Genomic DNA, 144179 nt, shown 5'->3' on the forward strand with positions numbered 1-144179 from the left:
TGTGATTGTGAAGAAGGGGATGGAATAATGTTGTGGTCCGTTTCTGGTTTCCCTTATCTTTCTCTTTGGGTCTATTAGGAGAAGAGCTCTTTGGAGACTCTCAGTGTATTTGCTGTGGGTAAATGTGTTCTCTTTGCTAAATGACATGGGAGAACCTGAAAGAACTTGAAAGAATTTTCAAGTAAAGCTCATTGAAGTTGCTGAACATGGAACAAAGTAAAGATAATATTCATGGCTAGATAACTTATGAAGATTTATGGAAAAATGGGACCTCTGGGTTTTCTAATCATATATTTTTAAATAGGATAAAATACAGTGTAAAATTAAACTTAAAAATTTAAAGCCATTAATTTTCTAGGCCATAAGTCTCCAATCAGTAACTCTTGGAGGCTTACCTGAATAGTAGGATGGTTTGGAAGCATCTTCCTCACACTTTATTCACATTCATTACCTGGCACCTCCCAATCTAAAGTAATAGGAGGGTGACTCCGATATTAGGGCTGGGAAGGAATGGGTACGTTTTTTGAATAATAAGGTTTAGGAGATACATTAACAGGAGAATAACTATCTTAGTGCAAAAGAGATATCTGATTTTTTTCATACATTCCAATCTAGAGGCCAGTCCACAGTGAAGACTGCTTTCACCACTCCCCACTCTAAGAATGTGAAATTTCCTGTTTTCCCCATCTGGCAGCAAAACTATAAGACAGGATGCTGACAACAACCCATGCTGGAGGCCACATCTCACAGGAGGACCTTATTTCCAGAGGATGAGACAGAGGAAATGGGTTTATAAGGACTTGGGATTGGGAAGGAAAGATGAATAAGGATGGGAAGGAGTAGAGAGGGTCATGGTAGGTATCCCACAGCTGAGTGCATGTCAGGTGTGAGTCTTGAGACATAGGTGGAGCTTGCTCCTAGGGGCCTTCAGGAGAGAGTCCCAATCATCCTGAGGCTCTGCCTCTTAGCTCAGGTCACTTGAGCTCAGAGCAGAGAGAGAATTGTGCATTCTCCAGCTGTGTGCATGCATGTGTGTGCGTGTGTGTGCATGTGTGTCCGCGGGCGCACCTGGGTGAGGAAGAGAAGACGTCTTTTCTTCCCTCCAATCAAACACATGATTTTCTTCAATCTGTAAGGTGGGAGGTACAAAGAGAGCCAGGCATGGATCTGGGCTAGTCTGTCAAGCCTTGTCTTCCAAGATAAAGCAGCTCAGTGTCTAGGCTGCATTTTCCTTCTGCCAATTCTTGTACTGAAATTGTACAAGAATTTATGTAACACTTGGTAGAGTTTTAAACAATATATTTGTAGTTGGTTAAGTAAAGCTGCAAATTCTTTGCTATTTCCCCCATTGAGAAGTAGAGTCTAATACTTGACCAACAGAATGTGACAGAAGTGGTGTCAGAGGTGAGGTCTTAGGAAAGCTGCAGCTTTGCCTAGGTCTCTGGAACACTCTCTGGGAGCCCTGAACTTCCGTGTAAAAATTACTACTATTCTGTATGCCTTGTTGGAGAGGTCACATGTGACACACAGGAATTCTGGCCAACACTCGCAGCTGAGCCCAGCATTCCAGCTGTCCCTGCCAAGGATATAAATAAAAATGTTTTGCATTCCCTAGAATAGCCCAAATGCAATGTTAACACCAAGGAGTGACCTCTGTTGATGTACACCCCTCCCAAATTCTTGAGATATAATAAAATGATTGTTGTTTTAAGCAATTAAGTTTTGAAGTAGTTTGTTAAGCAGCAAGTGATAACTAGAAAAGCAGTATAGAGAAAAGAATGTATTAGGAGTTTGTTCTGGGCCTAAATTATAGCTTCATTACTTATTATTATGTAATTACATTATTATGTGATCTTTTCTTAAGAAGTTACATAGCTTCTCCCAGCCTCAGTTTCCTCCTATGTGAAAGGGGTCGTTATATCAACCTCCTGCCCTCACCATGAAGATGGAATGAGAAAACAGATGGAAACAGCCTGGTGCATGGTGGGTTTCCATGGCGTTCCTTTTTCCCCTTCTTAGCCTCACTTCACCCTCCTCTCTACAGCTTTCTCAGATTCTCAGAGAGGGGACTGTACCAAGTGGTATCATCTGCCTCTGCTTCCCTCAGGACTTTATTCTGTTCTCTCTCTTCCCCATCCACTCATGGCCGTACCTGTTAAAACACACCATTTAAGACTCAGGAGGAAAAGCATAGAATTCCAAAAGTGTGTTCCTCATAAAATGACCATGGATTCCTGCTCTAGGAAAAAAAAAAATTATTTACTTGAACAGCTACTCCACTTTAATAAAGAATCAAGGCAAGAAATATAGAGGAAAATGTAGAATTACAAAGAGAATTAGATTTTTTTAAAGGTTTCCTCGCAGTCCACAATTTAACAGTTTTTATTTGAAGATATCAGAAGCAGGAAAAAGAATAGGAGCTCTGTGTGTCCAGCAAGGGTGTGTGTGTGTGTGTGTGTGTGTGTGTGCGTGCGCGCACGCGCGCACGTGTAATTGTCAAAACCAGGACAGAGAAGTGGCTTAGAGGTGAGATGCTCTTTCTCCCTCGGTCAGGTACCATGAAGCTGCCCAGGTGCCAGCAGGTGCCCATCCATGCACTGTGGTGACGGGAACTGCTACAGCAGCAGCTACAGAGAAGAGGTCCAGAAATGAATGTTTGAATGATTCGAGCACCCTAAAACACTCATACTTTCAAGGCCTCTGCTCACATTTACTTGGAGGAATTAGCTGAAATGGGAAATTTATGAGCTTATGCTGCCCTTGCTCCTATATTTCAGGCAGTGTTCTCTACACAGCAAGCCACAAAAAGGGTCTCCCTTTCATCCCTGCCTGCAGCTATTTTCATAAGCTTTACTGCAAGAGTTCATTTTTCACCCAGACTCGGAGCCAGGACTCATCTACTTTGCCTTCCACATTTTCCTCTTTGTCTTAATGTTTGCCTGTGACATGCCCACATTCCAGACATCTGTGGGAAATAATTGCATAGTCAGCCTGTCCATTAGGCCCGGACCTGAGGTTTGGATGTCTGCTCCTTCGTTGTACATTTTTAGAAATTAATCTGGATCCTTTGGAGCTGGAACTCTAGTAAATCGGGGTTTGTTTCCAGGAAATTCTAAACATTGGACTTCAAACAGGCCAGGATTAGTTCATGGCCAAATAAATGACTGTGGCTAGTATGTGTATATGCGATGTTTAAAAAGCACTTTTGAAGTTAGGCTTCTTTAAGCCTCACAATTCTCCAGTGAAGTAGACAGTAATCCCATTTTATGGAAGAAAAACAGATTTGGAGAAATTATGCCTAAAGTCATAGAGCTACTAAGGGATAGAGCCAGACCTCAAATCCAAGGTTGTTTAGTTCCAAATCCAATGTTCCCCCATTTCATTCTGTTTTCTGATTCTGATTGATGTTATTAATTAACTCTTTTCTTGTACATGGGTTGGATTTTCAAGTAGGCAAGCAGGATCTTTTCCCACCGAAAGACCCAGCATTTGAGCTGGAGAACTGACTGCAGGGCCCTGAAACCATACAGATTGTTATCAACTGAGCTTTCCCTATATTCCAACCAATTTGCCATGAATAAGGAGTATTAAAAGTCACCATTTATGGAGTTCATTCTAGATGCCAGGCCCTGTGATAGTTTCTTTACATGTGTTATCTCATTTAATCCTCCTACTGGCTCTCTGAGATAGGTATTATTTCTTCCCATTTTGCAGATCAGAAAACTGAGATTGAAAAGCTAAAGAGATGTTGAACTGAGATCCAAGCCTGGCCCTTGACATGAGTCATGGGCCTCCTGCACTCTGCCCACCCACCCTGCCACCAGCCTCTCGGGCCCTGCTTTGCCTGTCAGAGATAGAGAACCAGACACTTTAGCTTCTGTCTTAGGAGGCTGGTACCATCTCCCTCTATGGGTACTCCAAAGGGAATTCCCCAGATAGAATAAGATTCCAAGAAGGAATGGAAGAGAGGGGTGCAATTGCTGAACAGATCCCAAATGATGTTGTTTGCTACCCAGATGCTAACAGCTTTGATAGAAGACCCTTTGGCAAGGAATCCTAGTTGATCTCTCTGGCACAGAATGCCACAAGGAGCTTTTGCTCATTAGGGTCATGATGTGATTCATAGGATTATTCCCACACGATGGTCTATTTGAAATTTTTGTCTTTATCAGATTCTGAAGGATCTGTGTTCCTACCCTTCCAGAACTCCCCCTACGCCCTACCTCAGTATATCTGTAGGAGCCAAGACACTCATTTGTTCTCTTGAAAGGTTGTTATAACAGCATGAAAATAGGTGGTCTTTATCTCAAACTCAGAAAAAGATCATCAAGATGATGAGTTTGTAATAAAGTCTTAGGTGACCAGTTCTCAGCCCCTCTAAGAAGTCTGAAATCATTTCTCCAAGGACAGGTCCCAAGCTTTGTCCATTTTCCATCACAGGCCAATGTGCGAAATCTGTAGCAGACTCGAGTTTGATAAGGAAATTCTTTATTTAGTGAGGATACCTTAGAGTGAACTGGTTCCTATGAGCAGGTTTTCTTGTGGTCCAGATCCTACCCAAAACGATTTCTAAGTAAGAAGATCAGCACAGCAACAATCAAGCCAATCACAAATAAGTCCCAGTATGGTCCAAGGGTGTTGTCCAATTTTATCCATTTCCATATCATTGTAAACTGTTGGCAAAAAAAATTCTATCAAAAAATTTTTTTCTAAGCCTCCCACTTTATTCAGAAATATCATCTCCCTCCATCCCACCACTCAGTGTTGCTCACTGGAGTTTTCAGAGATTTGGGACCCATTTGAGACAAACTTACATTAAAAAACAGGACATCTTGGAGCAAATGCACAGTTTCCAGTTTTATGAGAGCAAGTAACACAGGCATGTTGGCGTCAGGACTTGTTTGAGCAGCCATATCATACAATCTCCTAGCCAAGTGAATGTCCTGGAATAGAAGAATGGCTCATGGTCATTAGGTACAAATTCTTCAAAGGTAAACAAACAAACCATTGTTTGTAATATCATAATTTATCTTTGGTAGGCAAGATGGCTCCCCGAAGACATTCATGTTCTATGCCTTGGAACCTATGACTATGTTACGTTACATGGCAAAAGGGACTTTACAGTTGTAATGAATGTCACAGACCTTAAGATACGGAGAGTAGCCAGATTACCCAGGTGGACTCAGTATAATCACAGGAGCACTTAACAACAGTTTTCTCAGCGCTGAAGGCAGAAGAGAAAATGGGAGATATATAGAAGAAGTCAGAGCTCCTAGGCACGCAAAGGACTCAACCCACCATGGCTGGAGGGCCACATGGGAAGAATGAGAAGGAATGTGGACAGCTGACAAGAAATTCGGGGTCCTCAGACCTAAGTGCAAGTTATTGAATTTGGCCAACGACCTGCATGAGCTGGGAAGTGGATGCTTCCTCAGAGCTCCTAGTAAGGGACATACCCTTGACTTAAGCCTGTGACCCTGTGCAGAGGATCCAACTAAGCTCACCAAGACTTCTCACCTGCAGGAACTGTGAGATAATAAATGTGAGATAACTGTGAGATGACATTGATTAAATCTGTGGTAATCTATTACAGCAGCCACAGGAAACTAACAGTCTCCAAAAAGCTTTCTTGGATTCCCCTGGACCCTATATTCGGTTTGATTCCAATTAAAAGAGCAGGAGAACACTAGGCACTAACATACAGTTCCCTAAAATACAGATAGTAACAAGTACTTAAAGTTCCAAGTTTTCTTCATAGTACTTGTCATACCTGAGGTTACAGAATTTGTCTCTCAGTCTGTCTCCAGGTCCTTGAACCTGAACTGCCTGCTCACTTCTGAGTTACCAGAGCTTTATGAAGTGCTGGGTACATAGTAAGATTTTGATAATACTTGTAGAATGAATGAATAAACTGTTTTTTGTTCTCAAGCTGGAATTTGATTTCTTCAAAGACATTATATTTTTAGGGATTATTATTTTTTTAACCATAAACATTTTTTTTCTTTTGTTTTCACCTACTTATGGCTTGTTTTTGTTTGCTTTATTTTTGCTTTGTTTTCCCAAATAGAGTAATGAAAATGCTAAGTAGGTTGAAGTACCCTGGGCCTTTCCCAAAATTGTACTTTGCTTGGGTGTCTGTGGATTATTTTTAATAAGAAGAGGAAGAAGAGAGTTTTTTCACAAACTGTGGTCATCCAATTTTGTTGTTCCTTTGTTGTTCCTCTTTATTTCCCAGAACTTTAATTCCCAAAGTTAAATCATTATAAATCCTCAAGGCCTCTCCTAAACTATTTATTAGGTAGTGTCCTCTCTCAGTTCTGTTCTGCTTGTCAATTCCTAAATTTTCCCAAAGCTTTGTGGTCTGATAAATTGATTTGTTGGAGAGAGGAACATTCTTGCTTAAAATACTTAAAATTCAGTAACATAGTAGACTGTTAAAAAACAAATCTTCCCTGCAACAGAGAAAATGGATGTGATAAAAACTCTAATTTGTGTCCCTAATTCTAACAAATCCAATATGTGTTCATTTAAAATGGCTGTGTCACCCTCCACAAGTGAAAGACATATTTACTTGAATAGTTCAGGGAAAGGCAGCCTTTGTCAGTATCTCAGGCATTCATTCTTATTTGAGTCAAGCAATAGTTTTTAATTTATCTTTTGAGGCACAAATATCACAATTCAGTCACTAGATTCATAATGAAAAATAGTGAGAAGCATCATTGAAGTGGGAGGCGCTCACTCCTTATCCAGCCGGCCTCACAATTTGCAGTGGGTGGAGGTAGGGTGGAATAGGAAGTCTTTAAAATTCCCAAAGAAATTCTCGAACACCTGTGGCTCATTAGGGCAACTAATTTAAAACAAATTTTATTACTAGCCTCCAGAAAAGACTCCTTGACCTTTATTTAGTTAATAATAAATTTGAATAGTTCAAACAAAAAATTATGTCTCGATAGTGTTTTCATAATGGCCAAAGTTCATTAAATGCACACCTAACCCACATACACTTAACTTACTTGTAGTATATTTGAGTTAATTCTGCTTTAAATTCAGTGGTTTAGGATACTATGTAAACTGATCCACAGACTCTTCTAAAATAATATGTTTCTAACTAAAATGTCAGGTGTGAGATTGGCTGAAACATGATGGAGTGAGAGACGTCCCTAGATCTCTCCCCTTGAAATAACAATAAACTGAACATCTAAAACTCAACAACAACAACAAAAATCCCAAAACAGCACACCAGCATGTCTGAGCATGGGATCTGCACATAAGAGCTACCACAGGTCAGAACCCTAGGTGTCAGCCAGTGGACTGGGAGAAACAAAGGAGCTACCTCTTGCAGCAGAAGCTCTCTGTAGGAGGAGGAGGAGAGGAGAAGGTGCAGTGACTTTCCTGAGCAGCTCTGCCTGGGAGTGCTGTGAGATCCACGTGGCTAACGGCAGTGCCCAGTCATTAGGGCATAAGGCAGAGAAACGGGGATGGAGGAAAAAGGGGACAGCAGAAAAACAACAGTTTATTTTTACCAGCCACGGTTGCAAATCCAAGACTGAGCTGCAGACCCCATCCCTCAACTCAGAGGGCCCTTCCCCCATAGCTCCGATATGGAACCCCACAAAGCCCCCAGCGGAATCTGAGCAAATGCTACCAAAACTGTTGCTAACACTGACAGGGACTGAAACTGAAGGTAGTGAATGTGATTAAATATTTACAAGAAAATAAAAAGGCATTTTTAAAGCTTTATATAATGCAGAGATTCAAGACGCTTAGATTCCACCTACCGGAAACCAAAAGAAAAACATCTTCTTTGCAACAGGCTAAGGGATATAATAAAATAAATCTTTATGGAAAAAAGGGAAAAAAGCAGAACACATTTCCATTAATGCTCAGGCAGAGAAATAGTCCATTACACCATGAACAACCAAGATGACAAGGCATTTCAAAAAGAAAGAGAAAAATCTACAGAAAATAAGTTTACAGACATAGAAATATGTGACTTAAATGACAGAGAATTCAGAATGGTACTTCTGAAAAAACTCAGTGAGATCTGAAACGAATCATATCAACCATTTCAGGAATTGAAAAAACAACTAGATGAGCAGAATGAGTTCTTTAGCATGGAGATTGAAACCCTCAAAAGGAACCAAATAAACCTTCTGGAGGCCTGCACTACAGGAAATACTGAAATGGGTCAGCTCACCTAAATCAAAAGGACCAAAAAAAAGCATAATTAGGAGTAAGGTGACTAGCAATGGAGTGCAACCTTTACTAGGAACAGGGCATTGTAAGCTTAAATAAGCTTAAAATAAAAAGAGATTTGCTATAGCAAGATAGTAATGAACGTTCAGCATACATAAGGACAAACTGAGACGACAATAACTGAAAAGGGGAGGATTCAAAGATCCAAATTCATAAAGAGTAATGGAGATAAGGCACGCGCAGAAGAAAAGGGATGATTGTATATATATAACTATCCTTTACATATATGTAATAGTAACCACATGCCAAAGATTCAGAACTGAAGTATATAACATAAAAGAAGGACTAGAAGGGAAACCCACAAAAGCCAACCAAAATAAAGAAAATAGAAACACAAGGACAAGGAAGCAATGGAAACACCAAACTACCAGAAAGCAAAAGATAAAATGGATATAAGAAGACCTCATATTTCAATAATCACCCTAAATGTAAATGGACTGAACTTACCAATAAAAAAGCACAGAGTTGCCGATTGTATCAAAAAACAAAACCCAACCATATGCTGCCTCCAGGAGACACATCTTGGTTCCAAAGACAAATATAGACTCAAAGTGAAAGGGTGGAAAATGATATTTCAAGCAAATGGTATTCAGAGAAAAGTGGGAGTAGTGGTACTAAAATTGGATGAAATAGACTTCAAAATAAAAAAGGTAAAGAAAGATACTGAGGGACACCTCATAACGATAAAGGGAATCAAGCACCAAGAAGACATTACACTTATTAATATCTATGCTCCCAGTCAGGAAGTCCTGAAATACATAAAGCAATTACTAATAGAACTAAAGGAGAAACAGACCAAAACACTATCATTGCAAGGGACCTAAATACCCCACTGTCAGATATGGACAGATCATCCAAACAGAAAATCAATAAGAAAATAATATCCTTAAATGACACATTAGGCCAATTGGATATAATTGACATTTACAGAGCCTTCCATCCCAAAACAGCTGCTTATACATTCTTCTCTAGTGCATAATAGAACATTCTCAAGAATTGAACACATGCTGGGACACAGAGATAGCCTCAACAAATATAAGAGGTTTGAAATCATACCAACCATATTCTCTGATCATAATGCTTTGAAACTAGAGATCAATTGTAAAAAGAAAATGGAAAGAACCACAAATACATGGAGATTAAACAACATGCTACTGAACAATAACTAGGTCAGAGAAGAAATAAAAAGAGAGATAAAGAAATACATAGAGATGAATGATAATGATAGTACAATATATTAAAACTTTTGGGACATGGCAAAAGCAGTCATAAGAGAAAAGTTCATATCATTACAGGCCTACCTCCAATAACAAGAACAAGCTCAAATAAACAATCTAATGCTTCATCTTAAAAAAACTAGAAAAGGAAGAACAAATGAGGCCTAAAGCCAGTAGAAGGAAAGAAATCATCAAAGTTAGAGCACAAATAAATGAAATTTAAAATAATAACAACAACAAAAAACAACAATAGAAAAAATAAATGCAACCAAAAGCTAGTTCTTTGAAAAGGTTAATAAAATTGACAAACCCCTGGCTAGACTCACAAAAGAAAAAATAGAAAGGATACAAATAAACAAAATCAGGGATGAAAGAGGGGAAATTAAGACTGAAACTGCATAAATACAAAGGATCATACAAGAATAATATGAAAAAGTCTATAACATCAAATTTAATAACCTAGAAGGAATGGACTAGTACTTAGAAAAATATAATTATCCTTGACTTAATCAAGAAGAACTGGAAAATCTAAATAAACCAATCAGCAGTATCGAAATTGAAACAATCATCAAAAACCTACCAACAAGTAAAATTTCAGGACCAGATGGCTTCACCAATGAATTCTATCAAACTTTCAAAGATTTAATACCTAGTCTCATCAAACTCTTCCAAAAAATCAAAGAGGAGGCAATACTTCCCAACTCATTTTATGAGGTCAATATTACTCTGATACCAAAACCTGGTAAAGATAACACACACACAAAAAACTACAGACCAGTATCTCTCAAGAACATAGATGTAAAAATCCTAAATAAGATATTAGTGAACTGAATATAGCAACATATTAAAAAGATTATACACCATGACCAAGGGGGCTTCATTCCAGAGGCACAGGGATGGTTCAAAATATGCAAATCGATTAATGTGATACACCACATAAACAAATTAAAAAATAAGAATCATATGATTATATCAATAGATGCAGAGACAGCCTTCAATCAGATACAGCACCCGTTTATGATCGAAACACAATAAAATTTGTATAGAAAGAAAGTACCTTAATATAATAAAGGCCATCTATGACAAATCCTCAGCCAACATTATACTTAACGGTGAAAAACAAAACACCTTCCCTCTAAGATCAAGAACAAGGCAAGGCTGTCCACTATTGCCACTGTTATTCAATAGAACAATGGAGGTCCTTGCAAGTGTGATCAGATAAGAGAAAGCTATAAAGGCATCCAAATAGAAAATGAAGAAGTCGAACTGTCGCTATTTGTGGATAACATGATTCTCTATATAGAAAACTCAAAAGACTCCACAAGAACACTATTAGAAACAATAAGAAAATACAGTAAAGTTTCTGGATATAAAATCAAAGTTCAAAAATCCATAGCATCCCTACACTCATAACAAAATGTCAGAAAAAGAAGTGGAAAAAATAATTCCTTTTGCAATTGAAACAAAAAGAATAAAATACCTAGGAATAAATCTAACAAAACACGTGAAGGACTTATATAATGAAAACTATAAGATCCTATTAAAAGAAATCAAAGAGACAAAGAAATGGAAAGATATTCCTTGTTCTTGGATTGGAAAAATCAACATAGTTAAAATGGCCTTATTACCTAAGCATTATACAGATTTAATGCAATCCCCATCAAAATCCTATTGGCATTTTTTAAAGAAATACAACAAAAAATCATCAGATTTGTATGGAAGCACGAAAGACCCCAAATTGCCAAAGGCATCCTGAGATAAAAGAATGAGGCTGGAGGCATCACTCTGCCTGACTTCAAATTATACTACAAAGTGACAGTAATTAAAATGGCATGATATTGGCAGAAAAACAGACACACAGACCAGTGGAACAGAATCAAGAGTCCAGAAGTAAACTCATATTTATATGGGCAAATGATTTTCAACTAAGAAGCCAAAAACATTCAGTGGAGAAAGGAAAGCCTCTTCAATAAATGGTGCTGGGAAAACTGGAAAGCCACCTGCAAAAGACTGAAACTAGACTGTTGTCTATCACCAAAATTAACTCAAAATGGATTAAAGGCCTGAATACAAGACCCAAAACAATGCAATGCATAGAAGAAAACATAGGAACTAAACTCAAAGATCTTGGACTTAAAGAGAATTTTATGAATTTGACCTCAAAGGCGAAGAAAGTAAAAGCTAAAATAAATGAGTGGGACTACATCAAACTAAAAATCTGCTCAGCAAAAGAAATTGTCAGCAAGGTAAAGGGACAAACATCTGAATGAGAAAATATATTTGCAAGCAACACCTCTGATAAGGGTCTAATATCCAAAATATACAAAGAACTCATACGATTCAATAACAACAATGACAACAAACAAATGATCCAAACAAAAAATGGGCAGAGGATCTGAACAGACACTTCTCCCTAGAGGACATACAAATGGCCAACAAATATTTGAAAGGATGCTCAACATCGCTAGCTATTAGGGAAGTGCAAATCAAAACCACAATGAGATATCATCTCACACCTGTTAGAATAGCTATAATCGACAGGACAAGTAATAACAAATGCTGGAGAGGATGCAGAGGAAACAGAACCCTCATACACTGCTGGTGGGACTTCAAATTGGTACAGCCACTATGGAAAACAGTATGGAGGTTCCTCAAAAAACTAAGAATTGATCTACCATATGATCCAGCAATCCCTCTACTGGGTATTTACCCCAAAGACTTGAAAACCCATATCCAAAAAGATATTTGCACACCAGTGTTCATAGCAGCATTATTCACAGTGGCCAGGACACGGAAGCAACTGAAATGTCTTATGATAGATGATTGGGTAAAGAAGCTGTGATACATATATACAATGGAATATTTCTCAGCCATAAGAAGAGATGAATGAAATACTGCCATTTGCAAAAACATGGATGGATCTCGAGATAATCATGCGAAATGAAATAAGCCAGACTGAAAAAGTTGAAAATCACGATATCACTTATATGTGGGATATAAACCTAAAAGCAACAAATGAGCAGGACAAACAAACAGAGACTCATGGACATGGACTATAGACTAGTGGTTACTAGTGGGGTAAGGGAGGAGGGAGGAGGTAGATGGGGAGGGTGAAGTGAGTAAAGAGGATCAAATATATGGTAGCTGAAGCAAACTGGACTTTGGGTGGTAAACACACAAATCACGAACTTATTGCACTTAATCAGAAGTCAGAAACTGAGGAGTGAGATGCTTCTCAGAGAAGCTAGTAGAATAATTCTCCTGCTCACCCTAGCCCCAATGCCCTTTCCTAAAAATAGATGAGAACAAGTGACCTATTTTTTTCACATTAATTTACTAAGAGTTGATTGATACTTCACTTTCTTCTCCTAGATGGCTTACACAGAGAATTTACAAAACCTAATTCCACATCACATATTTTTGGATTCTCAGAGAAATTCTAATAATGATATTATACTCATCCTTCCCACTGTTTTGCATGAAGATTGACTAGTAAAGAGGGTTGTGAAGTGCCTTGTTGAAGAAATTTTTAATTACTCCATGATTTAAATGTTATGAAAGTCTGTTCTAATTGTTTTGCTTTCATTAACCATCACTAGAACAAGCTTTGGGTTTTTAATTCTCAGCATTTTTATTTTAAGAACTGGACAAGGTGGTACTTCCTCATTAATCTACAAGGTAAACAGATTAATAAATTTGGTGCCTGGGTACCAAATTATTTTCTAATTGCTAAATAAAGGAAATTAACAAAGAAAAAGAGCAATGCCTCCTCATTAATTAAATCTAAAATTCCCATGTCCAGGTTTAAGAGTAAATGCAGCCCCTATTTTTTTTATTTTGTTTTGTTTTTGTTTTTATTGTTGTTGTTTTACATGTAGAGATTTTCTGTAGGAAAAAAAAATATGCCTGTGACTGACTAAAATGAACTACCCATAATAAAATAGGAACCAAGCAGAAAAGAACAGAAATATGGCCAGTGAGAAATGTCATAATGTTTTCTAAATGTATGAAATGTATGTCTCGACAATTGCTATCTCACATTGAGAAGAAGTGCCTATGAGAGCAACCAGCAATGACTTCCAGGAGGAAAATCAAACTGTCTGGCACAGCTGGCCAGCTGGCACCACCAGGCAGTGTCTTCTCTTGTATAGTTGGCCCTGTGTTCAGAGTCCTTCTTGAATTACAGGGGGGCGGAAGAGTTAATTTGAACTTAACTCATGGGGTGGTGTTACTTTTATTCTTTATACAGACAATGCCTCTCTCACCATTCTTGTTGTGTTTTGCATGGGGGAATGATGAACAAAAGCTTTAATCTTATTGAAGCCTTACTTGGCAGTCATTCAAATTCTCGTCTGATCTAAATAACAGCCATTCCATGCACTGTTTGACTACAAAGCCCTTCCACAAAGCCTTATTCATTCTATCCTCAAAGTTTGGGGCAGGAAAGGTGTCACTATTCTGTTTTACTGATGTGGATGACAGTTTCAGGGGAGTGAGGTGTGGCTAAATGACATCCAAAGAGTCATCTAATATAGCTGTATCGTCTAGTCCCATTCCCCCCATTCCCTACATTTTATAAACATAGGATGCTTGAAGCAGCTAAGAATGGAGGAACAGACTGGATTTGCATTTGACATCCTTTCACTGCTTAGAGTGCTGGGGCTGATGAAAAGTAATTAGCCACAAGGCAGGCCATTGGAGAGCACCGAAGGCAGGGATCTCCATCACTGGATCGTCAGGACCTCAATAAGACACACTTGGTTGCTGTGTGAATCATTAGCAGTTATCAGATAGAAAATTCCCTACCAATAGCTCTCATTTGCTAACACAACTGGAAGAAGAAAAAAAGAGCATTAAAAAAAGAGATCACAGAAAAGTGAATAACCCCCTCACAACCTGGCTGTAGAAATGCAGCCAGAGATATAAAGACTGAAGTGAAATTCTTAGTGCTTGAGCACTAAGAATCACTGAATTCAGGGCCCATTCTCCCCCCAAAACCTGGGGTCAGACAGGCCTGGGTTCAAATTGTGACACCACCACTGATAAGTTTTGCAAACTTGGCCATGTGACTTAACCTCTGTATTTCGGTTTCCTGATGCATACATTGAAGGCAATTATAAGCTTTACCTCATTGAGTGGTTGTGTGATTTAAATGACATAGTATACTTAACAAACCAACACCTGGCTATTGCCATTATTGATATTTAATAAACTTTTATCACCCTGTCAGATGCCAATGCCATCTTCTGCCTTAATTACATTTACTATGTAAGAGATTTACCCAATATTTCTTTGTTTTGCTCTTTTTCATAATGACTATGCTGCATCTCCTCAAGTCATGTGTAGTCTTTAAAGGAGGGAGACCTATTTCTCTTGGGCCTCCCTAGAGTGCTCAGCACTGTCATATACGCAGTGGGTGTTTCATAAGACACCCGCTTTGGTATCCATCTCTGACCTCATTCCCACTTGCTCCTTATTTCTTAGAGCTTTAGAGTCATTGGAAATTTTAATGAAGGAAGTCCAGACGGGGCCCACCAATATTTCTGGAAAAAGTATGAATTTATGAAACAAATTGGCCTAGACTAGATTTACTCTACTCATTAGTAATATCCTTGTGCAGGAATTGTAAAAATAACTCCTACTGCATAGGATTCATATTAGGGTAAATAATATGTGTTGGTTGGCATACGGGAGGGACTCAGCAAATATTTCCTTTACATTTTGATAACATCAATGAAATGCAAAACATTTGTAAATTTTCTATTCCCATACAGCTGCCCTTACTAGGATTTTTACCAACACAATTACCTTTGAGATTCCTAAACCGTGTTCATACATATAGGCCAGATTGAACATGGCTTGTGCGCTGTGGTATTTGTCTGCTGCAATGCTGTAATGTTTGGCTGCTGTTTCATAGTCTTTCTTAGTCCCGAAGCCATAGTAATGGTAATCGCCAATTTTTACTCTAGCAAATGCATTGCCTGATAGAAATATTAGAAAGAGAAGAATCCAAATGATTCATGTATAGTTCCTAGTAACTCAACCTAATGATAATATACATAAAAAAGGAAAAAGTCACTCAGAATCCCAAAGTCAGGATTAGATATAATTTATGGAATACAAAATATAACACTCAATGCTAATTGTCTTCACTATAGGGTAACTCCCATGGTATAGTGTAAATGTTCTTAAAGAATAAAAGATCATAAATTTTACATTTTAAATTTATTTCTTGAAAGTAGGTCAACTCTCGGGAAACTGTATCCCACCTTCCAGTTCTCAGACTCCACTTCTGAAGCTCTACTCTCCAGCATAATCAGTCTCTCTCTCTCTTTTCAAGATCAGTTCCATCAGTAATCAAACACACGTGCTATCTTCTATGAAGAAAAACCAACCCTTTATCCTATGGTTCCTCCTTCTAACTGTTCCCAATTTCTCTGTTCACTTCGCACCCAGCCTTTTCAAAAGTGTATTCTATACTCACCATCTCCAAAGCTTCATCTCTCAAATATTCTTCAACCCATTCCAATCTGTCTTCTGCTCCTCTCCCCGTAAACCCCCTACTTTCAAGGTGGCTGATAATCTCCATACAGCCAGATCCATTGGCCACTTCCCTATCCTTATCTCACTGGACCCCTAGCAGCACTGAAGTCATCCGATCCAGCTTGACATCAGTGACATTTCATTCTCTTGATTTCCTCCTGCCTCATAGACTTTTCATTTTCAAACTCTTGCCTGACTCTTCTACCCAACTTCTAAATTTTAGAATATCAATGGCTTGTTACTCAGTTTCTTTTTTGCATTTCTTCTTCCCCTTCTTTTTTCTTCCCCGCCTCCCTCCCCCTCCACCAACCTCTTCCACTCTTTCTCTAGGTGATCTCATCTAGTTCCATTGCTATCTTTATGTTTACAATTTCCAAATTTATATCTATAGTCCTGTCTTACCCTAAGCCCCAGACTCTCATAATTGCCTTATTAACTTCTCTACTTGGATCTCAAATTTAAATCACCCAAAAAAGATTCCTAACATCCTGCTACCTCCTCCCCCAAACAAAATAATCAGTTTTCTCCCTATCTTAGTGCCAGCAGCACTATTATTCAGGCCATAAATCTAGGATAATTATTCTTAATTATTTTTCCCTCACTTCCACTACTGAATCCATCAGCAGGTCCTGTTAGTTCTGCCTCTAAAACACATCCATTTCTTGCCCTCTCCTTCACCATCTAGTCCAAGTCTGGAAAACTACAATAGCCTCCAAATTGTTCTTTTCGATTTATTCTCCACAGAACAACCAAGATGATCTTTTTAAAATGTAAGATCAAATCATGTTATTCCCTGCGTTAAATCCCCAGGTGCTTCATTTTGTACTTGGAATAACACCCAGCCCCCTTACCTGACCTACGAGCAGTGCCCTATCTGTCTTCTGCCTCACTGACCGTCCCTATTGCACGTCACTTCTCAGTGTTCTCTGGCCTTCTTAACATTCCTTCAACATATTGAGCTCATTCTTGCCTCAAAAATCCCTGCATTAAGATTTTTGAAGTCCTTCTGTCTGGCAAGTTTGGTATTTCTCTGATTCTTCATGTGACTGGTTTCTCATCATACAGGTCTCACCACAAATGTCACTTGCCTCCTAGAGGCCTTCTCTGACTACCTTGTCTAAAGCGTCCCCTCAACCCCACTCTAGCAGTTATCTATCTCATCTCCATGTTTTGTATCCTTTGCAGCATAAATCAGTTATCTTATTTGTTTACTAGTTTACTTTCTCTCTCTCTCTCTCTCTCTCTCTCTCTCTCTCTCTCTCTCTCTCTCTCTCTCTTTCATGAGGGCAAGAACTCTGAAGCTTCTTGATCATTGATGTAGTTCCAGAGGTAGAATGGTACTTGATACGTATTTATGGAATGAATGGATAGACATGGTAGAAAACTTTTTAGAAAATTCTTTCCCTATATGTTAAATATTTTAGAATCTTACTTTCCAGCAAACTTTGATACATTTAGGAGTAGAAAAAACAATTCATGTGACATTTTAACATATGAGATTCTAGTCTTTTAAAGGCCACTTAGGGATGACCTCTAAGGGTCTCTTTGGGGTCCGTGTGTCCATTCGCCAGGACAATGTTGATTGAATAGACAAGAGAATGTTTGTCTAGGGCATTCGTCTCAGCTGTGGCCAATCCCTCTAGCACAGTCTAAGCTTTCCTGGAAAAGGAAGAAGTCCTCTGTGTGGTACGGTCTGAGGTATATCATTGAGGGATGCGGGACTCCTTCCAAATTTCATTTGGCCTAATGCAATGCCAAAAATATTTTGGAGTTGATTCCTTTGAGTACTGAAGTTCTCTTAATCTTCTAGTCTCCTCTATTACCATGTAATGCCATGAGCCATCTTTAGTTTTTTAGAGATAATGTAGAAGTAACGTCATAAAATTAAGCTGCCAAAAACATTAGTTAGCAGGGCTTGCTTCTCAGGTGCTTCAAAATGTACAGGTAGACACGACCTTATAGCAATGGGCCTGCAGGGGTCCTGGAAAGGCAAGAAGCTCCAGGAACCCTAGAGAGAAACCTACTCCATCTCTAATTTTGCCCAAAGCTAACTTTCTTTGACCCCAATATTCCTTCTGGGCCATAACCACAAAAGGACAGGACTTCTGTGTGTTTTCAATCTTTACAAGCAGTAAGCAGGACCCCTGAAGTCTCTGAGAATGGAAAGCAGTGAACAAGCAGGTTTTCAGAGGATTCAGCTTCGCCTTAATTAGAGGGCTAACTGGAGGCATGTGGTGACCTTGACAGGCTCCCAGGGGGCCACTTGACAGTAGTGGGGCTTTCCCTTTCAGTTTCACAGTGGCAGGGTGATGACTACTGAGCCCCAATGGTTCAGCACCCTTCTCACATACAGCAACTGCTGAGAGAAGCACCACCAGTGACTGATTATTAGGTTTCCTAACCTCAAGTGAGCCACTTAGCAGGCACATCTTCGGGGACTCTTGACTGACCTCTCTTGTGACACATAATTATTTTTAGGGGCCTGACATTTTTATATTGGAGAATTGTTTAATATTAATGTCCCTCATTTTCAATTGCTCTTTTCCTTGGTGCAATTTCTACGATATTTCCTAGCTTGGAATAAACCTGTGTTTGTTGCAATTGAGGTAATCTGCCATAGCTCAGGGTTTTTTTGTGTTGTTTCTCCACTCCAAACAAGGTTTTTATTGCATTTAGAAAACACATACTTTTCTTTTGGGGGGAATTTTTCACTAAAATTGCATGGACAGCTTGCTGTTGGGTTATTAGCTCAGCTGGATGTGACAAGACACCCCTGTGATATTTTCCTCTGCCTCATATTAGCATGAGCTGAAAATCATTTTTATTCCATTCACTTCTTGTAGAATAGGATGGTTCAGCCTTAACATGAAACAATTTTAAGAAACTTAATTGGAAGTAAAATTGTTCTCTTACTGCAAGGGAGTTCCTTGCATATCCAAATGCCAGTGGTGGCAGCTTTGCAATATCTCTCTGCTCTTAGTAATATCATTTTAGGGAAAGAATGGAATGAGACATAGTGATTCAAATCCCACCTGTCAATGCTTTTCCATCAATGCTATGTTACATTTCTCATTGCATGTGACCCGTACAAGCAGGGCACGGGAACTCCAGGAAAGGCTCTGAGAAGATCTTGCCAATTAACTCCGTTTTTGTTTTCTTTTTTCTTTCTTTTTGATGCTAACATGATAATAGTTATAATAAAGGTCCAAAGTTTGTAGTAATAATCAATGTGATATTTTAACAGAGAAATCAAACAAGTCTTAGATTCCCAGGTAATTTTACCTATAAACTCATTGCAACATACACCCCATCTTTGATAAGTTAAAAAAAACTCAGCAAATAAGTGACTGAAGCCAGACCAAGAAAACTGGTATCTTGAGTAAAACCATCATGTTTCAAACAGCTGTTCTGGTGCCATGGAGACAGAGCCACAGAAAAATTTGTATAGTTTGCTAAACTGGGGACCTTGAGAATAATAAAGAAATTCCTGGAAATGACTTCCAACCAAAGACTGACCCTAATATTAGTACAGTTTGAAATACTGCCTACTTGATATTCTGTGCCTTTCTGTCTATGTGCTCAAGAACTTAGGAGGAGCAAATCAGATGAATAATATTGGATGGGGACCAAGTATGTGCTTATTTTTATCTAGGTTCTATACCTTGAATGGCAGCTCGATTCCATAGGAGAAGTGCCATTGGATACATCTTCTCTTTTTCAATAATTTTAGCCTTTTCTAGAAAAAAAAAAGAGAGAGATTCCATTAAGAAGACTTAAAATGTACCTGTAGTAAAGTCATATATACATATGTATGATTAGGGAATTGTAGAGAATTTTAACTTATCTTACTAGATTCCAAAATGAATGCTGAATTGCTTTGAGCTACTTCATACCCCATTTCTGCGAGAAGTGCATACTGAATGAGAGAAGAATCTATATCACCATCTTTATAGGCAAAGTATGCTGTCAGGAATTTCTCAGCCCAGTGGCCTAGTTCACAAACTCCTTTATAAAGCTGTGCATGGGAAGAGAAATCAAGCAGACTGGTTAGCCAATATGCTTCATTCCAGGTTAAATATAAATGACATCAGTTTACAGTTTCTGCTGGCTAGTTGGAGAAGGATTTCTGGTCTAAAGCATGGCTTTTGCAAATTATTTAGGGTTAAGAGTTAATAGCTTTCATATACACAAAGATTATAAGTGTGTATTTTTTTGTTTTGAGCTGAAATTCCTGGGGCTTATTTTATGTTTGCATAATAAACTCTCCTGACTTGGAGGCTATTTGGCAGAACAAAAATGTGTTGACTTCTGTTTTTAAAAAGGGTCCTTTCTGGGCAATGCTGCTCTCTGCTAAGGCAAGTTATAAGGCCACAGCTGATGTGGAAAGGAGAGAATGAGGGAAGGCAGTGCCTGAGGGTGTAGGTGACATAACTACAAGGGAGCCGTGCAGAGTTCTATGGGGACAAACCGTCAACTTAGCTGAATAGCCCTTATGTAACCAAAAGAGGTTAGCCATACATAATTCATTAGGAAGTTGGCAAAGGAGCAAATCTAAAGATAGATTATTAGCTGGTAGCTTTTGAAACGAGTTTTAGAGGGGCTAGATTGCAATATGGAGGTGCGGCGGAAGTATTTCATAAATCAATAAAGGGCATTAAATTCCTAAAAGCTTTCTTCTGAAAAGTACATCACTAGCTCAGGCTGAAAGAATTCACTTACTCAGCTGTCATCCAAATCATCAAATACCTAAGGACCCTGATTTTTGGGAAGAAATGGACTACATTTTCTAGGATAAACCAAACCTTTCATTTTCTAAGTCACAACCCCTAATCCCACTAGAAATGCCAAATTGCCCCGGCGATATGATTGAAGGCTAAAATAGAGCTCTTTAACAGGATTCTGAAGGAGCTCTGAACGTGATAAAAAGCCAAATGCAGGAAAGGAGGGATCATTTCTCTTCCTCCCTTTCTCAGTCTGAGTTACATCACTGCTTTTCATCCTGACAAATGTCACTGTTCACACTGTCAACTGGAAGAAAAGAGGTAATATCTACAAAATAAAAGGCACCAACAATTTAAGAGCAGTATCACTTACTCTGAATGATAAATGAAAAGTACTTTAAAAACATCTCATTATTTACCTCCACAGCAGTTCTGCATGATCTTAACACTCCTGTTCCTGTCGCATACATCTTGGCCAGATAATAAATGGCGAGGGGCTGCCCACTCTGAGATGCCAAGTAAAAATATTTGAAGGCAAGTTTATAATCCTTCCATACTCCAGAGCCAGCTGAAAGTTAAAGTTATTTTGAGCCACCTATTATTTTTTTTATTTTGTTACATTATAATCTATGGATATAATGGTCATAGTGATGATTGCTATTTTAAAGAGGGTGAGAAAAGCCAACCAAAAGTTAAGCTGTTCTAGTTCCACTGTTTGGGAGAGAAAAAGTTAAGTTTAAATTTTAAGTAAGAATGTGGAGATCTTTGTTCTTGACCTATTCAGAAAACTGAAGAAGTTCCGTTTAGTCTCATGAAAATCTCTCCTCAATATGTCATAACTAAAATTAACAAAGACCAAATGTTGGTCTCTGAGGACCAGAAGCCCCACCATGATGTCGTCCTTCCATACCAAGAGACCAGTATAGCTCCTCCTGGCCATAACTGTGGAGTTTGAAGCAGGCAAATCTCATCTCCAGGAAGCCTTGTTCATACCCAACTCATGCTTTGAACAAGGAGAAGCATTTGGATTTAGGGCAGAGAATCAATTACAGCAGCTGGGATTCTTGTCCTGGCTCTCCCATTACTCCTTTTGTGAGTTGAGCACCTCCAGGCACTTCATTTGAAGGAGGGGCTTTCACTAGTTGGTCCTTAAATCTCCCCCAGCACTAACATTTCATAGCCTTTAGAAGCAGTGTCATGCAGCAGCTAAGAGCAAAGGCTCTAGAAGCAGATTGCTCAGATTTGAATTCCAGCTTCACTGTAATCTTGGCCAAGATGTTTAACCATATTATGGCCCAGTTTGCTCATCTATAAACTGTGGAATACTCCTTAAATGTGTTGAGAGAATGAAATGAGTTAATATCTATAAAGACTAACAAACATGAGCTATTACTATTACTTTTATTCTAGCAACTTAAGGAATCTGATAGATCCTGGGCTTGTTACCTGGAATCAACTATATGAATAATGCCATCTTAGGCGACCCTACAAGGCAGAACAGAACAGGTTCTCCCCCTGGACTACCATGGAAAATGCCAGCTGATTCTTTGGCCAGATCTGACCTCCTGGGTAATTCAGTCTGCTCTCCACTAGCTCCACCTCTGACAGAGAGGTCTTAGTGCAGAGACTCAGATATGTTAGATCTCCTGGTACTTATCTTGGCCATGGCCTCTCTCAGTCCCCACAAAGAGTATTATAAACCTTTATGGCTTTATGAGACCTCTTACCCCAATTGCTTTACCTTTGCTCTCAGAAGACAATCTTGTACCTCCTAGCTCACTGAAGAAATTGTCAGTCTTTCCTCACTTGCCTCTTTCCCCTATCCCCCAGATTCACACATGTACCATCTTTCCTTACTCCTTCCATCTTTAAGGATGACAAATCTCTCTTCTTCCTTAGGCCCAATCAGATCCTAATGACACCTAAATTTTTTCAGAATCCTTTTGTATCAGTTATCTCGCCTCTCCCATGGCACATTAACCACCTCCATTGGTTGGCTCTCTTTTCTCTGCCAAAAATTATACTCACATCCCTCCTCACCTTAAAAACAACCCCACCTCTTATTTCTTGGTCCTCTTCATGCCGCCATTACATCTCTCTGCTTCCAGTTAAAGGTGCAGTACTCCCAAAAATATTTTTACTCATTTCCTTCCTTACCTTCTATTCATACTTCAACCCACTGTATCCAGCTCGTACACCAACCAGTCTAATGACCTCACTAACATCCTCAATATTGACAAGTTTCATGGATACTCGACTTTCTTACTTTTTTTTTTTTTTTTTAAGTCGAGAACCAGGCTACTCACTACATTCAAAGGGTTGTTCATTCATTTACTCTTTCCTAAAAGTTCTATTGCTTGGCTTCCTTAAAGTCACATTTTTCCCCCTTCTTACTATGCCTTTTTAGTCATCTTATGACCACTCTTTCTCTTCCCATCTTTTCAATATGACACAGAGGATCACTAGATTCCTGACCATGCCCCACTGTCTTTCCCCTCCTCTCTTTTCCCTTTGCAACCTTAGCTATTCTTAACAAACACCTACATGTTGATGTTTGTCATGTTCCAAATGTTTCTAAGTTTGATCTTTATTGTGAGTTTCATACTTGCTTCTGGGTACGTGCATGATATTACAAGCTTAATCTTTTCAAAGATCACTTTCTCACTCTGCATCTCCTTGCTTCCTCTATCAACTGGTATCCTTTTCATCGGTCTTCTTCAAACCCCTCCTCGAATTACTGCCTGAATATTCTATCTAAATCACACACACCAATCTTTTGATTTTTCTCAAAAAAGGTTCAGACTTAATAATCATTCGTTGTTTTAAGTAAAGCAGCCATAGTCATAGCACTTACAGTAGTACATGAAGCCTAATTGAAACTGCGCGTTGGGCCATCCTTTCTCTGCAGCTTTCTGAAAGTATTTAAGTGCTTCAGCATAGTTCTGCAAGATAATTACACTCTATTACTCAGAGATGTATGTATAACTCCATGGTAACAATTGCCCTCTACTTTTTAAAAAGAGTGAAGAAAGTGCTGGATGTGATTTAGACTAATTAAAATAATATCAGAAGTATTATACATTTTATTTCATTATTATATTAGGAAATAACTATCTCATTTTCATTGCAAATTATGTCTTTTCCTACACTGACAGCAAATTTTATTAGACATTGGGGCAAGGTCACTCAAAGACAGAAGTTACACTAAAAAGATAAACTTCTCTATCAAAGAAATCCTCAAGGGTTAGATGATTTCTAAAGTTACTATTACATTAGGTTAATATTCCTTAGGTAACGATTGGGATTATTATTCTAGTCATTAGCTTGTTCTGTCTCTTTGGCAAACATTTCACTGGATTATTTTATTCTCTATTATCAGATATGATAGTTTGGCAAATCAGGTAATAGAGACTAATTTCTTTAAATTAATCAGTGACCATGAATTTTACCTTATAAATGGCTAGAAGTATGTTAAAAGGATAATGATATTATTTAACTTACCACAGGAACTCCTTTCCCATAAAAGTAAAGAAGACCAAGCCCATGAAGACCAATTGCATTGCCCTAGAACAGTTTTAAAAATCCAAGTGAAGTCCCAGAAGAATTCATGATAAGGAAAATTACTGAAAAATCATTCAAAATATTTGAAATGCACTGAATAGGTGATTAACCATGACAGTTAATCAAGCAGTTGACAAATTATTTTGACCCTTTCTAGTTTGTACTTTCACCCCTTAATAACGCCCTCTTGACTAGAAAAGAGGAAAATGAAAGTCAAGTCTTTCCTCTATTCTTTTATTAAGCTTTTATTTAATGCTCTCTTTGTGTTACCCCACAAAAGGCATGGGGCAGAGGAAGGAGATGAAAGTTAAAAGATGGATAAACTATGACCCCTGCCTTAGAGGATTCATAGATTGGTGTGCTCTGACTCATTAGGGAGGATCTCTCAAAGTAATCATGTCAGCTGTAGTAATTCCTGTGGGAGAACAAGATCGAGTGTGTTGTGAGCACCTAGAAGAACATTCAACTGCCTGGAGGCAGCTAGGGACTGAGGGGATTGAGTTGTCAGAGGCGGTGACATTTGAGCTGGGTCCTGAAGGATGTGTAAGAGTTTTCCAGAAGGGAGAAATCTATCCAGGCACTTGTTATGTGCTTTAGTCAAAGGAGGTTGCCATAAATGGCCAAATAATATTTAGAGACTCTGTGAATTTCAACCTAGCTATTATGGACGATCAAGCATTGCTGGTATATGTTTCTTTATTCAAATTTGACTGCTTATAATATCTCCAGTGTTTTCTATTCTATTTGACGCTAAATTAATTACCATTTATTTTTCTGATTTGTATTCTAAATAGTCTAGAAAGGGAGTATTTAGCACATTTAGCATTTAGCATGTGTTCAAATATATTGATATTCAGCCTATTAATCTCTGATGAAGAGTGAACCTTAAAAGTAATTTCCGTACTAGAAAACTCATTTTTTAAATCTATCTCCCATTATGGATTTCACTCTCTAATAACTGAGTAAGGAACAATTTTGGCCACTTGGCTTTCATTCGGCAGATCTGTAGGTTTGTTTTATAGGTTTAAAGTATTTCTTCAGAAACTTAAGTTCTAGTAGAAAACTCTCAATTTACCTAAATGTAGTTGCTGTGGATAGAGTCAGACTATCAGTGATACAGGAATAGCACATAAATAGAGAAGACATAGTTCAAAAACTATTTAAGACTCTGATGTTTGGGCCTATAAATATCAAAAGGCCAGCTCTTGTAAGAATTATTAAGGATGTATTTAAAGCAAGTGGTATTTGTCTGCTCTCTTCTTCCTTCCGCTCCCCTGACTACATCTACCTGTGGTCCTAGGAGTATTGGGGTAGTCTGGCCTGGAGGTAGTAAGGCCTAGTGATGGGTGTGATAAGGTCTAGTCCATCTGTCTTCTAATTACTCTCATTTAGATGATGAGAAAAGAAGAAAGGAGGAGAAATAAGAGAGGAAAGAGGGAGGAAAATAAGAGGAAGAAAGTTAGAACAGTGAGGATAAATTACTTTCCTTCTCTAAGAGAGTTGCAGGGAAACCAGGAGCTGAGTGGATGACTCACTAAGGCCCAAAGCACCTTTTTAGGACTTTTGGGTCAGGAATGACCATTAAAGTAATGTAAGAAGTACATTAATCTAGGCGATGAAGTCGTGGAGACTGAGGCAAGCCAGTGAGTACCTGCCCTGTCTAAAGGCAGGAGAACTTCCTCAGCTTTTTGTTCCAGGCAATTGTTGTTATATGGAGTGGTAGCTTCATATGGTCAGCTCTTCCTATTTTTCAAGAAAAGCTGGATGCCCAGATTTTGATATGAAATTTTCTATTTTTAAAAACACTTTCTGGGTCTAATGAAACATGAGTAGGCAGTCATCCCATATATAACTTTTACTTTAGGGCTTAAATGCTCTTGCTTAGGTTAACTCACATCAGCTTAGGGAGCAGACGATCATTTATTTGACAAATATTCAATGAACCTCTACTATGTACTAAGACCGCTGTACTCCTCTAGTTGAGGTGACATGGCCTTCAGACAGTAGGAGAGATGGCACAGGGTAGAAGCAGTAAAGTTCCAGCAGTACATAGTGCGAATCCAGGGCAAGTTCAGAAGAGGGAAAAGATGTGACCCAAGGAGTGTAAGAGTGGCTTTGTGGAGGGAGAGGATTAAACTCTGCTCTGGGGGATGGATAGGATTCAGAATAGGAGAGTCCAGGAAGGGAGGGAGAAAGATAAAAGTGTGGACATGAGGATAGATCTGATATGTTCAGAGGCTGAGAGAGAGAAAACTAGTCCAATATGGGCCTAACTTCACATAGGATAACTGTTTATGTTTCTGAGTAAATAAGATAAAAGAGGTCGTAAAGTCTATAGCTTTGCATTTCAGTACTGCTATGACTTAAAAGCAAATTGAAAATGCATTTTTTTTTCTTTAAGTAGTAGAAGAGTGTGGGTGTGCAAAGAATGGGAGACAGAAACCTTTTACTTTAGTAGTGACCCTAATTGAGAAATCTAATTGTCCAGGTGATGATAAAGGAATATATGGCCATGTCCACTTGATGCCATTCAGAACAATCATTTTAAATACACTGTCAGATTTCTTCTGTAAAGAAAGGTAGCTCAGATCACTGCTGGTTACTCAGCCCTGAATAGCTTGGGAGCTGGGTTGATTTACACACTCAACTTCCTGGCATTATTCCTCTAGGCTGACAAATCAGCATTATTTGCCAGATTACAAAAGATCTTCTTGTTACATTACCCCGCCTCTTTTTCAGTTGGCTCTCCCCTGTCATCCTAATCTAATGGTTCTCCATATAAGTAACTGTCTTGCTGAGCAACAATTTCATATAAATTACAAGGGAGAGGAGCTTAGTACCAGCCTTCTCAGTAATTTACACCACAATAGCGGCAGCACTGAAGTGCTAGTCATTTATAAATAGGCTCCTAAAGCAGCAGTAGGTTTTTAAAAACTGAGAACAGTTGAAAATATTCCAACTTGAGCACATCTTTACTGCTAGTGTTATGGTATGACAGAGTAAGACAACGAAATGTTTCCTTTTGTGAAGGGATAGAAAGTTTATTAAGGCCATTCACCAACATTAGGTTGATGGGTGTTGCAATTAGGACACTCTTAGTATATGAAAGCGATTTGGAGTAGTCCACTAAGTTTTATCTGGCAGATGCCAGCCTCACCAAGGAACTAAGGCAAAACTTCAATGGCAGAAGCCATATTACATCATTTTTATATTCCTTCACAGATCCTATCTATTCTGCCTTGGATATGCTTTGAAGTTCACCCTACCTAACTGGCCCCAGGCTGCAAAAGATAATAGCTGACACATACCTTTTACTATGTGCTAGGCAGTGCTTTAAGTACTTTACAATAGGAGGCACAGAAATGTTAACTCAAAAATCCTGACAACAACAATAGGAGGCAAATCTTATATTTTCATATTATCGATAGGAAAGTTGAGGCACAGGAAGGTTAAGTAACTTGCTCGTAGTCACAGCTAGTAAGTAGAAGGGCTGGTATTCAAGCCAAATATCTCCAGAGCCATGATCTCAATCACCGTGCTTCTCTGACAACCTTATTCTTGGGCCAAGGGGATTTCTAGCTCTTGGGTAAAATCAAACAGGAGCGTTTCTTGGTTGCTTTTGTCCTGAACTTACTGCGTTATTGACTGAGTTTCCCCTTCCTATATCCTTATCTCTCATTTCTTGTTTCCTGAGCTAGATGGCCTCATCTACTGCATATAAGAGGGGAAAGCTGAGCTTCTGTCTGGCCTCTTGCTAGGATAATTCAAGTCTGCCATTTTTCACTTACTAAGAAGAGAAGACATCTCACCCCCTATCCCAACCCCATATTTTATTGAGAACAGTATTCTTCTTCTCCAGGACACGAAACTCCTCCCACACCTATTAACCAGGCATGGGGCTTTGAAGTCAACTCTTCAGCACTAGTCTGCATGTAATGGAAGCCAAGTGTTTTTATGTTTTAAAGAAATGAGCTGAGTGCATACCTTATTGGCTGCCATGGAAAAGTATTTGAATGCAGTAGCGTTATTTTGTGGTGCTGCATCATTACCCTCTAAATACATCTAGAAGAAAAATTAAAAGAGGATATTAAAAAAACAAGATATTTAAGGGTGATGAAAATATTTTAGAATACATAGAAGTGATAGTTGCACAACACTGTGAATGTAGTAAATGCCACTGAAATGTACATTTTTAAGTGGTTAATTTTATGTTATTTGAATTTTGCTTCAATTTTTTATAAAGGAAAAGCTAAAGAAACAATCTACTACATACAGTCTAGAGTAAACTTGCCCAAGGACAAAAAAATGAGCCCTATTTGTGTTTTCTCATATTTCCTTGCATCTAAAGTTACTGTGTATAGCACTTCTGGAAAAAGAACACTTGTCCCCAAGGTTACGAATGAATGCAAACTGGCTGCAGTGCCAAGGGCAACACTTGGGGTAGTGAGTGGTCTTTGAAGAAAGAACCTGACTCTCTAGAGGAATCCTTCACAAAAGCTGTTCAGCAGCCAGAGTGGCCTCCTATCAGAGGTGGCCCAAGCATGGACTTTGGTCAGCCTGGAGCTGGGTCTCATTCCTGGAGTGGAGAAAGGAGGCACTTCATGAGATTGAGGCCTGTATCAATCTTCAATGCACAACTAGCTCAGCTCTCCTGTCACATGCCAGGGGTAGAAGTCATGAGAAGGATTCTGAACTATACTCAGTCAAGGAGTCCTGAGTCAGGTGCACTTTCAAGGCTGCTTTTGCTGTCCTAGATAAAGGCTGCTGTTTTATGGGGCTTCTTCCTAAACTATCATCTCAGGAATACTATGCTTAATTTGTTGCCAAATGCCCCTTCAACTCTTTTCATGATCGAGGCCTGCAGCCCTGTACCCTACACTGGGTTCAATTAACTGATACCATTAATTTCTTAGGTCTTTAAGAAATGAAAAATATCAATCCAGATGAAGCATATACCTTTCCTATAAATGCCATGGCATTTGCACTTCCAGCTTTTGCTGCCTTTAAGAAATAGTATAATGCTTTCTGGAGAAAAAAGAAACAGTATTATTGACAGTCATTAACATATTCTACAAAATGGCTTTTCAAAGCAAACTGTATTTCATTTAACATACATTAAAAAAATATCAATGGAATGGCCACTTTCTTCAAGGCACTATTCCAAGTGCTATTTGAACTGTAAATTGATATATATATATATATGTATATATATATCTTCATTTTATTATTATCATAATTATTATTATTAATTTTAATAATTTTATGTAATTTTAGAATGTGAGGACTTCTCACACTTAGAAAGGCTTGATGTGCATGTGGCTTTGTTGAGGACAGATGAATCCCAGCTGTAGATCTAAACAGTACATTATTTAAAAAATATGCTTCAATGTTATACTATGTAACTTCTTTTATAAGACAGTTTATATATATATATTGGTAGAATTGGATATGCAGCATCCCAATGTTTATAAGGCAGAGTGAATAAGACCAGACACACCTGGCTCCTTGCTGAGACCGAGTCTTTTCACAGAGGTGAACTTCAGGCCAGTTTTTTCTAAATCGAATTGAAGAGGGCTGGCAAAACCTCTGATTCTCTCTATGTCATAACATTAAATGAAACACTCAGTCTAGACCACATAAGGACTGACCTGTCCCTGGCTACCTCATTTCCTAGGCCTCATCCTGACCTTCCAGAAATTCTCCTCAGAGACCACATGGAGTAATACAAGAAATCAGCCCCGGGAATGAGAAACAAAGAAACTCTCTAAAGTGTCTTACTAGGACACAACTTTTCTGCTTTTCATAAAGTCTTGGTTAGGTTGACATGCAAGTGTCTACTCCTGACCAAAGATGAGAGAATGTTTAAGAAAGCAATGTGGGTGGTTTTTTCATATGTAAATTTGCTCTAGAATTATTACCAACTTATTTGACAACCACAGTGTCATTTATAAAGTCAGTCTGCCTTATGGACGTGAAGTAAATACAAATGCCACCAGTGCCAGACCTCATCACACCCATTCATCCATTCATCTCTTCTGTTCTTCATTTATCCTTTTAAAAACTTGATTGAAACTTGCTGTATATATGGTAATATTCCAGGTATTATGGGTGATCCATAGATGATCAAAGACACTGTCCCCATATTTGCTCCCTAATAATACTGCTGAGAAGAAAGAAATACATGTAAAAAGCAATAAGACAATAGGTGATAGATGGGATAAAAGGAATACCAAAAAGAATTAAAGGGATGTAGAATAACAGAAACTTTAACCAGTTCAGCAATAAATATTTTACAGTTTTCCTTGCCTATTCTTCACAACAACACAGTTAGGAAAGTATTATTAATATCTGAGCCTATTTAGCGACACTCAAGAGTCATGTAGCTGGTTTTGGAATCCCACAAGCAGTCTGAATCCAATCTCCACTCTGCCTTCTCTGATAAAAAAGGGCTTAAATGATAAATGTCTCATAAAAGATGCAGATTCACCAGTGTAGAGGTCATCATAGTCTGGGGGAATAGCATGAGCAAAGAATGGAGATGGCAATGTCCAAGTGTGTCTAGGGAGTAGTAATTACTTCAGTATGGCTAAAGTAGAATATCCAAAAACTAAGACTTGCAAAAATAGAATGGGGCCATATCATAAACAATCTTGAATATCAGGCTAAGGACTTTTATTTTATGTGGAGATTTGTGAGCATGAGGGAAGCCACTGGAGATTTGTGAGCATGAGGGAATCTTGAAGTAAATGCTGTCTAAAATGTCTGGAATTATGTGTTAAATGGCTAGGAGAAATTTGCAGCAATGTGTGATTTACCAATCATGTATTGGTAAAAAATAATCAAATGTATGCTTTACCAATTACATTTATCAGAGCACATTAATTTAAAAGATATGTTTATTATGAATGTTTCTATTCAGCCTAGACACAAATATACCCCTAGATTACTATAATTTGTGCAAGTCACAGTATCTCCATGGTTTCCTCATTCATGTTATCCTTCCCTGTGTTCTCATGGGGCACCCTGTCTTTCCCTATTATGGCATGCATCCACTGATTTAAATGTCTGCTTAATTGTTCTTCTCTCCCAATGTTGAATCCTCTGTACTTAGCACAGCATTTACTGTATGTGAAGCACTCAGGAAAAATTTCTAGAATGAATGAATAAGTGAGTGAATGAAAGGATAAATTTATATCTCTAAAACAAGGGGACTGGATTTTATGGTCCCTTCCAGCTCTAGTATTACGATTCTATGAAACCATTTTCAAAGTCTAGTTTCAGAATTTGGCTCTCAAATATGGCAATAGAAAGTTCTAGGGAAAAAGTTTCACTCTGGGAAACTAGACTTAAACTGTTAAAAGAGAATAATCTATTCTTTAGAGACAAACAAGAATCTTGGAGTTTTCTCCATCCTTCAATATAATGACCCCATAAAGACCAATGGAATTGAGGCGCTCTGTAATTCCTTATCCACATCTCTCTACTCTCATGGGCTACTTAGCATTTCTGTTCTCTTTTCTTTCTACTTAAATTAACCTGCCTTAATGTTATTGCTTCAACACTTTGTTAAACATTGTGTGAAAATACCATGCAAGTTACTTTGATGAATATGCATGAGCTAATCTGAGTTCTTGCTCTCAAAGAGTTAAGATCAAGTATACATTTATTCATCCACTCACCTATCCATGTGCTATAATCTGCATATTTGTGTCCCCCCAAAATTCATATATTGAAATGTAATGCCCAAGGTGATGGTATTAGGAGGTGGGGCTTTTAGGAGGTCATTAGCAAAATCTTCATGAATGGGGCCTCATGAAGACGCCTCAGAGAGCTAGCTTGCCCCTTCTACTATGTGAGGATGCAATGGGAAATCTGCAAACTGGAAGATGGTCCTCATCCAACCGTGCTAGCATCCTGATCTCAGACTTCTAGCCACCAGAACTGTGAGAAATAAATTTCTACTGTTTATAACCTACCCAGTCTATGGTATTTTTGTTACAGCAAACTAAGACTCCATCCATCCATTATCTATCCTTCAAATATTTTCCGAACACCTACTAACATATTTTACTGATTCAAAGATATACATCCCCCCTTTTAATCAAGACATTTCTTACCATCAGTGGCATTGTATAATTTATATTGGCAGTGTTTTTTCTTTCTCAGTTGAGCATAAAATAATGTATCTTATAATCGACAGTGTCTTAGATAGGATGAAATATAATATGTTTCAGGCATTACGTTAAATTAAGTTTTATTAGTTGAATGTACATCCTCTTTTTAAAAGAAATGAGCATGATTTTTTCATTGGTTCTAAGAAAGTCCCTAGTTTAATCAGTTTGTAACATTTCTTCCAGAATGAAATTCCAAGAAAGGGTATTGTTCTAAAAACATTTATGAACACTTCTTTTATCTTAGGCTCTGTAAATCATCCTGGAAAGGGATGATATTAGCCCTCTTCTTTGTAGTGGTTGGCAGGGTAGACAAAGCAGTTGCCCTCACATGTTTTATTTATTCCTCTGCTGGGTTGAATTTAATCATGCCTTATCTACTTTAATTATATACACCAAAACACCCAGCTTTTCTAATCCAATTCATTCTGATCCTGTATATATTTAGAAATGCAAATGACATTAAATGTATATATAGAAATTAAAGGTAATGTAATCAAGAATTGCATATTGCATATACAATACTTTTCAATAATTAATTCTGTAGTGGGTAAGGGAGTAGTGAAAATTTTGCCTGTGGTGACAGCTCATTAGAGATTAATTCAATCAACAATAAGAAGAAAAAAAAATGTAAGCTTGTTTTTTCCAGGGATTTTGATATTTAATTTGCTGGTCAGTAAATTGACCATTGCTTAGTTTTAAAAAGAATTTTACACTAACAATTTTCTTTGGTGGACTGAAGCATATTGGCTCAAGTGGTGGTTCTTAGGCTTAGGAGCAACATATAATGCTTAGAATGTCATCATTAATTAATTCATTCATTCATTCATTCATTCATTCAATAAGTACTTACTAATAACCTGATGTGTACCAGGTACTAATTTGAGAACAGGATACATAGTAGTGAGCAAGACAGACAAGCACTTACATTCCATTTTGGGGATATAGACTGTAAACAAGTCAAGGTCAATATATATATGGAATGATATAGGATAGGGGAAAATAAACACAGGGTGATAGGATAAGGGATGGAAGAATAGAGTCGATCAACGTAATCCTCCCTGAGGAGGTAAGACTTGAAGAACGAGATGTTAGCCATGGGAAGAGCTGCAGTAACAGTCTTTCAGAAATTAGGTTTATCTTTTTATCTTCTCTCTTCCCTTTGCATCTTCCATGCCATTTCAAGTTTATACTGGTGCAACTAAACTTGTTGCAAAAATGACCACAATACTTTGCACTTTTTTCTATTAAAAGAAGTCCTTTTCCTATCCCTTCAGTGTTAGTTGGCCTTGTGTCTTGCTTTGGCCAAAAGCATGTAGCAAAAGTGATTTGTGAGTTCTGACCCTAGGCCTCAAGAGGCTTCTGCTCCTGTGTTCTTAGAACCTTAGGACAAAAGCAATTTGACTGTCATGTAAAAGCTTGGGGCAACTGGCTGGAGGATAAGAGCATATGGATAGACCCAGTTATTCTAGCTGTCACAGATGAGGCCATCGTAAAGAAGCCAGACCTAGTCAATACTCTAGCTACCTACAGATGTTTAAACAAGCCCAGCCAACATTAGTTGAACCTGGCCCAGACAAGAATTACTCTGCTGAGCCCAGCCAAAACTACTGACTTGCCAAAATCATGAATTAAATAAATAGTGGTTGTTTTAAACCACCTAGGTTTGGGAGTGGTTTATGATGCAGCCTAAGCTAACTAATACATAAGCCAATAATTCTTGAGCTCTCAGAACTTGACTGGAGCCCCCCATTCAAGTTCTCATTTATTAGGCAGAATAAAGCAGTCAGGACCAGCCTGTGGTTGTCTCAGAATGTGCCTGCACTGTGGGAATGGTTCTGAAATTAAACCAGCCTTTTTGAACTGTCTGGATGAGTAGCATTGGGCCCAACACATCATCGGAAAGTTCGAGCTGAAGCAACCCGAGAGATTATGTTATTCATTCTTCTTGCTTTGTAAATGAGGGAAATAGGTTTTAGAGGTTTTGTTGTTTGTTTTGTTTGTTTTTGCCTAGATCAAAAAAGGAAGTAAGGTTTGATGGAAAGAGCACAGGCTTTGAATGCTGAAGCCCTGAGTTAAAATTCTGCTTCATAACAACCTTTCTACCCAGCTGAGAAACTTGAAGCAACTTATTTCATCTCTCCAGCCTCAGCTCCTCATCTGTAAAATAGAGATAATAAAACCCTTGCGAATGAGCCCACAGGAGAGCCAGGGTGATGTCCAGCTGCCTGGCTTTTGCCACTACAGCACCAGGATCCTTCAGTGTCAGCCTTGGATAGCACTTCATCCTCATCTAGAGATGGCTACAGCTCCCATCTAGTGTTCACAATGGCTGGAGCTGACCAGAGGTATCTAGCTTTGTGGGATTTTATGTACTCTACAACGATTGGTGGGTATTCCATGTAGCTGAGTTTTAGGTACCTTCACAATAAAATTTCATGTTTATGAAAAATGGAGAATTCTTCCCAGTATGCATACTATGATTAACATGAGAAACTCATTGAAGGCTAAAATCTGAAATTGGAGCAATATTGTGAATCTAGAATTCATCTAAGGAGCTAAAACCTTGGCTAATGATGAGGATAATAAAATCTGAAGGCCTTCACTTGTCTTGGGATGCATATGCCTATTTCACTTGCTATCTATTTTTATCACGTTTTATGAAATTAAGTTTGACATTTACCTAATACACACACACACACACACACACACACACACACACACACACTGTATCTAATATAAAATAAACTATAGTCCCTAAGACACATGTATAAAAGAACAATGTTAAGTGAAATGGAAAGTAATAACAGATAACTCTTTTATGTAATCTCCTTATAAAGTAGTTATTCCTATTGCTTAGACTTAGGGACTATGTTGAAATAAGGTATTTGCACTTTTGAGGCAATAGCACACCACTCCTATAAAATGACAAAGGCAGGAAAATCATCTTTTAAAGAAAACTCCAGTTACTTCTCCAGATCTGTGGGGATCTAGGGCCTTGAAACCTTAATCTACACAAGACTACATCCCAGGGCTCTGATATCTTACTAAGGAGGATCCTGTGTAGGTCAAGTTTATTTGCTCTTTCTCCACTAAATTTGAATTGATAATTAATCTTATAACCTCATTATGATGAGGTAAAGTTAGGCAAAATGATTGAAAAGAGCTTTGCAAATTTATAAAGATGCTTAATAATGCTTCTAATTACATTGAAAACAGGCTGTCTTCTGATTTAGCCAAATGGGGCTGAGTCTGGTCCTCAGGAAACTCCTAGATGGACTTTCCACAGATGGCTTTTGGGTAATGGGAAATTCCAAGGCTAGCATGTGGGATGTCCTCCTTATCTTATCCCAGTCCAAAAGTGTTTAGAAGAGGCTAGTTTCAGAGGGAGCATGGAAGCACCTCTGCCCCAATTGCTCCTTCAGAAGCCTCTACCCCTTTATACTCTAAGGCAGGTAGGAAATGTGTTCCCTCTGATGAACTTTGTTCTTCCTCAGAAGTTGGAAAGCAGATCTGACTAAGGAAGCAACAGTGGGCTTTCCCCAGCAACTCCTCCATGCCTCACTCCCTTTTCACTGCTCCATCATCTTCCTCACCACTATCCTTCCCAATCCACATGACAGAATCTTGAGATTATTGACTTACGTAGTAATCCTGATCTAGACCTTTCCTCCCAATTAGGTGTAATTGTCCAAGAGATACCTAGGAACAATAAATTTTGAAAATTATTTGAAGAGTAATATTAATTTAAATAAAGAAAAGAAAACCTCTTACTTGGTGATTTCACTATAGATTGTTGATCCAGTTTGATTCAGTTGGCATGTCTTAAAAAAGAAGCAGGAAACATTCCAGACTATATCTTTCATTGGGTAACTGATTGGTGCTGGGAACATGACTTCTTTAATGAATGGCCTGCTTGTATACAGTAACACTGAGGCACATAATCCTATTGGCCTGAACTCTTGGCTCTGAAAGTTCACGCAAATGCCATCCCATTCCCATTCCCAAAGGCAGAACATTTCTGGATCTTGGTAAGAATTCATTCATATTAAAACTAATATTGAGTGGTGCTTTTTTAAATAATTAAAATCTAGGCTTTTAAGTAATGAACTTTTTTAGGCCATTACTATGCCAACTGGCTCTCTCTTAGGCCACGGGCCACAGGTCCACAGGAACTGCAAATGGCAAGGGACAAAAAAGGAGCAGAACAAAGAGGAGGGGGTGTCTCTGCCCTTTCCCATTTAGAATGGGGCATTGTTAACCCTTTTAGGTTTCAGAGAGAACCAAGCCCTTTGTAATTTACATGGTTTTAAAATTCAAGCTTGTCTTTATACATTACTTGTATCTGAATATCTCCTCTTTCTGCCAAAAATTTATAGTATTGGTATATGTCCCAATCCAGAATCTCACTGTTAGAACTCAGATTTTCAGGTCTCTCAGTTAGTCTCACTTTTTCCACTGGAATACCTTCACTTTTTTCCAATTTGTCAGCAACTGCGAATATAAACAAGCCAGAGAATAGCCAGAATACACAAGGTTGCAAGAAATAAGTCAACTCAGAGAAAACACTTTCAAGCTTAGCCTCTTTAAATTGGGCAGAGATCTGGTCTATTAACAGAAGAGAAATATCTTGAGGTAATAGAAATGTGCTGATTTTTGTTTACTTGGTTCTGAGAAAAGTACATGAAAGCTTTGCAACTCATACAAATATTGTATCAACATTATATCAGTCAGAACGTACTGAACATCTTGACCAAGTAGGTTCAAGAAAAGAAGACAGATTTTTATAGATTTTAGGAGCAGAAGACTAATCCCTTCTACCACTGACTTTTTCTTAGACTGAAACTATAAGGTCAATAACTGCTTCTTAATTGCTTCCTATGGTAGTCTGAAAATAAAGAAAAATATGTTTGAATAAACCTAACAAAGTATGCACTTTGAATTATACATATAGTAATTTTAGTTTCATTATGCATATGAAATGATCTTGTTAAATATGGCATCTTAAATTCAAAACTTTAAAAAATTTAAAACTTTTTGAAAAGTAACTAATAAGAAATCAGAAAACTCTAAATTGTAGTACAAGAATTGTATTATAACAGATGTTAAAAGCATAGTCTCTTAATACTGTCATTGGTATTGATTGGTATTTATTTCATTAATTTCTTGACAAGTCTGTATATCTTAAATAATTATGTGGATTACTCACTATAATCTGCAACTTTCTTGTAATGATTTAGGGCAACTTCACAATTCTGTAGAACATTGATTCCTGACAAATATCTGTACCCCTAAAACACAGGCATATATATTCTCAATACTCTGACAATGCTGTATTTATAACATATCTACTTGGGCCCAAGAATATTTAATTTACAAACCAAAATCATCTGGGACATCATGCTTCCTCCAGCACTTCCAAAGGTATAATATATCAGCGCCTAAAGTAAAACAAAACAAAAGAAAAATATATACACATGTCATCTAAATTTGAAATTCAAACCAATTATGCTTTATTATTCCTAATATAGCAATGGACTTTGAACTGCTCCAAAACAAATTACAAACTTCATTGTCTTCCTCTGTAAAGGCAGCTGACATTTTGGGGGCTCTTAGTGAGCTCTAGAGTCTGTGAAAAGGGCATCGTACACCATATTTCATTTACTCAGCACAAAATCTCTATAGAAATAGATATTATCTACCTTTAATGAAGAACTTGAAATATGGGACATTAAGAAACTTGTTTTATTTTAACTCTATGCTCCTCTGACTATTGAGCTGGTGCTTTTAATCACTGCACTAGAGTGAACTCCTTTACCTAAAGAGTAGATTTTCTATTCAATGTCCCTTAAAAAGAATCAGTTTTATTTCAGAAAAAATAGAGTGACCTTACCTTGGCTTGATTATATTCCATTCCTATTCCATAAGAAGACAAAAATCCTAATGCCTAAAGCCCAAAAGAAAAAATCAATAAATACATCTATTTCACAATTATTCTTATCTACATTGGTAATATTTTAAATGCCTGCTCATGATAATTCGTATTATTAACTTATTTCTTATACCATAATAAAGTGCTTTTTTATATCTTTGTTAAGCTGCAAGAATCTGAAAAAGTGCACAAGTGAGAGCTTTGTATGTATGTGAAAATCAGCTAATACTTACTGAACATTAGCATAAATTATGGTAATAAAACACAATGAAATGAAGCTAGAAAAATTAGAAAAATTAGAAAATATCTTGAGACATATGAAAACTAAAATGTGACATACTAAATTTATGAGATGCAGCAAAAGCAGAAGAGGAAGTTTACAGAGGTCAATGCCTGCATTAAAAAAGAAAAAAGATCTTAAATCAACAACCTAATTTTATACCTCAAGGAACTTGAAAAAAATAAAACTAAACTCAAAATTAGTAGAAGGAAGGAAATAATAAAGATGAAAGAAAAAATAAACAAAATAGAGAATAGAAAAATAGAAAAAAATCAGTGAGACAGAGTTGGTTTTTTGAAAAGATCAACAAAATTGACACTTAGATTAACTAAGAAAAAAAGAAAAGATTCAAATAATGAAAATCTGAACTGACTGAGGAGACATTACAACTGGTGCCACAGAAATAAAAAATATCATAATAGATGACTACGAACAATTATATGCCAACAAATTGATAACTTAGAGGAAATAGACATATTTCTAGAAACATACAACCATGAAGATTGAATCATGAAGATATGACATTCTAAATAGATCTATAATTACTAAGGTGAATAAATTGGTAAGAAAAAAACCTCCCTCTTCACTGAGAATTCTACCGAATGTTTAAAGAATAACACCAATCCTTATTAACTCTTCCAAAAAATTGATGAGGAGAAAATACTTCTAAACTCATTCTATGAAGTCAGCATTGACAATAAAGCTAAATGAGAATACTACAATAAACGAAAAGTACAGACCAATGTCTATGATGAATATTGATGAGAAATATTTAACAAAATACTAGCAAACAGAATTCAACAGCACAAAAAAGACTGTACACCAATAACCAAATGAGATTAAGTCCTAGAATGCAAGGATGGTTCAACATACAAAATCAATGTATATTCCACATTGACAAATGAAGGGTAGAAAAACCATATGGTCATCTCAATTGATGCAGAAAAAGCATTTGTCATAATTCAGCATAGCTTTAGGGGAAAAACACTATACAAATTAGAGATGGAAGAAAATTACCTTAACATAATAAAGCCCACATAAGTAAAGCCCACAACTAACATCATACCAATTGGTGAAAAATTGAAAGCCTTCCTTCTAAGATTAGGAACAAGACAAGGATGCTCATTCTCATTACTTCTATTCAAAAATAGTACTGGACGTCCTAGTTGGAGCAATTAGGCAAGAAAAAGAAATAAAGGGCTTTTAAACTGGAAAGAAGTAAAAATTACCTCTATTCACAGATTACATAATCTTATACATACAGAACTATAGTGATTTCATCAAAAACTGCTAAACTAATAAATTCAGGAAAGTTGCAATACAAAATCAACGCACAAAACCAATAGCATTTCTATACATTGACAATGAACATTTAGAAAAGGAACTTAACAGTCCCAATTCACAATAGCATCAAAAAGACTAAAATACTTAGGAACAAAGTAACCAAAGAGGTGATAGAATTGTACACCAACAACTACAAAAAGTTGCTGGAAGAAAACAAAGAAGACATAAATAAATGGAACGATATCCCATGTTCATGGATTGAAAGGCTTAATGTTGTTAAAATATACTCAGAGATTACAGATTTAATGCAATCCCTATCAAAGACTCAAATCTATTTTTTTTTTTTGCATAAACAAAAAAATAGTCCTAAAATTCACGTGGAATCTCATAAGACCCTAAATAGCCGAAATTATATTGAGGAAGAAAAACAAAACTAGAGTTCTTACACTTCCTGATTTCGAGACATATTACAAAGCTACAGTAATCAAAAACACTGTGATACTGGCATAAAGATGGACATATAGACAAATGGAACTGAATGGAGAGCCCAGAAATAACCCTCACATATATGGTTAAAATGATTTTCAACAAGGCTGACAAGGTTACACATTAGGAAAAGAATAGTTTCTTCAATAAATAGCTTTGGGAAAACTGGATGTCCAAATGAAAAAAATGAAGTTGATGGTATTTATATAATACAATTATATAACTTACATTTTAAAAGTATGTAACTATCGTTGATGGTGTCTTATAATAGGTAAAATGTAGGATTATAATCTGTATCACAATTTTCATATTTCTTAGTCTAGTAACCCTGTAGAACAGAGGTTGCGTAATTAAAATTGTTCTTAGTGAATTCATGCTGCTTGACAAAGAGTACTGCTTAATTTTACGGGATTTCCATAAACAAACATTTTGAAAATATAATGGGGAATCTTACCCATTAGACTCATCACCACTATGTGTGACTTGCAAAATTTGACAATCTTCCTCCAGGCCTGCAGCTCCTTTCCTGCCCTCTTTAGTCACTGACAAGTTGGCAGTGACATCATTTATAAATTCTCTCAGTACCCAAGAACAGAATTAGATTGGGCCGAGATATTTGAATTCACTGTAAACAGATGTCTGCTATGCTCAGCTTCAGGTACTACTGAGAAAAGTACATTCTACATTTTAATTCTGAATAAAAGCACCCTTGTTTTATTTTAAGCACAATTTTTTGGGGGGAGAGAGTTAATATATAAATTTAACATTTTATATATATTTTTAATCAAATACATGTATTAAAAATAAAATTCTAATACTTCCAAGGGTTTATAACAATAAATAGCAGTGTCCTACTCTTTTCCAGGTTACTCTTTATTCTCTTCATAAATAACTATTTTCAATTATTTCAGCTGTATTTTTCTGATAATTACCACCATTATGATTCCTGATAAGTTGCTACTACTTACTGTTAACACATATATTTCACACATTATCTATAGATTTACTATATGATAGATGTTGATATAGGTCATTTACATCACTTTCTCACTTTTTCTCCTTGCTCTTCTTTTCAACAGAGTCATAGTATATTATGTCAGAATATAATTGTAAAAGTCTGTTTTGGTGTTTCTAATATTTTCAAGGCTCTACTCATTTGCAGCTTTATTATTCCTGTCATCATTTTTAGAAGTTCATTCCACACCATGCCATTGGTAATATGGTTCCCCTCCCCATGCTTCATATTAAAAACAATCTGTTCTTACTCATTCTACTCAATAGTTGATGAAATATTTGAAGAGCACAGGGTCATGGGCAGAGTCCTGTGGCAGAGTATGAGACTTGCTTTCACATTGGCATCAGTCCATTAGCCTATACTCTTTATCTGCCATCATCAAAGCCTACATTTCTATTTTTTCATCTAGTTAATGAGAACATCATGAGACTTTGTTAAATGTCTCCCTAAAATCAAAATACAAGGTCTGATATTTCAATCAAAATAGAAAATGAATGTTCTTAAACTTTATATTACAAAGGAGAAAGAACTATGTTACTTTTTAAACTAGAGAACTGACTGCAGAGTTCAGTTCCCAAAAGCATAATAGCTCTAACATGTGGTTTATAAGTGTAATTTGTGTAATCTACTTAATCCATCAACTGAAAAAAAAATTCTATGATTCAGCCAATTCCTCTTCAATGTTCAAGGTCCTCTTTTAGGAAAGTTGATCATAAAGGCTGTTATTACTAACGGAAGTTGTCCGGAATCCTAGTACTCCTCTAATCCTTGTAGTTTATATTTACAATGGTTTAAGTGGCTCCTTTTAAGGACCTCTCTAGCCAATATTAGATTTTTTTTCTTCTTGCTACTCTTAGCAATGTTTCAATTCTGCTCAATTTAGAATCTAGTTTTTGTATGTGGAAACTTGGATAGTAAACAAACATACTGACCTTTGTATAAGAATATAAAGATACTATTCTATTCAGTTGAGCTTGTATTTTGAGATGCTTTCACTAACAATGTATCATTTTTGTGCAGAGTTCACCATACTTTCAGCCTGATCCTCCTGGAGAAAGTTGTGAGGTCATGAAGTTGTGAAGTGAATTGTGGAGGAGCTAAATTTCCACCCTGTGACGAGGGAAAAGAGCTTGCCTTTGTATAAAGATCATTCTAGAAAGTTAGGACTGAAACCATGATGTCACCAATTTAAAAAAAAAAAGTCAGCCCACAGGGCATACTCCTTCTCTCTTTAGTAGAGAAATAACAAGTGATAATTTTGAATTAATTCTATGGAGGGCTCAACTTTAATTTTTTTTTTTCGAAGCATGGCAGGCACTAGTGGAAGACAAAAGATGTTATGGGTTCTCATGTAGTAAATACGCTGATTATAGTCAGTCCTGTCTTATTCCTCTACACTTGGGCATTGTCACCTAACAACTCTACAGTAATCAATTTTTGGTATTTGATCGTTTCTGAGATAAGAGCTGAAATAAAATGAGATGGATTATAGAATTATTAAATCTTAATTGAGAAAAAATTCTGCGAATTGAAGAAGCTACATAATAGTGATGACATCAGTGACACTCTCAGTGGTTTTTAAAGGTCAAGATCCGCAGTTTAGATTTGTTTATAAGACTTGGTTCTGAACTCAAGCACTGTGCTGTGATTTTAAAGAACTGTTATAGTAGCTGGGATAGGAATGGAAAAGAGTTAAGTGTATTTTATTATATTTCAAAGCAAATTACTCAAGCTCCATAATAACAATTTAAAAATTAAATATTCTTCCTTTTACTTGTTATGTAAGAAATTGTTATTAAAAGAGAAAAAAGATTAAGCAAGTTTCCATTAATTGTACAAGGCTTGAAAGCATCTGAGATCATTACTTTTAGCTCAAATTGCATAGTAAACAAAAGTGTGAATCAATCCTAATGAGCAACTCAGATCCTGTCTGTACCCTTTATACAAAAAAGAACATTAATGTCAAGATGAAATGTTCTACATAGATAATCTTAGAATTATCAATGTAAGTATTAGATTAATACTAAAAAGCGTTTTTTTTTTCCTAATAGTAGCACAGTGCTAATAACTACAGTCCCTCTAAACACTTCTGTAATTCAAATCTGAAATAAATGAAGAATATGTGGAATTTGCCATTATGATAGAAGTATTCTAGAATCCCAAATCACGGCAAAATCTGTCTCCTTTATATATCGATTATAGTTATTTTTATATAATAGAATGAGTTTTCTTATAATTCACAGTTAAACTATTTTGAACTGTGTAACCAAGGAAGCAAATACATCTAAGTTAAATATTTTTTTCTGATATCAAAATAATCTAACCCATGAATAGAAAATTTAGAGAAAAAATAACCAGAAAAGTATTTTTTAAAAAATAGCTACAAATAATACCATCACCTAGAAATTACCCTAATTAACTTAAGTTGTAAGGTGATACAATGTGTGTGATCCATTTCTTGATTCTTAAAGCACTTGAGGTTTAACCCTACTTTCTTGTTTGGCAAACTAACAGACAAATTTCCTACTGAAACAGTTCATCATTATCAAGAAAAGAGTGTGTTTCTAATTCTGAATTTTTGCTTCCTGGATGAGAATCAGAGAAATAAAAAATAATAATTTATCTACCTCTAGCTGGTATAGTGTAATATTTTATAGGTTATCCCAGAGAGTATGACTCATATTTGTTTGCTATTTCCTCAATTTTTACCATTTTCATGAAGACTACTCTATTAATTAATAGTCCTCATTATTTGGATGGTACCAATTCTTTGAAAATCAATTAAATGGACTCTGTTCATAACTTTAAATGCTTTTATTGGCCTTATAAGTATTCCCTTCAGTTTTCTTGGAATTTTGTGAGATAAAGGATGCAAGGTGCATGAAAAAATAATTATGCCTCTTTTTCTCCATCCAGCTTCTCTTTATACATAGCCTGAAATTGCATTTTCCCACATCCTCTAAATGTCACTTTATAAAAAGAATTCATATCTTTTTTGTTTTTCTTTGTTAATTCAGGTCTCTTCTAGACCTCTGGCACTCCAGGCTTCTCTCATCTATTACATTTAGTATTTCTGATATTTCTTCTCCTTTTTCCCCAGAGATAAGGTGTTTTCATTCTTTTTATTCTCTTTCCTTATCTCTCTCTCTCTCTCTCTATTCCTATTCTTCTTTCATTATAATTTTCACTATACATTTCCAGCTTCTTTAGCCACATTTCTCTTTGCTATGCTGTCCTCTCAGTTCTCAGCCTGCACTCATTTCTATGAATGCAGGCAGTATTCCTGTACCAGGCTGGCACAAACAGCCTGAGTAGAAATGTGGTCACCTGTCCAGCCCTGTTAGAGAACTATAATGACTACAGCTCTCTAATGTGGCCAGCCTGGTCTCAGCAACCAGCCATTTAACTGAGCATGGTTTATAGCACAGAATCTCTTTAATTAGTTGTGCTTTGTACAAGTAGATAAATCAACTCCTAGAGGACTTGCCACTGGAAATATTTTCCAGTAGTGATGACAGGAATGAGATATAGTCAAAATTTCAGAATACAATCCAGCTGTAGCACTAGACCAGGATCTTGTAGGCTCCATGTGCTTTCAGATGTTAACAGTTTAGTCACTAGGTCATGGAGAGTTCAGGGGAAGAGGGGGAGTCTGAGTGAAGAATAGGGTATCCAGTATATCAGGGAGGATATAAGAGGAGCTTGGGACAGAGACTTTTTGCCAACTAGTACGGTAGCATCATTAAACAGCGTGGTTGCATTTGGTATATCAGGTCAATATCAGCCTTTCAGGCAATAAGTTGGTCTTCTCCCACATTCTGTCTTCTTGTCCTTCTGAGACAAACATACACATATACTAGACAGGTATATTCATTTTACAGATAAGGACATTGAGACACAGAGAAGGCAGGTCACAGGGGTCAGAGATGGAATTGAGATATAAAGCCAGGACTAAATAACTCTCAAAACAAAGCTGTTGGGACTAAAATTGTTACGTGACATTATTAATATTGGCTAAGAGACCTTGTAGATATTATTTGGTTCCTGCAGCAGCCTTATAAAATAGTATAGACCTTATTATTAATCCCCTTTTCAAGTTTGGACAAACAGGTTTAGAGAAGTAACTTCTTCAGGGATACTGAAAGAATGAACAAAAGATGGAAGATCATTAAAATGTAGAATCTGGATTCATAGATTGTTAAACTTTCTGATTCTGGAATCCCTGCTCTTCTACTACCTTATGACACCTTAAAGTCCATAATTGCAAATTTCCAAGAACACTGTTCCCAATATGCCTACTCTTCTCTACAAAGATGGCCATGATAACATATGGCCAATGCTCATACATTTAGAGTTGCTTTTTCTGGCATTGATTTAGCACTTAGCCTATTATATTCTCCTACCTGATTCTTCTTAAAACCAATGACAAGCAACTGATGGCCAGTTAACTGAGATTAGAAGGTAGCAGGTGACCATGTAATAGAATCATACAGACTAGGGTATGTGGAGTGAAACTGAGTTCAGCTGTAAAATCCATGTGTTTTATGTACGATTTTTGTTAATTTGAAACTTCTTTTCTGGGATTATTATTTTGACCTTGTAGCAAATCTTTTATTTAAGTGCAGACAAATAAATATTTTTATGTTGTCTATATCCAATATTCTAGACTAGATTCAAGTATTACTTCTTTAAAGCCTTCGCTACCTGCCAAGCAGAACCAGTCAGACCCTTTTCTATGCCTAAAGCACTTTATACATATCTTAACTGTATAGTCCACCTAAACTGTGCTGCAATTATTTGTTTATATTTCAGATTGACAAGTAAGGACTTTGACTTATTAATCGTTTTCTCCCTATCAACTAGATTATATTTGGCAAATAAGTGTCTAAGAAACAATTGTTGACTTAATTAATTAATACACTCATTGAAAAATAAAGCACATGGTCACTAGTTTGGAAAGAAATTAGATGATATTATTTTTAGTGGTGGACATGATAATGATAACATTTGGTCTGTCTGGAACTTTATATTTTTGGATTAGCCAAATATAGAGCATGAAGGTTTAATAATTCCCATATTTTATTATAACATTTATAAATCTGTTTACTGTTATATAAATATAATTATTTTATATTTAATTCCAAAAAAATCCCTGGAGAAAAAAGTATTCAACAACTTAAATTAATTAAAATTATATATTTATATATATTCAATGATGATGTTGATCTGTATATATTTACATGAAAATATGATATATTGCTAAGTGAATAAAAGAAATATAGAAAATAGTAAATAAAGTATGACTCAGTTTTATAAAAATAAATTCGAGAATAATAATAGTGAGAATAATATTTATATCCTTTCTTTATAATTAATGATTACAAAGTTCCAGGAATAAAATTAAGTGCCTTCACGCATTATTTTAATCTTCACAGTAACTCCATTAATTAATTCCTCATTATTCATTATACAATGAATTAATTATATATTTACAAATAAAAATGTATTTAATTATATATAAATAAGTAAACATACAATTAATGACATAAATATATAATTAATATATAAATATTTATAAAATGTAAATATAAATATATAATATACAGACATAGATATAATAATATATAAGTGTTCATGAAATTAATATATTAATTATATATTTAATTATGAATGTACATAATTAATATATACTTATATAATTATATAAATCTATTATTAATAAATATATAATCAATCTATAAATATATAATTAATTAATTCTATTTCTTATCCTAGGCACATTTAGTTAAATTAGAAGTCCCCTGATGGTGGGGCAATCTAATTTTTATCTCTAGAGTTAGAATAATGATAAAATACTGGGTACATTTGTCTATATGGTTCACTGCTATAATATCTGTATAATTTTAATTCATTTAAGTTGTTGAACACTACTTTTACCCTAGGGACTTTTTTTGAAATTAAACATAAAATAATTATATTTAAAAAATAGTAAACAGATTTATAAATGTTATAATAAAATATGAAAATTATCAAACCTTCATTCTCCATGTTTGGTTAATCAAAAATATAAAGTTCCAAGCCAGACTAAATGTTACCGTCATGTCCACTGCTAAAAATAATATCATCTAATAATACTAGAGATATAGAAGTGAACCATACAGACGGCGGTACCTAATATTTTATCGTTATCCTAACTCTACAGATAAAAATTAAATTGCCCCACCATCAGGGGGCTTCTGGTTCAACTTCCAGTTCAACTAAACATACAGACTTACAATACTCCCATAAGCTACATTTGCCACCAGTCTATTCAGGTGGATATAGGAGGAACCACTGTTTGCCAGAAGGTAACATCAGGCTTTCCTTTCTGTGAAAATCCTTGCAGCAGTTTGCACAATCTTCCAGCAACCATCATCTTTGGTCCCTCAGATGATGGCTCAGACTCAAGGAGTAAGATCCACACTGGGTGGGGATGGGAACCACCCTAACATAAAAATCTCATTCCCCATGTAACAACTACACAGATGCAGTATCCAGGGTCCTCATAAAAATCACTACCACCATAAAGTATTAATAGTTCATTATAGTTTCTTACAGTTCAATGGAAGTTTGCCAATCAGGAGTCATTTCAATCATAAGCAAAGCTACCTAGAAACACAGTTAACATTTTATTCCTATCAGATTACCAGGGAAACAGAATGAGAGAATGAGCTAAAAGTCAAATTCTCATGAAGAAGGAGGAGAAAGAGTTTTGTTACATACCTATACATCGAGGAAGTGGCAGAGTAGATTTGGACTTAAGTCTTTTCAACTCCAACTATGCTGACTCAATTACTATTAGAACTGCTTTATATTTTTCCTTGGCTTTTTCCTCTTTTTACATCATTCTAGTTAGAATGCAAGTGCACATATCATTTTTTCCCCTGTTTTCTAGATTTTCTATGAAACACTTAGGTTATTCTTGGAATAAAATAAAATACATTTCTTAAAATAGAAAAAATATATTTAGCTTATAAAATATTTCAAATGTTAAAACAAGGAAAACATTATTCTAAGGAAATAAATTTAGTTCATGTTTCTTTGTATAGGTGAATATATTTGATATAAGATTTTACTGTGTTAGGGCTTCAGATTTCTCAAATTATCTCAAAACACATACTTGGACATGGAATATGGAAAGGTGGATTAGAGAGCATTGTTCATTTCCTAAAAGTTACCCATGTAACTATAAGAATTTGCCTGGGGCTGCTGCTGTGTCTCTGTGCTGACACTATCTCAGTTTATTACAAGTAACTTCCCTCAGACTGGGTTCACACAGTAGAGTGGGAATATTATTACCCAGCTCCTTTCACATGTTACTTGTATATAGTTTTTTCAGGATTTTTAAGCTATTTAAGATTTAATTTTCTTTCAAAACTCACGTTTTGGGCTTTGTATGATCCTTCTTGAGCCAAGGACTCATATAATTGAATAGCTGCTGTTATGTTTTGCATGCCAAAATTTCCAAATAGCAAAGCATCAGCCATTTTCTCCATAGCTTTTAAGTGTCCCATGTCAGCTGCTTTGGCAAAGAATGTGTAGGCTCTGTTTCAAGAAGGTGAAGTTAGAAGTCTGATTATCAAATACAAAATTTTCTGCTCCCTCCTTCGTACTACTTCTAACAAGTAGGGCTCAATTTTCATTGCTACTAACGATACAGTTTAGCTGAAGTCCATTATATCTCCAGATTAGTAGATTTTTTTTTTTATTCTTAGATTAGTCTCAGGTTATAATTTCACATATATCTGACAAATAGTGAAGCTGCTAAAAAGGAGAAATATATATGATACATTAAGCTTCAAGCTTATGCACCAAGTAAAGTGAAAAATTGAGTCACTTGTCCTAAAATAGTAAACTCTACCAAGGCAACCCCCATTAAATGAGTATTTGTTCTATAAAATAAACTCTGACGTATATAACGATATAATAAAAATCAATGAAAAATAATCAAAACTGGAATGTCACATCTAGGAAGTTATTATTATGAGAACAACAGTCCCTTAATATTCTGAAGTAATTTTCTAAAACAGAACATATTCTTCAGCACATCAAAGCAAGACTGTGTGGAAAAACAATAATCAAACAAAAACTAATAGTTATTAGGGCTCTAGAGTCCGACCGTTGGGTTCAAATCCTGGCTCCTCCACTTATTATTTTGAGAGCTTCAGGCAAGTTATTTAACTTCCTTGCACCTTTCTCATCTATGGGATGGGGATAATACAGCACCTATTTCATAGGGTTGTTGGGAAGATTCTACAAGATAATCCACATAAAGTGCTTGGCACAGCCCCCAGCACAGATAAGTATTTAATAAATTTAACTATTATTATTATTATTATTATTATTGTTGTTGTTGTTGTTATTACTATTGCATAGGTTCTAAAGTTTGTTTCTTTTAGGGTATGTATATTTTTTAAAATTTTATTTTATTATTAGTCTCAAGTGTACAGTACATCGATTAGACATTTACATAGTTTATGAAATAATCCCCCTGATTGCTCTTTCTCTCTTCTGGCTCTACGTCTAGCCATATAGTATCATAATTAGTGGGTAAATGGTGTGAAAGTCTAGTGATTACAAATATAGATGCCATAAGACTGCCTGACACTGCAGTTTTCTGAGCTGGTCAGAAGTCACATGGACCTGATCTATATAACAAGTAGTGATGGAAAGCTTTGCAAGGTTAAAACTTGTGTCAAAGACAGAGAGTACTTTTGGGATTTATTTTTACTTTTATAACTTCTTTTTTAGTAATGTTAAGACCAGAAAGCATTATCCTCTACCTGTGATCTTGACTCAAATGCAAGAAAAAAAAAACACAAATCTACCAGTGCTACTAACTCAGAAGGATCAGGAGACTCAGCTTTATGTACTGTTAAGGGAGGAAATTTTTCCAATGCCAACTTCTGCTTGCTTGTTTAATGTTTAACCAGGGTGTAGTTCTAGGAGATATTCTGTGCAAAGATATGCTAATGTTAAGGGTGTAGTTATCCTGTGCAAAGATATGCTAATGGATAACTTCTGCTTCTGTAAACCTACTTGCTTGTTTGATGTAGTTTTAGGCTTTATAAGCTACCTCCTCTGGAAACTCGGGGCTGATTCTCTAATGTGGAGAGTCATTCGCCGGCCAGCTAATAAAGGCTCATAATTAATCTCAATTGGCTCTGTGGGTCTTAGATTTGAACACACCACAACAGTACCACCTGTCCAGGCTGATGTTAGAATACCTGCTTTGGGTCAAAGGCTGAAACAGAATAGAATGGACAAAAAGATCTGGAATTGAGTGATATCCATGTAGGCAGTAGGGTCCTGAATGGCAAAACGGAGTAGACCGGAGTAGACCGCAGTGAAACAAAAAGAAGCAGGGAGGTTAAGAAAGAATCGAATCATGGTCAGAGCAAGCTGAGATTCTAGGGACGGGAAGGCAAATAATAAGATAGAAGGTGTCAAAGGTCAATGAATGCAAATGTTTGGCATTCAGAGATAGACTTATCAGGATACAGATTCCCTGAAACCCTTATGCCACATAGCTTGCTGCTGCAACTACATAGCCTGCTGCGATGCTCAGACTATAAGGGCGCCAAAATGGACCAGAGCAGAGAAACCTGAGATGGGCTGCAGAAGCCAGCAGTATATCCATTCACTGGTCCCAGGGAGCAGCACTTTGCAAAACCAATCCCTCTACGTGTCTTTGAGTCTGGTGGAGGGGTAAGTATCTAGGTCCTCTGTCAGGAAAGTCCAAGGTGATATAAAGAACACTAGAAACAGTACCCAGGGCTGCAGAAAGCTGATGGTAAATTAGGTAGGATTAAGGTCTGGGCTGAAATCTCCAAGAGAGAAGAAATAGGAGAACTGGGCAGCACGGGCAGATTCCAAAACAGTTCAGTTACATATCTGGATTATCTTTAAAGGATTTGATATTGGATGCTAAATTGGGTGCTAGGGAAGGGAACGAAGCTAAATGTATCTCTAGAACACATTAGAAACTTGGTGTGGGGCAGCATATCTTCAAATATCCTTTGCTGATGGGGAATAATTCGTAGTGACAGCTAACCCTAACTGACAGTTAACCCTAGCTGTCACTGAGGCTTCTTGACTCCTTCAGACAAGTTTGTGTTTCCCTGACATGCTTGCTTAACATATGCATTTCTAATAGCACTGACTTTTTCAATAATTTTCCCCTCATACATACGAAGAAGCTAAGTTAATGAATGATTGAATAAATAAATAAGACCAACTCTCTTACTTCTTTCTTATCGACTTTGGCGGAATTACAGAATCTTTTTGACCTTCCATTTCCTCCTCCATAATTGGGGATAATGGTCTATGTCTAGCAATATAATTGTAAGCAATGAATAATATTACACACATAAATGTCTGGAACATTAACTAGTACAGAATATGCGCTAATAAATAGAAATCAGGATGTTGTTATAACTAGTTTCATAGTTGAATGCTCCCTCATCCTCTACACTCTTATAGTGTTCTTCTCACTTCAAATTTTAAGAAAGAATTCATGGACTCTGCTGTTGCCCTATATAGAGCTGGCTACTACTGCTCTGGAATGCTTCTTCCAGCACTGGTGTGCCTAATTTGTGTGAAAACGAAAGATGTTTCCTTGTTGGGGGTTCAGAACTCATTCTTTCTATTATTGGGTCAAGACATGTTTGCTTTCTTTTCTCTCGCAATATCCTCTATCGGTTAGAAGACTAGAGATTTTTAAAACATGCTTATCTCCTGGTTACTATGTGTCAGGCATTGTTCTAAGAGCTTGTCTGTATTATTCAAGGCAAAAGGAAGTTTAGTAACTTGCCCAAGATCACACAGCCAGTGAATAGTTGAGCTAAAATTTGATCCAAAGTTTTCACTAGAGACTTGAGGAATGACTTTATGTTGTGCCCCTCTCTTGAGGGGAGAAGTCATTTCTGACTTCCCTTTAGACAAATTAAACAAATAAAAAGAGAAACAATGGACATGAGGTGAGACCATGTGGGCACCTCACTTTAACATCCTTGAATCTCTGTCCTCAACTTTTTCAAGGGGGATGAATGAAACTCTTTTAACGAAGAAGGCTGTTTCGAGGATAAAATGGGATCCCAAACATGAAGTGTTTCGAAAAACAGAAAATGGTACACAAACGCCCAGTTAGGCAGAATAAAGCAGTCTAAAACAACAAATACTCTAATTGAAATAACACATACTTAATTTCATTTGAAAAAGCTAATAAACTAAAGCCAAAACAGAATATTTTTACCTGAATGCTCAGATAAGTGCCTTAGTCCTGCATTTCACTTAATGTATAGGAACTACAATTTTACATATAATTCTTCTATTTGTTTACTGATAGTTTGCGGGATTCTTTAAACACTATTCGATCCTATTAAAAACAAATTATGGGCAAGTAAGTTTATTTGTCATCTCAATAAACTTTTTATTTTTATTTATTTATTTTTTTTTAGTTTTCAACATCATTGAGCTTTAATCGAAGTATACTAAAGTATACATATTTAAAGCGAACAATTAATAAGTTTACAGCCAAGCAATCATTACCAGAATCAACAGAGCAAACGTTCGCCTCCCCGATAAACTTTTAACAACAAACTAGATTTTGAATTGTTCTTTTTTCTCAACCTGGAAATTTAACTTAGCTTATGTAACTAGATAAAAACTTACTCTGCTTTTTGTTTTTGGCTTTTAGATTGCTGGAGAATCTTGATGCCCATCTTAAATAGCTGGTCTCCTTCATCTGTGAAATTCTTCTTTGCTTGCTTTTTTACTGTGTATGAAAAACAAGGAAAAGTAACATTATTTTTATGTTTTATATTTTAAAAAAATAATGTGCTAACATATTGGTTTGAGTTTTGTTCTTATTTTTTAACCTCTGCATTTCAAGACCTTGCCTTTGGCTGGTCAGAAGGTACAAACTGCTTACAAAAGTACCCTTTTTATATCTTCTGTGAGAGGGTCTAGAGGGGAGGAGACAGAGAGATGTTTCTTATGATAAGAAGGAAAGAAATGTTCCCGGTCTGGAAAAGGGACGTAAAGTACTGCAAGCAGAAGGCAGGAAGTAAGGCCTCCAAGAAGGGTTTGCCAAAAGTACAACAGTGGCTGGATCTTAGATACCAAGCTTTCAGTTCTCAGACTCCCTTGTCTGAGCATGGCCTGTAACCCTCAGTGCCATAAAATTCCAAGAGAACATAAGGACATAAGCAATAGGCATCTCGAGATGATCAGTGTGAACCTAAGATTGGAGTTGAAAATTTTCCTCTGCTCAGGGCTCCCTCCTTCTCTCCAAGAACCTTTCTAAGACCTTTCTGTCCTGACAGTACTGCTGGGATAAACATGAAGAATAAAAGAAGGCAGAGTAAGTGTGTCGTACCTAGAACCTTGGGGAAGGCACATGGAAATAAATCAATAACTTGCCTTGTGAGATGGAGGCTCAGAATAAATTTTATAGATTAGAGAAAACAGAGAAACAGAATTTTACCTGCTATAATAACAATATTTCTCAAACATTTATACAACACCGCACAATTTTCAAAACATTACCACCAGTTAACAGTTGGAGAAAACTAATTAGAGGGAGAGTCAGCCTTAGAGTCACATACCCCTCAACCCACACACACAAACACACACCCTTTCATAACATCAAAATGCTTCTTGAAGTCCATTACAACACTCAGTGAAACCTCTTATCAGGTAAACCAGTCCTGAAGCCATTTTAACGAGAGGTATTCCATGATTTGATACCTCATTAACAAGACCACGAAGAATTTTAAGTGGATCTTGTTTTTCTTCTCCTTGACAAGCTATCAGAGTTGTTCATTTTTTCAATTTAATATTTTTAAACCTAAAAGCTATTTCATAGTTATTTTGAAGCTTCAAGTTATTCAACTTAGTAATAACTGACACTTCAGCATCTACTTTCTGCTTTGAGTTATATATTATCTATACTCATGGTTAAAGAGGAAAGATAATGAGAAAAAGCAACTAATCTGTGTTTGAAATAGCAATTGCTTCTATTAACATGATCTCAGAGAGTGAGAATAAATTTTGAAATATTGACTCTGCATGCATATACCTAAGAGAAATGATTTACCACTACAGATTTCTACTCATAGCTTTTACTTTTATTTGCAATTATATTTTTGGCTTCACAAACATCAAAATACAAGTTTTCTTTACTATAAGAGGGCTCAATTATCAAACAAAGTTATCTTGACAATATTTTTATTTCCTTTTTATGGTTTAACAATTTCAAAATTTGAGAAAAAGTCAGGACATAATTTGAGACCATTCTGAACTTGACAGTAAAGGACTTTCATGACTCTGGAGTCCTTTGAATGGCCAACTAGTGAATATCTGTTGTTTTGACCTGATAGGGCTTTAAGCTGACTGAGAAATGTTGGGAATAGCATTAAGAATAAAAGAGGGTGGGGTAGGTGTGCCAGAGCACATTTAAGACAGTAGCAAGTGTTGAAAGTGCTCCACCTAGATGAATTTACATTTCATTTTTTGTCAGAGACATAAATAGTAGAGAGTTCTTGACATCTTATTCCTTCTGCAGTCTAATCATTATTTCAAATTTAACTTAGATGTTATTATGGGCTGAACTGTGTCCCAAAATTTATAAATTGAAGTTCCAATCCCCAATACTCAGAATGTAACCTTATTTGGAAATAAGGTTTTTAAAGAAGTGATTAAGTTAAAATGAGCCCATTAGGGTGATGCCCTAATCCAATATGACTGGTGGCATTATAAGAGGAGGAAGAGACAGCAGAGGCATGCAGGCACAGAGAAAAGATCATGTAAGGACACGGTGAGAAGGTGGCCATCTATAAGCCAAGGAGAAAAGCTTTGAATGAAATTACCCCTGCAATCATAGACTTCTAGCCTCTAGAATTATGAGAAAACAAATCATATTGCCTGTGGTATTTGGTGGTATTAGCAAACTAATACAGATGCTAACTCTGTATCACATAGAAAACAAGCTGCCCCTTCTCCCCATGGGAAGGGATGCACCCAAATTCACCTTTCCATTAGAACAGTGGCTACATTCTAAATGTAGGAAGGACTGTAATTTCCCATGGGCTCTCAAGGCCTCCAGATACTAGACATCTGACTTTCTCAGGCAGCTAGACGCTCAAACAGCCCATCTTTGACAAAGCTACTTTTTCATGAATGTACTCTAAGTAAGTAGCATAACAGGTAAAATTTTCACCTTTGCAGCAACCCCTGGACCTAGCTCACCTCTCCAAGGGATGATGGGAGAACTTGGAACCTATGCCTTGTCTTGTTGACCCTTCAATTGTAAATTTCTCTAATCAAGTCTATTCCTTAATCTCTAGCACTTGTCCTTGGGAATTCATGCAGAATCCTATTGTTCATAATGACTAAAAGCAAATCTTTGGAACAAAAAGGCCGCACTTGCTTATTTCAGATATTAAGGAGAAAGAGCAGAGCTGGAGATAACTTGTTCTCTGTCATTCATACATCTGCTTATTCATTTAGTCAGTATAAATTGAACACTTACTACATGTTAGACATAGTGCTAGGTATCATGTTCATAAAGATGATCGAGACACTGTCTCAGCCTGGCAGTGGAGACAGACATACGTACCAAAAATTACAATGGCATGTGGTAGGCACTATGAAATACATATAGGAGACTTCTTTGCTTATAAGTAACAGAAACTTAATCTTATTTACTTAAACAAAATAAACTTGTTTGGAGGATGTTGAAGACTCCTAGAATCAATGGGGTTGGTCGGAAATCAAAGCATCCATGAAAGCAGAGAGACAGATGCTGTTAATGGGGATGGATTGGAATCGAATTCTTTTAGGACCTTTCCTCTCTGCTCCAAACTCTGTGAAGGATGAATTTGATGCGTCTAGTTAGGGAAGACAGGACTTCTCATGACATTCCAAAGAACGTATCCTCTGGGGAAAACCTACTTCCTTAAAAGGAAATTGGGATTGTGAGAAAAGTAAATTTAATGATGGTAAGCCTCAAGCAGTATATGTCCACTGCAGGCTCCTTACTCTGTATAACTGAAATAAAGAACTCTTCACAGATGAAGTGACATTTTAGATAGTTCTTGTAAGGTGAGTAGGAGTGTGTTAGGCCAAGAAGATGAAACTGGCACTTCATTTGGAAGAAATAGTCTATGCAAATGAACTATGACTATGAAATGATACAAATAGCGTCAGTGTGGCTTGAATGAAAAGTGAGGGCTTGAGTGAAATGGTTGGTCATGTGATCCAGCCTAGCTGAGTAAGTACTTGATACTGAGGGAGTGGACAGAGGAGTGAAGAAAGAGTGGGAGGAGGGAACTGAGGTTTTGTGAATGTGAAGGCAGGTTTGGTAGGAGAGAGAGAGGAGGGGGAGAGAGAGAGAGAGAGAGAGAGAGAGAGAGAGAGAGAGAGAGAGAAAGAGAGAGAGAGAGAGAGAAAGAGAGAGAGAGAAAGAGAGAGAGAGAACGAGAAGTGGTAGGAAGGAGGTTCTGATCAGAAACAATTTTGGAATTTGAAATAATATTGGTGAAACAGCTTTCCATGTGACTGGTAGGTGGCTGAGGATAGAGATGAGATGATCAGAACTGAGGAGGTCTAGGAAATAAAGCAGGGTTTTCAATACGGATTTTTAGCACTCTTGGGTGCTAGTGGCCTGTAGAGGGTGAGGAGCTCTACGCCCTCCCTACATAGGGGAAGGGAACAATCCTTTAGAGTAATTCACTCTTTTAAAATAATTTAAAAACTTTTTAAAATTATAGTTGGCATATGATATTATATTAGTTTCAGGTGTACAATGTAATGATTAGACATTCTTATAACTTACAAAGTGATCACCCCAATAAATCTAGTACTCATCGGACACCATAGGTAGTTATTACAACATTATTGGCTATATTACTCATGCTATACTTAACATCTTCATTACTATTTTGAAGCTATAATTTGCACTTTTGAATCCCTTCCTCTCTTTCACCGCCTCCCCCAATCTCCCTCCCATCTGGCAACCCTCAAAATATTCTCTGTACCTATGAGTTTGTTTCTGTTTTGTTTGTATATTTTGCTCCTTTGATTCCATGTATAAGAAAAATTATATGGCATTTGTCTTTCTCTGACTTACTCTCATCAGCACAATACTCTCTAGGTCCATCCATGTTATTGTAGATGTCAAGATTTCATTCCTTTTAATTTATTTTTGTTATGGCTGAGTAATATTCCATTGTATATAGGTACCACCTCTTTATTCATTCATCCATTGATAGACACCCAAGTTGCCTCCAAGTCTTGGCTATTGTAAATAATGCTGCAATGAACAAATGGATGCACATGCCCCTTCAAAGTAGTATTTTGGGTTTCTTTGGATAAATACCCTGAAGTGGGATTACTGGATCCTTCTTTGTCCCTTTTTATAGAATTTGTTTTAAAGTCTATTTTGTCTGGCATAAGTATTGCCACCTCAGATTTCCATTTTCATGAAATTTCCATTTCTATTTTCATGAAATATTTTTCCTTTCCTTTCCTTTCCTTTCCTTTCCTTTCCTTTCCTTTCCTTTCCTTTCTTTTCCTTTCCTTTCCTTTCCTTTCCTTTCCTTTCCTTTCTTTTTTCATGAAATATCTTTTTCCATTCCTTTACTTTAAGTCTACGTGTGTCTTTTGAGCTAAAGAGAATCTCTTGTAGGCAGCACATGTAAGGGTACTGTTTTCTTATCCATTCAGCCACCCCATCTTTTAATTGGAGCATTTAATCCTTTTTCATTTGAAGTAATTATTGACAGATATGTAGTTATTGCCATTTTATTAATCTTTTTGATATATATTTTTTCCTTCTTAAAGAAGTCCCTCTAACATTTCTTGTTTGGCAATAATGAACTCCTTTAGCTTTTTCTTCTCTGAGAAGTTCTTTATCTGTCCTTCAATTCTAAATAATAGCTTTGCTGGGTAAAGTAATCTTGGTTGTAGGTCCTTGCTTGTTATCCCTTTGACTATTTCATGCCCGTCCCTTCTGGCCTGTTTCTGTGGCGAAGTCAGCTGACAGTCATGTGGGAATTCACTTGCAGGTAACTAACTGCTATTGTCTTGCTGCTTTTAAGATTCTCTTTGTCTTTAAACTTTGACATTTTAACTATGATGTGTCTTGGTGTGGACATCTTTGGGTGTATGTTTGAGACTCTGAGTTTCCTAAGGTTGTATGTCTATCTCTTTCACCAGATTAGGAAATTTTTCTGTCATTATTTCTTCAGATATGTTTTCAATTCCTTGCTCTTTCTCTTCTCATTGATTTGATTCTCTTTCTCTTCATCTACTTTATTGGTGATTCCTTGTAATGTATTCTTCATTTAAGTTATTGTATTCTTCATTTCTGACTGGTTCTTTTTATGTTTTTTTTTTATCTCTATTTTTATGTTTTCTATCTCTTCATTAAAGTTCTCACTGAGTTAATCTACTCTTCCCCTAAGTTCATTGAACACACTTATAACAAGTGTTCTGAACTCTGAATCTGGTAGATTGCTTGTCTCCATTTTGTTTAGCTCTTTTTCTGGAATTTTGTTCTGTTCTTCCATTTGGGACATGTTTCTTTGTCTCTTCATTTTGATACCTTTTTGTGTTTATTTCTCTGTATTAGTTAGGGCTCCTAAATCTCCTGGTCTTAGTAGAGTGGCCTTATGTAGTAAGTGTCCTGTGGGGCCCAGTGGCACAGTCTCCCTGGTGCTCCAGGTGTGTCCCTTGTATGGATTGTGTGTGCCCTCCTGTTGTAGTTGAGCCTTGGTTGCTGTTTACACATCAATTGGAGGGACTGACCCTTGGGCTGAATAATTGTGAGGACTGGCCTGTGAGGAGCTGACACTGTGGAGCAGGATTTTCTTTAGCAAAGCTTTGGTGCCTGTCCAGTCTGCTCCTTGGGTGTGTCCTTGGATGCAGCCCTGGGTGGTGCTTTGGCTCTGGTGGAAGGCAGCCACATTGTGTGCCAGCCCAAGGGCTTCCTGGGAGGGGACCCACTGTAGGCCAAGTTCAGCCACAATCTGTGCACTATCTGGGGCCATCTGGCAAGAGACACCAAGCAAATCACAGATGGCCGCCACCTGTGCTGGGCTTAGACTTGCTCAGCAAGAGGTATGAAGCACGCCAAGGTCAGATGTTGCTTGTTTCAGTTTTGTGAACCTTTGAGAGATTTTAAGAAAGTCTGCAGCACGAACCAAGACAGGCTATTTATATGTAAAAAAAAACAGTAGAGGTGGATTCGGTAGGCCAGCAAGTTGGGTGGAGCAGGGTTCTCAGGGAGTCATGTGGGCAGGGTAACCTGTGTTAGCCAGGTTGATGGAGCTCAGATATGGTAGCTGCCTGTGTCTGCATGCGGGGAGTAGGGAGGGCTCAACAAAGGAACAATAACCTTTGTCAGCACTTCTGTATGGGAGAAAGCTGCCCCTTCAGCCCTTTCCCCGAAGCCAGACAATTCAGTTCCTCCCTGTACATTCCCGTTGCTCTTTGAGCAGCTGTCCCAGTGCTGGAGCTCAAAGCGAGGGAGTCTGTCACCAAGTAAGTCCATGCACGGGCCCTTTAAGAGGAAATTTGTGACTCATGCAGCCCTCTTTCTAACTCATCCGCAATCTCCACTGGTTTTGGGATTTTAGAGACTTCTCTTTCTGGCACTAGAACTCTGGGCTGGGGGACCCAGTGTAGGTCCTGGATAGCCCTCCCAATTCTCAACTGCCACATTTAATTGTGGGACCAGTCTGTTTCACATCTCTGCCCCTCCTAACAGTCTCCCGGTGGCTTCTTATGTATATCTCCAGTTGTAGGACTGCTGTTCAGTCAGACCTTAGGCGACTCCCAATGATGCTCTTTTGTAATTTATTTGTAATTTTGATGCAGTTGTGAGAGGAGGTGAGCACAGTGTCTACCTACTACACCATCATGACTGGAAGTAGAGCAATTCACTCTTGAAAGCTTGAAACTTTTCCTGAAATCATATCTTAGCTCAGCTCCCCTGCCCTATCTTGCATTCCTCATTTGTTTGATGTTTCACCACAAAATCTAAAACCTTAACATTTAAAAAAATAAATACCATCTAAATCATCTAGAAAAATAAAAGGAAAAAAACTAATAAATTTATTATTTTGAATTTCAAGTTATAATTACATCATGAACCACATGAAGAAATTAACAATGGAACTAGGCAATGAATACCTTTTAGTTTGACTAAAAATCAGGTGCTTTCACCATTAAAATGATACAAAGAGATAAAATGGGAAATCCTTTCCCCTGCAGAAAATCTTGCTTACACAGACACTGTGTCCTTCTTATCTAATTTCTATTTTATTTAATATAAACCAGCTCCAGCTTCTGATTTTCTAAATAATGCATCAGAAGAGCTCTTCACATTTGCCCTTAATGTGTGCCAGGAAGATATAACCCCAGATAATGAGGGAGAAAACAATCCATTACTAAAAATACTATTCTATCCAAGAAAGAATGACTCAGGAAAGAATTTAGTCAAATAAAGCTACAATCAACTCAAATACACTTGAATAAGAATACAGGTATTTATAGAAATCAAGTTTATTCACAGTCTTTCCAGATCATTGTCATTGAACATAAATACCTCCAGTGGTATTGCTTACTAGTATGTAGTAGACGAAGTATATTAGGAGTAAAAAAAAAAAAAATTCCTATTTAAATATCTGCTGAGGAAAACTTGAAATAACAGAGATTCTGACTTACAAAGATTTAATTCACAATCTAAAATTCTTCATTCAGCAGAAAGAGATATGGATTATAAAACAAGAAGCAAAACCAAGATATGTTATAATAGGAGCTAACATTTATAAAATACTTAGGCACCAGGCAATTTTCTCATTGACTGTTAGAGGTAGGAACTATCATTATTCCCATTTTACAGATGAGGTGATATAGGCACAGAGAGGTTAAGTAGCCTGCTCAAGGTCATACAGTTGGAACCTACTAGATAAAATTCACATCTAGGCAGTCTGACTCCAGAGTCTATGCTCATACTCCTCAGAGCTACATCATATGCAGACCATGTGATAAACAGAAAATTACTATCAACTGGTGAGAATTTGCAAAATAGGTCCTAAGTATATTTAAAAAATATATTTCTTGCAATTTGTTGTATTTTAAACAATGAGTTGTTTATTTATAGTAATACTTCATTTATCTGACATTATTGAGAAATGTGTTTCATATAAATCATTTTTCCCATTAGGTGAGTCATCTTTCTTTTTTATTTTTATTATTTTCTGATAGAAATCTATCTGAAAAGTATACAATATATTCTTTTACTTTCCCTAGCAGAAGATAATGAGTATGATTTAACCTGGTCTTGATGATTCAGAGTATCATTATACACACCTGCCAGTACGTGATCTGATTGGTTTGGACATGATTTTATAAGAAGCCATTGCCAGCGAGAGGCCTTGGATAATGGTAAGTCCTCCAGTAATGAGAGGGAGCAGAAGGGCAAGAGGAAAATGGGACATGCTGTACTCATGGCCCTCTGGGAGGCAAGAATGCCTACTGAAAGTGGCTGGGTTGACACTTAGCTGCACTTGCTTATTCGTACCACCTTAGATTACTATTTCCCAAAGGGTATGTAAGATAATTTTAAGTGGTACACATACAAACTTTAGAATTGATAGTTAATATATTTAATATATATTCATACTTAGATTCTGTTCGTGGCAAGTGATACTTATTTCCATTTTTTTCTTTAAAAAAATAACCATGAAATATTTCAATCATAAAAAAAGAAAAATCCAGCAAGTAAAATATAACCTTCTCCTTTCACACACACAATTTAATATATGGCAACATTTTTCCTTGTTTGTTTTAGGTATCTCTGTAAGGAAATGATGTTATAGACATACCCAAAACCACCTCCCAGTATGTTTTTCCCTTGCTGCATCTTAGGAGGTAGAGCTATCCTCTTGAAGTTGCTGTGAAGCCCTTTCAATATATATATATATATATACACACACACACACACACATATATATATGTATATATATGTATATACATATATACATATATATATCCAATATTATCAATTAACCTATGTACAATTGGTTTATCCTTTATACATATATATATCCAATATTATTTCTATACTTTATATAAATAGCATCATACTCTCTATATTTTTGCAACTTGATTGTTCACTTTTAGAGATTTATCCAACTATCCAGATACAAGTAGATCTCATTCATTCACTTAAACCAGTGCCAACTGTCTGGTAAAAATTCTTTGTATTAACAAACCAGTTTATTAATTAATCTCTGCATTATTTATCCTATCCATTTAAAGGACATTTTTTTCCCCACTTTTATGCTACCAAAAGCCAATTCTGCAATGGAAATTGTTGCACTCACTTTCTTATACAGATGCATGAGAATTTCTCAGGATATACTTCTAAAAACACATGTGCTGAGTGTGGGATATATGCATCTTAAACTCTACTAGATATTACTAAATTACTCTTCAAAGAGGTGTACCAAACTTATACTCTCACTGGTGATGTACAGGGGTTCCCATTTCATCACATTCTGGATTGCTCATGGGATTATCTGACCTAGCTTTGCTCGTCTATGTAAAGTGGTAAATCTTTGCTATGAAATTTGCATTTTTGCAATTACTAATGAAAAGTATATTTTACTGGGCATTGGTTGATTTTCTCTTCAAAAAATTGTCTATTTGTATCATATGCTCATTTTTTATTTGTTGTTCCAATTGATTAAGTGCTTTTTTATACAACTAAATACTAATTCTTTGTTGACTGTATTTGTTTCAATACCTTCTTCCAGTCTGTGGGGCTTTTTTTTTTACACTCTATAATTTGTTTTTTATAATAAAAATAAAAGTTATGAATTTTACCATTATGGTTTTATTTTTGTCTTTTCTAAGAATTCATTTCTTATGCCAATATCATATTTTTTTCTAAAATAATTAAAGCTTTGATATTCACATTTAGTTCTTTAATCCACCTAGAATTTACTTTTGTATATGAGCATGAGATCTGATCTTAATCTTCTTCCAAATGAGAATCAATTAACCTATGTACAATTGGTTTATCCTTTTCCAGTTAATATGTAAACCATCTAGGTCACACACCCAGTTCCTCTGTATATATAGGAGTGATTTGAGACTCTTTTCTATTTTTGAATCCATGTGCCAATACCATACTGTTTATATAAATATTTTATAGTAAGTATCTAATAGTGCAAGTTCCACTTCTCATTCTACTTCAAAACTATCTTGGCTATTTTTAGACTTGTTTTCATACTACTCTTAGAATTTTGAGACTTCCATTCATAAACATAATAACTCTTTATTCTGGTATTTTTTCTTCAATGTTTTATAATTTTCCTTTTCTCAAATATCTTGTATATCTTTTGTTAGATTTATTCTTAGGTATTTTTAGTTTTTATTACTATTTTAAATCATATTTTAGTAATTTCATTTTGATTTGTTTTTATTTCATGTAATGTTTTAATTTTTACACATTAATTTTAAAATCAAGTCACTTTGCCAAATTCTATACTCATGATTTAATAGATTTTCCTGAAGTTTTCAACATAGACATCATATCCTTGTGAACTGTTCATTTCAACATTATGTGGTGATGCTCTTTCTCCCTTTTAATGCCTTTACCTTGCAGTCTATTTTGTCTGAAATTAATACCAGCTTTCTTTTCATAGTATTACCTGGGTTATCATTTTCATTCATTTACTTTGTCTTTTTGTGTCATGTTTTAAGTATATCCCTTGCAAATAGAATATATCTGAGTATAATATTTCTACTTTAATCTAAGAGTCTCTCTCCTTACTCATATTATCTTTCTGGGCTGCATTCATGGCAATTTCTTCTGATCTTTCATTAGATTTATTACTATTCTATTCATAGTTTAATGTTCTGTTTAATCGATACTCATTTAATTTAAATGAACATATTTTTCATTTTTCTTAGTTCTATTTGGCTCTTTTGCATAGGTGCCTATTCTTTTTTTTCACTATGCCTTGTTCTTTTTTCTTATGGTTTCTTAACCATTTTAAAATATATTTATTATATAGGGTTTATTTCACATTATTGTTATGTATCAAGATTTGGGGTGCTATGTCTCATAGTGTGTGTGTGTGTACCCGGAAGCATGTGTATGTGGGGCATATATGTGCAAACTGACTCTCATTGAGTAAATTTTTTTAATTGGTGCATTTTATAAAAATTTCTTCTAAGCTCATCCACAACAAAGCTTTTTTATGTAGGAGCTGTGGGAATGTTTCTCCAAAGTGTTGCTTCTGTCAGGTTTCCAAACTTAACATCTCATTGCTTGAAGGAACTTTTAAGTTAACGTATTGGCTTGAAATGTTCACCAAAAAAATCAGGTGACATAAATTAAAATTCAAATTTGTATAAGGTGCAGGGCTGTGGTGTAGCTTTTCCTAGGGAAACATTTTTCCCTGTGAGAGCCTAAGTGGAGGAAGAGCTTCCTTGGTATTTGCCGTTGAAGGTGGTTAGTTATTTGTTTGTTTTTCCTAAACTTTCCTTTCACTGCATGCACAGCTCTAGTCATAGTTCTAGTCATAGATTTTCATTTCAATTCCATCTTCAAAAATCCTAACGTCTTTTTGACTTTGCCAGCCTGGGATTTAAAAATCTAAGGCTCAACCATTACCAGTTCTGATCATAGCTTGTCAAAACATCAACTCATATGTTTATTTTCCATCATTTCTAGCACTTGGGAATTTTAGTTTCTTGTGAGTTCAGCTCTGCATTAAAAAATAAACAAGAATTTTGGTATACTTTACATATCATTTTTAAATATTTATAGCAGCAGGATTTTCATATTGGACTAGTCCACCATGTTGCTAGAATAGGATGCCTTTAGTAATTGTCTTTTAAAATCAACTCATTTATATAAAACTTGTATTGATTTAAAGAAGAACTTTCAGTAATAGGGAAAGCATTAAATGGCATGCAGGCTGGGTTCCCTGGTGAGCGAACTCTAAGAGTTCATGGTGTTATTAAGAAGTGCCCTTGGGAACCATGCTTGGGGAAGAAGATAGATTGGAAAGAGGAAGAAGCAATGATGCAGGCTGAATTAAACCCTTGCCCGACTACACAGGGTACTCTAGGCTAAAATGGCTGTTCTCACTCATCCCAAGTTATTCTGAGATGATTGGGTCTTCACGCTATTGAATTGATTAGTCCTGGGAAGTGGGCAGCTCCAGAAAGGAGGCATACCATTGGGCTCTGCACCCGCGACAAAGGAGCTGACTGCTGAAGGCTTTCTGCAAACTTCACTTCCAGCAATTGGGAAGCAAGTCTCTTATTGAAGGGAGTACCTGAATCACAGTACTTCACAACATCTTCCACATATACTTCAAAAGTCAATAAAGTGAAAACCAAATGATAAACTTAGCCTAGCTGGTCAGAGACCCTAGAAGCAAAAGAAAAAAAAAAAAAAAGAATTCCAAGATTAGCTTAAAGCAAGATTCCAAGACAGCCCCCCTCCAATCGAGAACACAGTAGTGATCTGAGCTCCGAATTTAATGATGATTAATTCCAAGAAATGCTAGGAAGAACCTTGTCAGGAAGGATAGAGAAAGTAGTGTTCCAATGGCCTGCAGGAATAGGCTCCATGGTTCCTAATACATGATTAATTATTGATTTGTCTTGCTAACAATTTAATAGAGATAATTACTCTATTAGACTCAATTTTGACTCAGAAAGGAAAATTAGTTATTGAAGTTATAGTGGTAAGATACCCTCAGGGAAAATGAACATGCCATTTGGAAAAATGTGATGGATGTGAAAGCACTGTGTTCAACAGTAAAACACTTCAAATGTACTCTAAAAATTTAAGGCTTATTTTTATGTAGCATCTATATTATAGTATATTGTCAAGAATGCTGAACTTAGAGTAAGAAGATTTGAGTTTACAACCTAGCTCTATATAGAAATAATTCAATTCAATTTAATTCAGTATATATTTATTCATATTAACTATGTGACAGATAAAATGCCAGGCACAGATCTTGCCTTGAAGTAATGGGAGCACAAATGCTATGGGTTATATTTGAGAAATTCAAGGTAAGGGGACAAGTGGTAGAGGACTGAAAATAGATAATTAGTTCCTGTTTCCAAGATATGGAGAAATATATTCATATTCTTGAAACAGCTTGATGTTCATCTCTTTCATTTCCAGAACAAATTATCACATATGATGATTTGTAAGCCTTGGGTTAAGGAGATATGATCATTAAGAATTAGGGTTTTTTGAGACTGTTAGGTTAAATCTGATTTCTCTCTTCTGAAGGACTGGTAAGTTTGAGGAATAGCATTTATGTAGAACACCTATATCTCATCTTTTATGATATCCTGTGTACAAAATGTTGAAATGGGAACTGAATGAGAGTTGAGTTTAGCGATGTGCTTAGCCAGCTTATTAAGCTTGTGCAACACATATTTCTAGTTCATTCCACAACTTGTGAAGTTCAAACCTTCCCTCTAGGAAAGGTTATTTCTCCATAACTTCTTCTACTTTCTCAACTCCTGATTTCATAGGTACTGTTTCTGGGTTGTTCCATATCTACCCACTGCGACACTCAACATTACTTTGAGTTGTCACTCCCTCCCAAATATTCACTTGTACAAAGCATTTATGAGGAATATAGATTTTTACCAATGATTCTGCAGAGTAGAATGAGAAGATAATTAATTCCAATAACAAAAACAACTTTAATGGTCATTTTAGGCATATATGACTTAGAAATATCAGCTGAGTTCCAACTTTGGAGTTTTACTGGTTTTTCAAATTGGCATAGCCAAACACCAGTTTTCTTGTTTTCTGGCTCTTTATATCCACTTTTCCCATATTTCTTATCCCATTCTTTTTTATTCTCACTCTTGCAAAAATAAAATGAAAAGATTTCTCTTTCTGGTTCTGAGGTGAAATTTCTTTCCACCTCTGAATACTCTGAAACAGCTGACATCAGGCTACTGGGTGGGGTTGGGAGGTGGGGGATCAGAGCAAGTTGTTTGCCTGCATTCTGTCCACAAATGCTTATTAAGCCACCTTCCCAAATGAGGGCAGTGCACACTGTACAAAGCATTCTGGCAAATAAAATTTTGTTTTCTCAACCTCAATACATGTAGATTTTTATCTGGTTGATCAATAGGTAAATATAATTTTGGAAATTTATGGTAGATTATTGTAAGCTCCAGGTTCTAAACTTGGCCCTGTCTTGCTAATTTCTCTAAAAGGAACTTGGGCAAAATATTGGAAGGCATGCTTATCAAAATTTTGAATGAAAGAATACTAGAATAGCTGATGAATCGGTTGATACAATCAATAGCTAAAATAATAGTATAAAATAAACACAATAAAATTTAATAGAAATAAATGTAAAATGATACACTTAGATTAAAAAATTTAGATTATCATATAAGATTTGGAAGATACATGGCTATGATGGTCAATTTTATGTGTTTACTTGGCTAGGCTACAGTCTTCAGTATTAAATCAAACACTAGTTGTTTCTGTGAAGGTATTTTGTAGATGTTATTAAAACTCATAAGCAGGTAACTTTAAGTAAGAGAGATTATCCTAGATGATCTGGGTTGGTCTGATTCAATCAGTTAAAAGGCTTTAAGAATGAAACTGGGGATTCCCTGAGGAAGAAAAATTCCACTGTGAACAGTGGCCTCAGCTTCTGGATTGAGAATTCTAGTCTGCCCTTCATGACAAACTACCTGATGAATTTTGGACTTGGCCAGCCAGCCCCCCACAATCATGTAAGCCTTAATTCATAAATCCTTTAACACATATCTCCTATTGGTTCTTTTATTATTATTATTATTCTGGTTGAACCCCGACTGATACACTGGCTTAGTACCTTAGGTGAGAAAACATTTCAGTTTTCTCTAAGTTTATTATGGGTCATCACTGTAAGTGATGCCAAAAGCAACTAACAGAATCTTAGAAACAATATGCATGAGCTGCAGTATTCAGTGAGGTAAGGCAACAGCTCCATTATACTCTGCATAGAGCAGTCCATAGCAGGATTATTTTGTCCTGCTCCAACTGCCATAATTTAACACAGACACTTCTTACCATTTCAGATCACTGTTGGTGAGTGATTTTGGCTTAATCTAAGTTAAGAAGTTCATAAGAAAGAAATGTATTAAATAATGCTGCAAACTGATTTGTGTGATATAGTGAACTTAGTCACAGATATTTAAGGAGTTGGTGTCATCTGCCAGGAGTACCTGTTAAAGATGATATAAGCTTAGATGACCTCTAAAGTTCCCTAATTAATTATAAAATTCTGTAATTTTACTTTTAATAAATGTGCTTCTATTACATACCACTAAAAATACTTCATCCTTTTAGTTCATGCCATTTCTTTTCCTTTGTCTAGAAAACCTGGTGTGTCAGATGTCTTCTTATTGCCTTTCTAGATCCACTCCATTCTGTTCTGTGCCCTGGGACATTAACCCACATAGACTGCATCAATGGACTCCCTTCTCCTCCAGCTTCTGGTTAGATTTGGCTAAAAGGCATCAGCAGGTGGGATGGAGGGTACAGAGCGAGGTAGGGGTATTTTATTCCCTGGCTCCCTATTCTGGATTGCTGCTGGCTGGCTTTCTCTCTTGACCTAAGGCTGAAGTTCTGTCAGAGAGCCCTCTCCACATACCTCTTGATTTCTTTCTCAGCTTTCCAGTAGACACTACTGCCCTACTACTCTTCAGGTCTAGAAGTGGTAATGCCATTCCTGTTCCAACCAAGTGAGGACTTTGTGGTTTCTCTACATTCTGTCTGCACCTTTATAAATAGTCCCTTTATTAAACTTTTCTCAAATAACTCAGTTTAAATATACCATTTGTTTCCTGTCAAAGCCAAGTGACAGGCATACCAATATTTTTATGTTGTATTTAGAACCAAATCTTCAATTGAGCAGTAAACCAGTGTTTCGGTATAAATATGGAGAAAATTACTCTTAAAATATTCAGAGTTAAAAAATTTAAAAATCTGTGTCGAAGCAAGATTCTTATAAACAGAGAATAGGATCAATAAGAGTTCTCTTAGCTCCAAAACTAATCTTCATCTCTTCTGCAATATCTTGATTCTCAATTTCTATTTATGGCTCTTATTAGCAGTAATCACTTTTCTGTATTTCCTTCTGTCAGAAGGACATGTTTTCTAATATATGTAAAGCTTGATGAATGAATATTATGACTTGTAATATAGGGCTTCTCAAATGTCCTTGGAACACTTATGCAGGCAGCAATGAATACATGTACACTCCCTAGGGGTCTGGAGGAGAGGAAGATATTTTTTCAAAGCTTTAGGTTTGATAGTTCGAAATGTGAATTTCAAAATCTATTGCATACATTACAGCTGTTAGTTCTAAAATAAAAATGTTTTCAATTATTTAATTTTCCTTAAAACCTTCAAGTAAATTTGGTGCTCTGGAAATTGCAGTATTTTTATCATATAGTTCTATATTTTTCCAAAACTGTTTTGAGAAGCATGGGATTAAAATTTCTTGATATCGTGTCAACTTACTTTTGTGAGAAGCGTATGGCATAATGGTTAAGAGCTAGAGGACTTTGGCACCAGACCATCTAAGTTTAAATCTCAGTTTCCTTACCAAATATTAGTTTTGCGATGCTAAGCAAATTATTTTCCTGTGCTGCAGGTTTCACATCTTATAAAGTGAAGACAATAGGAGCCTATCTTAAATTTGTTAAAGCACTTAAAATAATATAAAAAATACTCAATTAGCATTACCTTATTATTTATTATTATTAGGCATAAAATAATTACTTTCATATATGGGTGATTTCATATAAGAGTGATTTCATTTGAAGGGTGACATTGTTTCCTCTTCCAAACAGTACTTAACCTCCACCTACCTTATTTGTGAAATTAATCAATGCTTTTTAATTTTTCTAACTTACTGAAGTCCACAGCACACCAAATGCTTGCAACTAGTGGGATTTCCTTTAGTACATGTATGCACCTCTGTTCCTACCCCTTCCATGCTTACCAAAAACCTGGAGTGCTTGTTCCTAAGCTTGTTTGTACCAGTTGTAACTACAGAATTTAATTAAATAATATGTAAACTGATTAAATATTAGTCTGAAAAGAAAATGAGTTTCTGTGTAAAGTAATTGAAATACTAAGAAAAAACTTGATAAAGAAGAGTTACTAAAAATTATCCAATATAATTGTAGGTGAAGCATCTGTAAATGAGTGGCTGAAAAAGTCCACAAATACCTGACAGGATTCTGCCAAAAGATTGCTCCATAAATGTCTTGTCTTCTTTGTTTCATTAAAAACCCGAGATGGGAAATTATAGATGATGCATTTTGAGTATGGTTTCTACTAGAAATGCCGATCAGTAGACCTATGCTAAATAAAATGTAGGACATGTCAAAAAATGATCAAAGGAAATGTTTTAATGTGTGTGATTTAGATTTAAAATCTAAATATGTATATCACATTTATAATGCTATTAAAAACTGATCATCTTAATTTTTCTCTGCCAAAGTTTTTCTCTCTTAAATAAGATGTTAGTAACATAGTAATTCATACACATCTGTTAGAAAAGAGTAAGATTTCATGCATGAGATTTAAATAAAATGTTGAAATTGATTCTTAAATGTTGTAATTGAGCACTAGTTAACTCCTACACACAGAATTTATGCAGACATTGTTTATATTTTCTAGACCATTCTTGCATCCAAAATTTATCCACTAATCAGGTATGTCTTTAGTAGGAATATTACAGATAGCTAGATTGGTGGGGGAAGGGAAGGAATATAACATTAATTTCAATTTTCTTTAAAGTACGAGGGTTTCTATTAGCAGAATAGCTGATAAAAGTTTATTCATATAATTTTGGAGATTTTCCCCCATGAGTCCTAATTATCAATATAAATTCATCAATATAAAGATGGAGCTAGAAGCTGACAAAATATAAGGTTTTTGTGTGTATAAATATTTATGATTATCCAAAGGCTTTTCAAAAAGTAGCTCTAAATTTTGATTGTAGATTACATAGTAACTTTAAATTTATATGTGAAAGGGAATTCTACTTACAATAATTTTGATTTCTTTTCAAGAAATCTTTATTTCGAACTTCTTTTATTCTTAATTTGCGTTGATTCTTCTTTTTTTCAAAGACACTTTCTCTTTTATTGATTACTTTAACCAAGTTTCTTCGTTCCAATATATGTGATAAAAACCGTTTGATTTCATTCACTGATACCTACAAAGAAAAAGATTTTTGCCCATTTTTTGTGTGTGTGCGTAACTTAAAAAAAATAAAACAGGAAAGTAAAAGTTCATTTAGTCATGGCAAAAATACTAGTTTAATGCAATCACTCTAATTCCTTCTTTTTTTCAAATCGAAATGATAGATGACTTATTTCGCTTTAAGAATTCATATCTTTTATGAGTCAAAACCTTTTAAATATATTGCATTGTCATCTAAAGTGCAGAACCAAGTATTAAAACCTAAATATTATCAATAAAATAGGAGAATTTAACCAATTTTACTCTTCTATTGGTGAATTTTCCTGGTAACAGCATTAGTGTGATCTTAAAAAAAAAGATCATAGTACATAGATCATAGATTTGCATGACATAGTACAGCAAATCTATAATGAATAGAAAGTAAGAAAATCTTGTGACTGCCTAGAATAAAAATGTAAAAAAATGTTTTCCAAAGTACTTTCCAGAATTTGTATAATTAATCTATTTTAATTAGGGAGAGGTATTTGGAGGAGTTGTTTCTGAGTAGTAAAAAATAATGCCAATTTTAAGAGAGAAAATTTAAAAGTTTTATGGAGATACATATTCATGACTCATATATATACTTTTCCTGGGAAAATTTTATTAGAAGATTAAAAAAAATTCTTTGTCAACTACTACTTTCAAAAAGAGTCCAGTTTTTAATTTGCTTTTTAATTTTTTTTCAGTATCACAATTTAAACTCCTTATTTCCAAGAACACTTTCTGAAATGCTTAACACCTTCTTATACGTAGCAAAGAGATTAGAGCAGTGACCCAGAGGCTGGAGCATGCAGGGACATGGAGCTAAGTAAGGACTTTCATTTATGTATGTATTTATTTATTTATTTTCCATTGCATCTTTATTGTTTACTCTGCTCACTGTTCAGAATTTTCATAGTCTTTATAGAATCACACAAAACATGTTAGATAGCTCTCTTCCCCTGACATTCCATTTTGTTTCTAACCAGACTCCTCTTGTCCCTAGTCTTTATTGGCATGATATTCTGCCAGTGTCCAAGAAGTTTCCCGGGGTTGTTTATTTTTATGAGGATGGAAAGGGATGTATACAGAATGGCCCTCAGCAAAGCCATAGGTTTGTGTTCTGACCCCTAAAGGCAAGGACTTTTATTTTTAAACAGCTTTATTGATATATAATTCACATACTATAATTATAAATTGTACATTTAATTATACAATTCAATGGTTTTTGGAATGTTTACAGATTTGTGCAACCATCACTGTAGTTAATTTTAGAACATTTTTATTATCTCAAGAAGAAACTATATATCCTTCAGCTATTGCCCTCCCTATTTTTCTGTTCACCTTACTCCCACTCCCAAGCAACCACTAATCAATCTATATTCTATCTTTATAGATTCCCCTATTCTAGACTTTCTTATGAATGAATTTTTATACAGTATGTGGGTTTTTTGTAACTGACTGCTTTCACTTAGCACAATACTTTTAAGGTTGATCCATGTTGTGTGCATCAACCCTTCATTCCTTTTTATGGCCAAATATTCATTATATGGATAAACTACATTTTGTTCATCCATTCATCTGCTGATGGACATCGGGTTGTTTCTACACTTTGTTATTATCAATAATGCTGCTCCAACATTCATATACAAGTTATGTGTGGATATGTAAGGACTCTAAGTGTGATCCTTCTTTTTGTCGAGTGGTCAGATTCAGCAAATAAAAATACAAGATGCCCAATCAAATTTGAATTTTACATAAGAATGGATTTTTTAAAACTGTAAGTGTGTGTGAAATATTGCATGTTAACAAATAGACCCACAATATACAATGGCTTAAAATCAATAGGCAGGTGTTCAAGTCATGCCATGCTGTCATCCAGGGACCAGGGCAGATAGAGGCTGTGCTGCTGACTTCAACATATGGATTCCAAGGTTTCTCTAAGCGTTGATATCTACCAGACAGGGAAAAACCATGGAAGATCATGCGTAGTAAGAGTTTTTTTATTGTATTTGTTTCATTTTGTTTTGTTCTCTTTTTCTGAACAGAGAAGACCTGGAAGTAGCAATGGTGCTTTTAGCCACTTTCTACCAGGTGAAACTGTCACATGGCTCTACTCAACTGCACAGGGATCTGGGGAAACATACTATCTGGTATCATGAAGATGAGAACATGGACTTTGATTAGCTTCCAGCATTCTCTGGGACAATGTGATTATCATGTTATTGCCATTAAAAGAAACAACTTTTTTCTCACACCTGTTAGAATAGCTGTTATCGACAGGACAAGTAATAACAAATGTTGGAGAGGATGCGGAGAAAAAGGAACCCTCATACACTGCTGGTGGGACTGCAAACTGGTACAGCCACTATGGAAAACAGTATGGAAGTTCCTTAAAAAACTAAGAATTGATCTACCATATAATTCAGCAATCCCTTTACTTAAACCTGTATCAGAAAAGATATTTTCACACCAATGTTCATAGCATCATTATTCACAGCAGCTAGGACGTGGAAGCAACTGGTGTCCTACAATAGATGATTGGCTAAAGAAGCTGTGGTACATATATACAATGGAATATTCCTCAGCCATAAGAAAAGATGAAATACTGCCATTTGTGACAACATGAATGGAACTTGAAATAATCATGCTAAGTGAAGTAAGCCAGACAGAAAAAGTTGAAAATCACATGATATCACTTATATGTGGGATATAAACCTAAAAGCAACAAACAAACAACAAAGAAACACAGACAACATGTACATGGACAATAGACTAGTGGTTACCAAAAGGTAAGGTGGGGAGGGGAGAGGGGTATGGTAGATGGGGTAAAAGGGGTCAAATATGTGGTGAAAAAGAGAAATTTAACTATGGACGGTGAACACACAATGTAATGTATTTATGCCTTACTGTTAAATTGTACACTTCAAACTTACTGGATTTCATTAACCAATGTCACCTTAATAAAAATAAATTAATTCAAAAAACATTTTACTAAAATACCCCAATTTTTAAAAATTAAATTTATTTGAGTGACATGAGTTAATTATATAGGTTTCAGGTGCACAATTCAATAATACATTATCTATATATTTTATTGTGTGTTTACCACCCAAAACCAAATCTTATGTCACCATATATTTGACTCCCTTTAACTTATCTATTCCCATCCCCCACCTTCTCCCCTTTCCCTCTGGTAACTATCGATTGTTGTCTATATCTACGAGTTTTTGTTTGTTTGTCTTATTCATTCATTGCTTTCAGTTTCATATTCCACACATAAGTGAAATTATATGGTTCTCAGCCTTTTCTGTCTTATTTCACTTAGCATGATTATCTCAAGATCCATCCACATTGTCACAAATGGCAATATTTCATCTTCTTATGGCTGAGCAGTACTCCATTATATATATATGTACCACATCTTCTTTATCCATTCAACTATTGAAAGACACTTTAGTGTTTTCCATATTTTGGGCACTGTGAATAATGCTGCAATGAATATTAAGGTGTATATATCTTTACAGATAAATGTGGTTTTGATTTGTACTTCTCTAATATCCAGTGAAGTTGAGCATCTTTTCATGTCTATTGGCCATTTGGATGTCTACTTTAGAGAAGTATCTGTTCAGGTACTCTGCTCATTTTTTAATTGGATTGTTTTTCTGTTGTTGAGTTGTATGAGTTATTTATATATTTTGGATATTACCTCTTATCAGATGTTTTGTTTGCAAATATCTTCTCCCATTCAGTTGGTCATCTCTTTGTTTTGTTGGTTTCTTCTGCTATACAGAGCTTTTTAGTTTGATATAGTCCCTTTTGTTTACTTTTGCTTTTATTTCTCTTGCCTTTGAGGTCAAATTCATCAAATCGTCTCTAAAATGTCCATGAATGCAGTATCTAAATTTTCTTCTATGCATTTTATTGTTTCAGGTCTTATATTTAGGTCTTTGATCACTTTTGAGTTAATTTTGGTGTGTAGCAATAGATAACAGTCCAGTTTCATTATTTTGCATGTGGCTTTCCAATTTCTAGCACCATATATTGAAGAGGCTTTCTTTTCTCCATTGTATGCTTTTGGCTCCTTTGTTGAAAATTATCTGCCCATACACATATGGGTTTATTTCTGGGCTCTCAAATCTGTTCCATTGGTCTGTGTGTCTGCTTTTCTGTTAATCGTATAATGTTTTAATTATTGTCACTTTGTAGTATAATTTGACATCAGGCAGAGTGATACTTCTGGTCTTGTTCTTTTTTCTTAGGATTGCTTTGGCTATTTGGGATCTTTTGTGCAAATCTAATGATTTTTTTTTGTCCTATTTCTATTAAAAAAAAATGCCATCAGGATTTTGATGAGAATTGCATTAAATCCGTATATTACTTTGGGTAATGTGACCATTTTAACTAAGTTGATTTTTCTTATCCATGAACACAAAATATCTTTTCATTTCTTTGTGTCTTCTTCGATTTTGTTCAATAGGGTCTTATAGTTTTCATTATATAGGTCCTTCACATGTTTCATTATATTTATTCCTAGGTATTTTTTTCTTTTAGTTCCAATTGCAAAAGGAATTTCTTTTTTCAGATCTTTTTCTAAAATTTCATTGTTACTATAGGAATGCAATGGATTTTTATACATTGCTTTTGCATCCTGCAACTTTACTGTTTTGTTTATTGTTTCTCATAGTTTCTTTTGGTGGGGGGAGTGGAGTCTTTAGGATTTTCTATATAAAGAATTATGTGTCTGCAAAAAGTAGCAATTTATTTTTTTCATTTCCAATTTAGATGTTGTCTCTTTCTTTTGCCTAATTGCTCTAGCCAGAACTTCCAACACTATATTGAAAAAGAGTGGTGAGAGCAGGCATTCCTGTCTTGTTCCTGATCTTGGAGATAAATTTTCAATTCAAAAATAATGAATGGCTAAGTTAAAGGGGCAGTAAAAACTTGTAAAATGCTTCTGAATGTCTGGTGTTTTTATCTCCTCCTTCTACAGAGGTCATTGATTCCTGATTTTGATTCCTCTCTCAGCCAGTGAGAGTAGATGGCACAACAGTCAGCTGGAACAAGTATTGAGGAGTCCCGGCAGACAGAGAGCCTTACCCTAACTCTCAAAAGCACCCAAAGATTATATAGTTCAGTGGCAAGAATTTATTGAGTGCCTCTCTAAGGCCCCTTTCTAAGAGCTAAGCAGATAGCCACAAATTAAAAAAAAAGGCTCTGCCTTTCTGAAGTTGATGTTCTGGTGGGGAAGATAGCAGTTAACTGATAAAAGGAGGTTTTTTAAAAAAGAGCATGGGGATGGAATTGATAAAAGTTGGCATTATTTTGATATAGGATGGTGAGGAACAAGTTTTTTGATAACATCTGAATAGACTGCTATGTCAGGAAGAAGGCAGTTAGTAATAAAAATACCTCAGGAAAGAGAGTTCTGGCAGAGAAATCTCAAATACAAAGACCCTGAAGCAGAAGCACATAGATATGCAAATAAGATGGTATAGCTGGGAGAAACGATTAGTGGGCTGGGGAGTGGTAAATGATGATGCAGAGAAGCAGCTCTGAGATCAGCATCAGGAGTGTGAATCATGTTCTTTCTGAAGGAGAAACCCTTGGAAGGTTCTGTGAGGAAAAGAAATATGGACTGACTTAAACTGCAAAAGGATCACCCTGGCTGCTCTGTGGAGCATATTGTATGATGAAATATAAAGAGCGGGAGAAAAAGAGTTAATTAAGATAAACCAGGTGAGAGTTTATGGTGGCAGTGGAGTAAGAAGATGGTAGGGGTAAGTGGTGATAGTGGTTGGTTTCTGGGTATATTTCAGAGGTATTACTGGCAGGAATTTTTGTTTAAGAACTTATAATATGTATTTTAGTTTTCAAACAGTAAATTCAATAGAAGTGTGCTTTTAAAATCCAAGTCTAAATATGCTTTAGAAGTATGTTTTTAAACTCTCAAGGTCCATTTATAGATTAGCTATAGCTCTTAATCAGAGTGACATGGTGCTTTGATAATCTCTTACCTAGCCCTCCTGCTTCCTTCACTTCTCTCTATTTTGAAGATTCATTCTGGATGAGTTTTTCTCAAGCATCCTTTTGAACATATCACTGCCCAACTCAAAAGCCCTCAGTCCTCTGTGACAACAGGATAAAATCAATCTCCCCAGCACAAAATCTAAGATTCTTCACAGTCTGTACTAAAAGTATCATAGTAAAACTATTTCTTACTACTCTCACACCTACACAAATATCCGTAACAGCTAAACTCTTCTTCCTGTTCCCCAAATAGAATAGGTTCTTTCCTACTTCCTTGCCTTTACTTACATGGTTTTCATTGCCCCCACCCCCTTCTTATTATCCTAAATATCATTCCTGTTACCAGGCCCAACGCAAATTCTGTTTCCCCGAGACCCTCCCATATCACTGACTATGTGGTACCTTACTGTCTTGGTTAGCAGTAGCTCATTTCTCTATAATCTCTAAAGCTGAGATTATTCCATTACATATTTCATGTTTTACATACACAATTAATTATAGATGCTTTATAAACTTTTTAGTGTAGTTCTTATTTTGAGTAGACTGTCTTGGGTAGAGGGGAGCCTAATGGATGTGTGGATTTCTTTATTTTGGGGAAATCCCTTGTTTTCTTAGAGCACAGAAAAGATAAGAGCATCCTCACAAAAGAAACTAAATAATCTGTGGGTTTAGAGGAAAGAAAATATAAATTTATCTCACTGTACATTTAATCCTAATTTGTTTATGGCTACATCATGCTTCTTGTGCCAAGATATTTTCAAAGTAGGATTCAGTCCTATGGTACTTTGCTTGAAGACAAACACAAATAAACACACTCACACAAAAATGGTACTAGGAAGCAGAATCCATTTTAAATAGCCTCTTGATTAAAAGAGTAAGCTGGACTATTAAGGCTAGAGGTTTGACTTAAGGGTTTTTACACAGTTTTGTCTGAATGATAATTAATTTTATTCTTAAAACAATGCACATTTTTACTTTTCAAATACAAGTAACTTTGATTACTTGTTAACATATGAACAGATAACTTTCTCACAATCATCCATCCTAATTGCTTATATCCCCAAATTAATGTATTATAGATTTTAAAATTTTCATTTACATCCCCTTCATAGTATTTTCTGTTAATCAGTAATTAGCTGTGTCTAATTGTGGGCAAGTGAATTAACCTCTCTGTAACTCAGTTCAAAGAGAATATAGATATAATATGGAGGTAATAATACTGCCTTCATCATTAGGTTGTTGTGAGGATCAAATAAGTTAATACATGTGGGGAGCCTTGTATGTAGTAAGAATTCAGTAAATATTATTATTGTTATATTGACTATGTTTTATGTGTAAATTAATGATTCTGTTTTTCTTTTTCAGATTCTAAACTAGTAGGACCTAGGTACTCTGACTATTTAATTTGCCCTGTTCATCAGTAAACTATGATATTTTGAGTGTGGGAAATCAGTAAACATTATTTGTTTTGAAATAAAGTTTATTCTTTTATAATAAGCATATGTAAAAACCATTTTAGTAGTAAAAAATACTTTTGTGCCATATATTTTTTTGAACTAATTTCACTTAAAGAGAATGAACAGTAATTTTAGTGTATCTTATGCCCCTGTTGCTTTCTGGGATATATTTGATGCTGAATGTGTTAGCCCCAAATCCCATGATTATTCTCTAATAGAGTTTCAGTAACAATAACATGACTAGTGTTAATAGGACTTTGGTAGCCTCCTGAGATAGTTTTTGGGAGGTAGTAAGTGTGAAATAATCAAGTAACGAACCAAACTTGTTCTTTAAGAGCTATACTAATCAGAGATTCATTCATTCAATACATTTATGTTGGGCATTCACTAGGAATTTAAGAAATAGTGGTAAATAAGGCAGAAGAACTTTTTGATCTTATGGAGCTTCCATTCATCTGTGAGAAGACAGAAAATAACCAGCAAAGAAATGTCAACAAGTTAGTACCAGATAACAATATATGCTATAAAGAGAATAAAGCAAGGAGATATAAAAAAGAGTGAAATGCAAGGTGAAGGGGGGTTGGTTCACAGCTAATTTAGATTAGATGCCCAAGAAAAGCTTCATTGAAGAGGTGACTTTGGAGCCAAGAATTTAATGGCAGTCATGCACAGATATGGGGGGAGAACATTCCAACAGAGGAAACAGCAAGTGCAAATGCTCTAAAGTGGGAACAATCTTGTATGTTTTAGTAATGGAAATAAGGCCTAAGTGGCTGAAGGAGTGTGAATTAAAGGCAGAACTGTAAAAGAAAAAGACAGAGAGAAGTAGGAGTCACATCATATTGGGACAAGGCAAGGAGTTGGCCTCTTATTCAAAGGATAAGAGGAAGACACTGGAGGGTTTTCATTGACATTCTCTGATTTATATTTTAGGAAGAGAGAACTTTCTGGCTGTCGTGTGAGGAACGGATTGCACAGGATTACGAGTGTGGACAAGAACAGTTCAGAAACTATTATAGTCAACCATGGGAGGTGTGATGTGACTCAAGTGAGTGCAGAAGCAATAGAGATAAACTATATGGGCAGGTTTAAGATATGTTTTTAAAGTAGTACAGATAGTAATTGAATATGAACTGGATATTGGGCTAAAAGAAAGGATAAAGTCAAAGATAACTTCTGGTTTTTTGGTTAGAGCATCTGAGTGGTTGAATATTCCAGTTTATAGGGATGAAGGAAAATGGAGAGCAGAAGGAAATTTTGGAGGAGGGAATCAGTCTCAAATTGTGTGACTATACGTATATGGAAAACAAAAATGTTTTGCTTTTTATCTAAGAGGGAGTAAGTGTGAGTCATGTTTGCTATGGAATAAGAAGTGTCATTCCTTGCAAAGGGAGATAGCTGAGAAGTTAAAGAACTGGAAGGTAAGGATATTTTGACTATCAATGACTTACTTTCCCAAGGGCTCAATGATCAAAGGCACTTTTTGCTTTCCTTAACTATCTGTGTTACTTTTTTTCCCCTGGCTCCCATGTTTTCAAACAGTAACTGTTTCCTGGCATTGAGTATTACCCTAAATTCTGCTGAAAAACTTCTCTGGTAAAAGAGCACATGAAAAGTAAGAACCCTTATCTGCAATTCCAAAATCCAAAAATATCTGAAAACTGTAAGCTTTTCAATGGTTTGGTCGTCAAATTCAATTGGAAGAATCTGTCTGCACCTGATATGAAGTTATGTTCTTTATTTATTTCACTTAATGTGAACATTCATATGTTTACTGCATAAATATCAGTATGTTTGAAAACAACATATTAGTCTCTGCTGAAGATATTCTATAATGTATGATATACATATCTGTGTTTGTATATTGTATTAAATTTCTATAATACTAAAATGACCTGAATTCTGCCCCAAACTCTTTTTAAAAAATTAAAGAGTAAAGCGTAAGTGGCTCCAAACTCTTCTAAAAAAATTAAAGAGTAAGGCCAGCATTACCTTAATACCAACGCCAGTTTGTCTCTTACCTCACGTTAGAGACAAAAATGAACTCAAAATGGATTAAAGACATAAATGTAATACCAGAACCTATAAAACTCCTAGAAGACAAGAAAAAGCTTGTCATTAGATTTGGTAATGATTTATTGTATATGGCATTAAAAGCACAGGCAAAAAAAGTAAAAATAGATAAATTGGACTACATCAAAATTAAAACCTCTGTGCATCGAAGGGCACTATCGACAGAATGAAAAGACAACCTCACTTTACAAATTAGAATGGGAATAAATATTTATAAATAATATATATAATAAATGGTTAATACCCAGGATACAACTTAATAAAAAAATATGAACAACTTTGTTAAAAATGGGCATTTCCTCAAAGGAGATATACAAACAAACACATGAATAGATCCTCACCATCATTAACTATTAGGAAAATGCAAATCAAAACCACATCATATTCCACCTTACATCCATTAGGATGGTTACTATAAAAAAAAAAGGAAAATAACAAGTGTTAGTGAGGATATGAAGAAATTAAAACACTTGTGCACTGTTAGTGGGGATGTAAAATGGTGCAGCTGCAATTCCACTTTCAGGTATGCACCCTAAAGAATCTAAAACTGGGTATCAAAGAGATTTGTGTCCCCATGTTCACAGCAGCATTATTCACAACAGCCAAAAGTTGTAAACAATTCAAGTGTTCAACACACAAATGAATAAACTAAATGAGGTATAAACATATGCTGGAAAATTATCCAGCCCTTGAAAAGGAAAAGAATTCTGACACATGTTATAATATGGATGAACTTTGAGGATATTATGCTAAGTAAAATAAGCCAGTCACAAAAAGACAAAAACTGTGATTTCACTTATATAAAGTATCTAGAGTAATCGAATTCATAGAAACAGAAACTATAATGGTGGTTGCTAGGGGCTAAGAGATGGGGAAGACTAGAGAGTTGTTGTTTTACGGTTATACAGTTTTAGTTCTGTAAGATGAAAAAGAGTTCTGGAGATTGGTTATATAACAATGTAAATGTACTTAACACTAATGAACTATACACTTAAAAATGGCTACAAGGGTAAATTCTATGTTATGTATATTTTACTACATTTTTTTTTTTAACCTTGAAGTTTGAAACACATTTGTTCCGAAGGGTTTTGAAAAAGGGACTGTGGTCCTGTAGTAATAAGCCATCAACTCTAAGCCAAGTAAGAAGAGAAGTGAAGACCTGAGAGGAATGGTGAGCAGTAAAAGAGGCAAACGGATTTGAGGTCCTGATAGAATTGAAGCATTGATGGAGTAACCTGGAAAACACCAGGTGGTCATCAGAGATTTGGGAGATACAAATTTTCTTTTGGAAAAGACACAATCTAAATAATGACCATGGGAATAGAGAGAAGGGTACAATTATTAGAGCAAAAGGATCTAAACAATGAAAATGAGAGGTTAGAATTCAGGGATACTGAAATCTCCATTATGGTAAGAAGAGAAGAAACATAACAGTAGGAGAGAAAAGTCATGAATTATTTCTTAGCTCATCTACTATTCTCCCAAGGAGAATGTGGCAAAAGAAGGAAGAAAGATAACAACCACCACGACTAGAACCAACATAATTGAGTTGTGGGAGAAAATGCTTAAGAGGGCTGCAGGGGAAGTTCTCAGGAGACAAGTAGATTTTAGTTAAAATGAATTTAAAGGTTATATTTGGAGAAGTATGATTCCATGATAGGTGATTAGAAAGAAAACAAAAGTCCAGGGGATGGAGAATCTATCCATTTTATAATCACGTCTTGAATAAATGATAGTAGCATATTTAACTAAATCTGTAAACCTTTAGTCTATCTACCACATACAAAACATTACACTAAAAGGTAAAAAAAAAAGATACTTTCTTACCCTTCAGAAGCTCACAATCAAGTTTAAGCAATACCCAATAGAGGTTTCACAAAGCTAAAGAAAAAAAAAAACCTTTTGGAAATTCCAAATTCCAGTAACTGTATTATGTATTTGGTGTATAGTAGGCACTGTGTTGAATGAATGAGTGTACTGAAAATTTGTAATATAAAGATCTTTTAAATTTCAATGGTCTTGGTTATTCTAATTTGTTAAGTGGGGATAACAACTAACCCTTTAAATAATCCATTAACATACTTCAAAGTAATGTTAGGAGAAATCAATAGTATATATGGAGGCATTTTATAATGTTTAAAGTATTTATAACTGTAAGATATGATTCTTAATATAAATTATGAAGATAATGTAAATCAAGTTACCAAAATGTGCTTAAAAAGTCTAATTATCTACTGAAACAAGATGTGAATTTCAAAAAAAAAACAAGACCATGTCTGCTAAGGTGAGGTAGAGCATGGAACCGAGCACTCTGGGAACCTCAATGAAACTGCTCAATGCTGAGAGCTGGGCTACCTTTTCACGTTTTCAGAGATTTCACTGTTCTTGATGGTGGTGGTGGTTGTCATAATGGCCCTTCAGCCATATGCATGAATTGCTCCCTTAAAGAGCCTCAGTTACTCCCTGGTAGTACATTAGACACTAGGGGTTTACTACCTCTAAGATCATGATCATTCTTTAATACTGAAGGAATAATACACAGCATTCCTGGAAAGATCAAATTCTTAACACAAGACAAAGTGTCTTTAAACATTTTGTTTAAAAAAATGTATGTATGTGTGTTTTTAAAAACTGTGTTGGGAAATGAGAAGTAGATAATATTCTTTTGTGAATCGTAGAGCTGTAAAGCCAGAAAGAAAGAAAAACTAGGGAAAGGGCAACCATACATAGAAGGGTGTTTTAAAAATTAAAATGTAAATAGTAATTATTATGAAATGACCAGAATTAATTAGGTCTACGATTGGGGCAGAAAAATGGGGGCAGGGTGTTTTTAAACAGATAGTATCCTATTTATTACAAAAGAGTCATAAAACATGTTAAATTTAGTGAAGAAAGGTTACTTTATTCTGGGTGTAGTGTAGCATGGATTGCATTAGAGCTATTTGCAGTCTTTGGTCTTTTTACTTCTGAAGTCTGTGTTGCATGAAGTTTGTGCTAAGGAAGCTTTAAAAAAGTATACTCCCGTGGAATTGGGTGACATATACAGTCTATAAACAGGCCACTACGGTGTGTTTCCCCTTCTTTGACACAAAGATTGTGCTTCGTTTTCTAATATTCTGAGATATCTTAAAAATAGTTTGTAGTTTTATTTTGTGCTTGGAGCTGGAGTCTTTTCCCATATTTCCTTATCTACTCCTGGGCATTGGGGAGGACACCTGTGGGTCTGAGAAGCATTCTTGAAACCAAGCAGTAAGGAGCTCCTTGATTCCAAAAAGAACTTTCATAAATTACTGGGCTGGCACTGAATATCACAAGGTATCTAGAGTCCACAAAGGAAAGTAAGATGATCTGATGATGCTGATGTCCCTTGAATCTCCCCCTGTTCAAGGATAAACTGAGCTTTATGCCAAGGTTACCTCTAATTCCATAGATAATAATCCCACTGTTAATTATGAAGTATGGTAATTATGGTAATGAAGAGGACCTAAATCTGGAAAATTCAGAAAATGTTGTAATGTAGAAAGGTTTTTATTTATAGAAACATTTTTTCAAAGTTTACTCATTTAATCTTGATTTAAGATTTATTCATTAATTCGATAAACATTGTTGAATGCTTACTATGTACCAGACACTGTTCTAGTTGCTGGGATAACTGCAGTGAAGAGCACACACAAAGAACGCTGCCCTCATAGAGTTTATATTCTAATGGAGGGAAAATCACAATAAACATAACAAAATATGAGATGTTACATAGTGGCAATTCTGGGAGGAAAAATACAGCAGGGAAGGGAGACAGAAGGTGTTGTGATAGTGTTTGCAATTTTAGATAGATTGTAAATTTACAGAGCATCTGGGGAAAGACTCTCCATAAATGTGGCATTTGAACAAAGACCTTAAGGAGGTGAGTAAAAGGAGCCTCATGGATGTCTGGATTCAAGGGCATTCCAAGCAGAAAGAACAGAAAAGTGGGAGTATGCCTGAGGTTTCTGAGGAAAATCACAGAGTCCGGCATATCTAGAATGGTATGAGTACGGGAGATAGTAGTAGGAGATGATGTCAGAGAGAAAAGAGTGGTATAGACCGGAGTCAAATAGGCAAGACTAGTTTTACTCTGCATGAGATGGGAAGCCACTAAAGGGTTTCAAGTACAGGAGCGATTTGAAATCACTTACGTTTACAGAATTATGCTGGATGCTGGGTTGAGAACTGATTGAAAATGTTAAATCCCCTACTTCCAAATGTGGAAGATATCATGAGGTTAATAAAGTTTCATAAGCATTTGTGACTCTATAATGAATAATTATATGAGTAGTATTTAATAAATTAACAGAGAGCTGAGAATGAAAAAAATAACAGAATAGTCAATAATTGCTTGTTTAGGAATTCTGAGCAGGCTATAAATATTAATATGAATGCCTATAGTCTAAATTTTGTACTGGGAAAATATAATTATTTAGAAAATATTTACCTGTGTAGTGACATTTCTTTCTTTTTGCTTCTTATTATATCTTTCTGCTTCAATATCTGCAATATATAAAACATTTTTATAAAATTTGAAAATTTCTTTTTAAAATTTCACTAGATACAGTTTCTTGTTAAAAAATGTTCTAGATAACTTTGAGAACTCTAAGAATAATAGTTGACGATCACTTACTATTTAAATTAACTAAAACGTGTTATAAAATAATTCCTTCAATGATAAATTTTAAATATGGAAATGATGCCAGAGATAATCTAAATGCTTTACTCAAGCATCTTAAAATTGAGTTAATATGAAAGAGTTCTAAAAATAACCGAGCTAATTACAATAGTGGAATAATTTCTGAGCTAAAATTCTGAGCTAGAATAAATGTGTCTATGTAAATAAATGCCATCTATTAATAGAGAATATTGAAACAGAAGGAATATAATCTTTTACATTTTTATAGATTCAACCATGTGTCAGAGTGATGCTAAAAATTAATATTGTTGAATGTTATAAATATTTGAGAAATATAGACCAGATTACATCAGGCTTTGAAATTTGCGAAAGTAATTTTCACAAGCAATTCTTAATGAATGTTTTTATAAAGAATGGTATAACAGAGTGACACATCATAGCATGTCAACTTAATTACATTATTAGAATTGATAATTTTTAATTACTGAAAAATTATTCAATGCACAGTAAAAATGACCCTATATATTTCCAACAGTAAAATATGCATGAATGTGATACATTCACATTTTACAGACTGAAGAATTTGACTCAAGACAAATATGGGGTAGTCAAAATTTTATATTTCCAAAAGTCATGAGTTTGTACTTTAAGGGCAGATTATCAATTTTCAAATGTTATCTCAGCATTGTATTTATTAATCTGATATGTTTTATTCTTTCTCTCACTGATGAACTTTAATACTTGGCCTCACAATTCTGTCTGTTCTGTTTATTTTGTAAGCCAGACCTTATAAAAACTGGCCTCAGATTGTTTGATTTTTAGTCCTTTGACGAATTAGAGAAACAATTGGAAAATTCTAAATAAAAATTCAATAGCTGCATGTTGCCAAGTGAATTAATATAAAGCAAATGAAAAATTTTTAAAGGTTATATGTATTTCATACCATTGTAAGCATTAGAATTGCTTTTTAGGTTTGGGATTTAAAATAAATTATGCTAGAATATGAATGTTATTACAAATGAGACTTTATCCCAAGTGATCATTCTGGAGCCCTGTATGCTCATTATCAGAGGCAATATAGCATATGATTCACCATGTAGCCTTTGAGTCAAATAGTTCTGTTCTAGTCCTGATTTTATATGTATTTTATTGATTTATGATAATCAAATGAGATAATCCATGTAAGGTATTTAGTACAGTACTTAAAACATATTCAGTGTTTAATAAATGTTAGCTATATATAATTATATTATTATATGAGGTCAACTTTGTTAAAGTATTTAGGATGCCTTCAAGGTAATAATAGATGTAAATTAGTATTTTAAAATGACTATGTGAATAAAGTATTATTAGAAACTTAATATGTTAAAATTTATTAATATTTTGCATATAAAAAGACATCTTTATCAATTAAAGCATTTTCTTCAAAACAATTTTTTTAGCCTAATTATATGTGTATTTAGAAACCAGACAGTGTGACTGATATTATAGTCACAGTAAATGTTTAGTAATTTTAAAACTCCATTATCACAACTAGAAAAAGTAAACTGGAATAAGCAATGTAATTTGGTATATTCCCATTATTATATTCTCCAAAGTACATAGAATAAATTAAAGTTAGTATGCAGAGTATGTACAGACATAGAATGAGAAGTATAAAGTTTCATGTGTATTACAGCAAGAGAAGAAAATCACAAATATTAAATGGAATACTTTGTATTATACGCTAGACCAGAAAATCAAATTGTCAGACATCAAATATTAACATGAAGATTACAAAGCTAAAAGCAGTTTTCAAAGATAGGGTAAGTGCAGATAAAAGAACTAGTAAAATGGGAGGTGTAAGAATCTAACTGAAGACAAAAATTATTTAATAGCTTAAAACACAAAAAAGATGATAAAGACAGCTATTACTTCCAGCGGAAAATGTACAATTACAAAAAAACTCTACTCTCTTAAAACATTTTTTAAAAAGTATTTCTTTTCTAAATTTTAGGTTTTAGGTTTTCACCTAAAGAAAATGAAGTTTTGATTGCCTACTGGGGAAAAACATCTGCTACAAATAGTACCTTGCACAAAGCTTTCTAGTAGGTTTTTTTATATTGGTTGAGAAACATTGGTAATTGCTGGAGACCTGTCCCACTCTTTTCGTTACCTCCCTCTATACAAATACTGATATTGCCACAAATTCTAGCACTCCTTGTGGAAAACATAATCCACTGGGTGAAGGAAGAAAATATAGATCTAGTTATGTGAAGTTTTTTTTAAAAAAGCTCATTTTTTAACATATTTTGGGGGTGTGTTTTATAATCTTAATAGTACATTATCCTAATGAATTGATATACACATAACAAAGTAGATCATTAAAAAGGACTGATATGGAGTTAGCCTTAGAAGGGAACTAAAGTTTCCTTCAGCTCTAGAATTGTAGCTCTAGCTATAATTTATTATACGCCACTTGTTTTACATACTTTTCTCCATTCCGCCTAACAATCATCAAAATGGCAAGCACAGAATATTTGTATTCCTATTTTACTGATGAGGAAACTGACATCAAATGAGAATAAACAACTTGTTCAAGGTCATATGGCAGAGTAGAATTCAAATGCAGGTCTGACTATAGATCTATCTCTCTTAATGTCTCTCCAAACTTTACTAAAGGATTCATAATAGATTGTATTTAAGTGGCAAGCTTCTATAATGACAAAAATTCCACTGTCTTTACAAAAAATGGACTTATGCACAAAATTTTGTGGGACACGTTTATTTGTATAATGTGAAACACACAATTTTAGGTACTTTAGAGCTTTAAATTACTAACTCCATTGAGAGAAAAATTTTGATGTAGTAAAAAGGAAGCTAGCACTACAGTCCACTGTCTACAAAAGAATTATCCATGTGGTTTTGAGGGTATGAAGTGAACCCCATCGGATTAATGGAAAACCCACAAAATTTTTAAGAGTCATGTTGAAAAAAAACACCACTAGCTCGGACTAAAATGGATTGAGATAGTTCAAAATGAAAAGTGAAAAATCTGGCTGAGGGGAGACTGTTGTAGATCTATGACAACAATGTCCCCCAAAGAATCGCAACTACCTGTGTCTACAGCTCTTTACAATGTAACTTTACTCGATCTTTCTATCAAGAAATGAATACTATTTTTCTCTCTCTTTGAATGGGCTGTCCTTGTAACTTACTTTAACCCACAGAAATGTGACAGATGACATTGTTCAACTTCTAAGGTTAGTCCTTAGTAAACTTTTCAGCCTCTTTTATCCTCTTGGAATAATGCCCCAAGACAACTTTGTCCTGAAAAAGCAAGGAATTATAGACTATGGGGAGAGAGAGACCTACCAGCTGACTACCAGCTGAGTGAAGCTACGTGAATGAGCCCAGTGAGACCAGTAGAAAAATCACCCAGTCAACCCACAGAGAATTATGAGAAAGGTAAATCATTGGCATTTTCAACAACTAAGTTTTGGGTTGTTTGTTATGCAGCAATTGATAACTGAAACAAGTCTGTTTCTTCAGCCTACTAGGACAGCTTGGATAGAATTCTCAGTTCTCAGAAGCTACATTAGACCAATAATGCCAAAATAAATCATATATATTGCTAGCATTGAGAAAAAGATTAGAAAAAAAAATATCCAAAATTGCCTTGATCACTGTTTTTTGGTTTTGTTTTGTTTTGTTTTGTTTTCCAGATCCATGTTCTCATGAAGGCTTTTCATACATTAACTCCTGGCTTTAAAATTCATTTCCCTAATATGGCTCACCTTCTTTCTTTCCAGGACATTGTTCCTCTTCTTTTGAATGGACATTGGGACACTGAGTAATGTGACTTCCTTTACTGACTGTAGTTCTGAAAAAAAAAACCCACCTTGCCTTACAGGGAAATCTGTTTCCATTTCTTTGTTCACACATTTTCAAAAGAAACTAAACAGAAGTATTTTATTGATTCTCCTGTCCTAGTTCTCTAAAATGGTGCTTCATGTCTCACTTAGGACTTCACCTGATTCATATGCTTTGACCATTAGATTATTAACAGTATTAAAAATATTAACTATCGATTCCTTCCTAACCTTTCTTTCAGATTCTCTGTAGTATACTGGCTTCTGTGACTTTACACTATACTGTAAACCTCTATTCTAGTGTTCCTGTCAAACCTTTATTCTAGAGTTCCTCTTTGGTTTCCCTAATGATTACATATTTTTCAATGCTCAGTTCTTTCTTCTTTTCTCTGTCATTATCTAAAAGTTGAGCCATGCCAGCAAAGGAATTTGGAGTGAGTGCAGGAGGTCAGGAACTAGGAAAGGTAAATGTACTGATTCTAGGACAGGCAGCTACTTGAAAAGTGAAGCCCTGGGAATCAAATTAAAATCAGAAAAGCACAGATCACAGGAGAATCCAGAGAAGGAATCCAGGATGGCAGAGGTGAGACAAGTGTGAGAGACAAACCTGGCACAAGGACAGTTCTAACACCTAGGACTAAAATTACGAGAGCTGAGAATTAAAGTGTGTAGATGAATCTAAATTACCAGAAATGAGTAGACTACTGGGGAAATGTAGGAGTAAGAAGAGTGATGGTTTGCATCTACAATGGCCCAGAGAAAATTTTGCCTAAGGGTTTTCGTGTGTGTGTGGGGGGGGGGGGGCGGGGGGGGGGGTTGGTGAATATTCAGCTTCCTTTTTTAAGTGCAGACCCTCATCATGCCATGTCTGCATTCTGACAAAAGCCTCCTAACAAATTTAATCATGATTGTTTTAATTTTAATCTAACTTACATCTACCCTGAGAATAATTTTCTCTTAGTATTGTTTCTAGCAAGGCACAAATCTGCTTAAAAACCCTTAAATCCCTGTTGCTTACTGTATGAAGACTAACTCCCTATGTTCACTTCCAGTTTCCTTCATAATTTCCTTCACAATTTTTCAAATCCAAATAATATCTGCTATTTATTATTTTGAAAGTTTTCTTCTTTAATTTTAACAAATCCTATTGAATGGACTAAAAATTATTACATTTAAAAAAATATGTATATTTTTAGGTCCTTCTTAGTTTAGTCTGTGAGATACTTAACTTTGAACATCATCAAGAATGATGTTTAGAAATAGCATTTTGCATCTCCTTACTTAGCCATGTGACCCTTGGGTAAGTTATTTAACCTCTCTAAACCTCAGTTTTCTATGAAACGAGAATAGCAATACTGTATCTATCAGAGTATACGTGAAAACAGAATAGAATTAAAGTGCAAAGTGTTTGGTATTTTATTCAATACATCCAGCTAAGTAATAATTTCCCTTCTCCTTCTCCTTTTCCAAACGCCTATCTTTTCAAAGCAAGCAGTATTAGCATCTGTGAGGAAAGCACTTTCCTTAATGAAACAAAATTAAGAAACCATAAGATGTAAGCACTGGAAGAAGCATCTCCTACTGAATTTTACCATATTTTTGGCTTTTACCGCTCTGATAACTGCTGCAGTCACCTTTCCCTTCAAATTCCTTTACTTCGTTACTCTTACCATTTCTATAACAGATTGGCATTTTCATAATAAAGCTAATAATCCCAAGGAAGAACAAAGAAAATAAAAAAGGCACAGACACAGTCCAGTATATTCTAAAAAATCTTTGGTTCTATAATACCTCAAATGTATTCTCCTTAGTCCCGTCTCATTCCTTTATCTGGGCAAAATGTCATCTTTCAATCCTGTGGAAGCTATTTTTCTTAACACTGGGTTCTCTTTGTGATCAAGGGCAAGAATACAACTTCTAACTCTGCCACTTACCTAAAACCTTCCCATTCTGAATGACATAATTCTTTTCTTCCTCAGATTCCTAACAGGACTGGAATGACATTTCTCTATCCTCAATCCCAAAAGATCCATTTCAATCATACAACTATAACATCTATACGGCAAGAATTACATGTATAAAAAAAGCTATTCCATTCTTCTCTCAACAGAAAAAATTTACAATCATGATTTCTACCTAATTTGACCAGATACTGTCAAAGTATCTAAATACGGAAATAAAGAATATTGAGATTTTCAATAAAAAGACTATAGTAAATGATGAATATGTGTTGTCATAACTTAATTGACCAATAAATACATTTTGATGAATTATTATATATTTGGTAATAGACTAATAATTTAGTTATGTTAATATAGTAGATATTTTAAAAGTCTATAATTTAATGTTAATGTCTTGAAAAGGGTAAATATTTTATAACTTTCTGTTCTTCCTTCTTCCTCAACTTTCTTATTCAAGAGCAAGGATGGTAACATTTCCATGAACACTAAAGTTTTGAGGGGACTAGGCTAATAGTGAGTAAATAGTTCTTTTATTTATTTTTATGAGTTTTAATTGAGCAGAGAGGTTGAACAATTCTCAGCGTTGCTGAGAACGTTCCTTCCAGAAGTCTTCTAATTCCCTCCTATAGTGTGCAAGTAAAGAGCTTAACCTTGAAAGACAGTTGGATAATTCATACAATGTGCCTGGCATAGGGCCAAGCACATAGAAAGTGCTTAATAAATGTAATTTTTATTATTAATTCTTGATTAGATGAGAAATAATTTGGGAGGTATACAAATTACAAGTGGAAAAATATAGTAGAACATATTTGGTGATGTTAACTAATGTTTTTTCCTGGTATTTTCTCGTATCCCTTTTTACCCATTCAGCCAATTAATTGCTCATTGCTTTAAAAAAAAGGTATGATGTGGCAGAGAGAAAGGAATTTCTTGGTTTTTAAAACTAAAGAAAAGACTTACAACATAGACAACAGAATGGATGTAGGAGAATACTAGATATATACGTCAAGGTAATAGCAAGGCCTTCCATGCCCTCTTCCCAAAATGAGAAAACATTCTCTGGACTAGGAGGAAAGAGAGAGCCGGAGGGGTCACAAAGAGAAGTTTCCACTATGATAGTTTAAAATAGAAATTAATAATGAAATTATTTAAAAAATTAAAAAGTTATATTTTTGCACATTCTGTGGTTTGCAGACTAAAATTTATAATAGATACCTCATTTAATACACACAACATATGATGCCTCTGTTCATAGTGAGTACAAAATGTGACTTGTCCTTTAGAAACAGGGTAATACATCTTTCATGTATGTGCGATTCTTTGATTAAAACCAAGGAAGTAATTGACCAAGTACTTTTGGCAACCTGATATATATATGATTTGTTTTGAATATTATAAGAACTAGTTTCAAAGCAGGTTTAGAACTCTTGGAGCTTTTAGCTCCCATGTTCTTTCATTATCAATATGACTCCTTTTAAGAAGTAAGAAATGTGGATTATCAGTAAAGCAAGATAACAGAATTCAGAAGTCTTCAATTCTAGTGTTAGTTCCCTTTGTAAACAGATGTATTGACTGATCTTGAGCACGGCACTTATGTGTATTATATCTTATCTTTTCCAGTGATCAAATGACTGTTGCATTATGTAGCATTACCTGACATTACTATGGAATAACTTGGAATGATTAAAAGTATTACTTAAATACTTCTGGTCAAGATGGTGGAGTAGGAAAATACTATGCTTGCCTCCTTCCATGACCACATTAAAATTACAACTAAAATAGAGATCAACCTGGAGAACCATCTGAAGACTAGGTTGAACAGAAATCCTATTACTAAGGATATAAAGAAACTGCCTCAAGTCTGGTAAGAGGGTCAAAGATGTGAAACAGGCTAGCCCCACACCCCTGTGTGGTAGTTGAGAATTGGGAGGAATATGCTGGCTGTAGAAGTCCTCTCTGAAGAGCAAGGGGTCCCAGCTCCATAATGGCTCTCCAGCCTGGAGCACTGGTGCTGGGAAGAAGAGCCCCCACAGCATTTGGCTGTGAAAAACAGTGGGGATTCCATCCATCCAGTTGAGATGAGAGGTAACTGAAAACCCAGGAGTCCCTTTAAATGCCTGTGAACAGACTCTCTCACTTCCAGACACTCCTCGCTGGGTTCCGGTGGAAAAGGTGGGAAAACAGCAGCTCAGGAGGTGCTGGAGACGTACAGAAAGAGACTGAGTTGTGTGGCTTCAGGGCAAGGGCTGGAGAAACTGCCATTGTCCCTGTGTTGAGCACTCCTCCCATGTAGCTAGTGGGTAGACGTGACTTTCCTGTGTTGAGCCCTCTATCACACAGACAAATCTGAGTTTTCATTGGCCTGGTGAGCTCTGCTCACACGCCCTGGTGATTCCCTGGGACTCAGTCCCATCCCACTTGTGCACTGCCAGAGATTTTTTCCTGGCTGGCAGGCAGCCAGTGTTGGCATATGCTGCAGTCTTTCTTGGACAACTTTTGGGGGTCTGCAGGCCCCCGGTAGGCGATGGCTGGCCGTGGTATGCTCTTGAGCCTTTTGTGAAGTGTCCCCAGGCTCAGAACTAGTATCAAATCTGAATCTTCATTAACCTGTTGAATATACTTGCCCTAAAGAACTCCTATGCCCCTTGAGGGTCTTTCAGCAGCTGAGCCTTATGGATAGCCAGCTGGCTGGGCAGCAGGCCTCAGGGTGCCTTGGGCATTTTGTGAGCTTCACCAAACCCGGTAATGGTGATGGCCAGCCTCGGTTCACAGCATGGGCTTCTCCTACATACTTCCAGATTCAGCACAGGCAGTGACCAACTGCAGATTGCTTTCTAGCTCCTACCAGGTAGCCCGGACCAGTCACAGGCAACAGCTGATCATGGCCTGCCAGTGGCCCCTCCCAAGAGACCCCAGAACCAGCATATCTGGTAGCTGGCTTCAAACCACAACAGAACACTACACAATTAGCTCTGCAAGTGGAACACCTAAAAGATGGTTTAGGCAGGTATGAGAGACCTGTGGGGTGAATCCTGCTTTATGAGTTCAGGACCTGCACAACAGCTCATTCACTGTGGTCATGGCGAATTCTCCCAGCCAATCGGCCAGAGGTTCAATCCCACCCACTACAGGCCAACAGCAATAAAGGCTCAGCTACAACAGGAGAGCACACACAACCCACATAAGGGACATTTCTGGAGGGAGACTACATCACTGGGCCCCACAGTAAACCTACTATGTAAAGTCACTCTGCCAAGACTGGGAGATATAGCAGATCTCCATAATACATAAAAACAAACACAAAGAGGCAGCCAAAATGAGTAAACAAAAAAAAAAAAAAAACATGTCCCAAATGAAAGAAGAGAAAACTTTAGAAAAAGAACTAAATAAAATGAAGGCAAGCAATCTACCAGAAACAGAGTTCAAAACACTGGATATAATAAGGATGCATACAGAACTTAGTGAGAACTTCGACGAGATAGTAAGAATAAAAAAGGACAGAGAAATCATAAAAAAGAACCAGTCAGAAAAGTATAATACAACAACTAAAATAAAGAATACTCTAGAAGGAATCAATAGTAGATTAGGTGAAGCAGAGGATCAAATTGGTGATTTAGAAAAAACGGTAGCAGAAAACACCTGATCAGAACAGAAAAAAAAGAATAAAGAAAAAATGATGGTTTACGGGACCTCTGGGACTACATCAAGAGTCACAACATTTGCATGATAGGGGTAACAGAAGGAGAAGAGACAGAACAAGAGATTGAGAACCTATCTGAAGAAATAATGACTGAAAACTTCCCTAACCTGGCAAAGGAAATCCAGAAGGCATGGAGAGTCCCAAATAAAGTGAACCCAAACAGACCCACACCAATACACATCATCATTAAAATGCTGAAGGTTAAAAACAATGAGGGAATCTTAAAAACATCAAGAGAAAGGCAGTTAGTTACCTACCTACAAGGGAACTCCCATAAGATAGTCAGCTGATTTCTCGACAGAAACTTTGCAGGCCAGAAATGAGAGGCATATTTTCCATGTAATGAACATTAAGGCACTACAACCAAGACTACTCCACCCAGCAAGACTATCAGTTAAAATCGAAGGAGAGAAAAAGAGCTTCCCAGACAATAAAAAGCTATATGAATTCATCACCACCAAACCAGTCTTACAAGAAATGTTTAAGGGACTTCTTGAAGAAGAAGGGAGGAAAAGATAAAAAATATGAATAATTGTGGAAATAACTATGTACTTATCAATAATCACTTTAAATGTAAATAGATTAAATGCTCAATCAGAAGACACAGAGTAGCTGAATGGCTAAGAAATGAAGATCCATGCATATGCTGTCTACAGGAGACCCACTTCAGATTGAAAGATGCACACAGGCTGAATGTAAAGAGATGGAAGAAGATATTTCATGCAAAGAGAAATAAAAAGACAGGGGTAGCAATACTTATACGAGACAGAATAAGACTTTAAGACAAAGGCTATCATGAGACACAAAGAAGGACATTTTGTAATGATAAAGGCATCAATCCAACAAGAAAATATAACCCTTATAAACATTTATGCACTCAAAATAGTAGCACCTAAATATATAAAGCAAATATTGACTGACATAAAGGAAGAGATTTACAGTAGTACAGTCATAGCAGAGCACTTTAATACCTATTGACATCAAGGGATAGATCTTTCAGACAGAAAATCAACAAAGAAACAGTGGCCTTATAAGACCAATTAGATCAGATAGACTTAATTAATATTTTTAGAGCATTTCATTCCAAAGCAGCAGATTACACATTCATTTCAAGTGAATATGAAACATTTTCTAGGACAGACCACATGTTAGGTCACAAAACAAGTCAATAAATTTCAGAAGTCTGAAATCATACCAAGCATCGTATCTGACCATGATAGCATTAAACTAGAAATCAATTACAAGAAAAAATTTTTAAAAACTTGAAAAACACACAAACACGTGGAGGCCAAATAACACGCTACTAAACAATGAGTGGGTTAACAATTAGATCAAAAAAGAAATCAAAAGATACCTTGAGACAAATGAAAAACAAAACTACACTGACCCAAAATCTATGGGACACGGTGAAAGCAGTCCTAGGAAGGAAATTCATAGCAATACAAGCCTATGCAAGAAATAAGAAAAATCTCAAATAAACAATCTAACCTTAGACCTACAGAAGCTAGAAAATGAACTGCAAAAGCCCAAGTGAGTAGAAGGAAGGAAATAATAAATATCAGAGAAATAATAAGTGAAATAAAATCTAAAAAATTACAAAAGATCAATGAAACTAAGAGCTGGTTCTTTGAGAAAATAAACAAAATTGATAAACTTTTAACCAGACTCATCAAGAAAAAGAGAGAACCCAGTAAAATCAGAAATAAAAGAGAAGTGACAACTGACACCACAGAAATACAAAGTATAAGAAAATACTACGAATAATTATATGTCAACCAATTGGACAATCTGGAAGAAACGGATACATTCCTAGAAACATGCAATCTTCCAAGACTAAATCAAGAAGAAACATAAAATCTGAACAGACAGATTACTATTAACAAAATTGAATCGGTAATCAAAAAATATCTTAAAAGCAAAAGTCCTGGAACAGAAGTCTTCGCAGGTGAATTCTACCAAACATTTTGTGGCTGAGTAATGTTCCATTGTAAATATGTACCATAACTTCTTTATCCAACTGTCTATTGATGGGCACTTAATTTTCTCACATAATTTTTTTCTAGATAAATTTTAGAATAAGGCAATCAGATTAATTTAAAAACATGTTGATATTTCACTTGTATTGCATTGGATTTACATGTTAACTTACAAAGACCTGGCAATATTGAGATCCATTCAGGTGTATATCTTTAATTTATTTAGATTTTTTGTTTCATGTGCTTTAGAAATTTTTCATTTTGATTACTCATATATGTATTGTTCTACTTTTATTAAATTTATTACTGGCTATTTTATAATTTATGTTGCTATCATGAAAGAGATTATTAAAAATGAATTTGTGATCATTATAATTTAAAAATTAAGAAAAACATTTATCTAGATTTATCATGTCTTAAAAGTTTTTTTGCCCACCACTGATTTTTGGTCTTAATCTTAAATTCATGTTTTATTTTGCTGAAGCATATCTTCTAGTCCATTTCACCTAGGATTTGTGGACGACACATTTTATGAATGCATTCATGTCTGAAAATGTCTTATTTTGCCACTACACTTATTTGATATTTGATATTTTGTCAGATTATATAATTCTATATTCAAAATCATTTCACCTCAGTACTTAGTATTTCTCCAGGGTCTTCTAATACCCAATGTTGTGAATAAATTTGAAGTCAAAAGGGTGATATTTTTTCTTTGTAATCACTCTATTTTTTCTCTTTAGAAGCTTTCGGGATTTTCTCATTAGCAATGAAGTACTAAAATTTTACCGTTATTTTCTAGGAGTGGGCCTTTTCTCAGATTTCTTGCTTGATACTCTGTGACTTAATGTAAAAACTTGAGTTTTTTTTTTTAGATCTGAAGAATTTTATTTAAATTCTTTATTTCTTCTGCTCAGTTCTTCTACTTTCTCTTTTTGGAAAGTCTATTATGGGAGTTTGTAACTTTTGGGTAGATTCTCCAAGTCTTTGAACTTTTATTTCATACGTGTCATCTCTGTCCATTTGCATGTGATCTAAGAGAATTCCTCAGTTTGATCTTTGAGCCTTCTGGTTGCTTTTGAATTCTGTCAATTTTGCTATTTGGCCTCGAGGTTTTTATTTTTACTATCATATGTTTCATTTCCAAAATACAAATTCTGTTTCCTCAGGTGTTATTGGGGTGTGTGTGTGTGTGTGTGTGTGTGTGTGCGTGTGTGCATGTGCAGATACACGCAATGATGCGTTTCTTTCATGGTGTTAGTTTTCTGATTCTTGATTGTATTTGGATTTCCGCTCTTAACCTGTCTGTGAATGTTATAACAATTACCTCAGCTTGCCACTAGTTACTTTGTGGGTGTTGCAAGATTTGATATCAGGATGTGATAGAAGCTAGTCTTTTGTGATTAGAGGCTCCTTGAGTATCATTTTTCATTTGCATCTCTGGCCCAAAGGGCCACCCAAACTGGTCCTACCTCATGGTACTTTGTCTTGTTGTATACTTAGTTATTTTTTACAATGTAGTGTAAAGTTTGAGTGGATTCCTTGAGACCTATGATGAAATTGCCTTTCCATGGAGAGAGCATGAATTTGCTTTTGCCAGATGCTTGGGGAACTACCAGTACATGACCATCTTAGATCTAGTCCTAGAGTTACACAGGAGTGGCCTATGATCACAACTTCCCAGGCCACTTTTTATTTTCCTTTTCCTTTTCTCCCTGTTTTGTTAAGTGTAAACTATCCACAGATCCCTAGACTTTGGAAAGGACAGATTTACTTCCAGCTGTCCCTTATCCTAAGGGTGTAACATGTTATGGCATGTTATGTTGAAAAGGTCTCCTATTAGACGCTTCACCTTGGACAAGTTTTGAGCATTGGATTCTGTCCTCCTTGTTTTTTGAGGCTACTAAACCCAAAGCTCAAGTTTCGCTGGCTAAGGGCAAAAGCCCTGTGATGTCCAGGTACAGGGCTGGGACCATGTTGATACAGTCCTGGTCCTGCTTTGGTCCTCTGTGCTTATCTCTCTGGATTCTAGCAGTTCCTTAGACTTTGTCTGGTAGTTCTTTATTATCACCTCAACTCTTTGAAGCATTTAATAAATTTGTATATTTTCATGCCATTATTTTCAATTGGATGGTTAGTCCAAATAACCCAGTCATCTAGCTTTTCATTATTAGAAATGGAATGGCTGCCTTCTCCTTTGCATGTGGTGGTAGTGGTGGTGGTGAGAAGAGTAGGTGTCAGAACTTGTAGGCTGTTCCTACTGTTGTTTCCAACCAATAACTCTCTCTCTTTGTCCCAGGGTTCTTTCCTGAACTACTTATACATGTTTTCTAGGCATATTCTCTTTTTCACCTCTTGGGGCAAAAGTTTCTTCTTTTAATTCATTGCCATATCTTATTTTGTCTTTTAGGTATTTCTAATTTTTTTTTTTCATCAAGGGTACTCTTACCTATTTTCCAGAGCTAATGACTCCTGATGCTTAAAAAAAAAATCTTCTATCAGAGAAGTTGCAGGGTATACATCATTTTTTCTAATGTTTGAAAATTTTCTTCAATCTCAGCACTGTAACCTTGGCTCCAAGTCTAGGGCAGACTTAAGGAAGTGTTGTAAAACCAGTTTTTCTTGCCTACCACATCTCATTGGCTGATAAACTATATAAATAAAATTAGATGGCTACAGTAAATAAATTACAATGCTAGTAAAATTACAAAATCAATGAAAAACTATTAAAATGACACTGTTGGAATTTACGTAATCATCAGACTGCTAGAACAACTGGTCGAAAAGTGAGTAACTTAGTCAATTACTAGGTGTTTGTTCTATACGGAAGGAAACACACATACACTGCATTTAAAATATTGAGATTACTGATTGAATTTCTTATTTTACGTCTGGCTGTTTGATAGCATGTAAAAACAACCTGAAGAAAGTAAATATAATTATGAGACAAATGCTCAGAGTAGTTCACTTTGGAGAATACAGACTTAGAATAACAAAGAAATGATATGGAGTAAAAAAAGAACAAAACAAAACTTGATTCCCATTAGAGGATTCAGATCTTACTAAAGTCTGTACTTCAGGGTTTTATGAATGTATTTTTCAAATTTTCAATTGTTATACAGACGTTAGTTATTATTCAAGTTTACAAGTGCTAATTGAACATCTACTATGTGCCAAGTTCTGCAATGAGCTACATAAAAAAAGGTAAGCAAAACACAGCCTCTGCATTCAGGTAGTTAATCTAGTGAGGGAGTTAAAAACTAACCCAATTATGAGACTATCATGCATAAGAAAATAAAGGTATGATATGCTACAAGGAAGGGCTTGGAAACAATTTTTTGGAATACATAGAACTTAGGATGGACCATAAAAGATAAGCCGGATGTTATACTATAGATTTATGATGATGTTGAGGAAGATGATGAAATGGCAGCCCATCACTATAGACAGTCCATCTGCAGAACAGACTGAGAAAGATATGGAAGTGAGAGAGTTTGGTAGATATACTGAGTAGCTGATAGTTTGAATTGGTTGAAATAAAATATGCATGTAACAAACAGAAAGGAAGCTGTGGTCTAATTGTATAAGATTTTGACTGCTGAACATGATGTTGGAACTTTATTCTATACTAAGTAGGTGCTTGGACAGGTGAAAACAAAAATCAGAGTTGAGGTTTAGGAATATTATTTCTGGTAGCACTGTATTGTGAATGAGAGAGGGGAGAGTTAGACATTTAGTAATGTGGATAAAAATGCTAAAATGTCACTATAAATTGAGACAGTAAAAATGCATAGATGAGAGAAGCACTGTGTAATTGACAGATTGTGGTGAAGAAATAAAGGAATAAATAATAAAGGATTAGGAGATTTTGGCTCCAGACCTGGCTCTGCAGAATGATCCTGGAGAATCAATTTTACCACTCTGGGCCTCGGTTCCCTCATCTGTAAAAACATTGACTTACACGATACTTAGTGCTATATAACTGCATGATCATATAAGATTGAGGTTTTGTACTTGAGAACTAGGGGAGCAGGAAGGGATGTTGATGCTATTATTAAAAGAAGAAATGTAGGAGAGGAACTAACTTTGAGAAGAAATGTTAAATTTAAGACATTTATAATCCATACATTGTTCTTGATTGTCATTAGGATGACATGTAACTCTAGAGATTAGGGTATGTAAATTAAGCTATGGGGTTTGGGAGAGAAAACTAGAGGCGTAGAATACAAAGTGCAAGAGAGACAAGTACTGAACTTTGGCATAGCATTTAAAGGGAGATTTGAGGAAGACAAGCCAGTGAAAGAGCCTTAGGATTCTACAGAGGTAGAAGGAGAAGAAGTGGTAAACAGTGTCAGATGCTCCAGAAAGCATAATAGTAAGAACAGTGAGAGACCCCTGGATTGGTAATCAATGGCCTATTAGGGTTCTTAGAGAAAGCAGTCTAAATAGATGGGGAGTAGATCTTCAGAACAGTTCGGAGCTGGTAATGGGCTGTCACTGGCAGAGGATTCTTGGGTAGATATGTGATAAGAGAGACATTTGAGCCCTTGTATGCAGAAAATGGAGTAGAATTGGAAGGAGTAATTACTGACATGACAAAAAGGAATGTCAGAAGAGAGCTGATCCCCAAAGAAGCCTGAGTAACCAGAAATAAAGCTGATGCACAGGTATCGATGGATTCAGCATGTAGGGGGTGGGGTGTTTTTCGCCCAGCTCTTCCCAGGTTGGGGGTTGCTCTTTCCCTACTGAGTACTGTTCTACTGGATGATTCCAAAGAGTGGTAGTGATTGGTTAATATAATAACTTTTCAAATGAATCTGGAATATAAACACAAGAAAAAGCCTTACATTTTTCAGGACAATTCACGATATAGAAATGAGCTTCCCTACTACTCCCTAACATAATACTACAATCAAACTTCTCTCTAGTAGTTAACAATCCCACCATAACACACCTGCTCTCTCCTGCTTCTCTTCAAGGAAATATGTTCCAGATACTTACAGTTTATCTTGTTTGGAGGTATAATGTAAAAATAAAATAAAATTTAAAAAAAGAATGGTAGCAAAGGTAACTTAGAATTCCTTGATTTCACAAATTATTCAAAACAGCACTGGTAATAGTAAGAGCATTTCTGATGTAGTAGGATATTGTCTGCTTGTATTGCTTAGGCTCGGCATCCACTACAGTATGTCCTTTATGTGGCCTATCTCTGAATATGACGGGGACCTAAACATGATAGCTAGGCAATTACTTTCTGACCTCTGACTAGTGTGAGACTAATGAGCTACTTGCCTTTTCAGCAAGGATAGAGAATTGCTGGGTGGATGAGTGTCTGAGGAGAGACTTGCTATGAAGTCTCATTTTAATTTAATTTATTTTTTTCTAATTGAGTGTACGATAGTGAGTAATCAGTACTAGAAAGAGATAAATAGAATAGAGAAAACTTGGATCCTGATCATCTAGAGCCAGAAATCTTGGCAACGTCTTTTCTCTGCTTCAGTTATATTATCTTACACTACCTTCAATCGGCAGCTGAGTTGCTAAGGGTACAGAGAAAAAACACACTATCGGTTCTACTTCTATTTTCGAAGCCACACTTTGGAATACATTACTCATTCTTTCCATCATCAGCAACTACTTTATTTTGACTTACCAAGAGGAAAACATAACATCTTTAACTTTTTAAAAAATTTCCCTAAGTCAATGCATGGACGATCAGATAGTTATCACAGCACCCTCACTAAATATTTTTATCAAAGTACATTGAGCATCAACTGAAAAAAAAATGCATAAAAAGTCAATATGCAAGCTTGTAAGGTATATGTCAGTGAAAAAAAGGCAGACCTATCTGTTTTGCCTTGAGAGCTAGATTAGATGAGCAGAGAGAGAAAAAGAGAGTATGGTTAAAGGCTGATTTTATGTGTGAATCTTACTTAGGTCTTTTAACACTAGTTTGTAAACACAACTGTCTTCTCTCCCCCCCCCCCCCCCAACTAACTACTTCCCTTGGTCACTGTAGACCTTCAGTCAATAGACGATCTGTTGAAAATTCATCTGATCCTGCAAAGCACTGTAACCCAGGAAGAGCTCTGTAATCATCGTCACTGTCTTTTTCCTCTCTTGTTCACGTCTATCAATTGAAATCAGGTTTTGTCTCTGGTTCTCTAATATAATTGTCCTGTAAATGTAGATTCCCTTGGTATTAAATCCAATGGCCACTTGTTGGCCCTTACCTCCCTTCCCCTCTCTCGCTGGCATTTGCACTCTGGTCATTACTATCTTCTTGATACAATCTCACTCTGGGCTCTTGTGACACTATTATCTCTAGCCTTATTATCCACCTACTCCTTTCAGTCCCCACTGCTATTGCTAATAGTTTAAGAGCTCATTGTTTCTTGGGTCATTCAATATTATCATCAGAGTTATACAGCTAGAATCCATTCACCTTTCTACTGTCAAAGTCAAAGCTTAATTCTTCTACTCATGTTCTTCAATGAGTAAACCCTTATATGACTCCCCATTGCTTACAGGATAAAACCCAAACTTCATTACCTAGTACACAAAATCTCTGCCTACTTCTCCAGCCTCATCAATTGCTGTGTTCCTTCTTATATCCTACACCACAGCAAACTAAGAGTTATTTATATTTTTTTTCCCGTGTCTTTATTCCCTTTACCTGTTTTGAAATGTCTTGTTCTTTTTCTTCTTGGTGAACACTAATCTTTCAAGATTCAACTTATATCATTTCCTTTATGAAGACTTTCTAGCCACTCTACACACTGGTAGAATTGATCACTCCCTTATTTGTGCCCTACAGTGCCCTATTAATGCTTCTACTTTAGTACCTACAAAACTTTACAATTTATTTATTTGTGTACTTGATTTTCCTCTTCTAGACTCTAAGCTGCTCAAGTATAAAGACTGTCTTAATCCTGTATCCTCAATACACATTGACATATAACTTTTATTAAATATCTCCCCCCCCCCTATAATTCAGTGGCTTTTAGGATATTCACAGATTTGTGTCACAACTTTAGAATATTTTCCTTACCCCTAAAGAAATCTTGTCTTCCTTAGCCATAATTTCTCCAGTTCCCTAAACCTTCCAGCCCTAGGTAACCAGCAATTTAAATTCTATCTCTGTGAATTTGTCTATTCTAGACATTGCATAAATATGAAATCGCACAACATGTGGTCTTTTATTTCTAGTTTCTTTTACTTAGAATAATGTTTTCAATGTTCATACATATCATACTTTTTTGCTGAATGCTGTTGCATTGTACGGATATACTAAATTTTATTCACTCAACAGTTGGTGACTTCCCCTCCCTCCTCCCCCTCCCCCCCACTTTTTGGCCACAATCAATAATGCTGCTATTTCTGTACAAGTTTTGTGTAAAAATAAGTTTAAATTTTCCTGCACATATTCCTAGCAGTAGAATTTCTAGATCATATGGTAATTCTATGTTTAATCTTTTGAAGAAATGACAGACTGTTTTCCAAAGCATTGCACCATATTTTAAAAATTGAGGTGAAACTCATAGCATGCAATTAACCATTTTAAAGTGTACAATTAAGTAACATTTAATGCATTCACAATGTTATGCAACAACCATCTATCTCTAGTTTGATGACTTTTTCATTATCTTTGAAGTATACTTTGTACTCAGTAAATATTCCCCCTCCCACTCTCTCTTCCCCTATTCCTTGGCAATCGCTAATTTGCTTTCTGTCTCTATGGATAGGCCTATTCTGGATAATAAATATGCATATACATATATATGTATATTTCATACAATAAGAATTATATAAGAAGTGGCCTTTTGTGTCAGGCTTCTTTCACTTAATAATGTTTTTGAGGTTCATCCAACTTGTCATACGTATCAGTACTTCATTCCTTTTCATGACTGAATAGTATTCCATTTGCATATATATGCCACAATTTATCCACTAATTCATTTAGGTCGTTTCCACCTTTTAAATATAACAAATAATATTTTTATAAACATTTGTGTACATATCTTCTGTGTGGACACATTCTTTCATTTCTCTTGGGTATATTCCTAGTAGCAGAATTGAGAGGTCATATGGTCATTCTATATTTTAACTTTTTGAGGAAATGCTAAACTGTTTTCACAGTAGCTGTATTATTTTACATTCTCATTAGCAATGTATGAGTGTTCCTATTTCTCCACATCCTTATGAAAACTTGTTATTTTCCATTATTTAAAAAAATTCTAGCCATTCTAATGGGTGTGATGTGGTATCTCATTGTGGTTTTGATATTAATTTTTTAATGACCAATGATTTTGAGTCTCTTTTCATGCACTTGATGGTTACTTGTATATCTTTTTTGGAGAAATATCTATCCAATTCCTTTGCCCAATTAAAAAATTGGGTTGTTTGTCGTTTTGTTGATGTTATAAGAGTTATTTAAGTTATTTATATGTTCTGAATACTAAACTCTTATGGAATGTATGATTTGCAAAAATTTTCTCCCATTCAGTGGTTTTGCCTTTTCAGTTTCTTGATAATGTCCTTCGAAGCGTAAAAGTACTTAAATTTTGATGGTGTTCGGTTTATTTGTTTTTTTTTTTCTTTTTTTTTTGTTTGTGATTTGATGGTATACATAAGAAATCATTGACTAATCCAAGGTCACAAAGATTTATGCCTGTTTTCTTCTAAGAGTTTTAAAGCCTTAGCTATTTAGATCTTAGACCCATTTTGAATAAATTTTTGTATATGGTGTGAGGTAGGCATCCAAATTCATTTTTTTTGTACTTGGCTCTCCAGTTGTCCTCATCTTTTATTGACAAGATTATTTTTTTCCCTCCTCATTGAGTTATCTTGGTATCATTGCCAAAATAGACCATAAATGTGAGCGTTTATTTCTGAACTCTCAATGATACTCTACTATCTACATGTCTACCTTCATGCCAGTATTACACTGTCCTGATTACTATAGCTTTGTAGTAAGTTTTAACTTGGGACACATTAGTCTTCCAACTTGCTTTTTCTTTCAAAAAGAACATTAATTTCCATATTAATTTTCTGAACATTTTGTTAATTTCTACAAAGCAGTCATCTGGGATTTTGATAGGGATTGTATGGGAGCTATAGATCAATTTGGGTAATATTACCATTTAATAATATTGTTTTTCATGTAGTTATCAGTATACGAGTTTTGTACTTCTTTTGCAAGACTTATTCCCAAGTATATTATTCTTTTTGATGCTATTGTAAATGGAATTGTTAATTTAATTTTTGGCTTGTTCATTGAGACTGTATAGAAATGAATTGATTTTTGTATATTGATCTTTTATTCTACAACCTTGCTAAACTTGTTTACTAATTCTAATAGTTTTTTAGTGAATTCCTTAGGATTTTCTTGTATATAAGATCAAATCATTAGTGAATAGACATAGTTTTATTTCTTTCTTTCCCATATTAATGTCTTTTATTTCATTTTTTAATCTAATTGCCTTGGCTAGAATCTCTAGTACAATGTTGAAAAGAAATATCAAGAGTGCACATCCTTGTTTTGTTCCTAATCTTAGGGGGAACGTATTCAGTCTCTCATCATTAAATACATTAGGTGTGAGGTTTTTGAGGATGCCCTTTATTATGTTGAGGAAGTTTCAATTCCTAGTCTGTTGAGTGTTTTTATAACGAAAGGGGTATTGAACTTTGTCAAAAGCTTTTCTGCATCAACTGAGATAATCATGTAGTCTTTGCCTTTTATTCCACTGATGTGGTGTGTTACATTAATTGTTATACCAACCTTGCTTTCCTGGGTTAAATACAAATAAATATTTCTTAAATTGATTTCATGATGAGTAAATTACCTAAGGACTGGGTGAGAGTTAACTCAATAAATGGCCAGAGAAACAAGATTGAAAAAAAAAAACTGCATTTTAAGACAGTAACTAGTTAGGAAACATAGAAACTTTGGAAGAAGAATTATTATGAAAAATTGGAAAAGACTATAAGAATATAAATTTATTACACATTACCACTTTTTGAGTCCTATACTTTTCCTTTACAGTCCTGTAACTATATCTCCATGATATTCTAGATTTAACAAAACTTAACCTGTCTCAAATATTCCTACTCTATAAAAATTAGTGTAATGCTTTCCAGATAGATTTGCTCAATTTGTTCTGTTTTTCTTTCTTCCTTCTTTCTTTTCTCCTCCCTGCCACACGCGCATGCACACACACACACACACACACACACACACACACACACACACACAGTCCTTCCTAAGTACTATCCTAAATGAGAGTATAATTAATATCTATCCTTATTGAATATTTTAAGTACTTATTCCAAACTGGTGCTAACCGAGCATATATTGAGGTTACTGCAGATTTAAATAAGCTTCCACCCTTATACTGTTAGAGAAAAGACTCTTATAGAGAATGACGAGAACAGAAAAACTTACTTTTAATTGTGACCTCAAGAATTATGAATATCTCTATTAACATGGACAATGGCTTCATCTTTTAAGCAGCTTCTCCTCAGTGTAACACAGGCAGAACTAAGGTGGCTGGCCCACGAGCTTCTTCTTTTCAGGTTTGTGTGTGTGTGGGGGGGGGGGGGTCAGAATTTGGTTGCTAAGCAACCATTTTCTTACTCTTGGGCCAATGAGCTTCCAGGAAGTTTCTTTTGGCCCAGAATGAAGGCAGCTGCTTGAAGAGCACACTTTGAGAGAGAAACATGCCTACTCTGCTACTCCTTTGGCAGGAGATAAGGGGTAGGGTTGAAATAGCAGTTGCTCTCTAAAGGAAGGGATGTAAGTCCAATCTGTACATGTCCACAATAATGTTTAAATAATGTTCAGAGTTGTCGAAAGTTCTTATTTTTATATTACCTCCAGAGGTGTGAGCTGTACTTATGTGAAAAGAAATTAAGTACATGAACTGACCTCATGTCATCCTTTAATCTAATATCTAAAGTCTATGGTGGGTAAGAAACATGTGGACCAAGTCTTTGGTCCCCATCTGGTGAAAATGTTTATCTCTTGTTCATGTAAGGAACTTTTGAGGTTTTACTGAGACAAAGACAAACATCAAAGTCATCAATGACTTATAAAAAAAGGTGTTTCATTAAACTTTCATTAAAAGGTATTTGAAAATCCATTCTTTACTATCTTAAACAATTCGGGCATTTCACAAGTGAGTGCTCTCAAGGCTAGAACCAGAAAACAAAATGAAAATTTAGGTAAAAGTATGGCAATATTAAGTATAACCCAAAAAATAGAGGTAGCTGAGAAATTATACCTAAAATATATTCAACTTTTACAGTGTGTCCAAGTAATTACTTCAGAAACAGACATATTTGTTGTCTTGAATTTACAGGTTTACTCCATTTATTAGTTTCCCATTGCTGCCTGACAAATTATCACAAATTTAATGGGTTAACACAACAGAAATATATTATAGTTCTGGAGGTCAGAAGCCTGAAAAAATTCTTACAGGACTAAAATCAAGGGCAGGTCTAGTTCCTTCTGGAGGCTCCAGTGGAGAATTCATTCCTTGCCTGTGAGCTTCCAGCTTTTAGTGGCTACCCACATTCCTTGAGTTGTGGCTACTTCATTCTAATCTCTGTTCAGTCTTCACTCTGTCTTCTCTTCTGTAGTCTAACCTCCCTCTATCTCCCTCTTTTGTGATGTTTAGGGCCCACCAAGATAATACAGGATAACCTCCCCATCTCAAGGTCTTCAATCACATCTTCAAAGTGAGATGTGAATTTTGCCAAATGGAGTAACATTCATAGGTTCCAGAGATTAAGTTCTGGAACTCTTTGGGACCATCGTTTTTAGTCTTATCAGTGTGCCTAATGTCTTTTCTTCTCATGAAGGGACTTCAAAATGGAACTTTCCTAACTTCTGTACTTTAAAATTTTGCCTAAATTTAAGAAAATTTATTTAAAATTTTAAATATCACCCATTAAACATTTTCCAAATAATTTATTTTCAGTCCCCATTTGGGTCCAGAACTATTAACATCTTCCAGGAGATGATTTGCCTCCTACTTTTACTGAAATTGAGGAAATTTGACCTATCTTCACTCAACTTTCTTCCATTTAAAATCTTTTGACTCTCCATCTATTCTTTTCCTAATTCATTTCAAAATATGAAATATCCTTTCTATATTTTAAGTCCAAGCCTTTTACTCTTACTTTTAATTCTATCCAAATCTACTTTCTTCAGTATTTCAGTCTATCAACCATTTCTCTCTCTCTCTCTCTCTCTCTCTCCATTTCAATCTTTTTCTCATCAACCTTCTTAATTTACAAATTCTTCATTCCACCTCTCCTAGAAAAAATTTCTCTTGACTCTCGTATTCTTTCAACTACTATCTCCTCTACTTATCCTTTACCTTTGAAACATCTCAAAAGAATGGTCTATAATCATTGCTTCTGGATTCTTGCCTCCTACTTATTCTTTGACTATTTATTTTTATTTTGATAATTTACATAGGCTATAAGTCCAATTATCTTTTCTCAATTCTCTACCTGATCTGTATAAAACATCTAATCTTTCTGACCACAAATATCTTTTTGAAAATATATTATTTAAAAATTAATTAAAAATTGAATTGCAATTATTTTTCTATACTCTTTAATGCTTCTCATTCTTCTATCACTCCTTCATTCCTAAATTCATGTATTGAGTACCTAATATATGCTAAATATGAATGGTAACTTTTTTTGAGGTGTTCATTAATTTCAGTTTTTAGTACCTCTTAGTATTCATATTAAAATTAGGGCCTACCTAAGGTAACATCTCTGATCTCATGTACTCTTCCTTAGTTTTGTCGATATCTCTCTACAGATGCTCATTTAATTTTCATTCATTATTTTATTCATTCAATAATTATTGAGAGTACATGTTGTGCCAGGCATTGTACCATTCTCTGTGGATGGTGAGCAAAAATATATTTCCTATCCTGAGAGAGTTTATAAGTCCAGAGTAAAAAATAAATAATAAGAAAATAATCACAAAATAATTGTATTATTACAAACCATAATAAGTGCTCTATAGGAAAATAAATGAGCACTGAAGGCATATAAGGGGAAATTGTGGGTAGAAGTCAGGTGTGATCAGAATCAGGACAAGCTCTGTCAGAAGGTAATGTTTAAGATGAATTCTGAAGAATGAGAATAGCTCAACTAAACAAATCAGGTCCCAGGTATAGTGAAAAACATGAAAAGTCCATGTGGTAAGAATAAGATGTGTTCAAGGAAATGAAAAGCTCTAAGGGTTGGTATGTTTGGAACTAGAGATTGGTAGTATAAGATAAAACAGAATTAGTAGGTAATAGTCACTTTATTCTTAATGATTTAATTATTACAATAAGACTAAGCTGCCATAACAAAACATCATAGACTAGGTGGTTTAAATAAGAGAAAATTTCTCACAGTTCTGGAGGCTGGACGTCCAAGATCAGGGTGCCAGCATGGTTTGGTTCTGGTGAAGACTCTCTCCCTGGCTTGTGGATTGCCACCTTTTCACTGTATCTTCAGATTGAGACAGTTAGGGGGAGAGAGACAGAGAGATCGATCTCTTTCTCTTCTTACATGGCCACAATCCTACTGGATTAGGGTCCCACCCTTATGACCATATTTAACTTTATTTACCTCCTAAAGACTCTATCTCCAGATATAATTGCATTGGGGGCTGAGGCTCCAACATTTGAATTTTGAGGGGACACAATTCAGTCCATAGCAAGGACAACCAGAAAGTCATTAAATAATTTACAACAGTGAGATGACATGATTATATTTGACAAAATAAGTCTATGTGCAGGTAGAGAACGGAGAAAAGAGGAGAGTGATTTAAGAGTTATACAGGAGAAAAAAATTGAGAAGGTATAGCAATTCATTTGAAATGAGAGTGAAGTTATATAAGACCAGGGATGGTGCCTAAGTTTCTAGATTATTCAACTGAATGGATAGTGGAGCCATTCAAAGAGAGAGAGAACACTGGAAGAGGTCTAAGTGTGGGGAAAAGATCATGGCTTCATTGTGGTGCATGGTACTTTTAAGGTACTTTTGTCACATTAAATATTATTTTGTCAGAGTAATTAATGCCAAATGCTGAAACAAATACTCTGTAAATACCAACACCTCAACACACTAAGAGTTTCTTATTTACATTATACCATGATATGATACTACTTAGATGCCTGAGATACTCTTCCAAGCAGTGACTCAAGGATCCAAGCTAATTTTCTTCTTGAGATGCTTCTGAGATCACTGTGGAAAGGAAAGGGAGAATATGAATGAACACGTAAGGAATTTGATGTTTAGGTATGGAAGTGCATACATAATTTTTGTTCCATAACCCACTCAGGATGTGGTTACATGTCCTAACGACAATAAGGGAGGCTGGGAAAATACAGTCTTTCTATGAGCCAAGAGAGGGGAAATCATATTAGTGAGCGTCTCTGCCACATTCACTATATGCTTGTTACTATTCTAAGTCCTTTATGTGTTTTGACTAATTTATTCCTCATCAGTCTTACAAGGTAGATACTATATTATCATCTCCATATATCAGATAAAAAAAAAGACAAAGAGACATTAAGAAACTTGCCAAGGGTCACATAATAAATAAGGGTAAATTAAGGATTTGAATCCAAATGATTTGGTTCTAGATGCTTTTAACCAATACATAACACAACTTCTTAAAGTTGAGATCCATTATATGGTAGCAAGAGTAGGTCTAAAGCTCAAGAAGAAATTTTTGCTGTAGATAATAAAGTCATCGGTGTAACTCATGGTTTCCTAACCTCAGCAATTTTGATATTTTGGGCTAGATACTTTTTGTTTTGGGGGGCTGTCCTGTGCAATATAGGAAGCTTAGAAGTATTCTTGGCCGCTACCCATTAGATGCCAGAAGCATTCTTCACCCAGTTGTTGACAACCAAAAATATCTCCAGACATTGGCAATGAGCCCTGGGGAACAGAATTGCCTGTGGTTGAGAATCACTAAAGCCATGAGTATGGATGAAATTATTCAAAGAAAAAGTATAAACTGAAAAGGGACAAGAGACTAGTACTGAATCTTAAACTCCAAAATGTAATGGCTGAAAAGGAAGATGGGCTAGAAAAAGAGACTGAGAAAGAATGGCCAAAGAGGGGGAAGCTCAAAAGAGTGAAGAAGTTAAAGAATGCTGCGAGGAAGAACATGGGGTTAATGGTATTAAATGTTGCTGAGAGATCTTGTAAGAGAAAGATGGACAAATGTCAATTTAATAGCACATGATGGTTATTGGTCACCTCAATAAGAGCTATTATTTGATAGAACCCAGATTAGAGTGGACTGAAGAGCAAAAAAGTACAATGTAAGGAAATTAATACAGCAGGTATCACCAACCTTTCGGAAAAGAAGAACAGTAGCTGAAAGGGATTGTTGGATCACAGGAGGATTTTTTAAAAAAATATGAGAGAGACTTGAGAAAGTTGAAAAGTTGATGGATGGTTCCAGTCCTTTGAGTTGACATACAACAAAGGATAAACTATAGTGTAATATTCTTAAGAAAGCACAGGTAGGAGGATTGATGCTAGGTTCGAGTGGAAACAGTGTCTGTGTTGTAACTGAAGGGGAAGTGCCTAGTATGCGCTTTCCTAACACACATTACGATCAGTATTTCTAAATAAGAAAGTAACTTTCTCACAAAATCGGCAATTGCTTTTATATTGCCTATTAATAATATTGCTACTGTGTCTTGACTAGATCATGAAAGCCTTATCTTTCTCATTCCCATCCTCTTCTCCAAATCTATTCCATGATCGATTTTTATTGATTCTACTGTGGCAATGTAACTTGAATCAGACTCCTCCTTATTTCCATTGCCAATAAATGAGTGCATATTTTTATTACTAGCTCAAATGTCACTTCCGTCCTAAGCTTTCCTGATTTCTCTTAAATTCTTGTTTATGTACTTAGCATTAAAAGAAAAACGGAAGCAGAGAAGTCAAAAATTATTTTACTATGTTATGAATCGTTCTCATGAGTGTCTTGTTAAACATTTCATTCTTTAAAAATCTTAATTGGGTTTGCCCCTTTCTTCTTTTCTTTTATTAATAAAAAAAGTGTAACAAGTCATTATTTGTTTTTGTCCACCTGCTTAAGTAGAACATATAATACGGCACCCAACTGTTGAAAAACACGTAGATTTACTGCATCCACCAGATCAGCCTGTGGATGGCCTGATATTTAGAAAAGCAATACATTTGAGGAGTGAGTTACCAAACTTCTTCTAAATTCTAAGTCAATCTACTCTTGTGGTGGACTCTACTGGAACTGGATTTTCAGAACATCCACAGATTTGTATTATCCAAAATCGAGCTAGCACTTTGGGTGAGCACCTTGACTTGAAGCAATCAGTGGAGGAATAAAATGATAAAACGCCCCTGCCCTGGTTAACACCCACTTGAATTTACTTTGATATAAGACTTTTGTTTCCAGTATAACATTTTGGTTGCCCACTACTTCCCGATTCATAAAACCTGGTTCTTAAAACAGAACTCCAGTGAAATTTGTAATGTTTGCCACAAGGTTGAGAAGCCCATTGTATAAGATCTAAAGACATTTCTCAGTCCTTCACTTCTTTTGGTTGTATTTGCTTACCGAGAAAAAAAGCTTCAGATAATCTAATAAAATCTTTGTAGAAGGGCCAGTTAGAGTAACACGGACAATACGTGTTGACTCACATCTCCCACTTCCACATCTTCAGGTCCTAGGGGCAGCGTTCCCCACCTAGCTGCTCGGTCACCTGGGGCACCTGGACCACGCCCTCAGGTCCTCCGAGCGCCGCAAAGCCAGGGGGTGGGGCCAGCAGCCAACACTCCTCGCAGGCGTCCGCTCCTCAATCTGGCCCCCATCGCGAGGCCATTTCCAGTACCCTCGCTCCCTGGCTCCGCCCCCTCCCGCTCCCCAACGTCCTCGGCGTCGGGCTCGAGCTTGCGCCTGCGCATGCGCCCTGGGGCCGAAGTCGGAGCGCGAGGTGGCTGGAATGGTGAGAGCGGCGGGCGGTACAGCCAATGGGAGGTGGCGCTGGCTAGCCGCTGGGAGGCGGGGCCTGCGCGGGTGTTAGGTTAGCGCGAGGCGTGACCTACTTGACAGGCTCTGAGGTGCTGTTGTGGCAGCGTCTGCGGGGCTGAGGCGGGTGGGAACCGGAGCCGAGCGCGGGCTGAGGGAGGAGGGCGGCGACTGGAGAGCTGCGAGAGGTGTGGGACGCGGAGCCTCCTTCACTTTTTCCTTCCCGAGTGCCCCCTCTCTCCCCTCCCACTACATACACACCCTGTTTGCCCGTGAGCCTGGGGAACTTGCAGCTTAAAGCCAGCCACCCCCACGGCAACATGTACCCCAGCAACAAGAAGAAAAAGGTGTGGAGAGAGGAGAAAGGTAACCGGCCTGCTGAGTCCTAGGGGTGCGGTGGGTGGGAGTGGGGTGGGGGCGGGGGTCAGAGCTGTGTGTGCCGCGGTGCCCTCCGCTCGAGCTCCCGCCTCGCGCCCGCCGGGCGGGTGCCGCCTCCCTCGTGTGTCCGTGTGTACACACGCGCACACCAGCGTGCACGCGCCGCCCCCGGATACCTGCAGCTCGTGCACGTGTGGGCGCACGCCCCTCTGTCTCCAGCGGTTCCCGGTCACCTCCGTCCGCAGGGCTGCCTTTGCCTCACTCGGAGCGTGGACACCCCGCGTGACAGCCCCGGGGTCCCACACAACTTCCTCAGGTCCCCCACCCGGTCTCCGGACCCCTGCTGGGACTTTCGCACTCCTGGTCGCACTCCTGGCCGAGGTGTCCCACGGACATGTGCCCGCCGGCGGGCACACCCGCTGCAGCTAGCTAGTGCTGCGCCTCCGCACCCCGCCGACCCTTGTCCATTCACTTTTCACCTCTGTCCCTTTACCGGGTGGGTTCTCAGCTGGCGCTGTCCCCGCTTCTTTTCCCATCCTTCTCTAGTCCCCCACTTCTGCGCCAGAGTGTGACTTTTGAAACCTGGAACTCTAGGGGAAACCTAAAACGAGCGTCTTGTCCGTGAGGATAAGTGCCTTCAGAGAAGTCAGAATGGGCTTTTCTCCCTGCAGTGTGTTTCTCAAGATTCTATCCCCATTCATAATCCGAAGTTGCTCAGAGTAAGATTGTGAGACTGATATCACTCTCTGGGAATAAACCCACTCCTGAATTTTGTGCAAGGCTTATCCAAATCAGCTAGATTGACAGTGGCACTGATTTCTATGGCACAGAAGCATTCCATCCAATCCTCTTTTCTCTTTCTGCCCGTATCACTTCTCCGGCATCATGATTAGATAATAGTCTAAGGTAAAACTTGAGTCTCTGGAGGTTTTTCTTTTCACATCTTTCTTTATATTCTTTAGGTTTTTACAGAAATGTAGCAAAAGTACTTGGCTTTGCTGCTGCTAAGATACACTAAAGCCACGTATGGATGAGGTCAAGTGAGGGTGGTGCAAATCTCTTCTAAGTATCCTGTTTTTATAGAAGAAGGATAAACGGGTGACTAGGTTAAAGTTGATTTCGTTGATGTACTTTAAAACCTGTAGATTTTTATCGCAAGTTCTGGTCTTTGTAAACACGTAGGCAAAAACAGTGGACAAGAAGGAGTGAATGTGGAAAAAGAATTCTCTCTACAGGATCTGTTTCAAACAATGCACAAGGAAAGGGATGAGAGGGGCTTTTTAAAAAAAACCACTGGGAAGATTTAACACAATAACTTAACAGTGTATTAAAATGGTCTTTAAAATATTGAAAGTAGGTTGCATGTCATTGTGTTTTAATGATTATGAATATATATAGAACTAAAAATTGCGATGTCACAAAATAAATACTGTTGAGAATAACCTGATATACAAAGCAGTGTAAAATAATTTTGCTTTGTTTTTGCAGTAGCAATTTAGTTTTAAACACTTTCAACGAGAATTTACCTTGTAAGCATTGAAAAATCATTTGTGCCCATTTGAGTCTTAAAGTGTTATCTTTATGTTATTGGTAATAACGAAAGTAAAATAGTGGAAGACATGGAGATTGTTTTCAATACATGGATGATTGATGAAATTATAGTGATTACTTGACTATTTTTTCTCTCATAATAACATCCTAAAGTAACAATGTTTTAATTACTCCATTTAACATCTACACAGTTATACTGTGCCAAGAAGGCATTTTAGAATCTTTAATGTCTTAATTATTTTTCTTTCACTTCTAATAACTAATATTTCCTAAATAAAAAAACAAAAGAAGGCATTTAACACAATAAATTTCTTTTGTCCAAAACTAACCTATTTTCACATGAAGTTTGATATTAAAGGAAAAAGTTATTGAGACTTGAAGACTTTAATATATGTCTCAGTGTCTTATCAGGGTGTCTATTTTTGGACTAGTTAATAGTTAAAACATATTATGTCAGTATATATAAAATACATATTAAAATATGTATATCTTGATATATATATATCAAGAAGGAGCTAAGAATTTCCAATACAATAGTCAGTATTAAAGAAGCTGATTGGATGCATGATCTTTTTTCTTTTATTGCACTAGAGAGGGTGGTATTGTATTTTTGCAGTTATGTAAATCTAAAGTAAGGCTTACCCATCTTGTTGTAATGTCAAGGCATTGTATAAACATATTTTAACTCAGTATACCATCTAATAAGTAGGTCTGCCAACTTCGGTTCACAAAGAAAGGATTTATTGCAAAGGTGAAACATTCTTCAAGGAAGTTTTGTGTAATACCAAATAAAGTGTGTAGTATATGTGTGTGGCCCTCAGTATGTTTCATTGTTTAAACAAGTAACTAAGGAGTTCTCAAGTCCACAAATGTTAAATAGATATTATTGATTTAGTATTTTGAGCCCTGATTAAAAACCAGTTAATGTGTATTATTATTTCAAGTACTGGAACTTAAGGTATCTCATCGTTTTATTGTTGATCTTGTTTTACTTAGACTTTTAAGTAAATGAAATTACAGAGGCCAGATTGTATTCCCATATGTACATATACTAACACTACAGTTGCTTCATGTATTTCAACCTGATCAGTGATATTGCAGTATTTCCAAATTAGTGATCTTAGCTTTTTAAGTTGTGCTTTGGTAAGTGCCAGACATCCCTTTTCCTCCTCTGTGTGATTATTTCAAATTTACTATTCCCTTTAAGCTTCCTATTCTATCAAGAGCCCCTCCTCCTCCCATACTAAACAGATGACATTGCCTTTTAATTCATGGATAAACTACATTTCATATAACATGAAGAGCTTTAACATTTTCTACCATAGTCTTATTGGTCTGTTTCTTCACATGCCCTTTGTCCTTTCAGCTTTGTTTCTGTCTTAGAAGAGGCATTTTTCTTCTTTGTTTCTAACCTCTCTGTTTGTGCTACTTATCTCCTCAATTCTTTAAGATCTCGTGCTGTCATTTATACCCTGTTGGGTGTGTTTAGTTTCTCAGTGTCTTCAGTCTATAAGAATGCTCAAATCTCTTCTACTCTAAAGTAGCTTTCTTTCCACAGGACTTCACCTTGGAGTTGCTTTTCTCTTTTTCTTTCTTTCAGTCTCATAGCCTCCTGGATCTCAGTTACATTCTAATGAAACTAATATTTCTAAAGTCAGTAATAATAATGATGATGGTACTAATATAAAAATAGTCACTTTTTGAGTCCTGTTTATGTGCTCAGCACTATCCTGTGTACCTTAGTTATCATTTAATTCTCACAACAACCCTATGAAGTAGTATATGGTAGGGTTAAGAGCTTTGAACACCATGTGATCCTGGGTTTGAATCCTAGTTTTGCTGCTTACTATCTTTGGAACTTTAGATAAGTTATTTGATGTGTTTTAGTTGCCTCATCTGTAAGTTGAGAATAATACCTACCAATCTACCTCAGAAAAGAACTGAGACAAAGAGTTTAACTCACGATCACACAGATTTCCATGATTTGGGATTAGAACCCAGACAGTTCTTTTAACTACTTGCTCTTTTCAGTGCTGTTGGTGACCCAGTTGATAAAACCAATGGGTTACTGGTTTTTATTTTTTCTTGATTCCTGTAGCAATTGATAATATTTCTCCTTTTCTGTTTATTAAAACTCTTTGCTGGTTTCCACATCACTGGCACTTTGATTCATCTTGTACCCCTAGTGACATCTAAGCTTTATTTCATTTTTTCTTTCTTTGTGTCCATTCCCTAAATGTTTTTTGACTCCCTTACCCCTACCTTTGAATTTCCTATAGTACCAGAAATTTAGGATATAATTTCCAAAATCTCTAAGCTAGACCTCTCTCTTGAGTTCCCAATTCTTGGTTTCAACTTGACTGCCCTGTAGGAATCTTGAAATTCAATCACTATTGATCCTTAAGTATTGTAGTATTGTGATTTGAATATATCGCATCTAGTTAAAGTTTTTTTCTACTAATGTGACTGAAGAAAAAACCAGTTCTAGGAATGGGGGATATGTTGGCTGCCTGTTTTCTTGTTCACTTGTGCTTACATTAATAAATTTTGCAATTTATTTCTGTGGAAGAATCTTTTTAATTGATTGTTTTTTTAGAGTTAGATTACCTAAAACTAGATACTATCCATAAATCCATTCACTTAAGCCGTAATACCTTGTAATATACTGAAAGAGAATTGGGGAGTGAGAATACAACCTTTGGTAAAGTACATGGTACATGAGAGCTGATATACAGAATGATTTGAGGATACCAGTGTCAATTAATATATTTATATATTGAATATATGTAAATCTTAATTTCTTCCTTATTTCTTTAGATTAAAAATATAAATAAATTTCAGATGTATCCCCTGTATCCTAGTGATCATTTTATGAACCTTCTGGGATAGGCATAATCAATTTTGAATATTAGTGGTCTGTTTTATAGGATAAAAGTCAAACTGCTCAGTGTGGTATACAAATCCCTATAAATTTTTGTTTTAAATTATGTTTCCTCCTACTTTGTGCTTAGTGGCCAGTTCCCTTTTCCTAGCACATCTTATAGCTTCAATGAGCTATTCATATTTCCTTATCTTTGTTTACATTGCTCTATTAGACTGAAATATTCTCCTTCCCTTTTCATGACAAAATTATACCTATCCTCAGGAACTAGCATACACATCTCTTTTGGTGAGCTTCTCCGGAGAAGGTAGTCAGTATAGTGGCTAATGGTATAGATTATAGTTTCTGACTAATGGAGATATATCTGACTGAATTTTTAATGGAAAGCTCTCTTGCTGTAGACAAACTACTGAACTTTGATGTGTCTTATTTTCCTATCTGCAAAATAGAGATACTAGCACTATTTACTGAGTTGTTGGGAAGATTATTTCAGTGAAATTATGCATGTGAAATACTTGTTAAACAATGAGTTCTTTATAAATTATTATCAATGCTAAGATGTATTTAAACACTATTTTAATCTTGGAATCAAGACGTATACTTAAAGTGTCATTTATATCACTTACACAAAGGTAGTACTAAATGAAAGTGCACTTTTATTGTTGATGGGATCTTTAAATTAAGGAACTATCTTGGTGGCTAACTTTCTTGTGCTCTTTTCATTTGTATTTACTTGTTTTAGAATTTTTGTTTTATGTAGTTGTTTTTTATCTTATCTATTCTTTCGTCTTGTGAGCTTCTCAGGGTTAAGGATCTCCTTTGTATTTGCAATGTATAAACATATCACCTGGCATATAGTAGACTGTCAGTAGATGTCGATTGAAAGAGTTTCATTAATTTTTTCCTGCTAATATGCTATTAATTTGACACCCTTTAACATTCAAATATAGAGTCATTAGATTTGCATTTTGTTTTTTTTCAAGTCTACACCAATTTTTGGGGTAGTTTAACATGGTTAGTATTTAAGTTATAAAGTAATTCTTGAACTTAAAAGTTAAATACAAATGGAGATTCTGCTTTTATTTTCCAAGAACGTTTACTGAAGATGACCTTAGAGGAGAGACGCAAAGAATACATAAGAGACTATGTTCCCCTGAATACCGTCCTGTCATGGAAGGAAGAGGTGAAGGGCAAGAGCCAAAATGATGGTAAGTTTCTCAGAACATTTTTCAAGTAGATACTATTGCCATTTTTTTATGACTTATGCAGGACAGTTTTTGACAAAAATTAATAACCCGTAGTCAATAATGATGTGACAATTTTGATATTTGAAATAATTGGTTGTTATTTAATAGTTTTTAGCAGTCTACTATGTATTATTTAAACTTAGAAAATTATATTAACACAAGTTGTGTTCTTAAATACACCGCATTTATATTATGGTACTCTTTTAGTAGGTACTTTTTAAAAACTACTTTGCAGTACTTTTCGAAGCAAATTATATTAGTAATTGCTGCTTTGCTGGTGTGGTCCTTTGAGTTTGTATTGATTAGGTTTGTTTATATTAGATTTCTTCAAGTTTATTTTGATGATTGGATACAGTTAAAAGACAGTGTATCAGGGAGAATAGAAAAAAACAAATAATATTTCACAATTTAGAGAAGAGTATGTATTTTATGTGGTGTGGTGTTATGTTTACAATATAAAGTATTTGTATGACAAATTTTCTCTCAAAGTCTATGATTTGACGAGCGTCTAGATTGAAGGAAAATATATGCGTTAGAATATAAATGAAATTTTAAGTATTACAAAGGTTCATGGAAAATATTCTGAAAAACAACATGATAGATTTAATATATGTTTAGTATGTAGCTCTGAATTAACATTCATTGGTATTGATGGTCTTGATGTGACATTTAGAAGAAATGGTGCTTTTTAGGATAATTTACACTTGAGAAAGAAAGGTAACTTTATGAAAAGGACTTGGAACATGCTGATTTCACAGGTTGTGGTCTTCGATGGAACTATACAGAATACTATCACCCAGAACAAGAAGACTAACATGAAATTCCTATGGACACAATCTGTGGGAGATAGCAGCCAAATTAAGCTTTGGAATCTGTGAAGAGAATATATTAACCTAAGAGTCTGTGCTTAAGACAGAATTTTGTTTTTCTAGAAAGTCAAATCATGTGGGTTTTTTTAGACCTTACTCTGTCTGTAAAAATGTGACCGTGGGCAAGTGGGGTAGTGGATCTACCCCAAGTTCTAATGGGTAATTAGATAAGCTGATTGAAATTTACACATCTGAACTGTTTGCCCAATGTCTTCAGTAAATGCAAGTTGTTTTTATAATAGTATGATTAAGATATCATTGAAAGAGTAGCTAGTGCTATGTAATGAACAGAATACAAAGCTAGAGATCAAAAGGACAGAATTGTTGTTTGACCTAGGGCTATGTGCCTCTTAATGTTTGGGTCTTCATTATTTTTTTGTTTATAAGAAACTGATATTGAATACTTAAGCTCTCTCTCTCTCTTTTTTTTTAATGCTAATAAATCTCTTTTTTCCCAGTGCTTCATTCTTTTGATTTTCTTTCTTGATCATAGTTTTAGCTGGTCAGTTTTCTAAGGATGCAGTACATGGTGTTCTCTCTTTTTTTTTTTTTTTTTAAAAAAAATTGCCTCTTGAGATAGAGGTAGATTCCTGTTGCTGCCGCAACAGTTCACAAAGCAGTAGTAACACCCAGGCTGCATTGCCCAGTGTTAGGTTGGCTTACTTCTGCATAGAGGGTTGGCTTTTATGTTGACTGCTTCTACTTGAACATTCAGCATGTAATAGCATAGGGTTGAACTGAGTTATTAGAAGACTTAGGTTTGAATGTTTTTTATAAATACTACACAAAATATGTTCCCTAAATCAGAAAAGATACATTGGATAACATCTGACATTATTATTCCCTAACAAGATCTTATGTATTTCATTCTATCTCCCAGTATGAGCTTTGCAAGTGATTTACATTTGTTCTATGTATTTGTTTTTTCCTTCGTGCTTTTTGAACATGAAAGGCCTTCATGGGAAACTAGGTGATGCGATCAAAGTTGTATTTCTATTAAACAATGTTTTATTCTTTCCATTTAATGTTACTTACTCGTCTCTATTGTGACCTAGAAATTGGTGACTGGCTTCTTTTTTTTTCATGAAACAGAATGGCTCATTCTATAAGTAATATCTGTTAATTTCTTTTCATAATATATCTTTTATAAGTGCCTTTTTTCCAGTGTTACCTATCCAGTCTTTGTTAGTTATGCTAAAATATTGGTTAAGAGAATTTTAGTATTTTAACAGTTTGAAAGATCTTTTAAAAATATAAGTTTAAATTATAAAGGACAACTATACATATATTTTTATATTTTATTTTGAAATGTTTAAGAGCAAATGAACTTATAAATATATATATAAGTATTGATATTTATAATAGTTTAATTTTTAAGTATGAGATTTTAAACTAAGCTTTAAAGAAGATAATCTATAATTTTTTGTCACATAGTTTCTGATTTATAGGAAATGAACAATATTTATTGGAGTAGCGCAATATACCAATTTTAAATCTTTGTTTTTATAGAAGGCTGTTTTGGCCTTGATATTCATGATTACACAGAAAGTTCTCAAGCTATTGTTTGTAAATGATTTTCTTACTTTGCTCAGTGTTTTTTACTTTAAATGCTCATTATTAAAGTAGAAAGTTTAAAAAAGGGGGCAGTGGCTGAATGTTTGTCATAATTTTGATTTTAAGCTGTCCTAATGAAAGGCAACCAAAAAATTGCCAAACAACATAAAATTAATGTTTCTATAGAAAGGAAGAAGCAAATAGATAATATTTTTACTTTGACTTACTACTTTGGTCATATTAGAAAGCTGTGGATCAGAAGAGGAAAAGAATGGGAGATGATTACCAAAACAAAAATCTATTTGCTTGTTGTTCATGTTCATATTTGTCAAATACTATTAATAAATCTCTGGAATTAGATGCTTTTAATTATTTCTTTCTCTATATTAGTAATTATGTAATAATTCTATTTCCTTTGTCAGTTGTTCTGTTATAGGAAATTTAAAAATGCTTATCTCCTATTATTCTATTTCTCTAGCACCTGGAATCATGCCTCATGTGTAGGTGGGCTCAATCAGTATGTTAAATAAGAATGCCTCAGAAGTTAGCACTCTACAAAGGACAGTACTTTCTTTTTAATTTTTCTTCAAACTTCAAAATGAGCATTTAAAAACATAAAAATAGAAAGTATAACTAACCTTTATACATCCATTGCTCTGTTTCAAATTTATATGTGTCCAGTTTTATTTCCTCTATATCAGAGCTCCCTGCATCTTTCTCCCAGGCTATCTTGAAGCAATTCCTGTATATCCTATCAGTTTTATCTGTAAACATATGTAAATATGCATATGTACATATCTCTAAAAGATAGGGACACATTTTTGTTGTTTTAATGTAACCACAATACTATCATACCTAAAAATAATTCTTTAATTAAATATCCAGTTAGTATTCACATTTTTCCCATTGTATCATAAAGGATTTTGTTTCTTTTATACAGTTTTCTTGAGTCAAGAGCTAAACAAGGTCCACATCTTTCTTTTAATTGATATGTTTCCTATGTCTCTTTTAATGTATGGTTTCTTTTTCTTTGTCTTTTCCCTCCTTTTAATTTATTTGATGAATAAAGTAGGTTACTTGTCTTACAGGATTTTTCACATTTTGCATTTTACTGATTGCATCTTTGTGGCATCATTTAACATGTTTCTTTATCCTCTGGTTCTTGTGAGCTGGTAGTTAAATCCAGAGGCTTGATCAAACTTGAGTGTAATTTTTTTTGAAAGAATACTTTATAGATTATTGTACATTTTTTTTGCATAATGTCAGGGAGCACATGATATCTGATTATCTTTCTTTCATGGTGGTAAGACTGATTACTAGTTCCAGTATTGTCAGGCTGATCCATCCATTGCACACAGTTCCCTACTAACTTTTCACCTAATGGTTTGAATAGCCGTTGATGATCATTGCTTAGATCCATCATTTTATTAGGTATTGCAAAATAGTTTTATTCCGGTTTTATCACTTATTCACTTAGTGGATGGACTTCTATGAAGAATCTATCAAAGCTTTTTTTGTTTTCATGCAGTACATTTTATATAGAAAAGGCTGAATCAATGCGAGATTTCCTTTCTTCCCAGTTTTCAGATTGAGTTGATTCCCTGAAATTTAAAATGACTGAATTGTTAGGAAAATGGTATTTAAAATAGGGTAGAACTCTGGGATAGAAAAATTGGAGAGGAATATTTCCTATTTAATCATTTGATATTGATCCCTTTTTATATTCTATTCAACTTGAGCACTATAATTTAAAAGTGAAATAATCTGTAGAAGCAGAAGAAGGCTCAGAGCAAAACACCCCAGTTTCTTAGATACAAATCTTTTATTTTTGAGGGTAGCGATTGTTTCCACTTTTTACATGATCTTAAAATGAACTAACTAAATTAAAAAAACCAGAAATCTATTTTGCCTCAAGTAACTGAGACCACTCTGGCTTATTCTTTAAACAATTATTTGTGAAGCTTCCATTACCTGCAGAGGTGTTGCATAAGTAGTAAATATATTAGACACAGGCATTTTTTTTACTTTAGAAGTAAAGATTAGGATAAAGGCTAAAATCCTAAACTGGCCTACTCTCCTTTATGATCTGGCCCCTCTCCTTTTGGCTTCTTATTATTCCACTCCCTTTCTTGATCTCTGTGTCTGGCCACACTATCCTTTCTCTTTCTTTAATGTGCTGTGCTCCCTCCCACTACTGGATCTTTAGATAAAGATTGTTTGTTTTTTTCTCACCACTTCTCTCACCTTCCTAATTTTTCTCAATTTCAATTTGAAATCGAGTTTTCAGTTTGAAACCCTTCTGTTCTCTCTGAAGTTTTTCCTGAGCCCTTACTCTGGAGCAGATTACTTTAGTGTATACTTTCATAGACCTGTGTTCTTTTTCATAGAGCATATATATAAATTCGTTTTTATGTATTCATTCAATCATAGGATTATCTTGATCGTGGTCTGTTTTAGGAAATTGTAATTACCATGAAAATAGGGACGGTATTGTCTTAATTTTTCTTTACATCTCTGGTATCTGGCATAGTGCTTGGTACACAATAGATATTCAGTAAATATTTGTTGTGTGAACTGAATAAATGATAAATTATTTGCCTCACAGCATTTTTGTCTGTTATTTTCTTCTCACTTTTTCTTCACCATATTTTAAAGATTCAGATGAAAATGACAGGCTTAGAAATTAAGCTAGATACTTTTTGAAGTAACAGATACTTTACATCTCTGTAATATAAGGTCGGTTTTAAGTTTTAAAAGTTAGATAGCCCAGTGATAAATTTCTATAAAGATTATTAGTGAACTATTACAGAAATATTTAACTAGTTGAAACAAAGACGAGAATTCATGTGCTGTGTGTATTCATTAGCAGTGTATATTAATTATAGTACTTAGTAACCAAACATGATTTCAATCTCAGTAGCTTAAGTTAAATGAGTATAAATGTAAAAATTTAAGCCTGTTTTATAATAATATTTTAAAGTGTTGAAAAATCTTAAAGTGTTGCCATTTTAAATAAATTTACTTTGGTGTTATTAACACTTGACATGTAGTGTAGCTTTAAGAAATTATTTTAATATTATATCCTGTTTAAGCTCTTTGCTGAACTAGTTGGTTTGCTTCAAAAAACAACTTTGCTACAGACAAAGAATTTGCTTCTCTGTGGACAAATTAGGCTGAATAACTTTCAAGAATTTTGAGAACAGGTGACATTCATGCTCATATATGATACCATTAAAAATGATTGTGTAATGATATGCTATGTGAAGGCGTGAGCACTGGTTTAGCCAAACATTTGTGAAGTAAATTCTAAAATGGAGAAAAAAGAATATGAGTTAAGTAGGGATTCATGATTCATTACATGGTTTTGTTTTTCCTTTGCCTTTATTTCATTTTTAGTCTTTGAAATTATTTTCCAAGATTATTTTAACAACCCATAAATAAGTTTTATTGTGCACTGCAGTGTGTAACAGTAAGTGCTGTGTAAATTGTCCTTGTATTAAATTAAATTTGTTTCGAAGATAATGTTACTAGCCACAAAAAACAATTTTTTTTTTATTATATATATATAAAGATGGCTTGGCGTTGAGACCACAAGATGAAAAGTTCTTTGTATTTCCTAAGTCTGTAATTTCATCACAGATTCTCCTAGTTTTCTTTTTAAACCTTAAATGAATTGTACTAGTATATGAATTTGACTTAAATACATTTTGGACAGTGTAGATAAATACTTTGAGATGAGTTACAGATTAGTGGTAGCCAAAGTCAACTTTTTCTTTTCTTTTTCCCTCTTCTGATTGTTTTCTATATGAAAGAGTCTTTATAAAGTATTTGTCTTTTCTGAAATATTTTACTATTAAATTTTCATGTAAATATTCAAAACAAAGATTTAAATACAATTCACTCTTTTAACTAAGCCTTTGATTTTAAACCAATTTGAAGATTACTGATGAAATGAGCACTAAAATATAGATAATGAATATAGTTTGGCAGAAGTCCATATGCCTGGCCATATGCATGCCATGGCAAAAGATGTATGTGCCTTTGAAGTTTCGGAAATACTGAAATTTAATTTGATCTATCTCTAGAGTATACTATGGATTTCACATTGCTGGTTGTTCCCTAGCAATTGTACTCAGATATATTCAATGTTTCAAGAATCTAGACTACTCCAACATATAGGGGAGTCTACCATCAAATTTACTTAGATTTGAGATTGTGTCTGCCGTGAGAAACTAACAGGTTAGAGAATTTCTAATTTTTATAATTCTCTTGTATTAGTGATTCTATTGGAGTGAAAAACTTTTTTTTTTTTTTTTTGGTGTTGTAATTTGAGGCTTAATGTTAATTTAAATACCCATCAGATGTATAATAATGGGAGTGACTTCCATTATTTTGATATATATGTGTCTCCATGTTAACTCTGGGAATGTAAAGGTTTTGGGATTAAACATGCCTGGCATCAAATCCCAAACTGCTGTTATGTACCCTAGCCAAAGAACCTAAATCTGTCTCTTCATGTTAGATACCACACAGGGACTGTTTATTTCTCCTTCCTAAGGTTGTCATGAAAATTAATTGAGAGAAGATATCAGTGGGCCTAGATACTTCAAAGCTCTCTCTTCTTATTCTAGAATGCACCTTCCTCTTGCATGAAACTTTGTGTGACTCTGTATTCACTCCTGCAGCTTTTATCTATGCTTTTAGCCAAAGTATACTATAAATAATTTTTTTTCTCTAAGCTTATAAATATACATGTACAGTTTGAATTTGCACTATCTGCTTTAGAAGGCAGGAACTGTAACTGATTATTGAAATTTTATTTTATAGGGTCTAGTGGAGGTCCTTGTGTATATACTCATTTAGTAGTTTTGGTAAGCATATTATGTAGAGTTATAATTGGTAAAGGAAGATTTTTCAAAGACAGTTTGTGTTTTTCACAAATACAAAAAATATTATATGCTCTGTAGTCCCTGAATTCTAAATTTTGTTCAGGTGGTACGTGGCCGAACAGAGATCAAAATGTTTACGGGGCAGTTTACTAGACATATGCTTATCTCATCTAAGTAACTAGTTCAAATTTCTGGTAACTTAATTTTTTCCTTAAGTGTGTTTAAAATCTGTTTAACAGTTTTATGTTGTAAACTTAGTGGCTTTAAGTACATTTACAATGTTGTACAACCATCACCAGTACCCATTTTCAATACTTTTTCTTCTTCCTTTATATAAACTCTGTACCAATTAAATAACTCCCTATTCTCTCTTTTATCCAGTTTTTGATAATCTCTATTCTCTCAATAAATTTGCCTGTTCTAGAATCATACAATATCTGTCTTTTATGTTTGGCTTCTTTCACTTAGCATACTGCTTTCTAGATTCTTCCATATTGTAGTGTGTATCAGAATTTCATTTTTAAAGTTGGATAATATTCCACTGTATGTATATGCTACATTTTCTTTATCCATTCATCTGTAAAGATATTGGGGTTGTTTTTACCTTTTGGCTATTGTGAATAATGCTGCTGTGTACATTGATGTAGAAGTATCTGTTTGAGTTGATGTTTTCATTTCTTTTAGATATATAACTTGGAGTGGAATTGCTAGATCATATGGTAATTCTGTATTTAACTTTTGGAGAAATCACAGAACTCTCCCACAGCATCTGTACCATTTTATAGTCCCATTTGCAATGTACAGAGGTTCCTCCACATTCTCTCCAATACTTGATATTTTTATTTATTTTTTATTTTTTAAGAAAATAATAATAAAAGGATGTTTCAGCAATGTTTCGTAGTTTTCAGTGTATGTCTTTCACCTCCTTGTTAAGTTTAGTACTAAGTATTTTATTTTATTTTTTTGATGCTAATGTAAATGTAATTGTTTTTTAAATTTTCCTATTGACTGTTCATTGCTAGTATATAGAAATGAAACTGACCTTTGTGTATTGATTTTAAATATTGCAAATTTGCTGAATTCAAGGTAATAATCTTTTGAGTTTCTACATATATGATCATGTCATCTGTGAACAGAGATAATTTTAATTCTTCCTTTCCAATACAAAGGTCGTATATACCTTTTAATTCATTTTGTATTTTGTTGAGGATTTTTGTGTATTCATAAAGGGATACTGGTTTGTAGTTTTCTACAGGCATGCCTCATTTTATTGTGCTTTACTTTATCATGCTTTACAGATGTTGTGTTTTTTACAAATTGAAGGCAAGACCCTCTGCCAGCAAAAAGATTACAATTTGCTTTATTGAGGTCTGGAACTGAAGCTGCAGTACCTTCAAGGTATGCCTGTAGTGTCTTTTTCTGGCTTTTGTATTGGATAATGCTGGTTATAGAGAATGAATTTAGGAAGTATTCCCTCCTCTTCAGCTTTTTTTAAGAAGAGGATTAGTGCTAATTCTTTAAATGTTTGGTAGAGTTCAACAATGATGTCTTGTCCTGGGCTTTCTTAGTTGGAAGGTTTTCAATTATTGATTCAATCTCCTTACTAATTTTATGTCTATTCAGATTTTCTATTTTTCTGAATCAGTTTTGGTAGCTTTTTCTAAGTGTGTTTCTAGTAATTTGTCCATTTCATTTAGGTTATCCAGTTTGTTGGTGTACATTTGTTCATAGTATTTTCTTATAGTTCTTTCGATTACATAAAATTGATGCTTAGGTTTCTACTATTATTTTCGATTTTAGTAATGTTGGTCTTCACTCCTTTTTCCTTAGTACAGCTAAAATTTTGTCAATTTTATTTATTTTTTCAAAAAGCTAGCCCTTTGTTGATATTTTCTATTGTTTTTTTTTTCTATTCTCTATTTTATTTATCTCTACTAGTCTTTATTATTTCCTTTTTTCTGATAGCTTTGTGTTTAGCTTGCTTTTTTTTTTTAGTTTTTTACTGTGTGAAATTAGATATTTGACTTGAAATCTTTTTAAGTATGTGTGTTTGCAGCTATAAATTTTCCTTTAACACTGCCTTTGCTGCATGCCATAAGTTTTAATATGTTGTGTTTTCAGTAGTCTCTATTTTCTCATTTTTTCTTTACCCATTGTTTGGTCAGGAGTGTTGTTTAATCTGCACATATTTGTTAATATTCCAGTTTCCATTATTGATTTCTACTTTCATTACATTATGATTAGAAAAGAATTTTTGTATGATTTCAGTGTTTTTATTTAAATTTATTGAGATTTGTTTTGAGGTATAAGATCCTAGTTAATGTTCCATGTGCATGTGAAAAAAATATAATTGTTGGATACACTGTTCTGTTTGTCTGTTAGGTCCATCGGATTTATAATTTGTTCAGTTCCTCTATTTTCTTACTGATCTTCTGTCTGTTTCTTTTTTTTTTAATCCATTATTGAAAATGGGATATTTAAATCTCTTTATGTAGAACTGTATTTCTCCTTTTAATGATATCTGTTGCTTCATGTAACTTGGGATCTGTTTGGTGGATATATTCATATCTTCTTGATGAATTGACCTTTTAATCAATATATACTGTCCTGTGTCACTTGTAAGAATTTTGACTTAAAGTTTATTTTTTTCTGATATTAGTATAGCTACCCCTTCTCTCTTTTGGTTACTATTTGCATAGGATATCTTTTTCTATCCTTTCACTTTTAACTTATTTATTTTTTTAGTGAGACTCTCATGGACAGCATATAGTTAGATTTTTAAAAAATTATTCTGCTGTTCTCTCTTTTGATCAGAGAATTTAACCATTTATTTTTCAAGTAATTACAGATAAGCAAGGAATTACCTTTGCCATTTTTCTCTTTGTTTTCCGCATGTCTTAAAGCTTTTTTTGGTCACTCATTTCCTCCATTACTGCATTCTTTTGTGTTTAGTTGATTTTTTTTTGGTAGTGACAGCCTCTTGTCTACTTTATGCTATGATATGACAAATTGAATGTTTATACATTGTGTGCCCAGTAACATAGATTTTTAAAATGCATTTGTCTTTTAAATCATGTAGAAAATAGAATGTAGAGTTACAAACCAAAATTACAATAATACTGGCTTTTATGTTTGCTTATTTATCTTTACTAGATCTTCTTATGGCTTCAGGTTACTATCTAGCATGCTTTCATTTCAACCTGTGAGACTCCTATTAGCACTTTTTAGGTCTGTTAGTAATGAACTAACTCAGCCTTTGTTTATCTGTGAATGTGCTTTTTCTTCCTCATTTTGGAAGGACAGATTTGCTGAATATAGGTTTCTCAGTTGACAGGTTTTTTTTTCTTCTTTCAGCTTTTTAAATGTATTATTCCACTCCCTTTACCTTCTGGCTTGCAGTGTTTTTGAGAGGAAATCAACTGACAATCTTATTAGTGTCCCTTGTACATAATAAGTCACTCCTCTCTTGCTGCTTTCAAGATTCTCTGTCTTAGGCTGTTTGATCATATTGTGTCTGGGTGTGAGTTTCCAAATTTATGTCACTTGGAGTTTGTTGACTGATTTTTTTTTTTTTTTTTTTTTTTTGGTTTGTAGACTGATGTCTTTCATTTAATCTAGGCATTCTTGTCCATTATTTCTTCAAATTATCTCTCTGCCATTTTCCTCCTTCTGAGGCTTCTATAATGCACATGTTGGTCTACTTACTAGGTGGTATTCCTCAAGTAGGCTCTGTTCACATCTTCATTCTTTTTGTTCTTCAGACTTGATAATTTCAGTTCTCTTATCTGCAACTTTGCTGATTCTTTTTTTCTGGCTGCTTGTTCTGCTGTTGAACCCTTCTAGTGAATTTGTTTTCGTTCTCTATTTTAGTGTTTTTCAGCTTTAAGATGTTTATTTTTTTATAATTTCTCTGTTAATAGTCTTATTATATTCATATATCTTTTTCTTGATTTCCTTTTTAAGATGATTGTTTAAAGGTTCTTATTTAGTAAGTCTGAAACATTTGGGCTTCCTCTGAATTTTGTTTGTTTCAATGGGCCATATATTTTTTTTTCTATTGTATGCCTTTTGATATTTTGTTGAAAAGGGGACATTTGACTGTTATAATGTGGTAGCTCTAGAAATCAAATTCTCCCTCTTCTTCAAGGTTATTGCCTTTAAAAACAAATTGCTGAAGGCTGTAGTAATTCATATGTTTTGAGACTTTTCCAAATTATTTTTGCATAGACTCGCCCTTGTCATATATGGTGATTGAAGTCTTTCTTCCTTTAGCTGGTATTCAGCCCAAGTTTTTATAGATATTTCCTTAAGCATTCTCCCAGATTTTTGTGGATTAGCCCTGTGCTAGGACCCTCTTTCAACACTCAGCTAGGCTTTCTCTGAATCTAAGGATCATTTTGAGGTGCAAACTTAAGGTCTTCTAGGATGTTTTCTGAACAGATATGTTGCCTGGACATGCACATAACTTTCTAAATTCTCTTGTATATATGGTTGTTCTTGAATGTTCTTGTTTTGTAAAGAATCTCACTCTTACATGGTATATTTTATAGCCACTTCTAATCTTGCCTTAGATGTCTTTGAGTCTGTAGTTGCCTAGCAGCTTTTATGAGCAGTGCTTGCTGATATTCTACCATAGTTTTGAGTTAGGTGAAATAGAGATGAGTGCCTTGCAGAGGTTTTTCAGGTATCCCCAGATACCTTAAAACATACACAGTAATTTGCAAGTAAGGTCTTTTCTTCTCTTTCTGGTTCACAGGAGGGACTGAAAACCAGATTGCTGCTGTTTTAAGACTAAGACTGCTATTGTTCTGGAGAGTGGGGTGGGACAAGGATGAGTAAAAATACTACAAAAGTTTTCTGTTCTTTTGAGGATAAGTTTTTCTTGATTGGGTGTTTGCTTGGTTTCTGTAACCTTTGGATGTTTTCCAGAATTTCAACAGAGTTGGCTTGGACAGTTTCTGCATGTTGTTTTTGATGTGTCTGTGGGCAAATGAGAGCTTAGAGCTACCTAGTCCACTATTATGCTTGAACATTTTAATTTTTAATGTGAAAACCAATTGTGGTAGCTTGGCTGCAGCAGCAGCTTTAACAAATTAACCCTCAAGTTCATTACCTTAGTCTGATAGAAGTTAGTTAGTTTATTTAACAATCCATTGTGGATATCCATAATATCTGTTGGTGGAGGAGTGGTGGTAGTGTAGGTTGGATTGGGGGAGATATGAGAGAAAGAGAGGAAGAGAGAGGAAAAGGGAGTTGGGGAGGTGGGTGGGGGGAGAGGGGGAGAGGGAGAGGGAGAGAGTGAGTAGGGGGAGGTTCCCAGGAGAATCTTAGGGGAAAGGTGAAAGAGAAGGATTGCATCAGAGATATTTATGAGCTGGGCCTGGAAATGGTGCACCTGACTATAACTCATATATCTTAGGGTAAATCTCAGTCACATGGACATATTTAATCATAAGAGAGGCTGGGAAATGTAATCTAGTTATATGCTCAGGAAGAGGATAAAATTGGAAACTAGTTTTGGTGAAAAGCTGATAATTTCTGCCATGTCAACCATGCATAAAACTCCCTTGTACTACTATGATTCTATTGAATGAGTTGTAAGAAACATCATTATTTTATATTCTATTAAGAAGGAAGGGAGGGGGGAGGTAGCACTACCAATTAAATTATTGCACAATGCTCTAATTACTCTGACCTCTTTCAATAAATATGAAATTATTGAGATTTACTCATTATATGCCTTTATGATATATCATCCTCGAACAGACCTTGGAAGGCAACTGTAAGTAACATAAATTGGTTTACGTAGTCAAAACATCTTTGTACTCAGTTCAGTTCTTCTGAATCATTTTTTCCCACTTAGAGTTGTCGATGTTATGTTTTTCCACAAATTTAGTTTTTTTTTTTTTTTTTTTTTGTGCAGTTAGAAGAGTTGATGATATAGCACTGCTTAAAAACCTACTCTGCTTTGGTCTGGAATTTTCTTCTAAACCACTGCTACCTAGTCTACTAGTTTAAATGTTGGCAAATTCTTGTTCTTACCAGATGGTGTTAATGAGAGGTTTCAACTAATTACTAGGACTCATATTTTTTACTTAAATGGTCATTAAGTGGATTGTTGACTGAAATGTTGAGAGGTTGCAGTTGTTTTCACCATAAATGATAAATAAGACCTTATGTACTTAGGCAGTGAAGACAGTCATGACCACCACCTTCCCAGTAGCAACTATAAATACCTTTCACTGTAAGGCACCTACCTGCCAGTTTTAAAGATGTTAAAATGTGTGTGTGTGTTTTTTTAAAGGTATCTTAGAATTGAAAATATATAGTATGTTGAATTTGATTTGATATTCAAATTTTTATTTTAATGTTTAGGACTTTTATTTCCCCCTAATAATGCCTTACCTATTGAAAATACTGGTTATTTGAAAATACTGGTTATTTGAATCTATAAAAATAATTGCTAAATTTCAGTTTATCATGTGCTTTAGTTTGAGAAAAGAGAGGAAGTGAGAAGTAAGATGGACTACTGTTTGGAGCCTTGGCTCCAAGTTATGAGAGTTTGATTTTAGAACAATATGAGAAAACTTTTAATCATTGTTAGTTGCTTCTGAATGGAATGGATTCTATCACAGTGCCTTTTTTGTCATTGGCAGTATTCAGAAAGGTTCTGGATGGAAATCAGTCAAACATAATAAAAGCACTTTCTTCACTGGGCGATAATTTCACAAGATGTTTTCTAATGTGTCTTTCTGACTATTGAGATTCTTATTCTAAAATAATTTAATTTGATATAAATAGTCTTTTCTGATTCCTGACAGTGTAATTTATTAATACTTACTGTTGGTGACTGGAACACTGGCGATTTTTTTTTCCTTAATGTAAGACACACAGCTAAATGCAGATCACTGTTGTTTCTAATTAAGTGATGAAACACTAAGCCAAGGCATGCTTTGAAACACTGATAAGCTCAGTTGGAGCTTGGATTTAAGGAATAGTGCTTTTTTTCTTTGCAGATTTCACTGCAAAATATTGTAACCTGATTTTCCTGGAGCCACAGGAAAATTCTAGTTGTTGATTCTCTCAGTGTTTAGTTGGTGAAAGGGCCACTGTGAATTTTATTTTTAAGAAAAAAAGCCTTATGAATATGACCCTCTCTCACACCTTCTTTCTTTTTTTGTTGTTGTTAACACAGTACTTGTGGCCAGACTCTGGAATTATCAATACTGAAACAGGTAAATAAGGAATTTTCTGGCCATTCTCATCAGAGGCTCAAATGGTCATTACCAGGATTGTTTGTACACCTTTAGGGTGCAAATTATATAGATGAAGGACAGTCAAATTTTAGCAAGAGAGATAGACATAGATATATCTTTATATATTTTTTTCACATACCCAAATCTAGATGTCAAGATGTCATTCTCATGTCTGAGATTTACTTTTACTGAAAAGCAACATAGGGAATACAACACTCTCAGTTTAATTTTGACCATTTATAACATGCTAATAGAGTCCAGGATAGGATTTTAAAGACTTTTTAACTGTGTTCATGTAATGCTGTACTAGGTAAATGTTTTTCTTAGTAATAGAAACAATAAGAGAAAAACATTTTTTTTCTAAATAGGGTTGTACTATTATTCTAAATATGTCATGTATCTCTGTGAGAGGGACCTCTCTAGATTTTTCTGGCACTGTATGAAGTACTTTTTATTTAACAGTAAGTATATAAAATTTAATATGCATATGGATTGAACTCTGTTATTTTGATTATAAAAATTGCTTAAAATATCTGACATCCGTAATGTGTCTACAAATTAATATTAACAACTTCTTTAAGGCTTTGTAGTTACTTTTAAAAATTAGTTCTAATTAATTACAAGTAAATAACTTGCAACTTTCCTTTAAATGTTGTTTGTATTAATAAAAAATTATTATTAAAGGTATGTATTAAAATTAATATACGTGAAATTTGAGTACCAGAAAAGGAGAATAAAGACACTGATGACAGTCTATATCCTAAGAGGGAATGACTGAGAACCTTCTGGAATTAAAAGATGTGGATTATTAGACTGGGAAAACACAGTAAATTCAGAGGAAGAAAAATAACTAGATAATACTAAAGGCAAAGAGAACTTAAAAGTAGCCAGAAATAGATTATTTATCAAGGTATAAAAATTAGACTGGTAACAGACTTCTTAACTACAACAATATATGACAGAAGTCAGAATTCAGTCTTCAAATACTAAAAGAAAACACATGTCATCCTAGAAATAATTAGCAAAGTCATTCAAAAAGAAGGGTTTTGAAATATATTTGCAGACAAACATGAGATTGATAAAATTGTAAAAGTTTAGTGATACTGTGTCGGTGAGCATGTGTAACAAGGAGAATTCTTAGCTTGCAAAAGTATAAACAGTCACTTTTGAGAGTAGTTTGGCAGCATGTAGTAAGTTTATAAATTCGTGTACGTGTGTATGTATACACCTTAATATTGTTTGTTGATCTCTTTTGACTATGACAACTAAAATCAAATTTTCAGGAAACAAAATTTACTCTTAACTGTGTACAGTACACTTTAATCTATCTCCGTGCCCTACGCTCTTTGTTCATTTTCTTCCCTTTCCCTTCACTCTTCACCACATTTTTCAAAAAACATTGTGACTTGACCCACTAACTTGATTTTATTGATGGGTTATGAGCTATAGTTTGGAAGACACTGCCTTAAACATACAGAAGTGCAAAGAAGTGTGAAGACAAGAATAAAGATGTTCATATCAGTATTGTTTGTAAGAGTGAAAAATTGGAAGCAACCTTAAGCCCTAATAAATGGAGAGTGGATAAATAAACTGTAGTATATCGATGTTAGGACTTTTAACTATAAATCACAATAAATAAGTGAATTACGATACCTGTATTCAATGGATACACTTAAAAATATAATGCTGAGTATAGAAAGATAAGTATAAAAGAATATATAAAGTATGATATTTACATGAAGCTTAAAAATGTAAAGCAATACTATATATAGTTTTATAGATATACACATATGTGAAACTATGCAGAGAAATCCATGAACATGATAGACACCAGACTTAGGTTATTTCTGGAGGGAAAGAAAGGTATTTCTGTTATCTAGATATGTTTTTCTTAAGCAGAGTGGTGGATACATAGTGTTTATTAAACATGTTATACTTCTTTATGTATCTAAAGTATTTCACAAAAAATTTTTTTAAAAGGAAGGCAAAAACATTGATGGTCAAACTGAGATTTCTCTCAGAAAGTAGAGCAAAAAGAGTTGAACATTATGAGAGAGAAGTTGAGACCTATAAAATAGATCCAGGAGACCAATATCAGTGAAATAGGAAATCCAGAAATAAAAAGTAGGTGAATATTGGGAAGCAGTAGGTAGTAAAATAGTAGAAAAATTTTCTTGAGCTGAAGAATGCCATCAAATAAAATAATGAAATAAAATTTCTGGTAAAATCAAATGCTGGTAAAACTTTGGAATTCCAAGGGTGAAAAGAAAATCAAACTTTCAAATGGAATAAATAGGCTTACCTACCCTCATGGAAAAAAAGTCAGATTGGCATCTGATTGTTTTTATGCAGCATTGGATATTAAGAAACAGTGGAAAATTTCTACAGGATTCTGAGATAAAAGTATTATGATCCTAAAATTCTGTATGTAACAAAACTTTTTTCAGGTATGAAGGCAAAATATATATTTGTTCCAAAGGACTTTGAACTATTACACTTACAGACTTTAGTAAATGAGTATATAATTTGGAAGTACTTAAGGAAAATGAAATGAATCAGAATAAAGAATTCTGAACCAAAAAAAAAAAAAAAAGAAAGGGAAAGTATAGGCATACCTCGGAGATATCCTGGTTCAAGACTACTGCAACAAAGTCGCAATAAAATGAGTCATAGTTTTTCTTGCTGTTGGAGGATCTGGCCTTCAATTTGTAAAATCCCCAACATCTACGAATCTCAATAAAGTGAAGCTCAATAAAACAAGTTATGCCTGTATATATTAAATATTGGCATACAAAATCAAACAACAAACCAAAATCCAATCAATCATGATTACATTTAAAATATTAATAATATACTTTGAAATATAACTTTAGAGAAAACATTCCTAATAAAATGGAAGATGTGAAAAAAATTACAACTATGAAATAAAATTCTAGACGATTTAATAATAAAACCTGCACTTCAGCAGGTGAGAGTGTAGTGAAACAGGGAAAGTAAAAGAATACTATTGATGGTATGCTATGCAAAGAATTTCTGTTCATAGCTTTATAGGAGTGAATACTTTTCACTTGATATTTCTGTAGAAATATTGGTGGAAATATATGTTGAAAAATTGAGGAGACTTCTGTTTAAAGTGCAGAGAAAATGAATTCACAACTGAAAGTGAGAGATTTTTCTACATTGGACCTCAAAAAACTCCATTTGTGTTGTTGATAGTTTCAAAGAGTGATCTATGGGAGTAATCAGAGCAATTAATTTAAAAACTGCTTGTATCAGCTGGGGTCTCCCCTTCCTCATTTATGCAGAATTATTGTCAGCCAGGGGTATTTGTCTTTAGGATAGAGTTGTAGCTTCTGTTCTGCAGATGATGATTCTGGAGAAGGCTTCTGGTAATATGTGGTGAGTTTGAAGAGAGTAGCAGAGCAGAACCAGAGAACTCTACTGAGACACAGTGGAGGAAAAGGAAAGGGAGAGAGAAAATTGTTCTGCATGTGTGAAATACACTAAAACAGTACACTTCAAAAGTAAAGTCTTCTTGATATTGGCAGTCTGGGGGATTCCAGCCACAACCTACTTTAAGACTACATGCCTCTTGGTATGCTCCGCCCACTCACATTCGGCCTGAAATCAGCTTTCTTATTCGGAGAAGATGCCTTCAGAGAGGACTAGAGTTACTGGAAGAATCCAGACCAGTTAGGTATCTCTAGGATCCTATTTACAAATTTGGAATACCCAGATCACCAGAAAACCAACAATACAAATAGAAGATGAACTAAGAGAAAACTGACCCCTGGAAAGTGGGAATAATACAAGATAGAACATAAATGTAATTTGTATCAGAGATTTGAGTATAAAACAGTTGAAAAAAATATGTCAAGCTTTTCTGAAAGAAGCAATCTGCAGAGTTGTCAGAAACAAAAATCTCTTTAAAAAATTGAAAGAAAGGGCTGAAAGCTGAATTAATGATTTAGAAATAAAGTTGGGGTAACATCCTAGAACCTAAAGATAAAAAGATGGAGATTGAAAATATGAGCAAATGTTAGGTGACATGGGGCATGAAAGTAGGTACTTAGATATTCACAGGAGACAGGAGGAGGGGAGAGAATAATGGAAGAAATAGTAGAGCACAATACTTGGATACAAGGGAGAATTAATATGAATTTTTTAAAAGATGAGTGAGATCGATGTATACCGATGTGAAAAGATGGTCAAGGTAAATTAAGTGAAGAAGGAAGTTGTAAGAACAGTATGCGTGGCATGATATTTGTGGTTAGAAGTTACATACGTGTTCAAATATGCACAAGAAAGATGAAAGGACATGAACTACTAATGATTTTCTTTTGAGAAAAGGATGGAAGAATGAGAGTGGAATACTTTTTTTTTTTAAAACAGTGATTCATAAGGAGCATATTTTTATTTAAAAAATGAAGCACTAAAAGTTATGTTGGAGAAGGGGGAGAACAACATGAGATTAGCAGTGGTTACCAAAGCCACTGTAATTTACACATAGTCCAAAGTCCAGTTTTTTTTTGGTAACATATACTTTTCTGTTACTTCTTAGTAATCATCATCTCCCCTCACTATTCCTAAAAATGTGTATTTTCACACACTTTTCTGAACCTTCTTTTTTTTACTTAGAGTATCAGAGGGAGGTGGCTAATTCCTTTATTATATATGGATGTTTTGAGGGATGATATGTATGTGGAGAATACTTTAAGGATATCTTCTGGGTTTGCTTTATTAGTAAAGGGTAGTATCAATCCAATATCTTTTGTAGAATGAGTTAGGGTGTTAAAAAAATAATGAATAGCAAAATTCATTAGGGAAAATAAGGAGAATGACATATCCATGATTTTGAATGACATATCCAAGAATTTTTGAGTTGAGAGTAGGAATTGCTCAATATCAGAATAGTAACATGGAGTATAATCACAGAGGTGTGAAGTGGTGTTCTGGACTACCTGAAAGGCCTCATCCCTTTTTGTGAGGAGATGGGTATGACCCTTGATCTCAGTATGCAACATCTACTATAAACTTCTGAACCCTCCACCATCATTCAGGATGCGTCTGTAATGGTTGAAGAAGTGGTGGAGGACGACATGGAGTGAGTGCCTGAGGATCCTTGCCTGGGACAATTTATGGGAAGAAAAATCTTACAGGTATTCTTATATTTTTTACTTGGTTGCTGTGTTTTTCTTGGCTAAAGTAATTCTCTAGAAGAAGTAGGAAGTGGTGGGGGCGGTTGAAAGATGGGAGGGTTGGGGTGGCGTTATCTTTTTTTAAGAGTGGTAAGAAGAATTAGGAAATACTAGCATCCTTCTTTATTTTTTATTCTTCTTTTGCACAACTCTTGTTGTCATCTTCAAAATAAAGGAAGCTGTATCAGAATTCTTAAATCACAGACTCACTTCTGTGGTAATAAGATTAACCAGAACATTTAGGTACATAGCACGTTTAGCTAGCAGCAACTTTTAGAAACCTATGGAAATGTTTAGATCTGTGAGCTGTGTTGAATTTTAAATATTTTGAATATGTGTTTAAACATTCATAATTAACTTGTTGATGATCTCTTCTTTGATTATGCTAATTGGTTATTTAGTCATTGAATACTTTTTTTTTTTCATGCACGAAGATGTTTAACTGCTAATAGCATTTAAATTAAGTTGTTAATTAACTGGAAGTCCTTAAGTATTAAATTTTTGATTTTTCTCTAGAATAGTAGAGACTTAAGTGCCAAGACCTCAGTGAATGGCTTCCAAGATAGCTCTAGTCCTAATGCAGCTTAAGAATATTGCAAAAAGACTTTTCTCTTTAAACCATGTATCGAAATTTCATAGAGATTTTCTATATATACACTTATTGAAGCTTTAGAAATTGTTTCTTCATTCGTATTACTGATAATTTATAATTCTGTTGTTCTTTATAATTGATAATATAAGAAGTATGCATGAGTGTGTGGACAAGTTATTTTTGAAAACTTAGAGCAGTTGGAACATATACCTGTAACAATTCAATTAAGAGGATATGAAAAAAGATATGCCAATAAAATTGGCCAACTGAGAGCAGATCTGGTTGTTTTCTTTTTTATTTTTTGTTTCAACAAAAATAAGAAGCTGTTCTTAAGAGAAAATCGTGCATTATTTTCTCTTCTTTTTTTTTTTTCCTCTAGCTTGGGCACTAGGAAAAGACTTTTTTTTATCCCATCTTGTCTTCCAGTCCATTTTGAATCAAGAAAGACTCATTGAAGACTCCTTTGAGAAGAGTCTGTTTTGAAGAAGGAAAAGGAAATACTGTTGAGACAAGAATGCAAACAGACCAAAAGAGTGATAGAAACACGTATTTTTGTTGTTTTTGTAATACCAGTAGGACTTCATAGGTTGAACATGGAAAGCTGAGAACAAAGAACATTAAGAAATGACTGAATTTTGTGGGTACTGATGGGAAAATATTGGCCATCTACTAATATGGAAAGACAGTTGATGCTTTAGTCCCAGAGTTTCTGTCTCTGCTGTATGCAGTTATCATAAACTCTTCTCACTTTCAGGACCAATCCTCTGTTCTCTGTGAATGATGGCATTTTTGTTTCTGTTTTAGCAGTGCTTCAAGAGATGAATGAAAAGATATAGTGTCTACCAAAAACTTAAAAGTGTAGTTCATTTATTTATCTTTCTAACTTTGCAAGGTACCCCTCTTGTATTTTAAAATTCTTTAGAGCTCGAAACCAACTATTGTAGGTTTTTTTTTTTTTTTTGTCAATAAATATTTTATTTTCAAGGTATAGCATGATGATTCCTGATCATTTTCTGGTCAGTTTTCTCCAATTTGATATCTATAGACAGCTTTATGAACCTGAGATTTTATTTTGTACACTTAAATAATTATGCTGTTTATGATCTGTAATCATATGATTTTCTACTTTAGTTGAGATTTTAACACCTTATTTTACTGTGTATGTCAAAATAAGAATTTTAAAATAGTAAATAAGTTGTAATGTCATGGGTACTTATGTTAATTTTTTACTAAATATTGCTTGGTTTTGATCCTAAGTGGCAAATTTATCTCACTTATAAGAAATTAAGAGTTTATCTGTGTTTTCAGGAAGCATCTTATGGATTTGGCTTGTGTGTATGTTTAAATTTTAAATTTTGTTTTTAATTTTTTTATTATATAATTGTACTCTATTAGGCAGCTTGTTTTTGGAAGACAAGAGGAGGAATTTATGTTTTCAAACCTATAATATGAACTGTGAACCTGTTCTTAATTCTTTAGTCTTTCCTCATTTTAAGAAATTTTGGAACGGGTTGTGATCTGTTTTGAACATAATATCTCAGTTGTCTAAAATGTGTTCTCAGCCTTTCTCCAAAGAGGTTTCTTCATTGAAAGTCCTTCATACACACTGGGTTCTCTTCTAGGTGCCCCCTAGTTAATGCAGTGATTATGTGTATGTATATAAGGATATGACTTTGTTTCAACATGACATAGGGAATTATACAAACATGTTTATCACTACATTGGTAGTACTGACAAAACGCTAGGAATAACTTTAATGTATATTGAGGAGAAAGTGGTTGCAGTTGAATATTGTGGAGTGCTTCAAATGTGGGTTCTGTCTGTTCATTTTTTAAGTAATGTGTGATGTTTTAATAAGTGAGTAAAGCTAGTTATAATTCACAAAGTCCTATTTTTAGAAAACTTGTTTTTGTGAAACATGTATATATTTGAAATAAAAGGTATAATTATCTTGATACATAGGATGGAGGATAAAGAAGGAATAGGGATGATTTTTGTTTTAGTTTTCATATTTCTGTATTGGTTTCAGTGAGAGTGTTATGTTTATAATTTTTGAGGAAGTGTTTTAAGAATTATGGAAAAAGTACTTAAATGTAATTTTATTGTATTTTATAATTTTATAGAATCATTTAATAATTAGAGAAAAATAAAAAATACTTTTAGTGGTCAGTGATATGTATAATTTGCTATTACCATAAAATGAATTCAGGAGGTCTCAGCATCAATTATGACCCATGAGAATGTTGAAATAGAAGCCATCTTTACCTATAGGAGATAATGAGTCAGAATTAGTATGCACATTTTAAATGTGGTCAAAATTCTTTTTTATAGGAATTAGTTTCAGTTTAACTTGCTTTCTTTCCTTAGCCTCAATGCTTTTGCATTTGAAACATTAAATTGCCCAACAAAATTCAATTTAATTTACTTGTAACCCTTCTCTCTACCCCTTCTTAGAAAGGAGCAGGCAAAAGACAAGCATCTCCCAATATAGGAGGAAAAAGATGATTGGTATTTAAATACTGTGCTGAAGAACACACTGATCCGAACCAGGCATTGTGGACCTTGCTCTGATCAAAAATTTTTTCGGCGTCTGCTTACTTAGCTGTAAGATAAGGAGTTTGGATTCATATATCCTGGAAGTAGGATTACAGAAATAATCTTTGCATAATAGAGAATTGATTTTAAAATGTAATATTTTGTCTGCCAACAGAAATGAATAGCTTTACCTTTTCTGGGGGACAGAATTAATATAGTGATACATGTGAATATGAAGTTGGACGTTACTTTGTCTACTAGAATATTAGAATATTTTTCTTTTAAGACCCAATTACTGCCAAATAAGGAAAATTGTTATAGTAGCAAATACCTATAGCTTTCTTAGGCTTGCACAGTTAACATAGTGTATAAGTTTTAAAATATAACAATTTAAAATACAACAAAGTAACGGTTAATAGATATGGAAGTGTCAGGAAATAGTCATAATAGCGAAGGAGACATAAGCCTTTAATTTATTTTATAGTGTGCCCATGGAACCGTGTGCACAACTTTAAAGTTAACAACAGTTTACCCGAAGAAAAAACATGTCTGTGGAATAGGGATGAATTTTTACTATTAAACTTCCCATTGTGTCAAGGCACTGAATCCAGTAATCACAGGCAGAGGCTCTATTTACTTTTTGTTTTTGTCTCCACCAA

General features: G+C 35.1%; 2 protein-coding genes across 6 annotated transcripts in view; one reads left to right on the plus strand and one right to left on the minus strand.

Annotated features, from left to right (window-relative positions):
- Positions 1-4339: 4339 nt before the first annotated feature.
- SEL1L2 (SEL1L2 adaptor subunit of ERAD E3 ligase) lies at positions 4340-108093 on the minus strand. Of its 3 annotated transcripts, XM_036229685.1 has the most exons (20): positions 107962-108093; positions 85838-85893; positions 71636-71804; positions 53179-53281; positions 48888-49050; positions 38363-38416; positions 37851-37910; positions 37679-37760; positions 36809-36963; positions 36115-36171; positions 29255-29323; positions 28283-28360; positions 24239-24301; positions 23592-23679; positions 21157-21305; positions 19866-20031; positions 19678-19752; positions 15282-15454; positions 4815-4943; positions 4340-4673 (listed from the first exon to the last, which is right to left on the minus strand). In XM_036229685.1, exons 1-20 carry the CDS (start codon positions 108017-108019, stop codon positions 4554-4556), a joined length of 2067 nt encoding a protein of 688 aa, XP_036085578.1. In that variant the 5' UTR covers positions 108020-108093; the 3' UTR covers positions 4340-4553. The 3 variants fall into 3 exon arrangements, with proteins under 3 accessions (XP_036085578.1, XP_015988909.1, XP_036085579.1); XM_016133423.2 differs by lacking the exons at positions 15282-15454; positions 19866-20031; XM_036229686.1 differs by lacking the exons at positions 15282-15454; positions 19866-20031; positions 36115-36171; ... (1 more) ...; positions 85838-85893; positions 107962-108093 and having other exon boundaries at positions 4554-4691; positions 53179-53228.
- A 6555-nt stretch (positions 108094-114648) lies between these two features.
- MACROD2 (mono-ADP ribosylhydrolase 2) overlaps positions 114649-144179 on the plus strand; it is a 1752897-nt gene continuing 1723366 nt past the window's right edge. For all 3 annotated transcript variants that reach the window (XM_036229035.1, XM_036229037.1, XM_036229036.1), the window contains exons 1-2: positions 114649-114936; positions 120472-120588. In XM_036229035.1, coding sequence (XP_036084928.1) covers positions 114891-114936; positions 120472-120588 — 163 coding nt within the window. In that variant the 5' untranslated portion in view covers positions 114649-114890. The remainder of the gene's footprint in view (positions 114937-120471; positions 120589-144179) is intronic.

The sequence above is a fragment of the Rousettus aegyptiacus genome, unplaced genomic scaffold (assembly GCF_014176215.1).
Source record: "Rousettus aegyptiacus isolate mRouAeg1 unplaced genomic scaffold, mRouAeg1.p scaffold_m13_p_12, whole genome shotgun sequence".
Classification (NCBI taxonomy): domain Eukaryota; kingdom Metazoa; phylum Chordata; class Mammalia; order Chiroptera; family Pteropodidae; genus Rousettus; species Rousettus aegyptiacus.

Bases quoted from the DNA above. Each gene is read 5' to 3' on its own strand.
- SEL1L2 (XM_036229685.1), bottom strand. From the start codon at position 108,019: ATGAAGCCATTGTCCATGTTAATAGAGATATTCATAATTCTTGAGGTC. The intron at 37,761-37,850 runs GTTTGTAAATTA...CCTGTGTTTTAG, and splicing joins TGATGTCCCAGATGATTTTG to GGGTACAGATATTTGTCAGG. The intron at 4,944-15,281 runs GTAATTGTGTTG...CTTCTATTCCAG, and splicing joins ACGGTTTAGGAATCTCAAAG to GACATTCACTTGGCTAGGAG.